The sequence below is a fragment of the Bos javanicus genome, chromosome 23, assembly GCF_032452875.1.
Source record: "Bos javanicus breed banteng chromosome 23, ARS-OSU_banteng_1.0, whole genome shotgun sequence".
Taxonomy (NCBI): Eukaryota; Metazoa; Chordata; class Mammalia; order Artiodactyla; family Bovidae; genus Bos; species Bos javanicus.
In genome coordinates, this window is record NC_083890.1 from 9,362,472 (window position 1) to 9,473,500 (window position 111,029).

General features: G+C 49.3%; 1 protein-coding gene across 7 annotated transcripts; it reads left to right on the plus strand.

The window, feature by feature from the left end:
* The first annotated feature begins 493 nt into the window (after positions 1-493).
* On the plus strand, positions 494-86,317 carry PPARD (peroxisome proliferator activated receptor delta). 7 transcript variants are annotated; one of them, XM_061399057.1, is made up of 8 exons: positions 494-581; positions 4,143-4,227; positions 23,624-23,818; positions 71,746-71,976; positions 81,343-81,481; positions 82,698-82,900; positions 83,069-83,519; positions 84,390-86,317. In XM_061399057.1, exons 3-8 carry the CDS (start codon positions 23,795-23,797, stop codon positions 84,635-84,637), a joined length of 1,296 nt encoding a protein of 431 aa, XP_061255041.1. In that variant the 5' UTR covers positions 494-581; positions 4,143-4,227; positions 23,624-23,794; the 3' UTR covers positions 84,638-86,317. The 7 variants fall into 7 exon arrangements, with proteins under 7 accessions (XP_061255041.1, XP_061255043.1, XP_061255042.1 ...); XM_061399059.1 differs by lacking the exon at positions 23,624-23,818 and adding an exon at positions 44,600-48,655; XM_061399058.1 differs by lacking the exon at positions 23,624-23,818.
* Positions 86,318-111,029: the final 24,712 nt, after the last annotated feature.

A 111,029-nucleotide genomic window follows, 5' to 3' on the forward strand; every position in this document is an offset into this window, starting at 1 on the left:
ACGACTGAGCGACCGAACTGAACTTGAAGGACAAAGCCCTTTTGTGAAAATCAGAGGGAGCATAGTCTTCTTCAGCGGAATATCCAGGTTCCAGCCTCCGTATTGCCTCTCACTGCAAGTCACACACCTTCTCTGGGGCTGTTTCTTCCCTGGAAGGATAAGGAGACTGACTGTGCTAAAATAATCGCTACGTTCCCTTCCAAGTTCCAATCCTCTCCTGTGATACCTGCCAGACGTGTCTTACTGGTCCTGGAGCTTCCGCCCCGGCTCCTCCCCTGGGCACCAGAGGGCGCTGCAGGTGGGCCCGGCGCAGCGTGCGGTGGGCGGAGCGGCAGGGTCAGGGGGCGGATCCCAGGTGTGCGGTGATTGGCCGCGGTCGAAGCGGAAGGGGGCGTGGAAAAGGGGGCGTGGACGAGCGGCCCGGTGACGTCGCTCTGGCGGGGGCGGGGCCGGGCCGCGCAGCGTGTGACGCCGCGGCAGCCGCGCGGAGCCGGGGATTAATGGGAAAAGTTTTGGCAGGAGCCGGAGGCGCCTGCGGAGCCTGCGGGACGGCGGCGACGGCGCTGGGGCAGCCGAGACAGGTCAGTCCGGGTCCTGGGAAGTGGGGCGGCGGAGCGGCGGAGGCGGGAGAGCCGCGGGCCCGGGCTGAGGCGAGCAGCGAGGCTGGTGCGCAAGGCCCTGCGGGGAGTGGAGTGAGGGGCGAGAGGCGCAGGGGGTCCGCCGACCCGGCGGCCGTCGCTTCCCGTCACTCGGGCCCGGGCGGGCCGCGGCTGTCCGTGGCTCTCCGGGCACGCCGCCCCGCTGCCGTTGCGCCCCCGGCCTTTGGACGCCCGTCGCTTTTCGAGCCCTAACCGTGGGCCTCCTCCCCTCGACCCCCAGACTTCTGCGGCCCCTTCTGGGCCTCGTGTCTTCGCCTCTTCCCACTTCTGTGTTGTGAGAGCCGGCGTCTCAGGCTCTGGGTCCCCTCCCACCCTTGTCTCTCATCTCTTCCTCCATCCCTTCTTTGGTGTCCCCAAAGCCTTGACCCTCTCTGCCCAGGGTCTCCTTGGAGAGCTTCTGCGCCCACCCCCGCCTCATCATCCTTGTCTTCGTCCTCCTATCCTTGCCCTCCCAGTCTTTGCTCTCTTTCCCCATCCCCGTCTTCTCTTTCCTCCAATTGCCTGCCCCCCACCCCCACCCCCGTCACTATTACTCCTCCCCCACAGCTTTCTCACCTTGTTACTTGGCTTTTTCAGCCCATGCCTTCAATCCCTGTCTACCTAAGCCTCTCCTACCCTGGTTCCCCGCAGAAGCCCTGTTTTTTTTGCCCCACTCTCAGGATTTCTTTCTAGTCAGCCCTGTCTCTTGCATTCCTGTCATCCACCTCCCTTTCCCTCCCAGTTCCTTGCTTCTGCTTCTGGGAGAAGCATTAAGCTCCAGACACTACTTTGTTTTCCCATGACCCACAGATGAGATCCACGTGGGGTAGGCTGTGCAGCCCCTTGATTGAAGTAAGGCTCTGAATGTCTGAGGTGAATATAACGTGTGTCTGTGTGGGAGAATTTACTAGGGTGTTGCGTCAGGGATAATGTCCAGTTTATAGACCATTCTCCCAGTCTCAGCTGAGTACTTCCCCTTTATGGGTTTGTTGACTTCCAGGAACCCTTGAGGAGAGACCAGCCGCTGAATTGGGTGTGTGCCAGGGGCAGTTGGAGGCCTTGTCCAACTCTTTTCCCCTTCCAGGAAACAGGGCTTTGTGGCTTTACACTCTGGACATATTATACACATTTAAACCATGATACCCCAGCCTGTCTCTGCCCTTCCTCCCTCCCTCCACCCTATGCCCATCCCAGAGAGCTAAGAGAAGTCTCCAGAGAATGCCTGTGGACCTCAACCTGTTTCCTCTGTACTGGCTCCAGAACATTTTTTTCCTGTTCAAGTTTTGAAACAGATTGCCAGCCTGATAGCCCTGGGGCTGGCAGCTATCTATCCCGTTTGTTATTGGTGGCTCAAACCACCTGCTGCTTTTTCCCTCATGCATCTCTTAACCCACTGAGTGTGTTCTGGGCTTCTGATGTCAAATCACTGAGCAGGTTCTCCTGAAGGTTTTTCTCCCTCTGTTTCCCTTGGGAGCTTCGTTTCCTGTGGCTCTAAGAGGGAGGCTGACACTGAGGCTCTGTTCCCCTTGCCCAGGCGTAACTGAGGCTATCAGGTCGTATCTGCCGGAGCAGTCTGTGGGTCTGCATTAGGAAGACAGTGCCAGGAGCTTGCCTTGCTTCCAGTCACAGGCATCGTCTTCTCTGGGGCTGGAGAACCCACCATGTTCGTGGTGCATCTGGATGTTTAACCTTCTTGCCAAGGTGAAAGTTCGTCACAAATGTGTTAGTTCAGTTTGAGCTCCTTTCTTTGGTGTTAGTCCTCTCAGGGACTCAGGAGATGTTGAGGAAATAACATATCCTCTGTCTCTGTCCAGTCTGATCTTGAAGGATTCTGAAAGCGTGACCCACTCGCAGGTTCAAAAATGAAGGCCTGTTGTTTCACCTGGCTCTGGGTTTCTGGGTCTCCTCTTTTGAGGATCGTGCTCTCTGCCTTTGAGCCAGAATTGAATACAGAATTGGCAGCCTTCAGGAGCTGTGGTGGAGAGCCAACTGAATCGGCCAGACCAAACTTTAAAGTTTTGGAGCCCTCCTGTGCACAGACCCTTTTCTGTGAGAGTGAATAGGGCTGTGGAAGGCTGAGCCAGTCCCCTTTCCCAAGCAGCACTAGGGGAAGGATTTGGGCAGACAGGACCAAAAGGGATCCCTTGTTCCTATAGGAAACGTCCCTCTGGTGAATCCTTCTGATGAAGCTGGGGTTGTGTGTTTGGTGGTCCTTTTGTCCAGCATCTGGCTCCCCAGGAGTTTATCCAACTCTTTTGAGCTGTTTGCTGCTGCTCTGTCTGCTTACCCACTGGTAGCACTCTCCACTGAGGTGGCCAGTAAGAAGGGCCCAAGAGGAAGTCAGGCCCAGTCCTTGGGGAGCAGCTTGGGCACCAGCAGCTCCGGCCAGATAGCTTCTTGCAGTTTGTTCACCCCGTCGTCTTCTGCGTAGGTAGTCGTCATTATCCACGACCAAGTGCCCATTCGGTGATTTTTGCAGAGCTCGGCAGACAGGCCCCTGACATTATCCCACAGATGGGGTAGCCCAGCAGCTCCTTAGTTCAGTGACCCGCTCTTTTGTTCGGCTGCCTTTCTCCTCACCTCTCCACTTCTGCTTTCCTCCTCCAAGTACTCAGGAAGAGTTGCCCCCACTCAGCCTTCCAGTCCTACCTGTGGTCCCTCAGAGCCCGCTCCCCAGGGCCCGGTGAGAGGACAGCCAGTGTTGGGCCCTGGCCTGGGAAGCTCGTAGGCCTCTTTTTTGGACAGAATGCCACTGTCCTGGCTGTTGTGCAAGCTGTCCCCAGGGCCTGCAGCTCCCGGCGTGTCCTGGGATGGTGCAGCTTCTCTCAGGAGGGCCTGGCCCTTTGGCTGCTAAAGGCTTCAGCTGTCTTCTGTCACTGAGGCCCACCTCCTAGGGTGCTGCCTGCAGGCTGGGAAGCCAAACTACAGGGCCTTCCTCTGTGCCTTTGGGCCCAGAGGGAGGAGCCACTCGCAGCAGCTGAGTTCGGTGATGTCAGGAGAGCTGGGCACACGCTTGAGCCTGGCAGGGAGAAGACGGCCTCTCGCATCAGGTTTCAGATACCGGGTCTTCTTCTGTGGCACATGGCCCTTGGCCTTCATGGCTCAGAGGCTGGTGATGAGGGTGTGACTCGAGTGCTGTCTCCACTGGGCTCTGGTCAAGGAATCAAGTATGACTCAGGCCATCTCCGTTTATGAGCTGCCACCCATGGGGAGTGTTGGACTCCGGCTTCTCCCTCACCTCACCAGCTCCTCCCACCCACCTGGTAGAAGCAGCAAAGCTGGTGTCTGCTGACTTGGAAATGAGCAGATGACTTCCAGGATTGGGAAATATTTGCTGACTCAGGCTCAGAATCACAACATCTCAGGGTATGTGTCAGTGACAGAGAAGGAGCCATCCTGGGAGCACCCTCTGAGCCCTCGTGTTTCATTATAATGTATCAGAGCTGTTTTTCTGACCCCCGGTGCCTCTCAGCTAAAGATGTGCGGTTTCTTTCTCTCCTGCAGCCTTGTGTGGTGTTTTGGGGTATGCACATGGTACTCACGCAGTGGCTTCTGTTCACCGACAGATGAGGACAGATGCACCAAAGAGGTAATCCTGTCTTTCTTACCTCGGGGCCTCTGACAACTGATGGATGTGATTTCTCTAGCGCGGGGTCCCAGATCCCAGGCGCCTGTCACTGCATCTGGTAGTGACAGTAATTAATTAAATAATTATTGAATCTGTGGCTTAAACATGGTTTTTTTGAGGAGCATTAAGCTTTTCACCTGTACACTCACTGAAACATAAACTCCACAAGGGCGGGGTCTTATTTTATTTCCTGTTGTGTCTAGGACAGTGTCTGGTACAGAGGAAATGCTAAGTAAATATTGAATGAATAAAGGTACAGACTTTCTTCTCTGTCCATACGGGTGCCAGGCCACAATGATGGTGTGCACCTTTCTCTTCCATTTATGCAACAAACATTTTTGAGTGCCTGCTGTGCGCCACGTGTATTACTAGGCACTTGGAAAATGATGATGGTAAGAAATTAGATTCTGTCCCTGTTCATGGGTCTGTAGTTTGCTGGCATGTATGTGGGAGCTGGGCGTGATACATAGAATTGTTTCTAGCATCTCTGCTGGGATATCAGGTCCTCAGGAGAGTCAGAACAATGCTCCGCACTTCCCATTGCTGTTTCCCTATTTGGCTCTCAGGATGCCTGGCAGGTTTTGTAAACTCTCAGAAGGGGAGCGCCATGGAATTCGACGTTCATTGTCCCAACTATCTGGGAAGCCTGGCCGTGGTGGGGTCTCTGCTGGGGGCCAGGGGAAATGTGGGGCTCCTGTTTGATTTGTTTTAATCTCTGAAGCTCAGTAGTTTTAATAGCTGTTTATGGGTTTCACTTCCCTTTCTCTGCCTCTAACACCCCGTGGGTTTTCCTGTTGCCAAACAGGGTGCTGAGCTCATGAGTCTGACAGTCTGTGGGGGTCAGGCTGTTTGTGGATCTTGCAGGAACGTCTCAGGCAAGGGCCCCTCCTATTAATCCCATACCAAGTCTTTTTCTTTGAAGGAAATGTGAGTGTGGAAGGAGGAAGATTTGGGAGGACTTCTGAGGTTCTCTAAGAGAAGGCAGAGAGGGAAGTTCCCCAGAGTCAGGGAGAACTGCTGCGTTGACTTGATTTGCTTGGTCATTTGTTTGGGCAGGAGCTCGCCACAGTGGCAGCTGTTGTCCATGTCCAGGGTCAGTTGTCCTGTTCATCTCTTAACTTTGAGCTCCCGCCCCCAGACGGAAGTTTTCTTTCTTTAGTTTCCACTGGGAAAGATGAGGCTGTAGCTTTATTGGATTTTTCAGTGTTAATCTCAAAAAACTGGTGTTGTCATCATAGTCTTTCCCACCTAAGGCACTTTTTTGGGGCCAGATGCTGTGACAGATGATTTCAGACCTGGTCCATGGCTGTCCTCACGGCCTGGACATATGCATAAAAACGTTTTTTGAACACTGAGAGCCAGTGAGTACTAAAACATGTGCCGTACAAAGACACTCATTGATAGGAGCGAGTCATCCGTGAGGGTTGGCTTTGTCCTTAAAGAAACTGGGTGTCAGATTGGCCACCTTGAAAGGAAGCTGGTTTATTCTGAAGTCAACTTCATGCTCTTAAAAATTGTTAAGGATGTCATGAACTTTTGTTTACTGTATTGGAAATTAAAACCAAGGCAGTTTTTAAAATTACTAATTTATGAATTCATTTAATATAATAATACAACCATTACATTTATCACAAATGACATTTTAAATGAAAAATAACTATTTTCCAAAACAAAAATGTTGAGGGACATTGTTTTACATTTTTGCTAATGTCTGGTTTAATAGAAAAGAGCTGGATTCTCACAGCTATTTCTGTGTTCAGTCTCTTGAAGTACAGTCTCAGTTGAAGAATATGAAGAAAATCTGACCTCATACAGATAGGTAATTGAGAAGAAGAAGGGTATTTTAATAGCTCTTGCAGATAATTATGGATATTATTCTTTAATACTGTACCAACACCGGACAAATGGTAGTTTCTTAAAGGTTAGTTGGAATGTGGAGTCTGAAACCTTATCAACAAACTTCTCATATTTTGTGACATTTATAATCCATTGGCCCATCTTGCACTTTGAATGGATCTTTTATTTTGGTCTTTGGAAAATATTGGTTCACTGATTTATATATATTTTCTAAGTGTTGACATATTTCATTTTACGACATCAGTAAATCGTATTCAGACCACTGTTTTTATCCTTCAAGTATTAGGAAGCTGTGAAGCTCACAATGGTGGATACAAACTTTCTATAATTTGGATTTTTTCTTGAAAGCTAGATTTGTTATTGTTGGTAACATACTGTCAGTTTCTTTTCTTGAAGTGATAGCTCACTTCATTTTCAAGAAAAAGTTTGTTAAACACCCAGTCTAAATAATCATAATTTATTTGGCTGTTATTCTTTTGTTTGAAGTAAAAATGGTACTTTATGAAGGAAAAAAAAAAGTGGCTAGTTTAGCTTGCAACTCAAACAATTGCACAGTTGCACAATTGCTTTTCTTTGGAACAGTCTTGAAACTCCTGATTTATTACAAAGGACATTTAAAAGACATGTACTTGGGACGTTCCTGTTCCTCATGGTCCAGTGGTTAAGACTCCTCCCTTCCACTGCAGGGGGCACAGGTTCAATCCCTGGTTGGGTAACTAAGGCCATGCATGCCTCGTGGCACAGCCTAAAAAAAGACATGCACTCAAGGGGCATGATTTAATAAAGTTAGTTTTTTATTGGTTCATCCAGGACATTCTTAAGTGAAATTGGCATGTTATTATTTTTCATGATTCTGTGGGTTGACTGGGCTCAGCTGGGTAATTCTAACTTGGGGTCTCTCATGTTGCTGGAGTCAAGTGGAGACCAAGGCAGGAGTCATCTGAACACCCAGCGGGTTGGATATCCACACTGGCTCACTCACTGGCTCACTCACATGGCACTTGATGCTCGGTTTTGACTAGGGTACCTGCACGGGGCCTCTCCATGTGCCCTGTGCCTCTCACAGTATGGGAGCTGTTCTGAGCAGAAATATACAAAGATTGAGTGTACTGAGAGATACAGGCAAGGTTTCTTAGGGCCTCACCTTGGAAGTCATACAGTGTCACTTTGTGTCTTCTTGGTCATGGGACTGGTTCAGATTCAGGAGAGGGCTGCACAGGGGTATGAGCAGCAGGACTCGTGGTTCATTGGGAGGGAGAGAGGCCTCCATGCAGGCCAGGCAGTGCTTTTTATTAGCATTCCTTCTGTGAGGTAACCTGGCCTGTAAATGAATACTCAGAGGAGAAAAGTGTGTTTTCTCACAATTTACATTTCTGGAAACCACTGTTAGGAAACTTCTAGTAGCTTTATAGATGCCATTGAATACCAGGTGAGGAAATCTGCACTCTATGTTCTTTGGGCAATGGGTGACTGCTGATGGTTTTAGAGCAAGGAGTCATTATGTTAATATTGCACAAAGGTTGACTAAATGGAGATAGAATGAAGGTAGAGAGATTAGGTAGGAGATTACTACAGTTGTCTTAAGTATGAGGAAATTTTTCCTCATGTATAATCTGAGTTCCTCTGGTTGCTGTTGAAATTAATTGATGCTGAGCTGCCAGCCACACAGATTAAGTACACAGAGCCTGGGTGGAGTAACGCACACACACAGATACACAGGTGTTGTTTAGGGGTGCTGATACACCAGAGAGGTTAAAGGGCTCACGAAAGTTAGAAGGCAACTGAATTTAGGTTTTATTGGCAAGACACATTAAAAAGTCCATAATTTATCAAATAAGAAGCAGGAAAGATAAAGCTTCATGTGACACCATTGACAGTTTCAGTATCACCAACCAAGAGGAAGTGAGGAAAAGAGTGAGAAGAAGGGGACAGATGAAAGGATGGGAGGGAGAGGGATGAAGACGGGGAAGGAAGAGGGTTGAGGGGGGAAACAGCAAACAGAGGGACGGAGGACGAGGCTGGAGGAACGGCTTGAGACCCAGCTAAGACTGCTCTCACGGGTCTCCAGCCTTAGGGCAGGGGCTGGCTGCTCCTGCAGTTCCCGGGGCCCTGGCTGTCGTTTGGCACCTCATGCCCTTGACCTGTCTCTGTGGCTCTTTGCTGTCTGAGAAGATGCCCGGGGAAGTGCTGGAGCGGCATTAGTGTCGGGCAGAGCTGGATGTGACTCTTAGCGCTCAGGGTGTGGGGTTGTGACTTGGAGACTGAGGAGCCTTCGTAAGTGCTGGTTTCTCCAAGCCAGGCTCCAGGGCCCTGAGCTTAGGAGGAAGTGGTTTCTTGCACCAGGCCCCTCCCCCATTGACAGGAGTCTTCATCTGCTCCTCAGGAGTTCCTGGAGTTCCGGGCAGTATGTTGCTCTTCTTTTTCTTTCACGTGCCATCTGCAAAGCCTGACTTCTCCCAGGCCTTGGTGTCGTCTCAGCAGCTCTGAGATGGGAAGGAAGCTCCCTTTCCCCAATTATCTACAGCTCACAGCAATACAGCTTTGAAAGATTTCCCGCATGGGACGGATCCTGAAGGGAGAGTCTCCCAGGTATTATGGGAAAATGACCTCATGTTTAAGTTCATTTCTTTATTATTGTATTGTTAGGGACCTAAAAACAGATTTTTGTTGCTTTTCTTTGTAACCTGCTATAACTCTTTGGTCCTTATCTTATGACTGCTTTTGGCATTTCCTTCATCCAAGAATTGTGACCTCAGTGGCCCAGAGTTTCTTGGCTACCTCTCTGCTGGAAGCACAAGCCAGCTCTGCCTGCAGCGGGGGCCAGGCAAGCTGCTCTGCGTACACAGCTGTCTGCGGCCCACTCGCCTCCCAGACAGGCCGTCCTTGAACTTGCCAGAACCCAGAGCTCACTGATCATCCCTTTTTCCAAACAAGCAGGCCAGGTGTGCCTTTACTGTTTCCCTTAATCCCATAAAGCATTCCGTGCTTGTGACCGTCACTCTGCTTTCTTCACCTCCACTTCTGTTTTCTCTGGCTTAGGATTTCTCAGCCCCAGCACTGTAGACATTTTCGGCTGGTACCTCTTTGCTGTATGGGCTGTCTGCATATTGTAGGATGTCAGGCATCATCCCTGGCTTCTACCCACCAGAGGCCAGTTTTACCCCCCCAACCTTGGTGAAAACCTAAAATGTCTCCAGACATTGCCACATGTCCCCTTGGGACAAAGTCACCCCTGGTTAAGAACCATTCCTCTGTCATTTCCCTACTAAATATTTTTAGCCAGCTGGATCCACTGGTGACCCAGTGGATCAATAAAACCCACGAGATAAGCATATCATTCTCACAGTGGAAATTTATCATCCTCAGTCACCTCCCTGAGCCCTTGAAGGCTTTGAGGGGAATGAGCAGCACATTCCAACCAAGAGCCGTGTGGTGGTACACGGCAGAGGGACCGTGTCCCAGGTGTAAAGACGTATCCTGAAGTGGCTGTGTTTATCTTGCTTTGCTTCTCTGTGTCTTTTGATGTCTGGGCAGAAGCCACCTTGCTGTAACTCCCAGAGGTGCCGTGTGGAGCAGAGTGGGTAACATGCAGCATTTGGACTGTCGTTAACCTGGCCCTTCCTGGCATCAGATAGCACCAGCTGATCTGGAACTTCTCTCTAGACTCAGATGAGTTCTCATAGCCCTCCTCCCAAGGCAGGTCTCATGGGAGAAAACTTACCTACCATCCCAATCTGGAGCTTGTTCATCTGGCCAGATCATTTCTTTGTAGCTTCCCCTCCTGACTTTCCTGGTGGCTCAGACAGTAAAGCCTCTGCCTACAATGTAGAAGACCCGGGTTCAATCCCTGAGTAGGGAAGATTTCCTGGAGAAGGAAATGGCAACCCACTCCAGTATCCTTGCCTGGAGAATCCCATGGACAGAGGAACCTGGTAGGCTACAGTCCATGAGGTCACAAAGAGACCGACACGACTGAGCGACTTCACTTCTTCTTTTTCCCCTCCTGTAAAGGCTTTTGGGATAGTCCAGAGACCCTTGACCCTCAGCATATGCATCCTGAGATGGACTTCTGCATGGTCCTCCGGGGACTTCAGGTTGGAGAAGAGAAAACTACCCTTCCCTTCTAAGAAGGCCCTTCAAAGGCCAAAGTGCTCAGTTGCCTGAAAATAACTCCCCACCCCCCTAATTAATAGTATCCAGTTAGAGCAAAAGAAGGACCCTGATCTAGGACCTTGCCAAGATTCCAGACCTGACTCTTCTTTGCTACAGACCATTGGTCTGCTGCTGCTGCTGCTGCTGCTAATTTGCGTCAGTCGTGTCCGACTCTGTGCAATCCCATAGATGGCAGCTCACCAGGCTCCCCCGTCTCTAGGATTCTCCAGGCAAGAACACTGGAGTGGGTTGCCGTTTCCTTCTCCAGTGCATGAAAGTGAAAAGTGAAAGTGAAGTTGCTCAGTCGTGTCCGACTCTTAGCGACCCCATGGACTGCAGCCCACCAGGCTCCTCCGTCCATGGGATTTTCCAGGCAAGAGTACTGGAGTGGGGTGCCATTGCCTTCTCCAGACCTTTGGTCTGAATTTCTTCCAAATTCTTGGCACCTGCCTTCCGTGGTGGCGGACTGAGTAATGGCCCCCAGAGATATTCAGGCCATAAGCCCTGGGCCCTGTGGGCATTGCCTTATATAGCAAAATGGATTTTTCAGGTAAGGATTTTGAGATGGGGCGATTATCCTGGCTTACCTCCATTCCAGGTAATAAAGAACCCGCCTGCCAATGCAGCAGATGTAAGATATGCTGGTTCAATCCCTGGGTCAGGAAGACCCCCTGGAGAAGGAAATGGCAACCCACTCCAGTATTCCTGCCTGGAGAATCCCATGGACAGAGGAGTATGGTGGCCTACCATCCATAGGGGCGCAGAGAGTCGGACACGACTGAGCAACTGCGCGCACAGCACGCACACCTGGCTTACCCTGGTGGGCCTGAGTGCAACCACAGTGTCCTTAGAAGAGGGAGGCAAAGGGAAAAGGCGTGTGACTGCCACAGCAGGATGCTCTGCTGCTGGCTCGAGGATGGAGGAGAGGCCAAGGAATGCTCGGAATGCAGCTGTGTAAGCTAGAAAAGGCCAGGAAACAAATGCTCCCCTAGAACCTCTGGAGGAAGTGCGGCCCGCCAGTACCTTGATTTTGCTCCAGTGAAACTAATTTTGGTTTTTTGACCTTGAGAATCCTAAGAGAATAAATGTTTTGTTTTAAGCCACTGAGTTTGTGGTGATTTGTTACAGTGGCAGCAGGAAACTGCTACAGGGCTTATCCATCTCCAAGCACAGGTAGTGACTTGGCTGACCCTTGTTCTTAGTCTGAGGCAGTTGTAGAGCATCCATTTTATGGCACTTGGAGATTCTAGGTCCAGCCTTTTTGCAAACTAATATTTAAAGCAATATGCTGTCTGTAGCTCAGTCGGTAAAGAATCTGCCTGCAGTACAGGAGACCCAGATTCAATCCCTGGGTTGGGAAGATCCCCTGAAGAAGGAACTGGCAACCCAGTCCAGTATCCTTGCCTGGAAAATCTCATGGACAGAGGAGTCTGGTGGGCCGCAGTCTATGGGGTTGCAAAGAGTTGGGCACAACTGAATGACTAACACTTACTTACTTACTTACTATCTGGGGTAACCTTTTGGGGAGTTCTTGGGGGCAAAAGAGAAGGCCTCAGATAGTATGTGCTCCTTGCTTTTTGCACTCACCCCACACCTTCATTCAGTGTTGAGGATCCAGGATTAGTTTAAATCTGACCCTGGTTCCCTCTTCCCTTCCGCTCTTCCTCCCATTCATTCAGTGGGTATTTACTGGCTCTCTGCCAAGCTCTGTTCCAGGCACTGGGAATGAAGGAGTGAACAAAGCAGATAAACAGATCTCCTGCTCGCCTGGTGGTTGTGGTGGGGAAGGAGGAGGAGCCAGAATTAAGTAAATAGCATGTCAGATGGTGAGAAATGCTATATCAAAAAATAAAGTAGAAAAGAGGTCATGGCAGTTTGAGATAGAGGGCTTGAGGAAGGCCTCGCCGAGAAGGTAATATTTGAGCCCAAAGAGGAGAGTGAGTCATATGGGGGAAGAGTCTTAGAGGCAGAGGGAAAGGAAGTGCAAAGGCCTTGAGGCAGGAACCTGGCTGGTGTGCTGGAGGAGGAGCCAGGAGGTCTGGTGGCTAGAGCAGTGCAGGAGGAAGAGAGCAGGAGAGGAGGTCAGAGGCACGCCTGGGGCCCGGGCCACGACCCTGAAGTGCCATGAGAATGTCTCCACGTGGGCCCTTCCTCCGTTCCTCCCTCGCCCCCCGCCCCCCAACCTCTCTGCCTCTGTGTCTGTGTCCTCAGCTCCTTTCTGTAGAACACTTGTCACATCACACCAGTGGAGTTCTGTTCAGTTCAGTCGTTCAGTCGTGTCCGACTCTTTGCGACCCCATGAACCACAGCACGCCAGGCCTCCTTGTCCATCACCAGCTCCCGGAGTTCACTCAGACTCACATCCATCGAGTCAGTGATGCCATCCAGCCATCTCATCCTCTGTCGTCCCCTTCTCCTCCTGACCCCAATCCCTCCCAGCATCAGAGTCTTTTCCGATGAGTCAACTCTTCGCGTGAGGTGGCCAAAGTACTGGAGTTTCAGCCTTAGCATCATTCCTTCCAAAGAAATCCCAGGGCTGATCTCCTTCAGAATGGACTGGTTAGATCTCCTTGCAGTCCAAGGGACTCTCAAGAGTCTTCTCCAACACCACAGTTCAAAAGCATCAATTCTTTGGTGCTCAGCCTTCTTCACAGTCCAACTCTCACATCCATACATGACCACAGGAAAAACCATAGCCTTGACTAGATGGACCTTTGTTGGCAAAGTAATGTCTCTGCTTTTCAGTATGCTCTCTAGGTTGGTCATAACTTTCCTTCCAAGGAGTAAGCGTCTTTTAATTTCATGGCTGCAGTCAGCATCTGCAGTGATTTTGGAGCCCCCAAAAATAGTCTGACACTGTTTCCCCATCTATTTCCCATGAAGTGGAGTAGCAGCAGGCAAACAGCTTAAAATACTAGAAGAGGGAGAAAGGCGCCTTCCTTTTTCTGAATAATAAAAGCAACTCCTGAGGAAGGCGGTCCGCTGCTCTCACCGGGCAGGTCCGGATGGCCCCTGAGGGTCCTCCCTCCCCTCATCCAGGCCCCGAGGCTGCTGCCCACCCTACTCTGCCACCTTCCTGGTGTGGAGCCCGCCACCTTGCATGCTTTCTTAACAGCCCCGCGCCTCCCGGCTCTCCCCCGCCCAGAGCAGCACGGTGGGTGCCTGGGGGCTCCCGGGGCGGGGGGAATGCGAGCTGGGCCCCTGCCTGTTCACGGCTGTCCCTTGGGCCCCCAGCCTCACAGCCCCAGGTCCCTGTGCCACCGAGTCTCCCTCTCCTGCGAGTGGCCGTGCCAGACCTCAGGACTCTGCCTCCGCTCAGTCCTCCCGGCGCAGCTGGGATTTCGAAGAATCAGATTCCAGAACGTCTAGTATGCCCAGCCTGAAGAGTCACTCTCCCTGGATAGTGACCCAGGACAGTTCTGGTGCTCCGGCAGCTTTCCAAAGTGACATTTTGACAGCTTTGATGTCACTGGGAGGTTGGGTACAGACTGTCTTCACGGATTAAATCCTTCATGCCTACGTCCCTGATTTTAGAGTTAGTCCTAGGTGACTCTGTAGAACCTGTTCTGAGTAATGGCACCATGGGACTTCGCTGGCAGTCCAGTGGTTGAGACTCCACGCTTCCACTGCTGGGAGCGTGGGTTCGATCCTTGGTCAGGGAACTAAGATCCTGCATGTCATGTGGTGCAGCCAAAAAGGATAAAAAAATACATAAATAAATAATGGCACCAAATCAATTGCCATTGAGAAATGAGAAGTCAAATTGACCAATGATAACTTTGCTTTCCCAAGAGAAAATCACTAGGTAAATAAATTCCCAAACTGCAGGCTGCATCCAGTCAAAATTGTATTAATCCAGTCCTGTTTACATGCTGTTACAGCGTGTGATTCCTGTAACTTCTTTTCTGGCTCTTTAACACTCCAGTGTATTTACATCACCTACGTATAGTTTGCCTCCTATAATCCTCGCAGTGGGTCACCTTTTAGAAAAACATTTTGTCTGTTTTTTAGCCCATTCCCTGACCCAGTGGACATACATGCCCCAGGCCTGCCTCTTCCCCGCCCGCCCACCGTGGCTTTGTCCTCTGCACCATAGGACCGTGTGCTGTGGACTCGCGTGTGTGCCCCCGCCCTGGGCACCTCGTGGATAACCAGGGGGTACCTCTCGCGAGCTGCCTTCAGTACTCCTAGGGCTTCTGCCCGCGTGTTGCTTCCTGTCTGCGGACTGCAGCCTGAACTTTGCCTTCCTTTCTGCTTTCTGCTTCCATTGTGAGAAAGAACCAGTCCATCCATCCTATGGATGGATGAGTCAGACACCTTGCTGAGTCACAGGGGAGCAGCCTGCCTTGCACGGTCATGTCAGTCCTGATGGGTGTTCCCAGCCCCATCAAAGGTCTTCCCAGAAGCTGGCTGCTTGCAGGGCCAGTGCCGTGTGCAGAAAGGCTCACCGGGCACTTGCTGGATGGACGGGAGACTGGATGGCTGGCCTAAGTGGCCCTCTCCCCACAGAGCGGCGCTGGAGCCAGCCCACCACAGAGCCGTCTGGCAAGGCACCTCGGGGAGCAGTCAGAAAGCTGCCGTGTTCTCTCTAGGACCCTTTCCCAGTTGTTGCCCCTCCCTCTGGTTGAGGCTCAGTGGAAACATCCGAGATTTCTGGCTTTGGCGGTTTCTCTCAATTGCCTCCTTCTCCCTGCTCCCTCCACGGGGCATCTAGTAAGGCTCCCTTCTCACACCCCTGGCTTTGCACCTGCTGGGGTATATGATGGTGGGGTGACTGCCTGCAGGCTAGGCTCTGACCCTGACTGTGGCCTCGTCAAGAGCTGGGCTCACCTGTGTCTAAGCCCCTTTCCATCCCCAGCAAACGTGAGTAGATATCTGAGTGGTACCTGAGTCGAATATGTGTTGAATGCACTGTACTCATCACATCCTGTCACGGTACCTTGTTTCACCCACACCTCCCTGAGAGGTAGAAATCATTGTACCGTTTTACAGATAAGAATGCTAAGGCTCAGACTGGTTAGGAAAGCTGCCCGAAGCGGCACAGCTAATAAGTGGCAGAGCTGAGATTTGAACCCAGGGGATTGAAGCCTGCTTATTTGATCGCCACGCAGCAGGGCCTCCGCTCAGAGGGGTGACTGGCCAAATCCAATTCTTCCACTTCGGAAAGTACCTGCCTGACCAGCCAGACTAATGTTGCCTTAGAGAACACTCCCTGCTTTCGAGCACAGCAGAGCCTCTTGTTGGTCACTGAGCAGAAGCAGAGCGTTGGCAGGCTTTGGGGCCCCCCGCAGAGCCTCATTTCAGGTCAGCAGGCAGAGGAGGCCCTGAGAATGACTGTACTTAGTGACTCCCTGGATCTGCCCCAAGGCAGTGAGCAAGACCCCTAGAATCATAAGAATAACCAGCCAACTGTTGGGCCAGGCATGGAAGGTGGGACGGGCTTGTAGGAGCCGGAAGCAGTCCCTGCTGCAGTGACAAACCCGCCCGCTTTCAGCCGAGTGAAAGAGGAAAAAGAAGAGGGCCCATGTGTGCACACATGGAGAGAACGGAGGAAGGGAAGTTGTCCCTGTTCAGATTCTCCCTCGGGCCAGGCGTTACCCTGCGGAAGAGCTCGCTACTCTCACACTGTGGACGTGGTGTGTTGGATGAGGTATAGGTATAGGATCAGAGAAGCTGAGCAACTCGCTCAGGTCACACAGCTGACAAATGATAGAGCTGGGGTTGAGCCCTTTGGAGCCCGTGTTCTTCTCAGCTCAGTGACTCTGCCCTCCCTGCTCATGTCCCCTTAGCCTGAGCTTTCTAGGCGTGTACAAATGAGTGCCAGTTTGCATCAGCAGGCTGGGAGCAGAGGCAGAAGGGGACTCGGGGCTCCTGGCACCTGTCTTGCTCAGCAGCACTGGCCCTGCCTGCACCAGGAGAACGTCTCGGGCTCAAAGCAGCAGTGGCATTCCATTTTCTTCCTTTCTTGTACCTTGCCATCCCTGGTTTATTTTGGGAGAGCTATATTTATTTCTGCTCCCACTTCCTCGCTGGAGGCAGGGGTTGGTGTGCAGGGAAGGTGTTGGGAATCAGAGAGACGGACCTGAGGGGCATCTCTTCAGGGGCCCTCTGAGGGGGCCTTCGCTGGACCCTGGGGGCTGGGCCTTGATGGCCGTTCCTCCACCCAGCTGTAGGAGCGGAGGTTCTGGAGAGGGGACTGCTACACTCCTTATTTCTTTGGCTTCTCAGAAGGGAATGGGCTTTCACCTAGAGCAGAGCAGGAAGGAAGTAGCATGTGGCACTCCCTGGCAGCGTCTAAGGATAAGAACTTTGAGGGAATGTGAGGTGCTGGTTAAGAGCCAGACTGCTTGGAACTATATTCTGGCTCAAGTCACCTTATCCCTGGATGGCTTTCCCATCTGTAGCAGGGGGAGGTAACTATAGACCTTACCCCTCAGGGAGGACTTAAGGATTAAAATTGCTTTTAAAATTACATGTTGAGGCACAAAAGAGACATTCATTGAGTGTTTTGTTTCATTGGCCCTACCACATGGCTTACCAGATCTTAGTTTCCTGATCAGGGATTGAACCCAGTCCCTGGCAGTTAAAGCACGGAATCCTAACCACTGGATCGCCAGGAAGGTCCCACTTGCTGACAGCTGAGTGTTTTATTGTTAGCATATCTCTGCACTGTCAGCGTCCAGCACCCTAGGGGATGCCAGTAAACACTGGTTGGACTGAACAGAACTTCAAGACTCTTGGTCTTCCTCTCTGCATCTGAGTGTTGGCTGGAGCAGGTATTGACTCCTGTGGGACCTTGCTGGGTGATGCCTATGGCAGCTGGCTGAGGGTCACCCCCACCCTCCCCGGCCTGGGCCCTGGAGGAGGCAGCCAAGTCAGGTGAGGCATTGTCCAGCCTGAGGATGTCAGGGCCCTGTTTTTCCTTTCATAGTTTTCTGAGGCTCTGGCTTTGGGGTGTGAGCTCTGGCAGGGTTGGGACCTATGTCCCATGGATGCAGTTACTGCTGGCTGGTTCTGTGTGGTTGGGCCTGAAGTTTTAGAGGAGGGGCTTGCCACTAGCAAGCTATTGAACTCTCTAATAACAGTGAAAGACACCTTTGGAAACTTGTATCTGGGGACTTAGGACTTAATCAGATGTAACCAATGTATGTGGGCTTCTCTTGTGGCTCAGTTGGTAAAGAATCTGCCTGCAGTGTGGCTGATCTGGGTTCGATCCCTGGGTTGGGAAGATCCCCTGGAGAAGGGAAAGGCTACCCACTCCAGTATTCTGGTCTGGAGAATTCCATGGACTGTATAGTCAGTGGGGTTGCAAAGAGTTGGACACCACTGAGCAGCTTTCACTTTTGTGCATGTATGTATATGTATGTGCTTAGTCGCTCAGTCGTGTCTGACTCTTTGCGACCCCATGGACTGTAGCCCACCAGGCTCCTCTGTCCACGGGTATTCTCCAGGCAAGAATACTAGAGTGGGTTACCATTCTCTCTTCCAGGGGATCTCCCCAACCCAGGGATTGAATCCAGGTCTCCTGCATTGCAGGAGGATTCTTTACCATCTGAGCCACCAGGGAAGCCCATATATATATACATGTTAGTCACTCAGTCGTGTCCAACTCTTTGCGACCCCATGGACTGTAGCCCACCAGGCTCCTCTGTCCATGGGATTCTTCTGGCTGTCCCCACAAACCAAAAGCCAGGATTGTGGGAATTTGGGGAACTTTTTTGGATGTGGGGCTGGCATTCAAGCACAAGAATTTCTCTATATGTGGTTTTTAATTTATTTTAAAATGTTTTAACTATGTAAATAATGATTATTCATTGTAGACAATAGGAAGATACAGATTATTACTGAGGAAAAAAAGTCATACATGCACACACCTCTGGTCAATTAATCTACGACAGAGGAAGCAACACTGTACTGTACGATGGAGAAAAGACAGTTTCTTCAGTAAGTGGCGCTGAGAGAACTGGAAGCCACGTGTAAAAAGAGTGAGATTAGAACATTCACTCACATCATATACAAAAATAAACTCAAAATGGTTTAAAGACCTAAATGTAAGACCTGAAACCACAAAACTAGAAGAGACCATAGGCAGGATACTCTTTGACATCAATCATACCAGTATTTTTCTGGATCAGTCTCCTAAAATAAAAAGCAAATGATAATAAAAACAAGAATAAACAAATGGGGCCTAATTAAATAGCAAAGGAAATCATCAACAAAACAAAAAGATAACCTACAGAATGGGAGGAAATATTTGCAAATGATGTGACCAACAAGGGTTAATACCCAGACTATATAAAACATACAACTCAATATTAGAAAACAAACAACCCAATCAAAAAATGGGTAGAAGACCTGAATAGACATTTTTCTAAAGAAGACATACAGATGGCTTACAGGCACAAGAAGATGCTCAGCATCACTGATTATTAGAGAAATGCAAATCAAAATAACAATGAGCTATCATGTCAGGCCTATCAGAATGGCTATCCTTAAAAAGTCTACAAATAATAGATGTTGGAGAGGATGTGGAGAAAAGGGAACCTTCCTACACTGTAGGTGGGAGTATCAATTGGCACAGCCACTATTTAAAACAGTATAGAGGTTCCTCAAAAAACTAAAAATAGAACTACCATATGATCCAACAGTTCCACTTTTGGGTATGCTGCTGCTAAGTCACTTCAGTCATGTCTGACTCTGTGCAACCCCATAGACAGCAGCCCACCAGGCTCCGCTGTCCCTGGGATTCTCCAGGCAAGAATACTGGAGTAGGTTGCCATTTCCTTTTCCAATGCGTGAAAGTGAAAAGTGAAAGTGAAGTCACTTAGTCGTGTCCGACCCTCAGCGACCCCATGGACTGCAGCCTTCCAGGCTCCTCCGTCCATGGGATTTTCCAGGCAGGAGTAATGGAGTATAGATCCAGAAAAAACAAAAACGCAAACTCAAGAAGATACCTACACCTCAATATTCGTAGCAGTACTCTTTATAATAGCCAAGGTATAGAAGCATCCTGAGTGCCCATCAGCAGACACATGGATTAAGAAGAAGGGTATACATTTACAGTGGAACATTACTCAACCCTAGAAGAATGAAACTCTGCCATTTGCTGCAGCATGGATGGGCATAGAGAATATTATGCCTCATAAAATAAGTCAGACAAAAACAAATACTCTGTGACGTGATTTATATGTGGAATCTAAAAAGTAATACAAATAAATGTATACCCAAAACAGAACAGATTTGCCAATACAGATAACAAATTTGTGGTCACCAGAGAGGAGAGGGGAGGGAGGAGAGGGCAAATTAGGGGCCTGGGATTAAAAGGTACAGACTACTGTATATAAACTATTAGAGCAACGAGGGTATATTGTGTAGCACGGGGAATTATAGCCATTATCTTCTAATAAATTATAATGGGGTATAATCTGCAAAAATACTGAATCACTATGCTGTACACGTGAAACTAATATAATATTGCATATCAACTGTACTGCAAAGAAAAATTTTAAAAGTCATACCTAGGGAATTCCCTGGAAGTCCAGTGGATAGGACTCAGCACTTTCACTGTCAGGGCCCCAGGTTCAATCCATCTTCCGGGAACTAAGATCCCATAAGCCAAGAGGTAGGACCAAAAAAATCAAACATAATTATGCCATCTGTAAGTGACTGCTATAAATTTTTATCTTTGTTCATTCATTCGTCTATTAATGAATATTATCTTTTGGTGAAGAATGTGGGTAACAATCTCTCACAAGCCAAGGACTGTGTTCTTTGAGGTTTTAGTATGATTGTATATACCTAATCTTTTTTTCTTTCAAAAATGGTGTGTTGTTTCTCAGTTTTATGAATTGCCTTTCCCGTTTCTCAGGTGGTTTCATTATGTCTCTGCTCTCTGACCTTCCTTGCCTTTTATGAGTGAGCAAAGAAAGGTATTTTGCCCAAAGAGAGGCATTTGGGAAGAGCCACCTGTTGGTGTAGTTGCTTGAAGGGTGGATGGCAGGGAGGTGTGTGAGCTGTGTCTCTGCCTCTCCGCATCCGTCCCTGTCTGCTGTCCCTCCCCACTCCTCTGCCTTTCTTTTTCCTCCTATGCAAACCCAGGAAAGGATACTGCCCCCAGTCTGAAGGTTTCTTTTCATGGCTTTCAGAGGAAAACCTCTCAAGAGCTCAGAAAAAAAAGTACACAGAATGAAGATGGGAAGGGTGGTGCCCAGCAAGGGGTGGGGCTGAGGAAGAGTGGCAGACCGGAGGGCCTGGGTCCCTGCCGTCTTGCAGCAGAGAGAAGACACTGAGTGCTGGGCGGAGCGGAGGGGGCGGGGCAGCTGGCGGGCAGCCCCCAAGGTGGCCGGGAAGAGCCTGACGTTCAATATAAGCGGCCCGGATATGGGCGGAAGTAAGGGGGAAGGAATTACATCTTGAGGGGACACACTCCTCCACCCAGGCCCTGCCCTTTCCATGAACCTCTGCCTGTCTACTTTCCCCACCTGGCAGCGCCTAGGTTGGGTAGTTTGACAGGGCTGACATACCCAGCCACAGAGCTCCACCGACCCTGTTCCCTGGCCCCTCCCTGGGCAGTGGGTGGGGATCTGAGCACGTAGTCAGGCTTGGAAAAGATGTCCCCAGCATCCTCAGAGTTGGAGGAGATGTCCCCGGCATCCTCAGAGTCGGGGGAGATGTCCCCGGCATCCTCAGAGTCGGGGGAGATGTCCCCGGCATCCTCAGTTGGGGGAGATGTCCCAGGCATCCTTAGAGTCGGGGGAGATGTCCCCGGCATCCTCAGAATCGGCCGCTCAGATTCCATTCTAAAACGACAGCTCAGAGCTGGGGGGAAATTGAAGGTGGGGTGTTCTAGGAGGAACAACGATCCCTCCACTTCACTTCCTCTCGAATAAAGTGGGGTCTCTGGCATTAGGTGAGGAGGAGGCCTCTGAGCCCTGAGGGTAGGTAACACTTGGCATCTCAGTCTTTTTCTGAACTACTCTGGTCAGTACACAGACTGGTGTTTCATGGAGCGGGTGGCCAGGACTTCACGCTTGTGAACAGGATGATTTCTGTAAGCCGTGTGTCCCTGTGGGCCTCTCTGGGTCATGCATGTTCTCCAGTGGAGCCCGGTCCTGGCGAGACCTGGTGGCCGGCTCCTGGGCTGCAGAGCAGAGCAGCTTCCTGTGCAGCCCCTCAGAGCCTGCGGTGTTCCTCGCCCCTCCTCCACCCCTGAGCTATAATTAAGTCCCTACATGAAACTGTATCCCTCAGCTGACACACGCTCAGAATCACAGTCCCGGCCCCGGGCAGCTCCTCTGGGGTGACCCCAGGGGCTGCGGTCTCAACCTGCAGACCCGCTTGGGTGGGGCTGAGTGATGGTGGGCGCCTGCCAGGAGAGACTTGGGTTCCGTGGGGCAGGGGCAGGCCTTGCCCACGAGGCGGAAAGTGGGGAGTCAAGGGGGAGGTGAAGGTCTGGCGAGCAGCCCGAGTACAGGGCACCTGGGGTGGAGGGAAAGGGCAGGCGGCCCTGCAGGACAGGAGGGCACGGACCGGCCGAGATTCTGAATCACCGGGCCACGAGGCAGAGTGGGAGCAGTTCCTTTTATCTTATCATCTGTACGTTTCTGTGGCATTTGAAAATTGAGGTACACCTCACATAACATAAAATTCACCTCTTTAATGTATGCACTGTAGTGGTTTGGGTAGATTTACTGTGTTGTACAGTCATTGCCACTATCTAATTTCATAACATTTCTGTCAGCCCTAGAGCAAACTCTGTACACATTAGTGCTGATTCCTGATAACACCGTCCCCTCATCAGTTCCCTGTCAGCCACTAGCCTGCTGTCCTTCTCTGTGGGTTTCCCTGTTTTGGACATTTCATATTTACGGGATCATACAATATGTGGCCTTCTGTGTCTAGCTTCTTCAATTGGCATAATGTATTCAAGGTTCATTCATGCTCTAACGTGTAATAGTATTTCATTCCTTTTTATGGCTGAATAATACTCCATTGTATGAATATCACTTTTTGTTTATCCATTCTTCGGGTGATGGACGTTTGGGTTATTTCCATTTTCTTGACTTCTGTGGACACTCGTTTACTGGCTTTGTGTGAGGATATGTTGTAAGTTCTTTGGGGATTATTTATAGGAGTAGAATTGCTGGATCATATGGTAACTTTCTGTTTAATATTTTGAGGAACTACCAAACTGTTTTCCAAAGTGCCTTCATCATGCCCTCACTCACTTATTTTCGTTTGTTTCTTGTATTTATTGGCTTTGTATTTGCTTATGGCTCTGCTGGGTTGTTGTTGCAAACGGGGGCTGCTCTTAGTTACAGTTCTCGTGCTTCTCATTGTGCTGGCTTCTCTTGCGCAGCGTAGGCTCTAGGGTGCGCAGGTTTCAGCAGTTGCGGCTCCCGGGCTCTAGAGCACAGGTTTAGTGGTTGTGCTGCACAGGGTTAGTTGCTCCACAGCTTGTGGGATCTTCCTGGACCAGGGATCGAACTCGTTTCCCCTGCATTGGCAGGCAGATTCTTTACCCCTGAGCCACCAGGGGAACCCTATGTATTTATTTTTTATTGTGAAACATCCATAACAAAAATTTTGTCGTTTTAGCCATTTTTTCAAATGTAAGTTCAGTGGCATTAAGTACCTTCACATTGTTGACAACTCTCACCACCATCCATCTCCAGAACTTTTTTCATCTTGCAGAAATGGGAATTCCCTGGTGATCCAGTGGTTAGGACTCTGAGCTTTCACTGCTATGGTCCTGGGCTCAATCCCTGATTGGGGAACTAAGATCCCACAAGCCGCACAGCATGGCAAAAGAAAAACCTGGAAACCATCTTGCAAGAATGAAACTCTGTACCCTAAATAAACTCTCCATTCCCCCCTCCCCCAGGCCTCTGGCAGCCACCATTCTACCTTCTATTTCTATGAACGTGACTACTCTAAATCCATCATATGAGTGGAGTCATACAGTGTTTGTCCTTTTGTGACTAGCTAGTGTCACTTACTGGAGAAGGGCGTGGCAGCCCACTCCAGTATTCTTGCCTGGAGAATTTCATGGACAGAGGAGCCTGGGGTGCTGCAGTCCGTGGGATCACAAAGAGTCAGACGCGACTCAGCGGCTGCCTAATGCTGGTGTCACTTACAGTGTCCCAGAGTTCACCCTGTTGTAGCGCGGGTCAGAACTCCATTCGTTTGTAAGGCTGCATAATATTCCATTTAGGAATGTGCCACATTTTGTTTATCCATCTGTGTATCATCCATTTGTGTATCGTCTGTTGATGATCCTTTCATCTGGGTACATACCCAGAAGTAGAATTGTTGGGTTACATGATAAGTCTATTTTTAATTTTTGAAGGAACCACCATGCTGTTTACCATAGTGGCTGCACCATCTTACATACCCAGCAGCGCTGTCCAAAGCTACCCACGCCCGCCCTCTTGATTGATAGCACTGTTGCGTATAGAATCAGAATTTGCGGGTTACTGCTCCATGTTTCAGTACGAATAGTGGATAAGAAGACTCCAGTATGAAGTTGGATTCTAAGTCCTCTGTAAGTAATCTGTTTTTTTCCTTCTCTGAAAGGTGTAAGAATTTTCGTTTTTCTTGGAGTTCAAGATATATCACCAGGATGTGTGCTAAGTCAATTTAGTCGTGTCCAACTCTTTGTGACCCCGTGGACTATGGCCCACTAGACTCCTCTGTCCATTGGATTCTCCAAACAAGAATACTGGAATGGGTTGCCGTGCCCTCCTCCAGGGGGTCTTCCCAACCCAGGGATGGAGCCTGCCCCTCTTAGTCTCCTGTGCTGGCAGGCAGGGTCTTTATCACTCGCACGGCCTGGCAAGCCCCTGTGTCACCAGAATACATCTACGTATTTGTCTTCTTTCCTTAACTCCTGTAGAGCCCTTAGTTGCTAAAGACAAATGTTTTGGAGTCTCCAGGAAGTCTTCTATTTATTTTCCTTCATTGTCTCCTATCCTCTGCTTCTAAAAAAATATTTATTTTATTTATTATTTATTTATTTGGCTGTTCCAAGTCTTCGTTGTAGCATGCAGGATGTTGAGTCACGGCATGCAACCTGTCAGTTGCGGCCTGTGGGATCTAGTTCCCTGCCCAGGGATCAAACCCTGACCCCTGTGTTGGGAGCACAGTCTTAACGACTGCACCACCAGTCCCTGCTTCTAGTGTTTATTAGACACTGTGGACTTGTGGACTTACTGCTTCATTGCTAGTGTATAGAAATACAGTTAAATTTTATATATTCATTTTGTATACTTCAACCTTACTGAACTTATTTATTAGTTCTGTTTTTTAAGTGGATTTCTTAGGATTTTCTATGTATCAGACCATGTCTTCGGCTCATAGAGATCGTTTTACTTTTTACTTTCCAATCCGGATAACTTTTCTTTTTCTCACTTAAGTGCGCTGCCTAGAATCTCCAGTATAATATAGAATGAAGTGGTGAAAGTGGAGATCCTTGTCTTGTTCCTGGTCTTAGCAGGAAAGCTCTTTCTTAAGAGTTGCTTATTTTTGAATTGAGAATTCTTTTTTAATATTTATTTATTTGAGTGCACCAGATCTTAGTTGTGGCATGCAAACTCTTATTGCAGAATGTGGGATCCAGTCCCCTGGTCAGGGGTCACACCTGAGCCCCTGCCTTGGGAGCAAGGAATCTGAGCTGCCGGACCACCAGGAGGTCCCTTGAATTGAAAATTCTTGACATGCTACAAAATTCAGAAAGTATTCCCTCTTTCCCTCCCCGTCTCTCAGCTGCCCAGCACCCCTGGCGGAGGCAGCTGTCTTAGCCACTTTGGTTTATGGGTGCGTACTTACTTCTTTTCTGCTATGACATTATTACTTTCCAGGCAGATGACTGTCTGCTGTGCGCACTGGTCTGCTCCTCGCTTCACGTCTTGTGTCTTGTCCACCCTTGCATGTCAGTACACCTGGAGCTTCCTCATTCTTTTTCACTGCTCCCTCGTCTCTCGCATGAGTGTGCCATCCTCTCGTTTATTGATGGGCGTGCAGGTGATTTCCAGTCTTTTGCTGCCGTGAATAACCCTGACAGATATTTTTGCACATGAATATAACAAACAGATTGATTTGGATACAGTGCGACAGTTGCCATGGTGAGGTGTGGAAGAGGAAGCTGGTTTGACAGTTGCTGGTTTGACAAAAGCCTTAAGACAGGGAAGCCTGGAGTGCTGCAGTCCATGGGGTAGCAAAGAGTCAGACACGATTGAGCAACTGAATTGAACTAAGAACGGCTCAGGTGAGCATTTAGCATCTGGGGTGGGCCTTGTAGGCTGGGCAGGATTGTGGTAGGCAGAGATGTTGTAGGAAAGGCAGCTGTGAGTAAAAGAGCAACAGCTGTGATGTGATTGGGGAAATCAGGAGGATTATCCATTGCTTCATAACAGATTACCCCAGAACTTTGCTGCTGTTGTTTAATCGCTCAGTCACGTCTGACTCTTTGCAGCCTCATGGACTGCAGCACGCCAGGCTACCCCATCACCCTGTCCTTCACCATCTCCCAGAGTTTGCTCAAACTAATGTCCATTGAGTCCGTGATGCCATCGAGTACCATCTCATCCTCTTGTCCTCCTGCCTTCAATCTTTCCCAGCATCAGCTTTAAACAACATTTAGGGTCCGGCAGTGTCTGAGTCAGCAGGCTATTACACGAGGGCCTGAATACTAGGAGGCGGGTGTGTTTGCGGGTCCTTTTCGAAGGCTGCCTCCTATAGCAAGTTGCCCTGAGGGTGGGATTGGCTTGGAGGGCGCCAAGGGGTGGGGCAGGGCCTTGAAGGCAGACATTCTTCCAGGCCTGGCTGGGAAGCTGAGACTGATGCGAGAACATGCGAGACGTGGGAGGCCTTTGGGCAGGAAAGTAAGCCGGTGGCTCTTATCTAGGACGATTAACTTGCTCAGATCATATAAGAGGGGTCAAAATGGAGAGTGACACCCAGTCAGAGACTTAGGTTAGGAGAGGTCTGTATTAATAACTGAGGGGAAAGTTTCTGGTCTATAGTAACCGTTGCTTCGTATGGAGCGCCTTCTCTGTATTATGTACTTTGGCTGTGTTTTCTTGACTCATATCTGGGAAACCACCTCAAAAAGAAGGTGTTACTGATGTATATTGTTTGCAGCTGAGGAGACTAAGCCCCAGAGAAGTCAAAAAACTCATGTATGGCGCACGGCTAGCAACTTGAAGAGCAGCACTCTCAGGTCTGCCTGCCGTGAGGACCGTGCCTTTGGGCGGCGGGGTGGAGCGGAGAGGTGTGGAGGCCAAGTCTTGTTCCCTGGATGCTGAAGGGAGACAGCGGCTCCTGCAAGGTTGATGTTTTGCCCCGAGGTGGCCAGGACAAAGATGACACTGTAACGGGAAGAAGGGAGGCCAGGGGGGACGCGGCTGTGGCGAGGGACGGTGAGTCATCCTGGAATGCTGGGTGCCTGCTGGCAGGGTCCTTCCCCGTTACAGGGGATTGTAAATAGTTCCCAGACCTGAGGTATGGAGACGTGCCCCTGGCCAAGAAGGGCACTAAAAGTGGGAGCTCCTGGTCAGAGGGTTCTGTGACAAGGTTATTTGTTAGAACACTGGGTTTTCGTTCCCTCAGCCGTCTGAGTGGGGGCCCCTGCCACATGTCAGAGCAGATCCTGGACCAGCCAGATTCAAGGAGGGAGTCGCAGCAAGGATGCCGTCTTTAACCACTGACGACGATGGTGCAGAGCAGGGATTAGAACCCACAGCTGTGACTCAGGCCCAGGGCTCGCTCTGCCACACCGCACTGCATCCCTTTCTGCTTCCTACTCCTTGGCGCCTGCAGAGCTGTTGGCTCGCGTGTGGCGTTGGAAGGAACTAATTTCTCTTGACCTCCCAGAGCAGAAGCGGCACAGTTGTTGTTGTTGTTTAGTGACTCAGTCGTGTCTGACTCTTGTGACCCCATGGACTGTAGCTGCAAGGCTCTTCTGTCCTTGGGATTTTCCAGGCAAGGATACTGGAGTGGGTTGCCATTTCCTCCTCCAGGGGATCGTCCCAACCCAGGGATCGAATCCACGTCTCTATCATTAGAGGCAGATTCTTTGCCACTGAGCCACCAGGGAAGCCCAGAAGTTGGACTTCTTACTTCTTTTTCACAGGTTAGCATCTCAGATCATTGTGCCCAAGAGAACCTTCCAGCATTGGCTTTGTCTTGGGGATCTGCTGGCTGTCCCCCAGGCTCTTCGGCACTGACTGCGGAACACGCCCGGAATTTCCCCGCTGAGCCTCCCCTCCTGCGCTTAGCTCTCGCCCGTGGGATCCCGGCACGGCCGCCAGATGTGCAGACAGGCCCTGTTGCGCGTCGTCCCAGGGGGTGTCTCGTCCGGTGATTCCCAGACAAGACTCAGCTGGCAGATTCACTAGGGAGTTTTGGAAGAAACGTAGCTTCCTGGGCCTTGTCTCAGGCCTCTGATTTCTCCTGGAAATTAGAATTTCCAGGAATGAAGTCCAAGGATCTGCGTTTTAAAGCTCCCCATTGACCAGAGCGGGCAGCCTGGTGGGAGGACCACTGACTTTTCAGAAAGGCGTCTTTGAAGTCACTGATCAGAGCAGTTCAAGTGGGACCTGAGAGATTATCCTGAGGGCCTCACACATCGCATCCAGGCGTGTGGTTGTGACTTCTGACGGCCTCCAGGTTTCAGACTGCATCTGCTCAGCTCACCCTCTTCTGCATTCTTTGGTAGTATCTGAGCTCTCTGGTGACTGCTGGTTTCATTTTAAAGTGTTTACAGAAGGGAGCTAGCTCTGCCAGTGCTCAGGAGATCCTTAACTAGGGCCTACTGGGTCTCATTTATCTGGAATATAAAATCCCTTTGCTGAGCTGCCTGGTTATCTTTGGTGCAAAGAACATGACTCCACTAGATATATCCAAGCTAGCACAGCAGTTGGATCCTTCTGGTTTTGTGCCTTCTATCTACTTTAAGGTCCCCTTGAAGATTTGAAAACCCAGGCTGATTGCTTTTGTCAGTTAAAATAATGCCTACATTTTAGAATATTTGGAAAATATAGAGGGAAACAGAAATTACCCAGAACCTTCCTCTCAGAGAATTGCTCAGTTAATGTTTTGATGGTTGGAGCATTTCCATGCTTTCTCTCTCTCTCCTGTACATAAACGCCTTCATATACCCTCTTCTTGTTTTTATTTTTTGCCCAGCCACACAACATGTAGGATCTTGGTTCTCCCACCAGGGATCAAACCCAGGCAGAAGTGCAGAGTCTTAACCACTGGATAGCCAAGGAATTCCCACAAAATCCTCTTTTTGAAAAACCAAATTGAAGTCATATCGTGATACTGTTATTCAGCAGCTTTATTGGGGTATAATCCATATACCATGAAGTCCATCCATTTAAAATGTATAATTTGATAGTTTTCAGTATATTTTCAGAGTTGTGTAACCATTACCATAATTAATTTTAGAACCTTTTCTCATCTCAGAAGGAAATCTTGCGTCCATTAATGTTCACTGTCTCCATGCACCACCCCTCTGCCCCAGACAATCTCCAGTCTACTTTGTTTCCACAGATTCGCCTGCTCTGGACATTTTGTATAAATGGGATCATATGGTACGTGGTCTTGTGTGGTTGGGTTTTTGCACTGAACGTAATTGTGATGCTGTTTTGAAATCTGCTTTAAATATTCATATCACTAGCAATTTGAATATAGTTTTCAAAAATGCATTTTTAAGCAGAGCAGTGTCCCTTCTTAGGAGTTTACCTGAGCTTACTTAACCAGTTCTGCTGATGCACATTTGGGTCGGTTCTCATTGTTTGCTATTATATATACTACTTCCTATACTCAAAATTGATCTTATCTGATTGGTTAATAAGATAACCTGGTATCTTTTCTGGTTGATACCTTATCCGGTTGTCTGAATCCCTGACTGGAACAGAAGTTCTTTGAGGGCAGTCACGTTGTCTGCCCTGGTAAGAACTAACCCACTACCTGGCGTAATTCCTGGCACTTGGTAGATACTTGGTTTTAAAGGAGAGAGAGGCACTTCCCTGGCAGGCCAGTGGTTAAATCGCCCTGCTTCCAGTGCAGGGGTCACGGATTCCATCCCTGTCGTGGAATTAACTGTGCTGTGCAGTGCAGCCAAAGAGTTAAAAAGAGAGAGAGTGTGTGTATCATTCTGAATGAGTCAGAAGTAAGGATATTGGGACCTCCCTGGTGGCCCAGTGGCTAAGAACCCACCTTGCAGTGCAGGGGATGCCGCTTTGGTCCCTGGTCAGGGAACTGAGGTCCCACTTGCTGCGGAGTGACTGCTGAGCCACAGCTAGAGAGCTCACTCACCACAAAATGCAACCAAGACCCACCGCCGCCAAATGTATAAACATTTTTTAAAAGTTAGGAGATTGATAAATTTTGCCTAACTCTAGAGAGTTACACTAATTTACCCTGTCTCAGCAGTCTCGGAGAGTTTCTGACTCCCTGTTCCCTTGAATCTGAGTTAACTTAAGAGAGGAAGTCCTGTGGTCTTCTGAACTCTGACACTCTCTGACCCAGGAACCCCTTAGTTTAGTCACATGCCCCTTTCCTTGGGCCACCGAAGTCCCACCTGTTGGGGAACCGGTGGTGGCTGAGCGGAGCTCGGACCTCCTGGGCCCTCACTGTGGCCACGGGCAGTGCCACATCATTTCCTGTCTCCCTCAGGCCCTGGGGCACCCTCTGGCCACTTCCCCTGTCGAGTGTGGAGGTGTTGGGGAGTGAGTAAAGTTGGGTTGGTCAGGGGTGTGTAAGAAGACGTGGGTTCCAGTGGCTGCTTGACATGCCCTCTTTAGTCATCAGGAGAGATGTCACTCTGGAAGTTGCAGGTCTGCAAAAGGAGAAATGAAGAAATGCTTCCAGGAAGCCAGACGCAAATGGCGCAGGCTGCCCCCTCTGGAGGCGGCGGGCACCCACGCTGCCTGAGTCACCACTGGCCGCAGTCCCTGCTGCCGTCCACACAGTTCCTGTCCAGGAGGGCCTGCCCAGGACAGGGGCCAGGAATGTGGAGGCAGGTCTCCCCGGGTCACAGCGGCAGCCTCTTGCCTGTGGTCTCACAGCAGTTCTTTTTTCCAAAGATGAGTCGTGTTGTCTGCTTGTTTCTTGGCTAAGTCTGCAGATAGTACACTGGGATTTGAAGGAAGAGCTGGATGGCCAAGGCAGCGCTTGTTGGGGGCAGAGCTGTGCCCTGCGTGGAGTCAGTTACGGCTCTCTAGCAGTAGTTACCCTTTGTTCGTCACTCACGGGTGTCGTGTCCCATTCCCCGGGAGCTTGCTCCAGTCCTCCCCCTCACCCCCGTCCCTGTAAGAAGATGCTGCCCCTGGTCACCGTGGAGATCACAGGCCTTACAGATGGCACAGCTTCTTTCCTTGCAGCTCTGAGACCTCTCTTGTTTGGTCCTCACCTACTCGTGTATTGTTTTCTTATCGCTCATGCAGTTACCAGCGCCTGCTTTGTGCCTCGTACCTTATTAGACTCTGGAAAGATGCAGCAGAAAGAGATGGGCCCTGCCCTCTGGGAGATGAAGCTTCCGTCTCCCCTCTTGCTCTCGGTGCTGCCCGGATTCCTCTCCCTTTCCCCCGCCTGTGTGCGCGCATCCGGGGGCTTCTACCCCTTCTCTGCCAGACCTGCTCTCCCCACCGCCCCGCCTTACCGGGAGCATCTCCATGCCCTCGGTCACCTTATGGTTGCCCTCCATGTCCCTTTAAATCAGTCACCAAATCTTATCGTTCCTGCTTTTTGCCTTAAAGTCTGATGACACTAGTGCTAGCCCAGCTGGTGGTGGTGGTTTTCCTTGTATTTTCAACCTTTGCGTGTCATTGTGTTTTAGGAGTTTCTTTCATAAACAGAATGTGGCTGGATTTAAAATTTTAAGTCAGATCTGAAACTGTCTTAAATGAGTTTATTTACATTTGGGGGTTTCACTTAAATATATTATCATGTTTTTGAGTACTTTTAATGTGCCTTCCTTTTCTGCTTGTTTTTCTCCTTTCCTGCCTTCTGTTTGAGATTTTCTTCCCCCGCCGTGGCATGTGGATCTTCCTGGACCAGGGATCGAACCCATGTCTTTTGCATTGGCAGGTGACTTCTTTACCACTGAACCACCAGGGGAGCCCCGATTGGGTTTTTTTTAATTCTCTTTACTAGTCTGAAAATTATACATCTATTTCTGTTCTTACTCCTACATTTTCTCTTCTTTCCCGCTATCTTTTTACTTTCAAAAAAACATGGAAAAAAAAAAAGAAAAGAAAAAAAAATGAAAAAAAAAAAACCATGAAAATAGTATAGTGAATATTTGTATTCTTTTTACTTAAACTTAGTTAATGCATTTCTGTATCTCTGTACTTTTGTTTAGAACCATTTTTAAACACCATTTTTATTTATTTGGCTCTACCAGGTCTTAGTTGTAGTATGTGGAATCTAGTTCCCTGACCAGGGATTGAACCTGGACCCCCTCCACTGGGGCTTGGAGTCTTAGCCACTAGATCACCAGGGAGGTCCCTAGAACCATTTGAAAGTAAGCGTGGATTTGTTTTTCTTTTTAAAAATAATTTTATTTATTTATTTATGGCTGTGCTGGGTCTTCATTGCTGGGCAGGCTTTTCTTTAATGGTGGCGAGTGGGGGCTACTCTCCATTGCAATGCATGGGCTTCTGATTGTGGTGGCTGCTTTTATTGCAGGACACGGGCTCTAGGGCACGCAGGCTTCAGCCATTGTGGCCCGTGGGCTCGATAGTTGCAGCTCCCAGGCTCCAGAGCGCAGGCCCTGTAGTTATAGCGCCTGGGCTTCGTTACTCTGAGGCATGTGGGGTCTTCCTGGACCAGGGATCGAACCTCCTGCATTGGCAGGTGAACTCTTCACTGCTGAGCCACCAGGGAAGCCGTGTTTCTCTTTTTCTTGCTCAGAATTTGGTGTGCTACTTCTACCCAAAGACTCACTTAAACATTTTTTTTTTGTTTTTGTATTTTGGAATAATTTTAGATAAATTTAGACTTGGAGAGTCCCATTTTTTGTACTCTAGTCTCCTGGAATTCCTTAGATATCTGTTGACCATTCTACCATCCAAGTTTCTTTCTTTTTTTTTTTTTTTGAGAGTTCTAATTCCTTTAATAATGTTCAAAAAATATTGGTACATGTATATAAAACTTAAATTGAAGCTTCTTAATGATACAAATTAAGTTGGAAGAACAAATGTTTTTTGTTTTTTTTGTTTTTTTAGAACAAATGTTTAATTGCAAATAAGTATACAGCATTTTCTAATTAGCCCCTTGGGTTAAAGAAAAAGTCATATATACCTTTTTATAATACAAGCCACTGTTTCTAAAATTAATCTTCACAGATACTTTTATACTGTAACTACTGCTGGAAAACTGGTGATAGAGGACTCTGCCCTCTAAGACTCCTGAGGCAGGGAAAAAAAGGGAAATTAGGAGTAGTACACAGACTCAGAATTTTTCTCTAAGCTCTTACGGTACTGTTATAGCCAGTTTAACACTGCTGCTGCTGCTGCTGCTAAGTCGCTTCAGTCGTGTCCGACTCTGTGCGACCCCAGAGATGGCAGCCCACCAGGCTCCCCTGTCCCTGGGATTCTCCAGGCAAGAACACTGGAGTGGGTTGCCATTTCCTTCTCCACCATCCAAATCTCTTATCTGTTTTTTCTGTGCTGCTCTATCTCTTTCATCATCTGAATCTTCTCATTTTGTCATCTCTTTCAAATTAGTTTATTATTCCTGATTCTTGAGATGCTTTCTCCCTTTTTATGTCCGATGCTGCCCCTCTTGGTGGTCTATTTCCCTGTGTGGTTTGTGACTTTGGGTTATGAGCTCAGAGTCCCTCAGGAAGGATTCTTATGGGCAACTTTTGTGTCCTGGGAGGTGAAAGTTTCCCTTAGAAGAGTTGGCATTTGGTGGGCCCATGGGGTTAAAGGTCCTGGCTCAGTTGTTATGTTCATTTCTCAGTTTTGACACCCCTTTCACCCTTCCACAGAGCCTCGGAGCAATGGCCAACTCCTTGTTGTTGTCCTGCTCTGGGCAGCCCTTTGAGGCTCTCATCTTGATATCCGGACTCAAAGTCACAGCCAGACACTAAAGCCACTTCATATGTGGGTTCAAAAGTCCACAGGTCATTCTGGTGTCAGTCCCACTCAGTGTTCATGTTTCACTTTTTCTTGTAATTTCCGGCACATGGGGTATTTTTCTTTCAAATTTGGCTGTATGTTTAGGGATATCATTTATCTTATCTAGTATTTCTATTAATATGACTGTGACTGTAGCAGGAAGGCGAAGCTCTTTCACTGTGTTGCTGCAAGTTCAGGTCCAAGTCCTTAGTATAGTGTATGCAGCCCTTTGTGATCTAGCCCCCATTTACCTTTCCTGTGTAAGCTTAGCTTTAAATTTTACACTTAAGCAAATTGAACTATTGCATACCACAAACTAATGTTTAAAAGCTCAAGTTTTAGAGTTCAGCTATTTGGTTTGGAACCTGTCTTCATCCTTTCAACTTGTGATCTTGGACAAGAATTCTGTGCCTCAGTTTTCTCATCTGTAGAATGGCAGCCTCTGGCATATAGTAAATGGCTTCTGGCTCCAGGAGGCCACACCCCGGGCTTCTGCACCTTTGCACATTTTTGTTCCTCCCAGGAAGTGTCCGTCTCCCCTGACTGCCTTCCTTTATCCCTCTTGACAGAGTGGCTTTTGCTCTTTCTGTGCTTGAAGTCTCTTTCTATAGTAATTATCACTCTGTAGGTCATTGTTGGTTTACCTATTTCCTGTCTTTTCCAGGTGCTAAGACCCTTGAGAACAGGGCCCTGCTTTTCTTGGTGCTTAAAGCTCCTGGCATTCTCCCCATCGCTTGATGACTGCTCAGTGTGGCCTGTTGAGTTGAATTTCTCTGGTTGAGTAGAAGCAAGAGCCTGAGAGTTGTTTGAGACCCAGATGCAGGGAAAGACAGCAGGAAAGATGATTTTTTGGCAGGTTTTGTGCCAAGTTGATGGAAGTGTGGCTGGGACCCAAGGTAGCAATTCTCAGTCTAGCAGAGGGTGCCAGAGACTAAAAGCAAGCCAGTGGCCAGAAAAAGCCACTAAATCCTGCAAATTAGTTTCCAGCCTTAAGAATGCATGCCCCACTTTCCATCCCCAAACTTGGCTTCTCTGAGTACCAGGCAAAGGAATACAAACTAATTACGATCCCTAGTGAACCCTGAGAACCTGTAATTTTAGAATAAGGTCACACTTCTGAAAGGGACAGTTGCTCTAGGAGTGGGTGATTCTATACCCACTCGGGTACCTTGAAGGAGACAGGATGTGAAGGTGCAGTAGCCAGCTGCTCAGAGCTGAGTGTCGCCCATGCCTGCCCATTGCATCCAGCCCAGTTAAAAGCTCTGCCTCTCTGAGATTTCAGCAGCTAAAAGGGGCAGATTGGATAGGCCTGGGCAGAACTAAACAGGGCCTGTGCCATCCCTCCTCCGTTCTGCCTGAGTTCTCTGAACTCTTGGGATTCTGTCACAAGAGTAATCTCAGAAGAGAAGGGAGTTGATCTTTGATGATCACGAGAGGATGTCCGTCAGACTGTAGTCTGGTGGGAGTGGTGAACAATGACAGCTCTGACTCTCAGTCCTCTTGGCTGAGATTTCAGGATTCAGTTCAACTCGGAGGTAGGCACAGGGCTGGGGGTGGCAGATAGCCTGGGCCAATACACACGATTCCTAAGAGATAGCTCCTTCCTGGACAAGAAGAGCTTGCTGTCTAGTTGGAGAGAATTCCTAGTGCACAGGAAGCTGCAGCCTATCGTGTAAGAAAGTAATTCTGCATGATGCTGTTGTGTGCACATCTGCCCCTTGGACAGGCTGGTGCTTTTGCTCAAAAGGAGCTCTTCTCTTTCTGAAGCTTAACCATCAGTTTATTTTTTTTCTTGGGTGGTTGTGAGCACCATTACAGACTGGCCTGAGATTATAGAACCACTGTTTTGTTTCTGAAAATGGGCCCAAGTGTGTCTTTAAGAACTCCTCCCCTCTTCCCTATCTTTAAATAATGACAGGTTTACAGTGTCACATGCTTATCTTCAGGGAATCCTAGGGGCAGATCACCAGCAGTTGCTGGTTTTGAGGCATTAAGATTTTTTCTGTGAACTCTTAGATCATTTCTTTGCCTTTTCTAGTCTGATGCCATTTTTCTAGGAGAGTGACTACTGAATCAGTCTCTCTAGGAGTGCGTCTTGGAATCTGTTACTGAAGATTGGAAGAAAATTGAGCAAAGTGAGATCTGAAACATTTATAGTTAGATTTATGGGTGGACTCCAAGTGGCATAGGTGGAGTCCCAGGCAGTTATAGAAGCTCCACTAGGTTGTAAAGAACGCAGGTTCCTTCCAGTTCCCTGCTTTGTCATTCTTGAAAGTGAAAGTGAAAGTGAAGTCGCTCAGTCGTGTCCGACTCTTTGCGACCCCATGGACTGTAGCCTACCAGGCTCCTCAGTCCATGGAATTTCCCAGGCAAGAGTACTGGAGTGGGCTGCCATTTCCTTTTCCATTGTCATTCTTAGGGTGTGGCTATTGTTTGCATTGTCCAAAATGGCTGCCTTGGACCAGCTATCACACCCACATTCTAGGCAGCAGAACAGAGAAAAGAGAGAGGGAAGGATGATGGCCCCCCACTCCCCTGCATTAAGGCTACTTTAAGAATGTCTTCTGCCTCTACTTTTTTCTGTGACTCAGGGGAAGTTATTTAGTATGTCAGAGCCACAATTATAATGGGCATGATAATACTTACCTCAGAAGGATGAGGATTAAAGAGAATGGTACAGAGTGTCTGGCACTGTGCCCAGCCCACAGTGAGTACTCTTTAAGTGGTGACTGTTGCCACGGGACACATTGACTCTTCTTTTTCCCTTCTTTCCTCCTCATCTCTCCATGGTCTCCACCTGCCCTTATCTTCCCCTTTCCTTTGCTCTGTCACCCTTTACACTTTCTTCTTACCCTGCCACCCCCCACTTCCCCTCTCTTGTCTGCCCCTTATTTTCCTGCTTCTCCTCCTGCCATCATCCCTGATCATCTTCATCCTCTCAACCTGTACTATCTCATCTTTGTATTGCTTTTGTCCTTCCATCTTCCTGATGTCCATAATTAATGGAAAATTATCATTGTATTACACAGACCAGAGATTAAAGATGGTGACTGGCCTTTGAACTGAAAGTCAGCAATGAGTAATTTAAGAAAACCAGGTTTAATTGGTTTATTCATGAATTTGTTGAATTACATTTCGCAGCTAGTAAGCAGAGACCAGTGGCTTAAACCACTAGAAATTCATTCTTTGTTAGGTACTTAAAAGAAATCTAGAGGAGACAGTCTAGGCATGCTCCCTGCTTTGCCACTCTGAGTGCACGGCTTCCAGCCCCAGGGTTGCATGTGGTCTGTGATGGCTGCTGGAGCTCCAGCCGTCATGTGATATGGGGGGGAGGATAAAAAGGACATACGCTAACTGTGATCCCCTTACAGAGCTTTGCTGACTCCCGTGTCTTTGGCCTCCCATAGCTGTAAGGTAGGCTGAGAAGTCTTTTAGATGGACCCATTGCCAAATGAAATAAAATGTGGCTTCTGTCACTAAGGGAGAAGAAGAGAGGTGATATTTGCAAGGTCTGCCACCATTCATTCAGCATCAATTTAGAGCCTTCTGTCCGCTAGCTACTAGGACCAGTCAAGGAGTCCCCGTTCCAGAGGGGAGAATAGATAAGTCAACAAATGCAGGTCAGAATGGGGGTAAGAAGGCCGGAGTTGAGGAAGGTGTGAGGAATCACCCCTTACCCACCAGCTTAGTCGGCACGCAGACAGGCCCCAGGGTTTATACCAGCGTTCTCTGTTGCTCAGTTCTCCTGTGCCCTTTCCTCTGCTCTTTGCCTTTTATCTTCATCATCATTGTTACTGTTGGGGTGGTTTTTGCCCCTTCATTCTAACCCCAGCAGTAGTCCCCCAGAACCTGAGGAAGTGGGAACAGCTGGCAGCTTTGTGGGAGTTTCTGGGCTGGGAGCCATGTATTCAAAGAGCCAGGTTCCAGGCCCATAGACAGTTGGAGGCTGGCGGCAGGAGTGCAGCCTGTTCCTGGACACACTGCGGCCCTGCCAGGAGACACTGCTCCAGGAACGGGGTCGCCATTGGGAGCGGTGTTTCTGGCCAGGCACCTGGCAGGGCTGCACTGCGCTGTCCCTGGCAGCTTGTCACAGCGTAAACCTTTGGAAGTAGTAAATCCTTCTCCTGGAAAATAGGTCCCGTAAAATAGGCATAAATATTTTATGCACACTGGTTAATTAGGAATCCCAGGATGCTGCAGTTAATTGTATGTAAAGAAAATACAGCTTTTATTTACTATAAAATTTCTAAACCGTTAAACATGGATATTCCTTCTTAGGACTAAAATGAAATTGTAGGAATAATTTCTAGGACCCACAGCATCTTTGATGTCCATCTCAGAAACACCTATTGTGCGCTCTCCTCTTCCACCCCTCTCTCAGTTCCCTTTGGGAAGTCAGGGAGGCAGCCGAAGCTTGCCGCAAAGGTTTTTTTAAAAGGCACATCCCAGCCCTTAAAGATCCAATCTTTCAGGGAAGACTGAAGGATTAAAAAGTTAGTTCTGACCTAGGACACTGCTCATGAGCCTCGACTGTGACCCTGGGCAAGTTACTTAGCCCTCCTGTCCTTGGTTTCCTCTGTAAAATTGTAGTCCTGATTATTAAAGGGATTAAGAGACACGTGGGAAGCACTTGGTACACATCAGTTGTTTTGCTGCTCTACCCACTGTGGTTGGGCTGACAGGTTGGGGCCAGCGGGTGGGAGGCCTTGGATGCTGCATTTAAGGAGTTGAATTGCATTCTTTGGGCACAAGAGAGCTGCGGAGATTTGTAGGCAGGGTTGTGACAGATCACATCTGGGTTTAGGAATGTCATGAGCAGGAGAAGGGAGACTGGAGTGGATCAAGGGAGGGTCTAGAGGAAGGGCCAGGTGCAGGGTGGGCAGGGCCTGAGCCGGAACAGCAGGAGAGTCTGGGGAAGGGAATAGTGGATGGTTGAAAAGTCAGTGGTGAGGAGGGACCCAGTGGTGCTGTGTTTCAGCCTGTGTGACTTGGGGTGGTGTCCCATTGATGGCGCAAGGAGCCTTGGAGGAGTCGCAGGTAGAAGGTGGCAGGAGAGGAAAGAAGCATGTGGCGATCAGTTCTGCAGACTCAAGCTGAGCATGTGCCACCTGCCGGGCGCTCTGCTGGGCACAAGGGTCAGGGCTGCCAGGGTCCCAGCGCAACGATCACTGGTTACATTCTGGATGCATGAGGAGGCCCTGCCAGGCCTCCATCCGCAAGACAGCAGCCCAGGAAGAGGCGGAATATGCAGCCACAATGCAGAAAACCCCAGCAGGTGGTTTGTGTGGTGAGCAGGGAGGCCAACCAAAGACAGGCGCGGGGAGAAGCATGTGTCAGGGAGGTTCAGGCAGGGGTAAAGTAAAGCACGCAGCAGAGGGCGGAGCCCCCGGAAGAGAGGGCTTCAGGGTGGTGGTCAGTGGGCCTTGGTACCGTGTGACGGAGGCAAAGGGCAAGGAGAGGTCGTGGGGAAGCTGGGAACCGAAGGCTGTGGAAGCGAACTCACTGTGGTGGTTCTGATACTCCAAGTTCTGTAGTACGGAGCAGTTTGCTCTGAGCGTTCACTGTTCACATGCCCTCTCACCAGCCTGTCAGGGAGGGGTGTGGCCTCACTTGATGGCCGGGAAGCTGAAACGAAGCCCAGTGGGCTCACCTGACCCTCAGTGGGCTGGGGGTGGAGGGGCTTCCTCCCAGACACCAGGACCTCAGTGAGGTGAGGGGGCGGGGCTGGCAGGAAGGGTGTGGCTAAGGCCTGGGGCCATGTGTGGGGAGCACAGCACACTCAGACCCCCGGGCAGAGGGGAAAGAAGGCAGAGGCTGAATCGGGAAGGGTTTTGGGGGGTTTCTCTGGTGGTCCAGTGGTTAAGACTCAGCGCTTCCACTGCAGAGAGCATGGGTTGAATTTCTGGTCTGGGAATGCATGCCCCGCATGCCTCGAGGTATGACCAGTTGTAAAAAAAAAAAAAAAAGTTAAGAAAGGCCTTGGACAGCACGACCAAGAGTCTGGGGTGTTTCTTATGGTGGCGAGGAGTTTTGGAAGAGTCTTAAGGAGGGAAGATGTGACATGCTTTGTGATCTAGAAAGACATCCTGGCTGCAGCCTTGGGAGAGGGCAAAAGAGTGGAAGCTGGGGCCCCCTGACAGACTTTGGAGGAATTCAGATGACAGAGGAAGGGGGTGGGGTGGGGAGATATTTGGCACTTGGATGACAGTACTTAGTTCATTTGGTGCTTGGGTTATTTGGATCTTGGGAAAGATTGGGGGATGAGGGGATAGCTTCAAGGAGTATGACTTGAAGATTGAGACCCCAGCCCAGAATCCACCCAAACATAAAGCAAAAAGGCAATGGCGGAATCTACCTCCCTGTTGACCTTTCTGCTGGAGTGTTTTGGTTGACCCTGAAGGTCCTGTGACTCCTCAAGATCAAGGGTGAGGCTTTGGCATGGGTGGCCCTGGAGATGAGACAGGCAGACAGTCGGGCCTCAGGGCAGACAGGTTGCTGCCGTCTGTCTCCCCACGTCTAGCTCATGGTTGTTTCTGGCCCCAGGAAGCCCTGCCCTGTGCTGCGTGGAGTCTTAGAGCTGGGAAAACGAGCAGCCTCCCGGAGGCCCTTGTCCTGCCTTCTCCCTCCAGTTGCTTCTCCTGGCCTTTGTCTGGAGGTAGGGAAGCCAGGCCCACACTCATCTGGGCCACTTGACCGGGTAGGTGACACTGATCCCCAGACCCCCTGCTCCCCGTGGCCCTAGGCTCTCAGCTCCCAGCTTTTGGCCAAATAAAAGCTGGAATTGTATCAGCTGTTGCTCCTTGTGAGGCTCCGGGTCACTCTGGGTGTGCTCACATATGTTTCCATCTCTCCAGATTTGATGGGGGCTTAAATTCTGCCTCCAGGCCTGTTGCAGTGTCTGTCTGGCTTCTGGGGCCTGAGCCCACGTATCAGTAGGCTGCCCTCCATTTACCCTCAGGATGAGCTTTAGGCAGCTTAGCTTATTTTTATGGTAAAACATTAATTAATATACAAGTAACACATAGATAAGAAAGTTATATGACAAAAAGAGACTGACGGACAAGACATAGGACCCCCAGCCCCATGCCCAAAGGACAAAGGTGAGGATGACCAGTATCCTGTATATTCTTCCAATATTTTCCCATGCATATACTCCTGTGTACATGTATATTTCCTGTTCCTACCTCTGTCCCCATGGTAGTGGGGAATATGCTGAATTGTTTGTTTGTTTGTTTTGATACCTAGCTTCTTTTTCACTTAACTGTATATTGGGAATGTTTCTTTTGAACCATTTTTTTGGTAGAGATAATGTATATATAGTTTGACCAATAATTTTCCAATAAGCATTCATGTAACTAGAGCAGTAAAATGCTTTAGATTTGTTGAGTGAACTGTGGGTTATAAAATATGTTCATAGCTGCTTTCTGGTATGATCCTCAGAGCCCTGTGGGGAAGACAGAAAAGAAGAATCTTTTGCAGGTTAGAGCAGTGAGGAGGTGAGAGTGGTGGTGCTCCATTTAATGAAGAGCAAAACAGGGTCTCTTCTTTGAAAGGAGAAAAATGAAGATCATGGCATCCAGTCCATCACTTCATGGCAAATAGATGGGGAAACAATGGAAACAGTGACAGATTTTATTTTCTTGGACTCAAAATCACTGCAGATGGTGATTGCAGCCATGAAATTAACAGATGCTTGCTTCTTGGAAGAAAAGCTGTGACAAAGCTAGACAGCATATTAAAAAGCAGAGACATTACTTGGCTGCCAAAGGTCTGTCTAGTCAAAGCTGTGGTTTTTCCAGTAGTCATGTATGGATGTGAGAGTTGGACCATAAAGAAATCTGAGCACCGAAGAATTGATGTTTTTGAGCTGTGGTGTTGGAGAAGACTCTTGAGAGTCCCTTGGACTGCAAGGAGATCCATCCACTCAATCCTAAAGGAAATCAGTCCTAACTATTCATTGAATGACTGATGCTGAAGCTGAAGCTCCAATACTTTGGCCACCTGATGCAAAGAGTTGACTCACTGGAAAAGACCCTGATGCTGGGAAAGATTGAAGGCAGGAGGAGGAGGGGACGACAGAGGATGAGATGGTTGGATGGCATCACTGACTCGATGGACGTGAGATTGGGCAAGCTCCAGGAGATGGTGAAGGACAGGGAAACCTGGTGTACTGTAGTCAGTGGCATCACAAAGAGTCAGACAGGACTGAGTAACTGAACAACAGCCTTTGAAAGACTTAGATTGTTTGAGGAATAGAATCTAAACGTACATACCCAGAAAGCACGGGAAGCAGCATGTGTGGGGTGAACATGGTGGGTGGCAGATACTTGGGGGCAAGCTTCCTGAAAGGGGAGCAAACATGAACCAAGTCTTTGAAAGAGAAGGACTGTCAGAGTGAGACCAGTGACGAAGGGAGGACACTCTGGTAGGATAGCTCGGGCAGAGGTGCAGAGATGCAACATGCCCCCTGGACACCATTCCCAGCCTGGTCTGCTCGTTCAGTAAGCAGGTAGTTAAATCCCTGCCCTGTGCCCAGCACTTCCTGGGTCCAGAGAGCAGCGGGAACGACTCAGTGCCTGTCCCCTGTGGGTTCTCACTCAGGAGATGCTGGATGCGCACCAGGCAAAACTAACAGACGTTGATAGACATCAGAATAGTAGTTAGCTCTCCGTGGGGACATTGACTGGGAAGAGGCATGAAGAATCTTCTGGGGTGCTGGAAATGTTTGCTGTCTTGAACTGAGTGATGATTTTGTGAAGGATAAAAATGTAAGACTTTGTGGATCTGCATACTTAAGACTGACACAGACAGCACACTCTTAACAGTGGATATGTTATACCCCTGTTATAAAGCAAGCAAGAAAATAAATAACACATCTCTAGATTAAATAACTAAGTAAAATGCAATAGCAAGAAAGTGTGGGAAGGGACGTGCTTGGAGATAGAGATCTCAGGAGCACACTGCAGGAGGCTTATCTGAGGAGGTGATATAAGCTGAGATTGAAGGACAAAGAGAGTTAAGGGGATGAGATGGCTCAGGTGGGAGGAACAGTCTATACCAAGGCCCAGAGGCAGGGAGCTCCTGGTGTGCTAGAAAGTTCTGGATGAATAGAGTGTAGAGTTTTGAAGGGATGAGAGAGATTTCAGACCCCCGCTGTTGTTTCAGAAGCCCCCCAGCGAGTCTCTGCCTCTCTCTGCTCGGGTTCTGCCCACCCCCGGCCTCAAGAGTTAAGTCCACCCTTAGTAACGAGGACGTCAAGGCTGGCCTTGTCTGGACCCCTTATCTGTCCTTCAGAGAACTGCACGCCCCAGTGAAAGGACAGCTCGCTATTCCCGGACGCGCTCTGTGCTCTCGGCCACCTGGCCTGGCTCACCTGGGCCTTCACCGGGAGGGCCTTTCCCAACCTTGCCGTTGGGCTGAAAGAAGGACCGTAACACCTACTCCGCAGGCATCCCTGCCTCTCCCGAATTGGAAAATCTCTTCCTCCCAAGTGCCTTCCTCTTTGCGGCCTCCATCACACAGTTGTTTGTGCCCTCGCCCTCTTCAAGGGCAGTCTCTGTCTTCCTGCTCTTGGCATCTCCTGTGTAGGACTGTTGTATACAGTCAGTTCCCAAGCCAGTCCCATGAACGATTTTTTAACTGGATGGGGCTCTGGCTGGAAGTAGGTAGAAGGGTGCCAGAGGGGAATCATAGTAAAGGCTGCCTGGGAAAGTGTCAGGAGCGGTGCTTCCAAACTCCTGGCAGTTACTAACTTTCAGGATTCGGAAACGAGGAATAGAATTTCCTGGGAGTTCCCCAGATCATAAATTACTTGATATCTTTAACACTTAATTTATGAGCGTTAAGAAGGAATGAGACTCTAGTAGACTGAATTATTTTTCTGTGGTGAAAGTTTCAGAGGTTTTACTATAAAAGAAAGTAAAGATGTATAACAGTAAATGTGTGGTTTGTTAGTACTAGGAACAATATATTGTAACAAGATTATGTATTAACATGTGAAAATGATCCCTACCCAACATAGATATTTGGTAATGGAAAATGTTAAAGGAAGAAAACATTAACACAAAATACAAAATAAAAATCATTTAATAATTTAAGGATAGTACTACAAATACTGAATATTTAAAAGTTATTTTTAAAGTGAAATTAAGATTTTTTTATTTTTAAATTTCCAGACACTAAAATTTGCCCATTCTGGTATGTAGTTCTGTGAGTTTTGGCAAATTTATACTAACCACTGCCATAATCCAGGTAAAGAACTGTACCATCACCCCCTAAAGATAATGACATTCCTTGATGCCATTCCTTTGTAAATCAGAGCTGCCCATATCATTAACTTCTGGTCTGTTCTCTCTTCCTATAGTTTTCCCTTTTCCAGAATGTCATACACATGGAATCATAAAGTATGTAGCCTTTTGCGTCTTTCACTTAGCATTATGTATTGAAATTTATCCATGGTTAGTGCATATATCCATAGTTTGTTCCTTTCACTGTTGAGTAGTATTCCACTGTAAGGAAGTGCCTGAATTTGTTTGTCCATTCTTCAGTTCAGGGACATAGAGGTTGTTTTTAGTATTTGATGATTTTCAATGAAGATTCATGCTATTTTGAATCATATGCTAATTTGAACATAGGTTTTCATTTCACTTAGGTAAATACCTAGGAGTGAGACTGTTGGGTCTATGCTAAGAATATGTTTAACAGCCAAACTGTTTTCCAAGATAGTTGACCATTTCACATTCCGCCAGCAACGTATGAGAGTCCAGTTCTCCGCAGCCTTGATGGCTCTTAGTCTTCTCAGTCTTTGTTTCGACCATTCTACTAGGTACATAGTGATATCTCTTTGTGGTTTTAATTTGCATTTCCCTAGTAACTAAGGATGCTGAGCATCTTTTTCATGTGTTTATTTGTCATTTATGTAGCTTCTTTGGTGAAGTATCTGCTCAAATCTTTAGCTCATTTCCTAATTGGGATGTGTATTTTCTTATTGCTGAGTTTTGGGAATTCTTTATTTGTTTTGGATACATATTCTTTGTCAGATATGTGATTTACAGAAATTTCCCTCACTGAATGGCTTGATTTTCCATTCTCTTAATGGTGCCTTTTAAAGCACAGAAGTCTTTAATTTTAATGAAGTCCAGTTTATCAAAAAATGTTCTGATATGAGTTGTGTTTTTGATGTCATATCTCAGAACTTAACCGAAGGACTTTCCTGGTGGCATAGTGGATAAGAATCCGCCTGCCAGTGCAGGGGACGTGGGTTTGATCCCTGGTACGGGAAGATTCCACGTGCCGTGGTGCAACTAAGGCCATGTGCCACCACCACGGAGCCCCCACTTTCTGGGGCCTGTGTGCCACAGCCGCTGAGGCCCACGCGTCCTAGAGCTGCGACAGGAGAAGGCGACACAGTGAGAGGCCCTCACGCCGCCACAGAGCAGCCCCCGCTTGCCGCACCGGAGATGGCCCACACACCGCAGCGAAGACCCACCACAAGCAAAAATACAGAAATGAATACAGACATTAAAAGAAAACAAACTTAACCCAAGTTCACAAAGTTTACAGTCTCTTCTAAAAGCTTGTGGTCTTTTAACTTTTATTTAGATTTATGATCCAGTTTTAGTTTTTATAAAAGATACAAAACACAAGCCAAGGTTTTTCTATTTACTTTTTGTATTTGAGTTGCTTAGTTGTCTCATCACCATTTACTGAGTTCTCACTATTGAATCGCTGTTTCCTTTTGTCAAAATCAGTTGGTCATATTTATGTGAGTCTAAAATGAAATTTTAAAATATGCAAAGCATTTATTACTCTTTCTAATAATCTTGATCTTTGTTTCATGACAGATGTTATCATGTAGAAGATTCTTCATGATGTAGACTTATTCCAAATGTAGAAAAATGTTTTCATTTTATGTTGATGGTGGCTGACTTGTTAAGGATGCATCCAAAAGTATCTTTAAATTGGACATCAAGAGACATGTATAAATAATTCCTTCTTTAATGATAAAAATACTTTGCTTGCCCCAGTTTTAACTATTGCTTTATCTAATCAATACTGCTTTTACTAATTCACATTCTAGATCAGCCTCTGATTTAGTGTTGTAGAATTCCACTCCATTCAGTCACTCAGTCATGTCCAACTCTTTGCGACCCCGAGGACTGCAGGACACCAGGCCTCTTGTCCATCAGCCTCTCCCAGAGTTTACTCAGACTCATGTCCATTGAGTTGGTGAAGCCATCCAACCATATCATCCTCCATCATCCCCTCCTCCTCCTGCCTTCAGTCTTCCCCAGCATCAGGGCCTTTTCCAATGAGTCAGTTCTTTGCATCAGGTGGCCAAAGTATTGGAGTTTCAGCTTCAGCATCAGTCCTTCCAATGAATATTCAGGACCGATTTGCTTCAGGATTGACGGGTTGGATCTCCTTGCAGTCCAAGGGACTCTCAAGAGTCTTCTCCAACACCACAGTTCAAAAGCATCAATTCTTCGGTGCTCAGATTTCTTTATAGTCCAACTCTCACATCCATACCTGACCACTGGAAAACCCATAGCTTTGACTTGACAGACCTTTGTTGGCAAAGTAATGTCTCTGCTTTATAATATACTGTCTAGGTTGGTCATAACTTTTCTTCCAAGGAGTAAGCGTCTTTTAATTTCATGGCGGCAATCACCATCTCCAGTGATTTTGGAGCCCCCAAAAATAGTCTCTCACTGTTTTGTTTCCCCATCTATTTGCCATGAAATGATGGGACCAGATGCCATGATCTTAGTTTTCTAAATGTAGAGTTTTAAGCCAACTTTTTCACTCTCCTGTTTCACTTTCATCAAGAGGCTCTTTAGTTCTTTGCTTTCTGCCATAAGTGTGGTATCATCTGCATATCTGAGGCTGTTAATAATTCTCCCAGCAATCTGTTTTTTTTTTCTCCCAGCAATCTTGATTCTAGCTTGTGCTTAATCCAGCCCAGCATTTCTCATGATATACTCTGCATATAAGTTAAATAAGCAAGGTGACAGTAAACAGCCTTGACATACTCTTTTCCTGATTTGGAACCAGTTTGTTGTCCTGTGTCCAGTTCTAACTGTTGCTTCTTTGATCTGCATACAGATTTCTCAGGAGGCAGGTCAGGTGGTCTGGTATTCCCACTTCTTTAAGAATTTTCTACAGTTTGTTGTGATCCACACAGTCAAAGACTTTAGCTTAGTCAGTAAAGCAGTAGATGTTCTTCTGGAACTTACTTGCTTTTTCTATGATCCGACAGATGTTGGCAACATGATCTCTGGCTCCTCTGACTTTTCTAAATTCAGCTTGAACATCTGGAAGTTCATGTTTCATGTACTGTTGAAGCCTGGCTTGGAGAATTTTGAGCATCACTTTGCTAGCATATGAGATGAGTGCAATTGTACGGTAGTTTGAATTCCACTACTCACATATTTTCTTCGTATTTCTCATATAGCCAATAGTCAAATACTATAAAATGCCAGTACATGTTATTTTAATAATCTAACATGTGAATCTCCTAACAACTTTAACAGCAGTACTAGAATCACATGTCATAATCGCCAGCTTAAAACTAATTTTGCCTCCAAACTTATTTCTTAGGAAATCACTGGGTGGATTTGTGTATACTATGTAGGCGTGCTCAATCGCTTCAGTTGTGTCTGACTCTCTGGGACCCCATGAGCCTGCCGGTCCATGGGATTTCCCAGGCAAGAGTACTGTAGTGGCTTGTCATGCCCTCCTCCAGATCTTCCCCACCGAGGGACTGAATCCAAGCCTCCTGTCTCTCCTGCATTGCAGGCAGATTCATTAGTCACTGAGCCACCTGGGAAGCTGTATATAAATATATTAATACATGTTTGCAAGAATGACTGTTAGCAACAGAAGGGACCATGAATACACACTTACAACATTGGCAGTGGCTTCAAGGAAGACATGGTTAGATTGTTGCCACTTCTTTCCTATGCACTCCTGCCCTGGTTCCCAAAGACATCAGCCTCAACCTTGAACTCTGCATGTTAGTTTCTTGCTCTTGATTTGACTTACAGCAGTGGATTCCTTGGATTGGTTGTTAAGCTTTAATTCTCATGAGAGGATTATAATACCTTTTCCCAGTTTCTCAATTAATATCTCTCAGACTTCAGGATTGAGTAAAAACAAATCTCCCAAGAAATGTTAAGAAGAAAGTCTTGCATAGAAATACTAACTGAGGGCTTCCCTGGTGGTCCAGTGGTTGAGAATCCACCTACCTGTGCAGGGGACACAAGTTCCATCCCTGGTCTGGGAAGATCCTGCATGTTGCCAGGCAGCTAAGCCCTCAAGCTTTAACTCCCAAAGCCCGCGCTCTGGAGTCTGTGATATGAACCCCTGCAGCGAGAAGCCCGTGTAACCACAACTCAAGAAAAGCCCTTGAACAGCAAAGAAGACCCAGCACAGTCAAAAAATAATTTACAAAATAAATAATTTTTAGAGGGAAAATACTAATCGAGATATCTCAAGGCAGGACTTGATGAAAGCCAAGCTTCATAGGTTCCTGGCTGGTAAGCCCCCCAGGGCAGCTGCTGTGTCTCGTATAGCACAGAGCCTCTGGGACCCTGCCTGGCACCAGATCCAAGGTGGGTGGGTGCCTGATCTGTAGAGGATGCTTCTTGAAAGTTGCTGGCTGAACATAAAGCGTTTCCAACCAGTGGCAGGAAACAGCGTGTAAACAGCTTTGGCTGACAAACATGATTCACATTGTAGAGGTTCATGGCAGATGAACTTAGAAAACTCAGATCTCTTTTGTGCCAAGCCTTCAACAACATTCGAAGAAGCTTGGATTTTTATATTCTGGATCCTTGCTGGGGAGAGGATCGAACATGACACAGCTGAGTCTTCATTGGCTTAGAGCCCTGTGCTAAGCTGAAAGCAGAACCGCCTTTTTTCTGTTTTTTATTTTCTTTAAAAAAAAAAAAAAAAGACCAAAGCTACAGAAAAGTTGAAAGGATAGGGCAGTAAACTGATTTCTTTCACTGAGGTTCACCAGTTGCAACAATGTTGCATTCATCAATGTTGTAACATCATTCCATAGGTGGTGGTCCACATTCCATGTTTGTTGCATTGTTTCCTTGTGATCAGGTCCCGGTAACATTTCTTCCAGAACCAGAGAGGAGACGAGTGCTTTCTGGTACTTCACATCAGGAGGCAAGACACAGAGATGACGACAGGTGCCCCAGCAAAGGTGATGCTGACTTTAGTCACCTGAAAAGTTGGTATCTGTGAAGGCTACTTTTAGGAACTTTTGACCGATTTTAGGAATAACTGACAGCCATTTTGGAAATGAGGTATTTCTCTGTCAATTACTCCTGCTATTGAAAAACATCCCTGGTGGTCGAGTGGCTAAGACTTCGCATTCCCAACGCAGGGGACTTGGGTTTGATCCCTGGTCAGGGAACTAGATCCCACATGTTGCAACTAAGAGTTCAGTGCCACAACTAAAGATCCTGCATGCCACAACTTAAGGCATGGTGCAGCAGCCAACTAAGTAAATGTTAAAATATATATATATCCCGGTGTAGTCAGAAAAGCTCTGAGAGCCAGGAAACCGGGATTTGGGACCCAGCTCCCTAACCATGTCTCCCCATGACTGTAGACCTGTAGACGAGCCATGTCATCTCTCTGGGCTGAGCGACTGAGTCATGCATATAAGGAAATTGTTGCTCAGAGAAATGAAGCAACTTGCCCAAGGCCACCCAACCAGTAAGTGGCAGGTTGTTGTTGGGCTGAAGCCCTGCCCTTGCCTTCACACCAGTCTGCCTCCTCTGAGGTGGCTGGTCATCGTCGAGGTGGTGCCAGGTGCTAGGGCCCGGAAGCAGGCGAGCCCCAGTGCCTGGAGAATGTGGGGAGAGCGGGCAGAGGGGGCACCTGTCCTGCCCAGGTCCCCTCCACACCTGGCAGGTGGCTCCGGGCACCTCGGGCAGGCCAGTCAGGGGGCTGCTGGCTGCTGCTTGAGCACCCTTGGAATAAAGGCTCTTGCGGGTTTGACAGGTGAGCTGCCAACGCCGCACCAGCCCCTCCTGCCCAGACGGGGGTGTGGGCCTCACATCACTGGCCTGGGCCCAGTTCAGGTCTGTGCCCAGGAGCCCCAAATTTGCCTATGAACCCCCACAGTGGTCCCAAGGGACGGGGGAAGGCCCTGCCTAGGGGTCCGGGGCAGGGAGGAGGCCAACAGGAAGTGTCAATGAGGGAAAGGTGAGCAGAGCCTTGCCAGGCAAGTCGCCCTGTGTGGGGAGACACTGCCTACCTGCTCCGGTCGCCCCAGGATTGGGGCAGAGGTTCTGGAGCTGGCAGCCTGGGAGGAGGGCCGGGCAGGTTCCGGAGTCCCCTGGGCAGCCCCTGGCCAACCCAGCCTGTGCCCTTCCTTCCCTGTTAGCAGCCCTCCCCAGGCAAGTGGGACCCACACGCCCGGGGAGTAGTGTCTCTTAGGCTTCTGTGGTGTCCTTCCCTGGAGCAGTTGTTTAGAGGAAAACAGTGGCTCTGGATCAATCCGGATATGGTTTGTCAAGGCCATGTTTTCCTGTTGGTGCGGAGCTGCGAATCCAGGAGAACCGGCCTTCCCGAGCTGCAGCTGCCTCTCCCTCATTGTCGATCCCCACAGGCCTCGGGGACGGGGCTGAGTTCAGGACCGGGGCCCAGGCAGCCCCGCGCAGAGCACACCATCCGGGTCCTGCAGGGAGCTCTGGGAAGGTCTTCTGCCCCTGGTTTGTGGCCTCCCAGGGCCCTGCCCCTGGAGGGACCTGCAGGGCTCGGGCAGCCAATCAGGCAGAGGCCAGGGAGCCTTGGAGAGAGAAGCCTGGAGGGAAACAGTGTGAGCAGACCCTCGCCCCCTCTGCTGGTGATAACACTCGGGGACCTGGGCAGTGCTCTGCCTGATGCTTCTGAGGAGCACCTTCTGTCCTCCTGCCAGAAACGGCTGGAATCCTTACTGGGAGCCGGACATGACCCAACAGGAGGCCTTCCACTCCCTGAACAAATTCCCCAAGAGTCATCACTAAGTCACTCAGTCTTGGTGTTTCTGGGTCTCCCTGGGGTTTCTGCACACCCCTCCTCCTGGCTCCGGAGTCCTGAGGCATGAGATGGCAGGGTTTTGACCAGTTTTCTCCCTGAGAACTTTTTCAGGCTATCAATGCAAGTGTAAAATCCAGAAGCTGCTGTCAGAATGTTCTGAGAATTGGAAGGAGAGGGCATAGGCCAATCTTCTGACTCTCCGAGGTGCTTCAAGGTTTAAAAAAGTCTGTTCTGGGCTCCCTGAGATTTGAATGCTCTTGCTTTTTGTCCTTTCCTTCCCTGACCTTTGGTTCTCCCTTTGGGAGACTGCACGCTTTCCAAATATTTGTGAACTAGGTGCTTATCTGGGACCTTAGAAAGCAAGTAGACAGGTGTGCACTCGAAAAGGAAAGAGAGTACAGAAAGCAACTGAAAATGCCTTTGAGAGCTTCCACCGGGCCAGCTTTACTTCACTTCTGCTGTCGGTGCTCGTTCTCAGTTCCTGAGCTGATTTCTCAGTGAGACCCTCAGCTTGTGAGGGAGAAAGGAAGAAATTTCTCAAGGCGACTCCTGGCTCTTCTACTCAGACTCGTTACAGAAGTTACAATTAGAGCTGCAACCGTGTAAAAGCAGTTGTCTCCCCACCGTCACCCTTTGCTCTCTCTCCTTCACCGTCACCCTTTGCTCTCTCTCCTTCCAGACTGTGTTCCCTTCACAGTCGTTCATGCTGTTGGGCGAGCATGTGTCAGCTCTGCGATGCAGGCAGATAAAACGGGCGTGGGGCAGGTGTGCAGTTCAATCACTTGCTGTTTCCGCCCAGCCATGTGTCTCCGCCATCCTGCTGTGGCACCACGTCTCTGCCACCTGCAGGGTTGGCAGAGAAGTCCATGAGGTGCCCTTGCAGGATGTTGCATCTTGAGGTAGACTTCCTCAGCTTTCCTCAGCTATTCTCTAAAATAATGAAGTCTCATGTTTATATCTTGCTTTTAAAAGTTCTTTTTTTTTTTTTTTTTAAATTTTGCTTATTAAACACAGCACATATTCATCATAGAAAATTCAGGATTTCCTTGACGGTCCAGTGGTTAAAGACTCTGAGCTTCCAATGCAGGGGGCTCAGAGTTCAATTCCTGGTTGGGGAACTAAGATTCCACCTGCCACGAGGCATGGCCAAAAAATCTAACAAAGAAAATTTAGGAAAATCAGATAAGCAATAAGAGAGTAAATAAAAATTACACCAGGACGTCCCTGGTGGTCCAGTGGCTGAGACTCTATGCTCTCAATACAGGGGGCCCGGGTTCACTCCTTGGTCAGGCAGCTGGGTCCCACATGGCACAGCTAAGACCTAGTTGTTCAGTTGCTCAGTCGTGTCCGACTCTTTGCAACCCCATGGACTGCAGCACTCCAGGCGTCCCTGTCCTTCACTATGTCCCGGAGCTTGCTCAAACTTGTGTCCATTGAAATGGTGATGCCATCCAACTATCTCATCCTCTGTCGTCCCCTTCTCCTCCTGTCCTCAATCTTTCCCAGGATCAGTGTCTTTTCCAGTGAGTTGGGTCTTCGCATCAGGTGGCCAGAGCATTGGAGCTTCAGCTTCAGTATCAGTCCTTCAAATGAATATTCAGGGTTAATCTCCTTTAGGATGGACTGGTTTGATCTCCTTGCAGTCCAGGGACTCTCAAGAGTCTTCTCCAGCACCGCAGTTCGAAAGCATCACTTCTTTGGCACTCAGCCTTGTTTGCTGTTCAACTCTCACATCCATACATGACTGCTGGAAAAACCACAGCTTGGACTAGATGAACCCTTGTCGGCAAAGTGATATCTCTGCTTTTTAATATGCTGTCTAGGTTTGTCATAGATTTTCTTCCAGGGAGCAAGGATCTTTTAATTTCATGACTGTAGTCACTGTCTGCAGTGATTTTGGAGCCCAAGAAAATAAAATCTGTCACTGTTTCCGTTGTTTCCCCATCTATTTGCCATAAAGTGATGGGACCGGATGCCATGATCTTAGTTTTTTAAACGTTGAGTTTTAAGCCAGGCTTTTCATTCTCCTCTTTTACCTTCATCAAGAGGCTCTTTAGTTCCTCTTCGCTTTGTGCCATTAGGATGGTGCCATCTGCAAATCTGAGGCTATTGATACTTCTCTTGATTCCAGTTTAAGCTTCATCCAGCCCGGCATTACTCTCAGGTACTCCTTTCCCAGTTTGGAACCAGTCCATTGTTCTGTGTCAGGTTCTAACTGTTGCTTCCTGACCTGCATACAGGTTTCTCAGGAGATAGGTAAGATGGTCTGGTATTCCCATCTCTTTAAGAATTTTTCACAGTTTGCTGTGATTCACAGAGTCAAAGGCTTTAGCATAGTCAAAGAAGCAGAAATAGATGTTTTTCTGAATTTCCTGGCTTTTTCTATGATCTAGCAGATGTTGGCAATTTGATCTCTGGTTCCTCTGCCTTTTCTAAACCCAGCTTATACATCTGGAAGTTCTCAGTTCACGTACTGTTGAAGCCTAGCTTGAAGGATTTTGAGTGTTACCTTGCTAGCATGTGAAATAAGTGCAGTTGTGGGTAGTTTGAGCATTCTTTGGCTTTGCCCTTCTTTAGGATTGGAATGAAAACTTTTCAGTCCTGTGGCCACTGCTGAGTTTTCCAAATATGCTGGCATATTAAATGCAGCACTTTAACAGCATCATCTTTTAGAATTTGAAATTCCATCACCCCCACTAGCTTTGTTCATAGTAATGCTTCCTAAGTCACACTTGACTTCATACTCCAGGATGTTTTTCTGTGTTTTCTTGACACCTCTTCTTGATATCTTCTGCTTCTGTTAAGTCCATACCATTTCTGTCCTTTATTGTGCCCATCTTTGCATGAAATGTTCCCTGCTAAGACCCAGAGCTACCAAATAAATAGATAAAAGTAAATATTAAAAAAAAAATTATCCCAAAGGGTAACGGTCATTAACATTTTGGCATATACATTGTATAATATAAATGTTTTTCATATTTAATGTCTCAGTTAAGCTTGAAACCATTTATCTCAGAGTGAACCCATGTGCTGGGGCTCAAATCCAGCCAAAACCCCGTTTCGGACTGTAACCCATGTGACCGGGACTCAAACGCAGTCAAAACGCTGCTTTGGACTTGAAGCTGTGTGACCGGGATTTGAACCTGGCCAGAAGCCCCAGTCTTCCAGCTGAGATCACACACCTCGTTTCAAGACCTAATGAAGGTCAGGTTCTTGATGTCTCATCATAGAAAGAATTCAGTGAGAGATAGAGTAAAATGTAAGAAGTGGATTTATTTAGAGAGAAACACACTCCACAGAATGTGGGCCATCTCAGAAGGCAAGAATAGGCCTAAGAGAAACACATTCCACAGACAAGAGTGTGGGCTGTCATGGAGGGTGAGTATGGCCTCGAAATGTGATGTGGTTAGCTTTTATGGGCTGAGTAGTTTCATAAGCTAATGAGTGGGAGGTTTATTGCACTTTTTAGGGAAAGGGGTGGAGATTTCCAGGATTTGGGCCACCGCCCACTTTTTGGTCTCTATGGTCAGCCTTGGAACTGTCATGGTGCCCCTCTGTGTCATTTATACCGAGGATTAGATCTAGTCAAAGTTGACTTGTCTGCCATCTTGGACCCACTTAGTTGTAATCAGTTTACATTGTATCCTACAGATACATCATTCTTTCAAAGGTTGTGCCCTGCTCCCTTGCCTCTTATTTCAGTTCCATCTTACAGATGGATAACTGAGCCAAGGGGCTTCCCTGGTGGCTCAGTGGTAAAGAATCTGTCTGCCAATGCAGGAGACGCGGGTTCGATCCCTGGATCAAGAAGATCCCCTGGAGTGGGAAATGACAACCCACTCCCAGTATTCTTGTCTAGAAAAGTCCATGGACAGAGGGTATAGTCACTAGGGTATCAAAGAGTCGGACACAACTGAGCGACTAAGCCACACACACACACAACTGAGCCACAGAGAGGTTAGAAGGTTGCCCAGAGGTGCACAGCATAGTAAAGAACTGGGAGTGTACTTGTCACGTGTCCAGCACCTCTCTCTCCACTGTTCTCTTCTACCATCTAACCTCCAGATAGAAGCTGTGCTGGGGTCTGGATCTCGGTAGGACCTGGGCAGTTGCTGTCATTTGTTGAATTGCCTCATCTAAAGGTTAATAAACACCTAGAGGAAAGAGCATCTCACTTAGACCCTCATTGACTTAGGAGAAAAGAAAGAAGGAGAATGTACTCCTGAGATCTAATGTGTTGCCCTTCTGCACTTGGCTTCATCCCCTTGATTATTGGGGGTTTCAGGAGCCAGAGCATGACAACCCAGAGAGGAGGAGGGGCTGGGAAGCCATCTAAGGACAAAGTGATGAGAGGCTTTGTCTGGAAAAGATGGCTCTGGGGATGAAGACAGTGCGGGCAGAGCCTTGGTGATCGGATGTCAGACAGAACAGCACCAGGAATGGAAGGCAGCTGAACGTGGGCTCTACTTACCAGGATGGTGGAGACTATGGCATTAGGGGGCTTCCAGGAATGGAAGTGAGAAGCAGGACCCTGGAGTGGCTGAGAGCTCCCAGCCTGAAGGCAGACCAGCTGCTGGTTCCCCGCCTTTTCTGGCCCCTGTCGCCCTGCTCTGCTGCGTGTCTCTCTCCACCCAGCTGCCAGGAGCCTGCGTTGCCCCCCACCGAGAACACCATGTCCCTCAGTCCCTGTGAACAAGTCATCTGCCCACTCCTGGACTTTATTTTCTTCTCGGAACCCTTCAGTGTTCCCTCTAATGAGCATATTTTACCTTTAAGGTCATTTCTGGATGACCTAGCTCTCCTTGGCCTTGACCCTTCCCCGAGGCCTCCGACAAGAGGCCATTTCCTCCCGCTGAGGACTCAGCCCCCTCCTCCCCTTCACTGTTTGCGTGCAGCCTTCCCCAGGGTGGGTGCAGGTATGGGTCTTACCTTCCTCCTGGACTGGAGTGGAAACGCTCAGAAAGATCCTGAGGGTTTGTCACTACCTCCCTGCCCCCACCCTGAGAGGAGCTGAAGTCTGTAAATGGCCTGGGGCCTCCTTCCATTGGGTTCTGCTCTCAGGGCCTGCTCTGTGCAAGGATTTTAGAATTAAAGGGGTTGACAGGCCCAGCACTCCTTCCCTGTGGGCACAGTGGAGCCGAGAAGAATGAGCCACCTCCCCCAAGGTCCCCTGGCAGCTTAGTAAAAAGAGCTGGGCAGCCTACAGCGAGGCCCTCACCAGCCGCTTCTGGACTCCATGTTTTCCCTTCCACCAATGTCTACCAATTGATTGTAACCCTGATAAGCTGTTCTTTTGGAAGGATCTGGAGAGCAGGTTCCAGTGCCCTTGGGAAACTGAAACCAAAGGCAGTGATATCCATCGGGCTGCTTCAGGCTGAGTTGGCTTTTTTTCAGTTGTAAAAGTGTTGCGGGAAGGGGGACCCCAGGGCCCAAGCGTGGGCCCTTGTCTAACACTCGGAAATGAATCATCCAAAGAGACACACGAGCTGACAGAGCAGGAGGCTTTACTGGGAAGGCCGCCCTGGCGGAGAGCAGTGGGGTGAGGAGGCCCAGGAGGGCCGCTGGGCCACTGGCCCAGTCTCGGGTTTTCTGGTGATGGGATTCGTTTCCAGTTGTCTCTGGCCCAGCATTAAGACTCAGGGTCCTTCCAGGTGGTGCCCACATCGCTCAGCCGAGATGGATGCCAGCGAGGATTCTGGGAGGTGGTCGGACATGTGGTGTCTCCTTTTGACCTTCCCAAACTCTTCTGGTTGGTGGTGGCTTGTTAGTTCTGTGTTCCTTACCAGGACCTCCTGTCGTAAAATAATTCACGCCAAAGGTTGCTATGGTGCCTGGCCAGGGTGGGCAATTTCGGTCAGTGTGCTTCCCCCAATAGAAACTTAGCTATTACTGTGTGCCAGTCACTCCTCTCTAAGACTTGAGGGTCAGCATGATTTTAACAGACAAGAATCTCTGGCTTGTGGAGTTTCTATTCTTCTGAGGAGAGACGAGCAGTAGACAGATGAGTAAAAAGTACACACACATAGAGGCGTGCTCAGCCGGTAAGTCCTCTCCGACTCTTTGCGACCCCATGGACTGTAGCCCACCAGGTTCTCTGTCCATGAAATTGTCCAGGCAAGAATCCTGGAGTGTGTTGCCGTATCCTTCTCCAGGGATCTTCCTGACCCAGGGGCCAAACCTGTATCTCCTGCATCTCCTGTATTGGCAGGCAGATTCTTTACCACTGAACCACCTGGGAAGCCCTATAGGCACCTTCACGTTATATCTGTACGTGTGGGTATATGCATAAATGTGTACATGAATGTGTGCGTACACACACATCCCAGATGGTAGTAAGAACTACCGAGGAAATTGAAGCAGGGAAGAGAAAAGGAAGTACCCGAGGCTGGGCTGGAGTGGTTTTAAATAGGGTGATCAGGTTGACTATCACTTTTGAGCAAAGCCCTGAGGAGGTGAGGCAGCAAGCCTTGGGGCAAGGGCATATTCAGCTGGAGGGGACAGCTACAAGCTCCATGAGGCGAGCTATGCCTGTTGCGTTCAGCACCAGCAAGGAGGCAGTGATGCCTAGTATCCTGGCGGGGAGGTCTCAGGCAGGGGCCCAGTTCCAGAAGGCCTCCTCCGGGCCAGTGTGAAGGTGGGAGGATATGATCACAGGAGGGGCAAAATCCGACTTAAGGGGATCACTGTGACTGCTGAGTGGAGAATCGTGGGGTAAAGCCAGAAGCAGAGAAGCCAGTTAGGAGGCCATCACAATAATCCAGGCAAGAGATGGTATTGGCTTGGACTGGGATCCTAGCAGTGGAGGTGGTGAGACGGGATTAGATTCAAGGTGTTGATTAGAGGCAGAGACAACATTTGCTGACTCTGACATTTTGGCCTTACCATCTAGAAAGCTGGAGTTGCCGCTTACTGAGCTGAGAAAGACTTTGGGGGAAGTACCAAGAGCTTAGTTTTGGGTATGTTAGGGTCGTGATGCCCTTGGGCATCCAGTACAAAGATCACAGAGAAGCTGGGAGTGGAGGAGTAATAGGGGAGTGCGGAGTGCATGGAGGGCCATGAGCTCCAACGAGACCATGCAGGCGGGGACTGAGGGGAGAGGAAAGGAGCCCTTTGGAGACTGGGCCTGACTGGAAGCAGCCACTGAGGTCGGAGGAGAACCTGGGAGCCAGGTTGAGAACAGACACAAAGGGGGAATGGTCCAGCCATGTCCCCCGTGCTCTGCTGAGTCAAATAAGATGAAGGTAATACGTGTTCAGTACAGGAAGTTTTAAAAGTAGAGCACCGTAAAAATAATAAATCACCTGCCATGCTGTTTATGTAAGGAAACTTCCTTCCATTCTTTCGCTCGTCATTTCTATGAAATCATGCTGTCTCTATAGTTTTGTATTCTGCTACTTCCCACTTAGCAAGCTTTTAAATAGTCTATGGAAGCATGAGTATAATGGCTGGATAATACTCCATTTTCTGGGAGTGCCCTAATTTAATTATCCATTCCTTTATTATTGGGCACTGAGTCATTTCTGTTATTTTTCATTATTATAAAAATTGATTTTGTTATTATGAATAACATTGCCTTGAACAGCCTGGTACAGTTTCCTTTGAGAGGAATTACCAGGTCAAAGGACATGATTACTTTCAGGTGAAGCTGACATGTGGGAGTCACAGTTTCTCCTGGACAGAACTTAGCTGTAGGGCTCTTCTGCGTCTCCTCTCCCCTCGGGGAGGTTCAGAAGCCACTCCCCCATGCCGACCCCCATTTCTGCCTTTGTCCGCTCCAGCTGGAGTCACTGCGTCTCCTGGGCTGATCTGAGTTCCCTTCCCTCTCCCGCGGCCTGGCTATGCCCCCTGCGCACTGCCCCTCTCCTTGCCACCGTCCCCCACCCGGTTGGTTCGCGTGGCAGCAGGGGTCAGAGCTGCCCTGAGGCTCACTGAGCGTTAGGATGACAGCCCAGCACAGGTGCTCAGCGCGCTTCAGTGCTGTGCCCTGCTCTGCCTGCGTCAAGTAAATGGGATCGTGTACGTGGAGGTGCCTTATGAGCTTTAAAGGCCTGGCCGACGTCCAGATCTTAGTTATTTAAAAAGAAAAGGTTTTGAGTAGCAGTGTCCCATCCACGCCCTGTAAACACGTACCCCCGTAACAGGGCTGCGGATACACAGGCTAGTTGGACTTGCTGGTGGAGACGAGGTGTCAGGAGTTGGGGGGGCTGCGGTGGAGCCGTCAGGCCCCGGAATGCGGTGGCTGTTTGTGGTCACTGGCCCCCTGCCCAGCAGTGCCAAGTGCCACATGTGCTCCCGGGCGGGTGGGTGTGGCAGCCGAGGAGCAGTGAGACCAGAACCACGCTGGGAGGCTGGAGCCGGGCCCGTCAGAGCAGCAGTGGGTCTTGGAGTGTCCCGTCCTGCCCTGACCTTCAGCCCCAAGCGGGGCATGGGCGAGGACGAAGGTGAAGTGCCGAGCCGCGCTCAGCTTTCTGTAAGGCCCCCGTCCCTCGGCTCCTCAGCCCGGACCCTCCCAGGAGTGGGACGGGGCAGCTTCCCACAGCCAGCCCGCCTGGGCTCTGGGAGGTGGCCCCTGTCTCACGCTGACGCCCCTCCTGGGGGTGCCAGCACCTGCAGCCCGCCCTCCACGGCAGCAGAGGAGTCCGTGTCTGAACACTGCTCTGGTCCTGCGCGTCCCCCTCAGAGCCCTCCTAGGCACTCTGCTGCTCTTCACATAAACAGCCGAGCCCTCAATCTGCCCCTCGAGGCCCCAGGTAGTCTCCAGGCTCAGCCAGATCAGCTGCCCCAAGCTCCCAGCAGGCCCGGCTCAGAGGGTCTCTGCCACCCTCCTCCCTCTGAGGGGTCTCTGTCACCCCCTTGCCCGGTCACCTCACTGCCTGCCTCTCAGTCAGAGGCCACGTCCTCCTGGGGACCCTCCCCAAGCACCCACGCCAGGCCCGCGTGGCAGTGTTGGTCCGTCAGGGCCCTCCTCATCCTTCAGAGTCAGGCGTTTGCCTTCAGGGCCCTCCTCATCCTTCAGAGTCTGGCGTTTGCCTTGGGCACATGGTGGTGGGTGCTTCACCAAGTACATTAAAGCAGCTGGCAGCAGAGGAGGGCAGAGAGGTGCTGGCAGCATCATAGCTCCCGCGGTCCTTGAATGAGAACGTTCTGGAAGCCCCTCGCTGTGGCCCTGTGCCTGCTTGCACCCCCTGCGCTCACCTCTGCAGCTCCTCTGAGCAAGGAGGGTCCTCAGCTCTCAGGCTCCCAGGGAGCCGTCTCGCTCGCTTCTCAGCACACCCTTCTTTTACCTTCTAAGAACCTTAAAGCATTTATTCAGTTTTCTTTGTTCAAAGCATATCTTCCCTTTGTCCTCCCCCCACATTGAAAGTGTCCCATGCTCATTGTAAAAACTTTGAGGAACACAAAAAGTATAGTTAGGAAAATAAAGATCACCCATAACTGCACCCCTCAGAGGAAAGCACCATTAACGATTTGGCCATGTCTTTCCGGTTTTATTTCTATGCATTTTGCACGTTTGTTTGTTTCTCCCCTCCGCTCCAGCTTGGTGTGAGATTATTTTTCATATTTTTTTAAAATTTATTAATTGAAGGATGATTGCTTTACAGAGTTGTGGTTTCTTTGGTTTGGTTTCTCCAAACATCAACGTGAATCAGCCGTCGGTACACGTGTCCCCTCCCTCCTGAACCTCCTTCCCACTGTGTCTTGCGGTTCTGTTGTCTGTGAAGCCAGTACTTGCAGCATCTCCTCGGTCCTCCGCGGTGATGCACGGGGCGGCTCAGCACCCTGACCCATGCCGGGCTCGGAGGCCCGGAGCTGGCTGCCCCCAGGCCTCTCCCTGGTCCTGCCTGGGGAGCTATCCTGCCCACTCTGACCTCTTATCTGAGCACCTCCTCTGTGGCTCCCTGAGGTCTTGTTTTATTATAGCTTAGCTCCATTCCACAGGGCTGATGGGTTAACTCTTGATGGAATTGGAAAAATTCTAGAATGGTGGGGGAGGGGTGGCTGGCTGGCCTCCTCTAGTTCCCACAGGCTCTGAACAGGATCAACCCCTCATTCCTTGGGCTTCTCCTCCGGGGATTCCAAGGCCACAGCGCCCGGAGGGGAGTGGGGTGACCTGGGCTGACGAATGAGAGCAGAGAGCACCGTGGAGCTGCTGGTCTGGAAAACCAGGGCACTGGGTCAGCACCAGGTTAATGATTGAGAGGGAAGCTTGGAGCCAAGCGGCCAGGCCCTGCTCCCATGGGCTTTCTCACCGCTGACCCAGAGGTCCGCTGCCCACCCCTACAGTGAGGGAAGGACGAAACGCAGCGACTGGGTCTTCCCAAGGGCCGGGCGGGGGACAAAGGCTCCGAAAGAAGCCCAGACCCAGAGCAGGGCGGGCCCTGTCAGCACTCCCTTCTCACGGTTGATTGCAAGGCAGGGAATTGTGAAATTCAGGGTGTAGGTCCCTGGAACTCCAGAGGCCAGCACTTGTCCACACTGGAATACCGCTCGCTCTGTGTCAGCCCCTGAGGCGGCGGCAGCCGCAGCCCATTTGCTGCCTGTTGCGCATTTGCTGTGTGGTTGTCTTCTCCGTACGATGGCCACTCAGATTAAGTGGGCATACCCCAGCTTTAGGGCTGAGAAACTGAGGGGTTGGTGTCTCCCCCAAGTCATGGAGAGGGAGGAGCAGAACCAGGGTTTGACCCCAGGCCTGATACGCAAGGCTGCGGGGCACTACATCTCAAGGGCAGCAATGGGTGAGAACAGATACAGTGGCAGCTCTTACAGCTGGACATGGTGTGGCTGAGGTTAATGTTTTTGGTCTGTTTATTCATTCAATGAGTGTATGCTGAGCACCCATTAAGTGCCAGGCACTGTGTCAAGTGCTGGGGACCTAACTCTGCAAGATAGATGGAAGGCATTATCTGGGAGACTGATTACATAGTGAGAACAAACCAGCTAACAGATGTGGCAGTTCAGTGTGGTAATCGCAGATCTGGAGGGCCTGGCTCAGGGTTGCAGTAGAAAGGACCACTGTGGGGCTAGTGAAGGTGAGCTCCTTTAAGAAGGAAGTGCAAGCGGCTCTGGAAAGAAAGTAGCCCTTAGCTAGAGGTGGGGATGGCATTCCAGACTGAGGCTCATGGATCTAACAGGGCAGGAGCATGCCAGCTGCTGGTCCAAGGCTAACCCAGCACCACATGCACGGCACACAGTATAATGATTAAGACTGGAGCCAACCTGCCTGGCCTCAAGTCCTGCTTTTCCAGTTACTGTGTGACTTTGACTCGATTACTTTCCCTCTCTGTGCCACAGTTTCCTCATCAGTTAAATGGAGATAATAACAGCACCTGTTGGTTATCCCCTATGATTATACAGTGGAAGTGACAAATAGATTCAAGGGATTAGATCTGATAGAGTGCCTGAAGAACTATGGACGAAGGTTCATGACGTTGTACAGGAGGCAGGGATCAAGACTATCCCCAAGAAAAAGAAATGCAAAAAGGCAAAATGGCTGTCTGAGGAGGCCTTACAAATAGCTGAGAAAAGAAGAGAAGCCAAAGGCGAAGAAGAAAAGGAAAGATATACCCATTTGAATGCAGAGTTCCAAAGAATAGCAAAGAGGGAGAAGAAAGCCTTCCTCAGTGATCAACGCAAAGAAATAGAGGAAAACAATAGAATGAGAAAGACTAGAGATCTGTTCAAGAAAATTAGAGATTCCAAGGGAACATTTCATGCAAAGATGGGCTCAATAAAAGACAGAAATGGTACGGACCTAACAGAAGCAGAAGATATTAAGAAGAAGCGGCAAGACTACACAGAAGAACTATACAAAAAAGATCTTCATGATCCAGATAATCACGATGGTGTGATCACTCACCTACAGCCAGACATCCTGAAGTTCGAAGTCAAGTGAGCCTTACAAGGCATCACTATGAACAAAGCTAGAGGAGGTGATGGAATTCCAGTTGAACTATTTCAAATCCTAAAAGATGATGCTGTGAAAGTGCTGCACTCAATATGCCAGCAAATTTGGAAAACTCAGCAGTGGCCACAGGACTGGAAAAGGTCAGTTTACATTCCAATCCCAAAGAAGGGCAGTGCCAAAGAATGTTCAAACTACTGCACAATTGCACTCATCTCACATGCTAGCAGAGTGAGTAATGCTTAAAATTCTCCAAGCCAGTCTTCAACGTGAACCGTGAATTTCCAAATGTTCAAGCTGGATTTAGAAAAGGCAGAGGAATCAGAGATCAAACTGCCAACATCTGTTGGATCATAGAAAAAGCAAGAGAGTTCGAAAAACATCTACTTCTGCTTTATTGACTACGCCAAAGCCTTTGACTGTGTGGATCACAACAAACTGGAAAATTCTTCAAGAGATGGGAATACCAGACCACTTTACCTGCCTCCTGAGAAATCTGTATGCAGATCAAGAAGCAATAGTTAGAACCAGACATGGAACAACAGACTGGCTCCAAATCGGGAAAGGAGTACGTCAAGGCTGTATATTGTCACCCTGCTTATTTCTTATATGCAGAGTACATCATGCAAAATGCTGGGCTGGATGAAGCACAAGCTGAAATCAAGATTGCCAGGAGAAATATCAATAACCTCACATATGCAGATGACACCACCCTTATGGCAGAAAACAAAGAAGAACTAAAGAGTCTCTTGATGAAAGTGAAAGAAGAAAGTGAAAAAGTTGGCTTAAAGCTCAACATTCAGAAAACTAAGATTAGGGCATCCAGTCCCATCACTTCATGGCAAATAGATGGGGAAACAATGGAAATAGTGAGACTTTATTTTGGGGGGCTCCAAAATCACTGCAGATGGTGACTGCAGCCATGAAATTGAAAGACACTTACTCCTTGGAAGAAAAACTATGACCAACCTAGACAGCATATTCAAAAGCAGAGACATTACTTTGCCAACAAAGGTCTGTCAAGTCAAAGCTATGGTTTTTCCAGTAGTCATGTATGGATGTGAGAGTTGGACTAGAAGGAAAGCTGAGTGCTGAAGAATTGATGCTTTTGAACTGTGGTGTTGGAGAAGACTCTTGAGAGTCCCTTGGACCGCAGGGAGATCCAACCACTCAATCCTAAAGGAAATCAGTCCTGAATATTCATTGGAAGGACTCATGCTGAAGCTCCAATACTTTGGCTACCTGATGTGAAGAACTGACTTATTGGAAAAGACCCTGATGCTGGGAAAGATTGAAGGCAGGAGGAGAAGGGAACCACAGAGGATGAGATGGTTGGATGGCATCACTGACTCAATGGACATGAGTTTGAGTAAACTCCAGGAGTTGGTGATGGACAGGGAGGCCTGCCATGCTGCAATCCATGGGGTCACAAAAAATTGGACACGACTGAGCAACTGAACTGAACTGAAGCGGACATCACCTGACTCTCAGAGCTGTTGTGAGGGTGAGATGTGCCAGTATACCCACAGCCTGGTGTGTACTGAGCCCTTGGTGAATTGGATGCACCACAGCTGAGTGGGTCAAGCACGTGGGCTGACCCTCCTCAAAGCATTCAGCCTGCTGCTGGCATCAGGGAGCGCCGTTTCCTGGGGATGACTTGGTAGGAGGATTAGGGTCCCAGGTGGCTTGGTTGGTCAGGCTCCAGATCAGGCCTCTCTGGAGCTCTGGGCCATTTGGGTTAAATTGCTCACTCCTTCTGCCTAGGAAGTCTGCCTGCCACGTGCAAAATGGATGGAGTGGTGCTGCCTGCCCAGCTTCAGCTCCCAGAAGGGGCAAGAGGGCAGGGTACTTGCTTAGCAGACTTGCCTGAGTGTGTGTGCAGGCCAGGATGCGTAGCCCAGGCATGTGTTTCGTGAGAGCTTCTGATGGAGACTTCATTTGCTGTCCAGAGGCCGCAGAGCAGCACCCCTCTCATTCTGGCTGCAGGACCCGTGTCCTGTTGGAGGGCAGCACCAGCTTCTCACGTGGGGCTAAGCTGTGTCCCAGGGAGACGGTGTCTGGCCCTGGCACAGTGCTGGGGATGCAACAGCAAAGACCAAGGTTTCTCAGCCACATAAATGTTAAACCTAGTGCCTGGTGCTATTTTTAGTCCTAGAGCCAAAGAAAGGAAGAAGGGAACCCGGTTTATTGCAGGGAGAGTGGTGGGTGGGTGGCGGGTACCTGCGAAAACCCAGTCTCTGGGCCTGGGCTCAGGGGGAAGGGCAGACTTGGCTGCTGGATAGAGGGCAGACCTCAGCTGCAGACGGGCTGTGTGACAGTGGACGGCTTCTGGCAGATTGCAGGGATAGGCCACAGCTTAGGGTTACATCTGAGTGAGCAGCAGCCCCAAGGGCTGTGTTTGTGGGTTTTAGAACAACCATACTGCAGCTCCCCCTCAGCGGTCACAGTTGAGGGACAGCTCCAGGCTGGACAGGGACATCTGCCTGGAATCCAGAGACCCCGGCCCCAAGCCCCGAACTCTAGCCAGAGCCCAGAGTCGCATCTGATTTTAGGAGGCCACCTCTTGTCCCCCAAGAACCTGAGAAGAGCTCCTCTGGTTGTGGTGAAAGAACATTCTGCCAGCGGGTCTACGGACAGGACGCCGGGGCTCAGGGCTGTTGGGTGCATAAGGCGGCCTCGCACTCGCAGCTCCTAGGAGGCTGGCCAGACTCGGGCCCTGTGGGTCTGCAGCCTGCGGTCCTCTGCTGCATCCTCCGGCGTGTCCTCTGAGAGATGCTTGTCAGGGCGGGCGGGCCTGCGCTTTTGGTCTCTTTGTTCATCTGCCTAGGGGAGCCCCTGGGGCTGGCCTTGGCCAGGGGTTGGGGGATAGTGTGCTTGTGAGGACTGGGCCAAGCCTGCCCCGCGGAGGGACCTTGGTCAGCTCCTGCCCCCCTCCAGTATCGGTCCTGACAGTGAAGTCTGTACTGTGCCCCGGGGTCACTCAGAGGGTGCCAGGGAATGTGTGAGAAAATACTGTGTCAAATATCTCTACGGGGAAGTGTGGTTTTTCCTCCTGTTTTCCTCCTCCAAGGGGGCCCCAGTCCTCGTGGCCCTGTGGGATTTCCCTGTCTCCACCGACAACCCGTCTACACAGATCCCAAAGCAGTCTGTTCCGATCGGCCTCGTGCACTCATTTGTGTGGTCAGGGCCCCCAGCACGCCTGGGGCTCACGGAGGTCCCGTTGCCCGCCCCCGGCACCACGTGGCACAGCCCCCGACACCGCTCGTCAGAAGTCTCCTGGATGCCTCAGCCACGAGCCCGGCCGGAGGTCTCGCCCCTCACCTGGCCTGCCCCCCCCACCTCCAGGCTTTTTCGTTCTGTGAAGCGAGAGGAATCCGTGTCTCCGGTCCTCGTTGTTTGGATACTCGCTAGTTTCTGTCGAGGGTTTCCTACGTGCCAGGAGAGGCGCACACTGCTCTCGGTGGTCACCGAGGTCCTTTCCAGCGCTGCCACCACCCTCCCCACACTCCCACTCTCCTCTTCTGTCCTGCTGCTGTGTCAGCTCGGGCGGTGTTCAACTGCACGAAACTGAAATCTGGCAAACAGAGCCTTGGGATATTAGCATTTAATTTTTCCACCTAATAAGCGGTCTGGAGACCGATGTTCCAGGGCTAGTTCCACAGCTCCGCGATGCTGTGGTGATCCGCAGCTCCTTCCTATTTTGAGCCTCACCCTCTGGAGCTGTCTTCTCAGGCTTGTGTTTCCAGCAGACCCTTCTAGCAGATTTCTGTTTGCGTACAGTTGGTGAGAATCGTCACCTGAGCACTGTAACTGCTAGACAGCATGGGAAATTCAGTGTGTAGCTAGGCACATAGCTGATCCAAGAAGGTGAGAGGGCTCAGTGAGAAATAAGGGGAGTTGGAATCGGTAGCACCTGGGGGTGACTGCCCCAGGTGGCCGCTCGCTCATCAGCCAGGGTCACGCGGCAGCACCTGCGCCTCTGAGCACTTCCCTCACTCTAGGTCCAGTGATTCCCAAATTGAGTGCTCAGGGATGATCAGAGAGTGATACTTGAGGAACCAGTTTACACCAACCAGACTCCCATCCCTGCAAGTGAGCACAGCAGTTCATGCTTCGTGAATGAGGGAAGCAGCCCAGGAGTGCGTGCATTGGCCAGGTCTGCTTAATTTCTAAGAGAAACAAGAAAGCCAGATTTTTTTAAGGTTTTTTTTTTTTTTAATCTGTATTTTGAAAAAGTCTAGGGTTATAGAAATGCTGATAAGATTGTACAGAGTTCCCATATACCAGACACACTTACCAAAATTGAGAAATGAAGGCTGGTGCAGTACTGTTCATACTAGCTGAATCAAGCAGACTGCAGACTTGACTTGAAACTTCCCACTTTTCCCACCACCACGGCCCTTCTGTCACAGGACCAGTCCACCGTCCTCCACTGCATGCAGTTGTTAAGGCTCCCGTCCGTGAGACTTTCGTCAGGCAGAAAGCCAGAGTTTCACGTGACTTCTCCCAAGTTCTCCCATTCTGCTGTAATAATTTGGAAATCGTACATTCTGTTTACAGTGTCTTAGTGCTTACCTTTGGAACTTTTCTGTGTACATTTGACTGAACCGTAATGCTCATCAGCATCTCCATGTCTCCTGAGAAAGGGCTTGAGCAGTTTATTGCTCATCACATCCTCTCATCTTCCACATTATTGTTTGTAAGTTTTGCCTTTTCATTTTATTTCAATTTATTTTCAGGAATTTAAAGTTCAGAATTTAAAAGGTATCATAGTAACACAACATTGTAAATCAACTATACCCCAACAAAATTTAAAAAAATGAATGGTATAGTGAAAAATCTCTGACCCAGACACTCAGTCCCCCCCCACCCCCCCAGAGGCAACCAGTGTTCCTAGTTCTTATGTAGCTTTCCAGCACTATCTTATCAGACCAAATCCAGCTTCAGTATACCTTTTTTGCACAAAGTATAGCTCTTCCCTGGTGGCTCAGACGGTAAAGTGTCTGTCTACAATGTGGGAGACCCTGGTTTGATCCCTGGGTTGGGAAGATCCCCTGGAGAAGGAACTGGTAATCCACTCCAGTACTATTGCTTGGAAAATCCCATGGACAAAGGAGCCTGGTAGGCTGCAGTCCATGGGATCGCAGAGTTGGACACGACTGAGCAACTTCACGACTTCACTTCATAGCTCTTCACTTCATTTTGCAAATTGCTTTCTTCTCTAATTAATATATCTTAGAGATACTCCCATATCAGTCCATAAACATCATCATCCTTGTTTATGGCTGTCCCTTGTTAATGGATGTCTAACTTGCTCCCCACCCATGTCAGGCAAATAATTCTGTAATGAGTAGCCTTGTGCTAACACTGTGTCACTATGCTTCAGTGGAAGGGTGGCTGTAAGAGACAACCTACAAGTGGTGTCTCTGGGTCAGAGGGAACGTGTCCAGTAATGTAAGAGATGTAGCCAAATTATCCTCTTTAGAGGTCATGCTAATTTACCTTCCCACAAGGGACATGTGAGATGGTATTTCCCCAAGTGCATAGCCAGGGTGTTAGCGTTTGTTTTAATCTGATTGTAAAAAGCATATTTCCGGGAATTCCCTGACAGTCCAGTGGTTAGGCCTTTGCACTGTTACTGCCAGGGGCCCAGGTTCAGTCCCTGGTCAGGGAACTAAGCTCTCACAAGCTGCCATGGTGTGGCAAAAAAAAAAAGTGTATTTTAGTGATGTTTTAATTTGTATTTCTCTTTTTATAAATGATGTTGAGTGTGTTTTCATATGTTTAAGGAGTAAATGTATACCTTTTTTCTATGTTTTTTGTATCTTGGGCCCAGTTTTTTGTTGGATTGCTGGTCTTTTACTTAATTTTTAGAAACGATTTTAGAGCAGTTAGCCCTTTGTCTGATGAATTGCAAATATATTTCCCAGTCTGTTACCTGTTTTTGTTTTTTCTCTTCTGGGTTTTGTGTGTGTGTTTGGCTGTGCTGGGTCTTAGTTGCAACACAGGAACTGTAGTTTACAGCATGTGGGCACTAGTTCCCTGACCAGGGGTCAAACCCAGGCCCCCAGTGTTGGGAGTGCAGACCTTAGCCCCTGGACCAGGGAAGTCCCTGAGGGGTTTTTTTTGGTTTGTTTTTTGGTTGTTTTTTGTTTGTTTACTTTGTAGTAAGTTTGTATTTTTATGGAATAGCATTTGTTAATTTTTTTACCCATAAGTTTTTACCCATTAAATTTTGTGGATTTTAGTATCAATCTTCACTTTTCCTCCACTTAGCTTTTCATCACTTTTTATATAGTTCAAGTATTTTTGTTTTAACTTTAAAACCTTTGATTTATTTGGACCTTGTCTTGGTATAAGATATAAAGTAGGGATCCAGATGGCTACTCATTTGTCTCCATATTATTTCCTGAAGAATCTGTCTTTTCTTTTTGGTTTGGAGTGCCATCTTTTTAAAAAAATAAATGCATTTATTTTTAATTGGAGGATAATTGCTTTACAATATCGTGTTGCTGCTGCTGCTGCTGCTAAGTCGCTTCAGTCGTGTCCGACTCTGTGCGACCCCATAGACTGCAGCCCACAAGGCTCCCCCGTCCCTGGGATTCTCCAGGCAAGAACACTGGAGTGGGTTGCCATTTCCTTCTCCAGTGCATGAAAGTGAAAAGTGAAAGTGAAGTCGCTCAGTCGTGCCTGACTCAGCGACCCCATGGACTGCAGCCTACCAGGCTCCTCCGTCCATGGGATTTTCCAGGCAAGAGTACTGGAGTGGGGTGCCATTGCCTTCTATTGTGTTAGTTTCTGTCAAACAGCAACATGAATCAGGTATACACATGTCCCCTCCCTCCTGACCCTCCCTCCCGCCCCCTAGGTTGTCACAGTTTGAGCTCCCCGTGTTACACAGCAAACCCCCACTGGCTGTCTGTGTCACACGTGGTAATGTATTGTTTCAGAGTTACTCTCTCCATCTGTCTCTCCCTGTAGTGCCATCTTTATAACGTTAAAGTCCTGTCCGGTATGCATTTGTATCTGTTTATGGACTTTGTATATTCTCTTTCAGTGATTATCTGTTCTTGTGCCAGTGCCTCGGTGGTTTATTTACCATAGCCTTTCTATGTAATTCTTTTTATTTCTCTCCAGTTAATTCCCTACCTCCACCCAGGGACAGGGGAGCCTGATGGGCTGCCGTCTCTGGGGTCACACAGAGTCGGACACGACTGAAGTGACTTAGCAGTAGCATCCAGCCTCTTTGCTTTCTTCAAGTCCTATCTTTTACTCTCAGTAGACAACTATGCCTTATACTCAGGTTAACTAAAAAGTGTGGCCGTTCCCTGTGAGCTTTAGCACCCCTCCACACAGACAGTGCTGCAGCTTTTCGTGTTTTCCTCATCCTGTGCCTTTGAGTTATTCCCCTCCCATCAGTCGTTCTGCCCCGGCTTCCCCCTTAACTCTTCAGACTGTCTTTCTCAGAAGACCTCTCCTTCAGCCGCAGCTTACTCGAGTCTCCTCTATTCCAAAAAACCTTCTCTTGGCTTTGCTAGTTTTCCAAGCTACATCCTCTTATCATTTTTTCCCCTGATATAATCATTTAACAGTAAGTCTCCTTCACTGTCCCAGCTTACTTGCTGCCACTTACTCTTCGGAGCCCTGCTTTCTGTCCCACCCACTTGGTTGAAATTTGTATAACAAGGTCAGAGATAACCTCACAGTCACCAAATTCAGTGGCCGTGTATCTCTTTATCACCCTTAAACTCTGCAGCATTTGACATGGTTGACTACCCTCCCCCTTGTCCCTGCCACTCGTCCATCCCGAGCATCTCCGTGTCTGGCCGCCGCCTCGTCCCCACTCTGGCACCCGTCCTCCTGTGGCACGTCAGTCTTCAGTGAGCTGAACTCCGTCCTGCAGCTATCCTGTCAGTGACTGCACCCACACACGCAACTCCAGATTCCTAGCTCCCGGGCGCTTAGAGTCTGGCACTGAATTTCCAAGCTGCCTTTGGGAGACCAATTTAAGAGGTCATTGTGTCAGTCCACACAAGGGAAGATGAAGGCCTGGTGGGAAGCAGTGATTAAGAGGAAACGATTTACCGCCAACTGGAAGTTGCTTTACTGTAGCACAGGGTTTCTCAAGCTTGGCTGTGCATTACGATCCCCAGGGGAATTAAAAGTCCTGATGCCAAGCCGCTCCCAAACCAGTCGAATGAGAATCTATGAGGATAGCTCCCCAGTGATTCCAGTATAGCCAAGTTTGCAAGTCTAGAACAGGGTGAGAGAGGTGAGTCTCGAGTGGCTCCCACTTTCCGGCTTTGATAGGTGGGTGGTGGGCGTCTGGGTCACAGAGGTAGGGATTACCAGAGGAGGGAAGGGCCAGCTCGGGGCCAGAATGTGGCTTCTGTTTGGATTGGTTGAGTTTGAGCTGCCTGGGACATCTAGGGTGCGGTCCCAAAGGTCCTTGAATTTCTCTGAGCCAGGTCTCTCCTGCCGTTAGTTTCCCGGGTCTGCACCGCCACGGGAGGGTCTAGTCCCGCTCCCTGTGGCGTGAAGTGCGCATGCCGGGATTCAGCCCGCCCTCCCAGCCATCCCTTCAAGCCCTCTCTCCTATGGCGCCCCTCGCCCTGCCAGCAGGGTTCCCTCAGTGTGCCGCCTCCGCGTCTCTTCTCAGGCTGTATCCCCGAGAGGCGTTCCCTGCCAGACTCCCCACATCTCGTGGCCTCACTCCCCCTCGCTTATATGTGATTTGTGGACAAGACTGGTTGAGGGTTGGAACTGCCTCCTCCAGGCTGACATATGGGGGTCACCAGATTCCGGGACAGCGTGCATCGCCCCTTGCCCGGTGGCTCTGTGCTGACGGTCTGGTTGCAGACCTGTCAGCTGCCAGCCTAGTGGGCAGGGAGCATGTCTTTTTCCTTCTCCCAGAGTCAGGAAGGGTGGGATCCACTGCCTTCAAGCCGGGTGCTTAGGAGAGAGATAATTCTCGGGCCTGGTGGGGACAGGATGGGGGTTGGGGAGCCGGATGCATATGAGGACCTCCAGCAGGGGGTGGAGAATTTGACAAAGGCCCTCGGGCCGTTCCCATGTGGCTCCTGCAGGCTCAGGAGGCTCAAAGAGCAGGGCTCGGGGAAGGATTCACGGGGGCATGTCGCCCGCCACACCTGGCTCACAGAGACTGCTCTGAAGCCCACAAACCTGCTGTAAGAGCCAGGTGGGCAAAGGGTGGAGGCGCAGTGACCTGTGATGCCAGGAGTGGAGACTGGCTCACTGCAGGCCTGAGGCCCTCCAGCCCCAGCAGGGGCAGCAGGACGTGCCCCTCCCGGGTGGGGGCTCCTCTCCCCACCCATTCCCACTCTGTCACCCTCTCATCCTCCCCAACCTCTTCCTGTCTTCCCTTTCGTCCAGGCTGACGGGAACTGCCCTGTAGAGATCCATCTGCGTTCAGACCCAGATGATGCCAGAGCTATGACCGGGCCTGCAGGCGTGGCGCCCAGGGGAAGTCAGCCATGGAGCAGCCCCCGGAGGAAGCCCCTGAGGCCCGGCCAGAGGAGGAGAAAGAGGAAGCGGCAAAGGCAGAAGGAGCCCCAGAGCTCAACGGGGGACCAGAGCACTCACTTCCTTCCAGCAGCTACACAGGTGAGGAGGGGCCGGGGACGCAGACAGAGTCAGGATGGGGAGCCTGGCCCGCCGCAAACAGTGTCATCGTGGGGGGCAGGTGAGCAGGGTGGCTAAGGGCCGGAGCCAGGCAGCCCGGGGCCACACCCTGGCTCTGCTGCTCATCAGCTGCAGGATCTTGGGCGAGTTGTCTCCCTTCTTCCTGTAGAACATGAGTTATAGCAGGTGTACAAGCAGGCTTTTGTGGGAATTGAACGAGTTAGCGTTTGTAATGCGTGTGCTGTTGATATTCCACCTCTCATACTACAAGGGGCCCAGCACAAACGTGTATCAGCATCATCCAGAAAGATCACCTGTATGTGTGATGATTAGGATTAGACAGAATACACAACTCAGTTCATCTGGTGCTAGTGACACGTCGTCAGGGTGCTTTGTAATTTGGCAGATGCTAAGCAGTTAGTGAGAATGACCGGAATTAATAGTACTTTCGTGCAGCCAGGCAGATTTTAGCTTCTCTTGCCTCACTTGTTGGTTCCCCGGTGTCTACTGCCAGCATCAGTGCAGACGCCTTCCTCTGGTACCTTGTGCCGCTCCGTCGTCCTCCTCCTCTCATCGCTGTGATGTTGGGTCCACCGCTAAGGTCTCCCGGATGCCCCCTCTCAGCCCCTGGCTCTCCCTGCTGCTGATGCCGCCCCTTCCCTCGCCACCTCACCCCAGCTCTCTCCCGCCCCCTCCACCCGAGTGCTGCTACATTCACTGATCCTTGCTCCCTTCCCGCAGAGGGAGCTCTGGGTCAGTAGAGGATGTGCTGCCCGGAGGGGCATCCCGACCTTGCTCCTGATTTCAGCTGAAGGGGATCCCGACTGCAAGTGGTGACGTGGGCAGAGGAGCAGGCTGGCCCCACAGAGATGGCTCTGGCCCCCTGGGTCTGCATGGGGAGAAGGAGGCGGATGGGGTCTGGAGTTGAGGCAGGGCAGATGGGGGCTGTTGAGGTCGGACTGGCCCCCCCTGAGACTCAGCTACAAGAGGCCTGGATCCCTGGGTCACACTGCTCTGAACCTGCACAGCAGGAGCCCGGCTTTTGCAGAGGTTCCTCCTCCTCGGGGCACAGGGTGGGGCAGGGCGACTGGAGAGCCATCATCCAGTCCCTCCGGTCCCACCAGACACGCAGGCATGACGGAAGTATGCTGCTGTGACTTCAGGCTCCGAGAGAGGGTGTCCCCCCACCCCCAGGGTCACCTGCTCCCTGCTGGGTGGCTGGTACCTGGGATGGCTTTGCAGAACAACCTTCCTCAGAAGAGAGGACTGGCTAAACCTGCAGCTGTCCGTCCTGCAGAGCTAACGGCCCACGCTGTCTGAACTGGAGACAGGCCCGGAGGGTTAGGAGGCAGAGGGGAGCCACTGGGGGCGAAGAAGGAGTGAGAGCTGTCACCAAGGACACCAGGGGGGAGAGAGGGGAAGAGAGGGCCTCGGGTCGGTGGCCTCACGGCCTACCTGGCCCACACCCTCCCCGGGCACGGAGAAGTTACCAGCATGGTGTCCGGTCCCGTGGTTCCTGCACACCTTGGGGGACCGTATCCCCAAGTGGTAGCCTGTCCACATGCAGAGCAGCATGCAGTAGCCGGTGCAGAAGCAGGCGAGGCAAGTGAGGTGATGGAGTCTTAGGGAGCTGGTGGGCTTCCGGGCACACAGGGAGGTGTCTGAGGCAGAATTTGCCCAGCCGGTCTCACAGTGCTCTGTACGATGTGGCGTTTAGTAGATTCCGTGTATCAATAAATGGATGACTTGGTAGTAGAAAGACCTACTTGTTCAGTAATTGAAACAGGAGGGGATTGTTTAACCTAATCACTCAAGTGAAAGCCATAGTATATAAAATTCTACAAGGCAAGCCCCCCACCAGAAAAGCGGGAGCAGGCAGTTGACAGTAGGACAGACAGACAAATGGCCAGAAAAGAAGAAACATTTCTCAGTCTACTAGACAGCCAAGACGGACTCTTCAGATGAGATGTCATTCAGCGTGTGAGTTTGGTGGCGTGTGAGTTTGGTGGCGAGGACCGGGCTGGCCTTGCAGCCCCCGAGGCAGGGAGGGTGTCTTGGCGGTGCAGGCCAGCACTTCTGAGCGTGTGCTGCTTCGCTCCTGCGGCTTCTCTTTGAGCCAGTGTATCCAGTGTAAATACTTGCTCAGGGTGCACAGATATTTCCACACTCATCCACAGCCACGGCGTTCATGATAGCAGAAAATTGGAAAGCGCCCATGTGTGGGGAGCTGGTTATGTAAACTGTGGGAGAGCCGTGCAGTGGGGTGCCGTGTGGTCAGTAGGAAGACTGAGGTGGTTCTGTATACACTGACAGGGAAGTAAGCTCCCAACTGCTTGAGGATCCCACTGTTTAAAAATCCTCATGTACCTCGGAAGGCACTGGAAGAGAACAACCAGAGGACTGGGGGCTGCTCGGAGGGGTAGGATTGTGGCGGCGGGGCGGGGCGGGGGGGGTCTGTCACGCGCCACATGTGTGCCCTTATATGTTTTTCCCAGCAAGCCTGCAGCAGTCTCATAAAACTTAAAAAGCAAATGAATCGCTTTGTTTAAAAGGGTGAAATAAACTAGTTGTTGTTTTCTTAAAAAAAAACAAAGCAGCCAGCAGGTGAGGGGCCCAGGGAACAGAGCTTCTTGTGTCAGGGATCCCAGCACCCAGGGCAGGAGCCCCAGATCTACCAGTCTGGACCGTGGGCCTCTGGAGAGGGCCTCACCTCTCCAGTCTCAGTCTCTTCACCCTTTAAGGCTGCGTCCTGGAACTTCCCTGGTGGCCTCGTGGTCAGAATTTCCGGCTTTCACCATAGTGGCCCAGGTTCAATCCCTGGTCGGGGACGCTGCGTGGTGCGGCCAGAAATCCTGCCCATCTCAAGGGCTGGCGGGTGAGGAGTCACGGTGGCATGTGACCAACCTCGGGTGTGCCAGCACCTGCCGGTTCCCTGTTCCTCCCATGAGTCTGTGACTTTGGCCTCTGGAGTCCCCTCAGGGACCCAAGAAGATGAGGCGCCGTCTCAAGCCCTGAAACAGCAGGCAGGCCGAATAGTTTGGCTCCCTCTGACCCCCCCAGAGATTCTGCGCTGATGCTGTGCACCTCTGTACTGAGCTCAGCATCTGCCAAGCACCCCCGCTTCCAGGAGGTGGGCAGGACGGGCCTCACGTGAGCACTCAGCAGCGAGGACGCTTGCGTGCCCGAGTCCTCGGCTGGCGGGGGCGCTGAGCCAGCCCTCACCCACCTCTCCCGCCCCCTCCCCTCTGGCGGCAGTGACGAACCTCCCAGTCACGCCCAAGGGGGAGGTCAGGGGTCTCCGTGCGGGACTGGGGGAGACAAGAGTGTCCTTCCTCCTGGCCTCGGCATTTCCTCTCACTCAGCAGTGCCTGACGGGGGTCCGCAGGGGCTGGCCATCCAGGGGAGGGCACGGCTGGGTACCTGCTCTGAGGAGCCCACAGGCCAGGCGAACAGGAGACTGCCGGGTCACCCAGCCCCAGAGTTCCACAGAACTGGCCCTGTCTTCAGAAGCTGTTTGCTGTGGGGGCTCTGCCAGCAAAGTAAATAGACAGGGCTGTTCCCTCTGGGCCGCCCTTCCAGCTCTAACAACAGCATGCCTCCAGCGATGGAGACTAGATAGGCAGGCAGGGGGAGCAATGACGTGAGTAAGGTCAGTCGTGTCTGTTTGCTGAACTTGTAATCAGAGATGGTGCAACTGATACTTCACTCTCTGCGAGATGGGGCTACTGCTTATGCTGAGTCCAAACACTCCAGTAATACACTCGGCAGTGACTCATCTCCTCACTGATCCTAGTCACAAACTATTGATTAGTAGTTATGAACACAAGTACACACACGCACGCACACGTAGGTTTGGGTGGTCATCCAGTGCAGGGGGTCAGAGCTCAGCCCTGGGGGTTCTGAGCTATAATTCTTAGTCTGCCACAGTGTTAGGGTTCTGTGGAGAAAGAACCAAGAGCGAGTGTGTGTGTGTGTGTGTGTGTGTGTGTGTGTGTGTGTGTGTGTAGAGAGAGAGAGAGATTTATTTTAAGGAATTGGATCATGTAATTATGACGACTGGCAACTTGAAATTCTGCAGGCAGGCCAGCAGGCTGGAGGCCTGGGGGCAGTGATGATGGCGCTCCAGTCGGAAGCAGCCTGCAGGCAGCATTCCTTCTGCCTTGCGGAGGCCTTGATCTCGTTTTCCTAAGGCCCTCAGCTGACCGGCAGGGGCCTCTCACATGTGGGGAGTCCTGATTTAAATATCAGTCATATCAAAAAATACCTTCACAGTAACATGTTAGACTGGATTTGACCAAAAACTTGATTTCATGGGTACCTAGCCTGGCTGAGCTGACACAGAATTAGCCACTGTCAGCACGTCACCTAGCCTTCTGAGCCTGTTTCCTCATCTATGAAAGAGTCTTGAAGAAGACCTGCTTGAAGGGTTGATGCATGGGTCACGTGAGGCTGATGTGTGAAGCGTCCAGTGGCTGTCCTGACACACTGGGCGTGCACTGACAGAGGGTGTTGTTGCCTCAAACACGCAGGCCTTGCAGGGGTTCTCGGATTCAGGGTCCAATCCCAGTCCTGCCATGTACTGCACAGGTGACCTTGGACAAAACCTGTAACTTCCTGGGCCTCGGTCCCCTCATCTTTAAATGGTGGCAGTTACTGCCTCCCAGGGTGGTTTGAAATGATGTTCATGCTCAATTGCTCAGTCCTGCCGGCTCTTTTGTGACCCCATGGACTGTGGTTCGCGAGGCTCCTCTCTCCCTGGGATTCTCCCACTGGGAGATCACGGGTGGGCAAGGAGCCTTCAGAAGTGGGTCCCTTGAGTGGGGAACACTCTGCCATTGTCACTTTTGGGTAGGATATGGTGACGATTGGAGAATAAACTTTTAAGCCAGGGGGTGAATAGGGAAGAAACAGAACCTTTGTCTTTGGAAAGCTCACCATGAGGTGCCAGGAATACCCCAACACACCGGTTCCCCACAGCAAGACCTCCCCTGCAGGATACGTGCACTCCGTGCATCCCCGCCCCTCAGCTCCCCGGCCCCTTCTGCCGTGTGTCAGCTCCTCGTGTTCTCTTACCCCCTCAAACAGGCAGGGTCTGGGGGCTGGCACTGTCCCATCACTCCTGCCCCAGGCCTCCGTGCCTCCCCGTGGCCTCCCACCACCTGGCAGGGAGCAGACGTACCGGGGCACTGGCGCTACCCTGTGCCTGTCTCTCCCCAGTCCAGTTTGCAGCTCTCCTGAGTGCTCCCTGCCACCCCCGGGATACTCACCAGGGCCTCTCCCTGCCGTCCAGAGATTGCCTGCGTCGCTGGTACAAGGGCTTGGCACCTTGGCTTCTTCCAGGCTGAGCAGGGCAGGTGGAGTAGGGGTGCCCAGTCTCGTTCAGAGCTCTCCCAGCCTCACAAGCAGAAGACCCTCCACCTCTGTCTTGGTTTCTGTGAAGCCGTGGAGAAGAGGAGCCAGCAGCCAGAGGAAGGAGAAGGCCTGGCCCCTGCCATGTGGGCACAGGCTTGAGAACTGCAGAACCTTAAGTCCCATCCTCACGGAAGCGGATTTACACAGCACCGCCAAGGTCCAAGAGCTTCTCTGTTAACTCCTATGCTCCTCACCATGACTCTAGACAGACGCTGCTGTCAACTCCATTTGCAGAGGGGACAGGCCCAGGGCACAGAGCTTAGGTCTGAGCCTTGGACCCTGACCTGAGCTGCCCATAGGGCTCTTGAGTCCATTCTCACCCCCGACACCAGGCCTGCTGCTTCTGAGAACCTGGAACCAAGTTGGGGGTCGTCCGAAGCCCTGACCTTTGAGCCCAGAGAGGGGAGCGGTCACGTTCCCTGACCCCCTCGCCCAGCAGCAGCTCCCCCGCAGGCCTGCACCTCGCTGCCTGCCCCGCCGCCAGCCAGCCTTGCCGCTCGCTGCCTTGGGTCCTGGTTTCCTCACCTCCGCTGATTGAGGGCAGGGTCCAACTCCAGCTCTGTGCTCAGCAGGTGCACAGCAAATGTCTATTGAGTGAAGAGAGAGGATGACATTGCCACAAGCAGTGCCAGCAGCAACCAAGTGACCAGACGCCTGCCAGCCCTCCAGGGCCACAGCGGGGACAAGGAAGCACCCCTCTTCATGGGGAGGTGGGAACAGCCTGGGGTGATAGGTCACTGTGAACCCAGGTTCGGTGCAGGAGGTGGCCTTCGAGATCCAAAGAGAATGTGAGTAGAGACGTGCCGAGGCTAGCAGGGGAGGCAGACGTGCAAACCACAAAAGCAACACCATTTACGAGAAGTGCCAGAAAGCGAACACGCACACAGACCACACAGATCGGGAGGAAGTGCTGGAAACCCTCCCTGCCGCATCTGCGCAGGTCTCCGCAGAGCCTCGTCACGTGTTGTCTCGTTTTTCTCCCAGCAGCTGGTGACATGAATCCCATGCCCTCCAGGAGTGGCGGGTCCTGCCCAGCCCCTCCAGCCAGAGGGCACTGAGGCCCGGGCACCCAGGCGGCTGGAGGACCCTCAGTCCAGAGTCGCGGGGCACCTGCCCTACGTCCAGCAGCAGCGCCCCAGCAGACGGAGGCCCTGCCCTGTGGCCCTTATGTCCTGACGGGGGCGCCCAACTCTGAGTGCACTCAAGGGTCTCTGAGACCGGAAGGGCTCCCTCCCCCAGGCCACCCGCCCCCCGAAGTGAGCACCCCTGTCCTCAGGCTGAGCGGCACAGCTGCAGCCTGTGGAGCGCCTGGCCTCTGTGACTGGCCCAGCTTTTCAGGAAGCAGGGGCTGTGTCACCCCTACCCTCACAGCCGGGAGGCAAGCAGCTGCTGCAGGCTGCCGTTTCCTTCTCCTAGGATCTTCCCGACCCAGGAATTGAACCTGTGTCTCCTGCGTCTGCTGCACTGGCAGGCGGATTTCTTTACCACTGGCCCACCTGGGGAGCCCTGTTTGTTTGGCGCATCAAGTCCAGTGGCGGCATGCAGGGTCCTCATGGCCGCCCTCGGGCTGTCTGTCTAATTGTGGCTCTCGGGCTCAGTGGTTGCAGCACCCCACTTTAGTTGCCCCGCGGCATGTGGGGTCTTAGTTCCCCGGCCGGGGATTGAACTCATATCCTCTGCACTGAAAGGCAGATTCTTAACCACCAGGAAAGTCACAGGAGTCAAGATCTTGTGCAGAGTGACCGTACTGTAGAGAGGGCAGAAGGCAGCCCGGAACACGTTACGTCTGGGCTGACCACCATGGCTGGGGTCTCCCTGCAGCACCGTCTGCTCCCAGCTCCTCTGCTCTGGGAATTTGGCCCCTGCCTCTGAGGAGGGTGCGCATTCATCAGGGAAGAAGGCAGAGGACGGCAGGCTGTCAGTCTAGCCTGGCAGAGGAGACGGGCTACCCATGGCATCACGAAGTAGCGTTGTGCTGGGGCTCAGTCAGGCCCCCTTGCCGGGGAGGGCTCTTTTCTGAGCGTCCGAGGAGGCATTCAGGAGAAGGGCCCCAGCCCTCCTTAGTGAGTCAGCCGGCAGCACTAATACTCCAAAGCCCCCCGTGGCCAACTGCTTTCCTCACTGAAACTCTCAATCCGGGGCTCAGACGTCTTTGCCTTTATTAGTAGTAGGAAAACACTCAAGGAAGTTCAGCCTGCTGCCCGGTCAGCGTGACTGAGACTTCTGCTTTTTCTGCTCAGTCAAGCAAGAAATTTTGTGGGAATGAGCTTGAGCTTCTTGAGAGACTCTTCACAGCATCTCTGGAGTCCATGCAGGAATCAGACTTCTGGGGTGGGGGCACTTCTGAAGCCCCCGCAAACCATGCCGCACACTGTCCCCCATGGGCCCACCCCGTGGAGCCTTGTAAACCAGGGAGCCACTTCCTAAGGACAGTCTAAGAGAATCTGTCTGCTTTTTCCTTCTTGCTGCCCTCCTCCCAAAACACAGCCATCCCCCATGCCCTCTCTCCACCAGTGGTGAGTCTGCCCAGGCAGGCTCAGACTCGGCCAGATAGTGAGCAGAATTTCTGGAATACCTTCAGGGTGTCAGGTCTGGGGGAAAGGCTTTGGACACATTCACCCTCCTCCCAGAGAAGCTGTCATTAACCCCACATTCTAGGTGAAGAGACTGAACCTCGGAAAGGTTGACTCCCAGAAGTCACATAGCCCTTAAGTGGCTGAGCCAAGATTGTGATTCATAGGTGTCTTCTCACCACGTATGCTCCCCCAAGGGCTCTGGTCACCTCCCCAGGTCCCTAGGCCTGGCAGGAGGTGGAGCCACTGTGTGTGTATCTGCAGACCTCGCCCCGTGCTGTGTGTCCGCAGACCTCACCTTGTGTTGTGTGCCCACAGACCTCACCTTGTGTTGTGTCTGCAGACCTCACCCCATGTTGTGTGTCTGCAGACCTCGCCCCGTGTTGTGTGTCCGCAGACCTCACCCCGTGTTGTGTGTCTGCAGACCTCGCCCCGTGTTGTGTGTCTGCAGACCTCTCCCAGAGCTGCTCTCCACTCTCACTGCTGGACCAACTGCAGATGGGCTGTGACGGGGCCTCGTGTGGCAGCCTCAATATGGAGTGTCGGGTGTGCGGGGACAAGGCGTCGGGCTTCCACTACGGCGTTCACGCTTGTGAGGGATGCAAGGTACGGGCTGAGGGTGGGCTGTGCTCGCATGGTGAGTTGACCTGACAGAGCTTTCCCACCGCCAGGCAAGGCCCTGACCAGATCCACTGCGAAATTCCTGCCTGGGAGGCAGCCAGGCCTTTGGGCCAGTTCCAGGCTGAGTTCTGGGTCCTGCAGCAGAGGAGGGGTTCCCTCACCTGGCCTGGACTGGGCACCGGCAGTGCTGACCCAGCCTCTCACCTGGGCCGCTGGCACCCCCTGGGGACCGGACAGGAGAGGGCATGCAGGGCCAAATGCGGGCCTTGGGCTTGCATCTCCTCCTGGAGGTCAGGGCTTCCTGCGCCTCAAGGCCCCAGGAGGGGCTCTTTTATAATAAAGGAAACATTTTAATTATTTTTCCAGGGGTGCTTTTGGGTTTTTTCTCCTAACTGCACACCCATCAAACTTTCACAGATGATTTTACTAAACAACTGCGTAGAAAACTGTAGAACCAGATGCTTTACAAGTAAATTAAGTTAGCCATAGTGTTTGGTGTCATCAAATGAACAAAGAAGCACTTAAATATGGTATTTTATTTTGAATTATTTCAAAAGTTTTAGAATTGTTTTACTTTCCTTCTGCCTCTCCTCTCCAATGATATTCCCCCATTACTTCCAAATTCAGGAATTGTTTCATCTTAATGTATAATCAAGCCCCTGAGTGCAACCCAGCGGGCAGGGCTGGAGCCTCAGCCTTTCTCCCTGGTTTTTCTCTTCCTGATGCATCTGCACTCCCTCAGGGCTTCTTCCGTCGGACGATCCGCATGAAGCTGGAATATGAGAAATGTGAGCGGATCTGCAAAATCCAGAAGAAGAACCGCAACAAGTGCCAGTACTGCCGCTTCCAGAAATGCCTGGCACTGGGCATGTCGCACAATGGTGAGCTGACCTGAAACCAGGTTTCCAGGAGCCCAGAAACAGAAGGGGGTGCCCTCAGAGCAGTGCCCAGCATGCAGGTCAGCTGTTGACCTTGCCCATCTGGGCCTTGAGTCTCAAAGTCAGCACAGGCTGGCCTGAGGTCTGCCTTCCCAGACTGCCTGGGACCTGCCACGCTCCCAGGCCGGGGAGTCACCTGTCTGCACCCAGGTCTCACCCTCTTCTGGCCCAGAAGGGACCTGGGAACTGACCCCAACTCCAGTAGTGTTGGAACCACCACTCTCCTGGAGCCTGTCCTGGATGACCCGACAAGGTGTGAAAAGCCACTGCCAAGGCCCAGGACCCTCAGGCCTTGGTTGTTGAGGGCAGGCAGGAGCCAGTAGCTGACCACGTGTATCAGCTGCCAGGACCCAGGTTGGAGTTTCCTGGAGGCCAGTGCTCCAGGAGACAGAGCCTGCCCTGCCCTGTGCACTAGGTGCCCAACAAAGTCTTGTCGTGAGACTTGGTAGGATTTTGCATAGCCCGCCTGCCCCGTTTGCCCCTCTGGGCCAGACCTCCAGAGGACGGGGAGGCCCTCTTGTATACTTGTCTCCACCCACAGATACCTATCTGTCTTGTGTCTTGGAGGGGGGCAGGTCTGGAGTTTGATCCCTCCCCTTAGTCTGTATCAGCCGGGACCCCTATCCCTTGGGTGGGAAGAGGCAGCTTTTCTAGGAGATCTCAGGGGTAACTGAACACTTCTCAGGTTTTCTCTGAGAGAAGCCAGATTCACATCCTGGTCTGTTATTTTTGAATGCTTCCTATGTGAATACTCTTACTTAATTCTGGTCATCTGTTTATTAGCTGCACTTTTCTCATGAGAGAGGGTGAGGGGGCCTGCCTGAAGCCAGCCACACTGTGGGCCACCTGCCAAGCTGGCCCTCAAGCACAGGCCTCTGATACCAGCGATTGTCCCCCCGCCACCACGCAGCACAGCCTCCCGGCCTCCCGGCCTCCCAGCCACAGTGGCTCAGTCACCCTGTGAGTTAGGGCCCGTGTGTGCTAGACTCTGTGAACAAGATAGCCAGCAGACCTGCCCCGCTCCAGAGCTTGTATTCTGGAGGGGTACCCCAGCATTCCAGCTTGCTGGCTCCCGAGCTTCTGAAAGCATATCTCTGTCTCTGGCCCGCGTGCCTTAGAGGTGCCAGGCCCCTCCATGACGGTCCCCCTCCCTGCGCAGCCATCCGTTTCGGCCGGATGCCAGAGGCAGAGAAGAGGAAGCTGGTGGCGGGGCTGACAGCCAATGAGGGGAGTCAGCACAACCCCCAGGTGGCCGACCTGAGGGCCTTCTCCAAGCACATCTACAGCGCCTACCTGAAGAACTTCAACATGACCAAAAAGAAGGCCCGCGGCATCCTCACCGGCAAGGCCAGCCACACAGCGGTGAGTGTCACAACTCAGCTGGCAGCTCTGGGCCCTGCTGCTGCCCGCCTGCCTGCGGGGAGAAGTGGGCCTCCTCCCTGCTTACTCCTTGGTAGAGGCAGAGGGTGTGGGAGCACACACGGGCGGGGGTCCCCCGAGGCCGGGCCTCTAACGGGGCCTGGTTTGCAGCCCTTTGTGATCCACGACATCGAGACGCTGTGGCAGGCGGAGAAGGGCCTGGTCTGGAAGCAGCTGGTGAACAGTCTTCCCCCCTACAAGGAGATCAGCGTGCACGTCTTCTACCGCTGCCAGTGCACCACGGTGGAGACCGTGCGTGAGCTCACCGAGTTCGCCAAGAGCATCCCCAGCTTTGGCGACCTCTTCCTCAACGACCAGGTGACCCTGCTCAAGTACGGCGTGCACGAGGCCATCTTTGCCATGCTGGCCTCCATCGTCAACAAGGACGGGCTGCTGGTGGCCAACGGCACCGGCTTCGTCACCCGGGAGTTCCTGCGCAGCCTCCGAAAGCCCTTCAGTGACATCATTGAGCCCAAGTTCGAGTTTGCCGTCAAGTTCAATGCCCTGGAACTTGATGACAGTGACCTGGCTCTCTTCATCGCAGCCATCATTCTGTGCGGAGGTAAGTGGGGCGGGGAGGGGGCGGGGGGCTGGCCTGCGCAGAGCCAGCCTGGCAATGGCAGTGGGACACGCACGCACTAACTTGTGTGTGCAGGACCTGCTCTGTCTAGTACATGCGGATGAGACAGAAGGAAAAGGAGACGTATCAATGTGTTGATGGGGGTTATTTCTGGTGGCAGAGAAAGTTTCTGTTTTACCTGAATTTTTCAAATTCCAGCACACCAAATATAATCAGACTCATGCTGACAGTGGCATAGTGCTTGCTTCATGCCAGGCGCTATTTCAGTTTCTTTTTATTTATTTATTTTTGGCTACACTGGGTCTTTGTTGCTTTGCACGGGCTTTCTCTAGTTGTATCAACCAGGGCTATTTTTCGTTCTCATCATGGTGGCTGCTCTTGCTGCAGAGCACAGGCTCTAGGCATGTGGGCTCAGCAGTTTCAGCTCTAAAGAGCAAGGGCTCAGTGGTTGTGGCACACAGGTTGAATTGCTCCACGGCATGTGGAATCTTCCTGGACCAGGGATCTGACCCATGTCCCCTGCATTGACAGGGAGATTCCTATCCCCTGTGCCATCAGGGAAGTCACCAGATTTCCCTAGATTATAACTCTTTAATCTTCATAATGACTCTATGCCAGAGGCACTTCTGTTATTCCCATTTTACAGATGAGGAAACTGAGGTCCAGAGAGGCTGAGTGATCTGCCCATAGCCTTGTTAGTAGTCTGTGGTAGAGAAGGTTTGGATCAAGGCGGGAGGCCCACTGTCCCCAAGGCCAGGTTGCCCACACCAGTGTGGGGTAGGGGACTGCCCCGCCCTCCGAGCCTCCAGGTGGGCCTCCTCCCTCCCACGACCCTGCCCTGTGTGCCCACAGACCGGCCAGGCCTCATGAACGTGTCTCAGGTGGAGGCCATCCAGGACACCATCCTGCGCGCCCTCGAGTTCCACCTGCAGGCCAACCACCCCGATGCGCAGTACCTCTTCCCCAAGCTGCTGCAGAAGATGGCCGACCTGCGGCAGCTGGTCACGGAGCACGCCCAGATGATGCAGCGGATCAAGAAGACCGAGACCGAGACCTCACTGCACCCCCTGCTCCAGGAGATCTACAAGGACATGTACTGAAGGCGGCGGTCGGCCCCCCCCGCCCCACCCCGCCCCCTGCGGGGCTTCTCCCATGACCAGCCCCTGAGCGCTGGGCGTCCGAGCAGCGGGATCGCTCTCACTTGGCAGGACTCACGGCTTCTGGCTCCCTGAGCCCCAGCCTCCCTTCCCTCCTCAGCGCCTCCGTCTGCTCTCGTTCCTCTGCTGCTCTCCTTCTTCACTGTAGGTCTCATGCTTCCTGCCTCGCCCCCTCCCTCTCTCTCTCCCCGTCCCCGTGTCTGTCCCTCTTTGTCTTCCTCTGAGACAGTTTGTGTCACTTCACCAGCAGCTTGAACAGGGCCCGAGCAGGGGGGTGCGGCCTGCCCTTTGTTCCACGGTCATCTTCTCCCGTCTTCATAGCCGAGGACCCCAAAGAAACACTAAGCGCTCTGGGCCTGGCTTCCTGGGGAAGCCAAGCAGCCCTGAGTTGACTGCAGAGCAACCCCTCGTACCTGGGTCCCTGGCAGGGGCCGCCTCCCCAAGATGGTCACTGCCCTGCTGAGGCCGCGGCTGCCCCCCGATACCTGCCATCCTCCTGGTCTTTTCACTGAGCTTCCAGGCCAGCGTCACTGACGGCCCCCTGTGCTGGCCGCTGGGGTACACTCCTCCAGCCTGGATAGAGGTGGCGTTCCCTCCGGGTGGGGGTCCCCACACCTCCACTGAAGAAAAGCGAGATTCACGGGAGGCGGATGTTGATGGGGTGGGTCCCCCACCAGCACCCCAGCTCTCCCCCCCACCCCACCCCCCGCCGGGGCCTGGCTGCACACCCGCCTGTGCCCGCAGGAGGTGGCCCTGCTCCAGCCCAGCTGCAGCTCCTGCCCACACACTCCCCCCAGCACACACCCCAAGAGCACTGAACTCACTTTACCTGGGGCCTCCTCGCCCCTCTCCCTCACCTGGAGGCAAGTGAGGGCCCAGAGGGGCCAGGGATGGCCGCAGAGCTTCGCCCCAGTTCCCTGGGCTGGGCCAGATCTCTGGGTGGGCGGGCGGTGGGGTCCTGCGAACCCAGCCCAGTACCTGCTCACAGATCCTGCACATCTGTGACCCCCATTTGTTGCAACAGCTCTGCTGAGCTCCCCTTTCCTTGTATTTGGCCCAGCCGGCCGCCTGGAACTCTCCCTGCACCGCCTTGAGTGACCAGGACCTCCAGGCCCAGCCCCGCTCCTTGCCCTGTCTGTCCCCCCAGTGACGAGCACTTGCCACCTCCACCTCGGGATGGGGCCCAGCTTGGAGGCTGGCCCAATGGAGAGCAGAGCCTGCCCAGGCTGCCTTTCCAGAGGGAAGTGGACCTGGAGAGGTGAGGAGCTGGCTGGGGTCTCTGAGAAAGGTGGCAGGAGATGCGGGGTGAGAGCCCAGGCTTCCTGGGTCCTGTCTGGTCTTCCCCAGGGGCCCTTCCACACCCCCGATCACTCTCTATGGCAAAATTCTTCCCTCCGGTCCCTATTCTCCTCTCCCCGCCCTCTCTCCCCCACCACACACACCATCCTCATCCCCCACCTGGTCTGATACTGAGGAATGCAGCTCTTCTCAGTGTCTGAACAGTCTCCAAAATTGAAATGTATATTTTTGCTAGGAGCTCCAGCTTCCTGTGTTTTTAATATAAATAGTGTATACAGACTGATGGAACTTTAAATAAATGGGAATTAAATATTTAAGAATTGATTTAGACTAACTCAGTTCTTGATAGTCTTTTTCCTGGGGGCTGAGGGGACTTCCCCACAGCCCGTGCATGCAGGGGGAGACACTGGGCAAATGAGCCTGGGGTTCTGGTGGGGGTGGTCGATTCTAGCTGGTGGGGCTGCCCATCATTCCCCCCACTTCTGGGCTCAGCTCACCGCTCATCAGCCAGCAGGGTTTGTGGAGGACTGAGAAGGTGCCGTCCCACCCTGAGGAAGCATTTGGGGCAGGAGCGTAAGAAGAGGGGTGTGGAAGCACAGCACAAACCAGACTTGGGGCCGCGGGGGTCGGGAGGGGCTCAGGAGGGCCCAGGAGGAGACAGTCCCTCTGGGCCGCTAGTGGGATGGGACTCACAAAGCCAAAGCCTGGCGTTCACTGCGGGACACTTCTCTCCTTAGCTGACACCCCGGCTTTCTCCTTTACTTCCAGCGGCACCATCTTCACAAAGGTTCAGGATAAATGAGTCCAAAGTTTAGACTAAAAAAGAAGAAAGCAACCATGAGAGAATTAGAAGATACTGTCTTCTGAAACCTGTAAAGGTTTATTTTTAAATAAAGGAAGAAATGGGGCCCCAGGCTGGTAATATCCCTGGGGAGCCTGGAAGAAGCAGACACAAAACTTTTCTGAAGGACAAACACAGGCAGTATAGAACTTCCACAAAATGATAAACGGGAAGAAGCAACCTGCATGAAAATGAACAGGACAACCAGTGAAATTAGAGCCCCAGGACATCAAGAAATACAGCTGTTGGTTACAGTATAGGAAACAGGGTTTTTTTTGTTTTTTGTTTGTTTTATTTTGCCTGCGGTGGGTCTTAGTTGTGGCTTGTGGGATCTTGTTCCCTGACCAGGGATTGAACCTGTGTTCCCTGCATTGGGAGGGCTGAGTCTTACCCACTGGACCACCAGGGGAGCCCCCAAATAAGTTTTATATCATTTAAAAATATATAAAGATTTGAAAATTATACACAAGATACAGTTTGCCTTTTAAGGGAAAAAAATGATAAACATTTTTAAAGAAATACTTGGAACTTCCAGAGAAAGAAACTCAGTTAAAAACATCAGACACAGCCAAAGAGATCATTTTTTGCACCTCAAAAAAAGATCTATAGAAATCATTAAAAAATAAAAAAAGCACAGGAAAACCAAAAATACGGAAAGGAAGAATAACAATACAAATTCTCAAATACTGCAGAAGGGAGTAGAAGTTGATAAAATCAACTTGAAAAACAATTTGGCAAAACGTCATAACGTTAACATACACCCATGGAAGCTGTGAAGTGTCACCCAGGCTCCACCCCTCAGAATCTCTGAGGTCCTTGACTGCTTGGCTCATAGCTGAATTCCATCCCTGAGGTCCTTGACTGCCTGGCTCATAGCTGAGTTCCATCCCTGAGGTCCATGACTGCCTGGCTCATAGCTGAGTCCCTCAGGAAGTGGCCTGTAGTGAAGGGAGCCTCCTTGCCCAGGATGAGAACATCGCCTCAGGAGCAGCCTGTAGCCCGCATGTAGGCCAGTGCAAGCCCCACTGCCTCAATTTGAGACGATGCAAAGAATCGTCCCAGCTCCTAAGTGGAAGCTTCTGTCATAACTACATCATGGTTTAACTTCTCTCTCTACCCAATCCTGCCTCTTCCAGTTTCTTATAGGGGTTGTTCTCAGACACACTCCCCAGTGAGAGTCCTATAAGTAAAACTCCAAATCTATCCTGGGGAAACCAGCCTGACACACCACCACCAAATTATACCAAGACTCACATACGTGTTCATTACACCAAGAGCAAAAACTTAGAAACAACAAAAATGTTCATCAACAGGAAAATGGATAAATGTATACAATGTTAAAAAAAAAATAGAGTAAGGAGGGGAGAAAACTAGAAGAAACACATGGAGAAAATTGTATATAATCTTGAGGTGAATAGACGTTTCAGATATTTTTTGAAACACATGAAATTTATTGTACACCTGAAAATGTCTTAAGTTCCAGGGGGTATACACAAAACTTAGAATCTATAAAATAAAAAGATAAGATCTTAGTATATACACATTTAAAATTTTTATTCTATTGAGAAACATAAAGGAAAACATTTAAATCAACCATATTTAAAAATGTGTGACGTACAATGCGGTAAGATCAGATGTCAACTACAGGAAAAAAACTATTAAAAATACAAACATATGGAGGCTAAACAACATGCTTCTGAATAACCAACAAATCACAGAAGAAATCAAAATATGCATAAAAACTAATAAAAATGAAAACACAACAACCCAAAACCTATGGAATTCAGTAAAAACAGTGCTAAGGGGAAGGTTCATAGCAATACAAGCTTACCTCAAGAAACAAGAGAAAAATAACCTAACTCTACACCTAAAGCAACTAGAAAAAGAAGAAATGAAGAACTCCAGGGTTAATAGAAGGAAATAAATCTTAAAAATTAGGGCAGAAATAAATGAAAAACAAAGGAGACTATAGCAGAAATCAACAAAGCTAAAAGCTGGTTCTTTGAAAAGATAAATAAAATAGACAAACCATTAGCCAGACTCATCAAGAAACAAAGGGAGAAGAACCAAATTAACACAATTAGAAATGAAACTGGAGAAATCACAACAGACAACACAGAAATACAAAGGATTGTAAGAGACTACTATCAGCAGCTATATGCCAATAAAATGGACAACTTGGAAAAAATGGACAAATTCTTAGAAAAGTATACTTTCCAAAACTGAACCAGGAAGAAATATAAGAAAATCTTAACAGACCCATCACAAGCACGGAAATCGAAACTGTAACCAGAAATCTTCCAACAAACAAAAAGCCGGGACCAGATGGCTTCACAGCTGAATTCTACCAAAAATTTAGAGAAGAGCTGACACCTATCCTACTCAAACTCTTCCAGAAAATTGCAGAGGAAGGTAAACTTCCAAACTCATTCTATGAGGCCACTATCACCCTAATACCAAAACCAGACAAAGATGCCATGCAAAAAGAAAACTACAGGCCAATATCACTGATGAACATAGATGCAAAAATCCTTAACAAAATTCTAGCCAACAGAATCCAACAACATATTAAAAAGATCATACATCATGACCAAGTGGGCTTTATCCCAGGGATGCAAGGATTCTTCAATATCCGCAAATCAGTCAACGTAATACACCACATTAACAAATTGAAAGATAAAACCATATGATTATCTCAATAGATGCAGAGAAAGCCTTTGACAAAATTGAACATCCATTTATGATAAAAACCCTCCAGAAAGCAGGCATAGAAGAAACATACCTCAACATAATAAAAGCCATATATGATAAACCCACAGCAAATATTATCCTCAATGGTGAAAAATTGAAAGCATTTCCCCTAAAGTCAGGAACAAGACAAGGGCACCCACTCTCACCACTAGTATTCAACATAGTTTTGGAAGTTTTGGCCACAGCAATCAGAGCAGAAAAAGAAATAAAAGGAATCCAAATTGGAAAAGAAGTAAAACTCTCACTATTTGCAGATGACATGATCCTCTACATAGAAAACCCTAAAGACTCCACCAGAAAATTACTAGAGCTAATCAATGAATATAGTAAAGTTGCAGGATATAAAATTAACACGCAGAAATCCCTTGCATTGCTATACACTAACAATGAGAGAACAGAAAGAGAAATTAAGGAAACAAATTCCATTCACCATTGCAACTAAAAGAATAAAATACTTAGGAATAAATCTACCTAAAGAAACAAAAGACCTATATATAGAAAACTATAAAAGTGATGAAAGAAATCAAAGATGACACAAATAGATGGAGAGATATACCATGTTCATGGATTGGAAGAATCAATATAGTGAAAATGAGTATACTATCCAAAGCAATCTGTAGACTCAATGCAATCCCTATCAAGCCACCAACAGTATTTTTCAGAGAACTAGAACAAATAATTTCACAATTTGTATGGAAATACAAAAAACCTTGAATAGCCAAAGCAATCTTGAGAAAGAAGAATGGAACTGGAGGAATCAACCTGCCTGACTTCAGACTATACTACAAAGCTACAGTCATCAAGACAGTATGGTACTGTCTTGAAAATAGATCAGTGGAACAAAATAGAAAGCCCAGGGATAAATCCACACACCTATGGATATCTTATCTTTGACAAAGGAGGCAAGAATATACAATGGAGAAAAGACAATCTCTTTAACAAGTGGTTCCGGGAGAAACTGGTCAGCCACTTGTAAAAGAATGAAACTAGAACACTTTCTAACACCGTACACAAAAATAAACTCAATATGGGTTAAAGATCTAAATGTAAGACCAGAAACTATAAAACTCCTAGAGGAAAACATATGCAAAACACTCTGACATAAATCACAGCAGGATCCTCTATGACCCACCTCCCAGAGTAAAGGAAATAAAAGCAAAATTAAACAAATGGGACCTAATTAAACTTAAAAGCTTTTGCACAACGAAGTAAACTACAAGCAAGATGAAAAGACAGCCTTCAGAATAGGAGAAAATAATAGCAATTGACAAAGAATTAATCTCAAAAATATACAAGCAGCTCCCACAGCTCAATTCCAGAAAAAATAAACGACCCAATCAAAAAATGGGCCAAAGAACTAAATATTCATTTCTCCAAAGAAGACATACAGATGGCTAACAAACACATGAAAAGATGTTCAACATCACTCATTATCAGAAAAATGCAAATCAAAACCACAATGAGGTACTATCTCACACCAGTCAAAATGGCTACTATCAAAAAGTCAAACAATAAATGCTTGAGAGGGTGCGGAGAAAAAGGAACCCACTTACACTGTTGGTAGGAATGCAAACTAGTACAGCCACTATGGAGAGCAGTGTGGAGATTCCTTAAAAAACTAGAAATAGAACTCCCATACGACCCAGAAATCCCACTGCTGGGCATAAACACCAAGGAAACCAGAATTGAAAGAGACGCATGTACCCCAATGTTCATCGCAGCACTGTTTATAATAGCCAGGACATGGAAGCAACCTAGATGTCTACTGGCAGAAAAATGGATAAGAAAGCTGTGGTACATATACACAATGGAATATTACTCAGCTATAAAAAAGAATGCATTTGAATCAGTTCTAATGAGGTGGATGAAACTGGAGCCTATTACACAGAGTGAAGTAAGTCAGGAAGAAAAACACCAATACAATATATTAACACATATATATGGAATTTAGAAAGATGTAATGATGAGCCTATATGCAAGAGAGCAAAAGAGACAGAGACTTTTGGACTCTGTGGGAGAAGGTGAGGGTGGGATGCTTTGAGAGAATAGCATTGAATCATGTATATTATCACATGTGAAATAGATCGCCAGTCCAGGTTCAATGCATGAGACAGGGTGCTCAGGGCTGGTGCACTGGGATGACCCTGAGGGATGGGATGGGGAGGGAGGGAGGAAAGGGGTTCAGGATGGGGAACACATGTACACCCGTGGCTGATTCATGTCAGTGTATGGCAAAAACCACTACAATATTGTAATTAGCCTCCAGTTAAATAAATTTTAAAAAGTGGGGAAAAAAGTACCCCTTGGAACAGAATTGTCAATCAATAAACATTTGCTGATTGAATAAATAAATAAATAAAATATGTGACGCAGTAAGACAAAAGCTACCTACAAATTGGTAAGTAAAAGTGCAGCAACCCAATCGAAAAATGGGCAAAGGATTTGAGCAGGAAGAACAATGCCTCTAAAACATAGGGAGAGGTGCTTAATCTCATAGTAAAAGAAATAAAAGTTCAAACTGCAATGAGGGCTTCCCTGGTGGCTCAGTGATAAAGAATCCACCTGCCAATGCAGGAGACACGAGTTCGATCTCTGATCCAGGAGGATCCCATCCCGTGTGCCGTGGACCGACTAAACCCTGTGTCACACCAAGCCTGTGTTCTAGAGCCTGGGAGCCACAGCTGCTGAGCCACGTCCCTCAGCTGCTGCTCACCCTACGGCCTGTGCTCTGCAAAAAGAGAAGCCACCACAACGAGAAACCCATGCACCGCAACTCGAGAGTAGTCCCCGCTCTCCCAAACTAGAGAAAAGTCCACCCAGTACAGCCAAAAATAAAAAATTTTTAAAAACACAATGAGATACTGTTGTTTTACATAACAAATTAACAAATACCAACAAGTTTGATTATATTATGTGCAGAATCTCACACTGTTGGTGGAAGTAAAATCTGGCACAGCCTGTATAGAGGGCAGATTGGCAGCACCTGTAAGAATTATTTTAAGTAATTTTGATCCAGCAAAAGTTAAAGAAATAACAATGATGTCCTATTGATCTCCCAAACTAGTTAGACAACAGAGGAAGTTGTTTAAATTCAATTTAAAAACCTCTCCTTTGGGACTTCTAAATCTGCCTTCCAGTGCAGAGGTCGTGGGTTTGATCCCTGGACAGGGAATGAAGATCCCACGTGCCACAGAGCAATTAAGCCTGCACACGGCAACTAGTGAGCCCACAAGAGAAGTCCACGTGCCACACACAAGACAAGATCCTGCATGCCACAACTAAGACCCTAACCAGACAAATAAATAAAAATCTAAAACCAAAAATCTCTCCTTTAACTTTTAAGTGAACGCTTCTTGTTTGGTCCTTTTAACTTTGCCAACTTGTCTCACACGTCGGGCATTGCAGTCCCATGAAGAGAACGTGGGCTTTGGAGGACTAAGACAGGGAACTGGGGGGTTCTTAGAGCTCATGGTCCCCTACCTCTCCAGAATGCAAGCCAGGAATCCACCAGCCAGTTAACCTACCTAGAAGAGGTCTGATGGGCTGATTTGCTATCATCCAATCTGGAGCTTCCTCATTAGAGCTTCAGGCAAGCCCCTCCTGGCCACCGCTCATTGTGGCCCTTGCTGAAACCCTCAAAGTCCTTAACCCATCCCCCAGTTTCCTCCAGAAATCCTCAAGGGATCCCCCAAGGCCCTCCTGCCCTGCTCTACCTGTGTCCTGCAGCCTAAACAGGGCAGCTAGAGCCCCCAGCCCCCTAGCCTTCCAGCCATCTTGATCTACACTCCATCCCACCTCAGGCAGACCTGGGGCCACGAGGAGGGATGGGCCGCGTTTCCCAGCCCCTCCTCCCATTGGTCCTGCCCAGAGAGGGAGGGATAAAGGAGCACCAGCCCTGCCTGATTCTCATGAGGGGCCACAGCTGGGATGGACTCTGCCGGGCCCAGTGGTGGTGGCCGAGGTGGGGGGAGCAGCCCCTACTCCCAGCGGTCACGCAGGTAGGGGTCTGGGTTTTGGGAGAACACAGGGGAAGTGGGGGAAATTTCTTTCGGGTTCCCTCTGGCCACTGAAAGCTCAGTCTTAAAGAAGTGGGGTGCATCAGATGAGAGAAGGGGCTTCCTAGCCCCCACCCCAATGCAGGAAGGGTCTAGAGATGACCTCTCACCTCCTCATAGTCCAGAGAAGGAGACAGACCAGAGAGGGGATAAGACATACCAAGGCTGTACAGCTCAATCAGAGCCAGCTCCGGGTCTGACCATTCAGGGCAGAGATTTCCACTTGTCTTTTTTCTCTCTATACAGCAAAGGTTTTTCTGCCCAGCAGCACCATGCAGCTGTCTGTGGTGGGACCTGTTCTCCCGGTCACCTTTGTAGGCCCTGCATGCAGCCTAGTGCCAGGTGTTCCCAAGCATTTGAATGGAAATACTTCAGGTTGAACATTACACCATTAGAGAGTCATTCCTTTGGGTATGCTAGCTCACTAGTCCTCCCATCAAACATTCAGACCTTAAAACACATTCATTTTCCCAACAGCTGGAAGAGCTCAGTTCCCCAAAGAGAACTGAAGTTTGGGTAAAGGAGGGATCATTCTCCCTAAAGAGGGATCACTGTAGATCTTAGGGTCTCGGTGTGAAGTGCTTTCCCCAGGTTGGGAAGAAAGGTGATCTGATAGCAAGGGGAAGGCAAAAAAAAGGAAGACAGACTTTTACTAAAGGAGATTTTCAGTTGTTTCTAGCCCTGCCTAAAACTCAGGAAGGAAGGTGGCATGCTAGACTAAGTCTGAGTTCTGAAGTTTTTGTTTGCTTGTTTTTTGGCTGCACTGGGTCTTTGTTGGGGGCGCGGGCTTCTCGTTGCGATGGCTTCTCTTGATCCAGAGCACAGGCTCTAGGGCAAGGGTTCAGAAGCTGTGATGCGTGGGCTTCATTGCCCTGTGGTTTGTGGAATCCTCCCAGAGCAGAGACGGAACCCATGTCCCCTGAATTGGCAGGCGGATTCTCAACCACTGGACCACCAGGGAAGTCCCAAGGGCTCTCCAGTTTTAAGAATCCTGGTCAGGATGTGGCCGGCTGCGCCTCCCACCTTACCACACCAGCCCTGATCTCCTGGTCCCTGCTCTCCTCCACACCCTCTGCTCCTGCTCAGCAGGCCAGTCCCAATTCCCTGGGCCACTGCTCAGGGGTCCACTGCTCTGGCCTCCCGGCCACCCAAAGGTTCCTGCTGCCTCCCCAGGCCTGGATTACCTGTGACCTCCGGCTACTCTGCCCCCAGAAGTTGGCTTCAGAAACTTCCCCAAATCCAGCAGCCCTCACCCCTGGCAATTCAGTCTTGGTTAACTAAACACTGTGCTAAGTGGCCACACCTGTGTTATAGCCTTAACTCTTGTTCTGAGTCGCAGGCCAGTTATTTGACCTCTCTCAGCTTCAGATTTTGTAAACAAAAGAGGATTCCTGGCTTTTAAGGTTTGTTTTGAGGATTAAATGAACTAATCTGCCACTTCCTCCAAACCAAATGTATTTTATTGATATATCAAGGCTCTGTGGGTAGAAGACCTAAACAAACAGCAACAGAAACAAGTTTAAGCAATGCTAGGTAAAATCAAACAGATTCCTTTGCAGGACTTACCAGAGCCTTTAAGATGTTCATAGACAATAAGCAATATACAACATGACTCGAAGGACATACAGAAGGAGGAGTTTCTCAAATTGATTTGATCACAAAACCCCTAGCCTCTTTTGTTGTAGCTCATCTGATGGTCTAAGAGCCCCTCTGGACCTGCTGGGAGAATTCGGTCACTGGACCTCTTCGCTTGTGAAGGACCTAGTGTTGTGGCTTCTCCAGGCAGCCCTGGAGGTCAGCGTCACTGCGGTCTTTAGGGAAAGCACAGCTTTGGGGACCTGGGATAGGAGGCTTGCAAGACCTTCCTTTGAGGGCCACTGGCTCCTCCCTGAGGAGATGAGAGGCTGCTCCTCTCGGGTTCCTCACCCTTTCCCCAGGGACTGTCATTTCCACCTCACCACTTCACCCAACCTCCATCCACCCTCCAGCCTCGCTAATTTGGTGATCACCACTGACCTAGTCCGTCCCCTACTCCAGCCTCTTCCTATTTGTTCCCCAACTTGTAATTGGGAGCAGCAACATAGCAGGACTGGCATCTTCTATAAACCTAAAAGAAATTTGAAAAAGCATGTTTCCCCTTCATTCTCCAAGTTATCTAATGGTTTTCATCATAATGTAAATTGTTGCAAAGTTTAAATTTCTAATGTATTCTTAATAGTCCCATTTAAAAAAAATATTTATTTACTTGGCTGCACTTCGTCATAGTTACAACACACAGGATCTTGGTTGTGGCGCTCGGGCTCAGTTGCTCTGCAGCATGTGGGATCTTAGTTCCCCAACCAGGGATCAATCCCGTGTCCCCTGCAATGCAGGGCAGATTCCTAACAACTGGGCCACTAGAGAAGTCCATGAAATAGTCCCATTTTAAAAGAAAACAATTATTCTTTTTTCATTCCAAAAGAGTTTTAAGAGTTGTTTTTAGAGAAGCTGCATCACTAACTCAAATGCTTTTTCACCATTTCTGAATCTTCTTTCTCCAAGGCTGGTGCCTCAGGTAAGATTTTGAGGGATGTGTTCAAAGCTCTCAGCCCACAAGAACTTGCCTTTAATCTTCCTAGGGGAACTTGTCCATTTTTCCAAGCCAAGTAGTGATAACGATGAAAAGGCACCATGGGGTACTGGGCTGGGACTGGCTGGGGCTCTGCGTAGAATTTCAACCTGAGCTATTTCAAGCTGCTTGCTTTAGGTCCTACTAATGAGCAGCTGACGAGCAATGGCAGGTGAGCAGTGTGGATCTGAATAAGTATATTATTCTTTTCCTATATCCAGTGGCATCTAAATCCCAGAGAGTTAACATATAATGTCATCCATTTAAACAATACATAAGCAGGCTCTTTACAGTTTTACATAATTCCTTTTTCTCCTTGAATGCCTATTGTACTCCCCCACAGAATTTTATATACTATTTTTATTTATTCGGCCTTGTCGGGGTTTGGTTGTGGTGCACAGGCTCTTCACTGTGACACGCAGGCTTCTCTAGTTGCAGAGAACTGAGGTGTGTAGGATCTTAGTTCCCCAAGCAGGGATCGAACCCTCGTCCCCTGCACTGCAAGGTGGATTCCTAACCACTGGATGACCAGGGAAGTCCCTAATAAAATATTTTTTTTCTTAGAAGTCTTTTACTGATCACAATGTTATTTGCTCCTGCAACAAAGATATTTGTGAAACAGAAATATAATTTTTTTTCTAGATTTAGTTACTGGAAGTATGCCATACACCCCCCGCCCTTTTTTTGGGGGTTGTGCCTCACGGCTTGCAGGATCTTAGTTCTCTCAGCAGGGATTGAACCCCAGATTGAACCCCAGCCATGAAAGCGCCAAGTCCTAAACACTGGACTGCCAGGGAATTCCCTACAGACTTTAACACTTAATTACTAAATAAGAAAATTTTCTTTAGAAAATTTAGTTGAAGTTGTTGCTTCCCCCTGTCAAAAAAGCTCATGCATCCATGGATAAACATTACTTACTGCTAGAATAAGACAGGATTCAACATCACTTGTTTTTTGTCGTTCAATTTTTTAAAATTTTTATTAGGGCATAGTTGGAGAAGGCAATGGCACCCTACTCCAGTACTCTAGCCTGGAAAATCCCATGGACAGAGGAGCCTGGAAGGCTGAAGTCCATGGGGTGGCTGAGGGTCGGACACGACTGAGCGACTTTACTTCCACTTTTCACTTTCCTGCATTGGAGATGGAAATGGCAACCCACTCCAGTGTTCTTGCCTGGAGAATCCCAGGGACAGGGGAGCCTGGTGGGCGGCCGTCTATGGGGTCGCACAGAGTCAGACACAACTGAAGCGACTTAGCAGCAGCAGCAGCAGTTGATCTACAATGTTGTGCTATTAACATCAATGTCTATTTCTAATATTGATGAATGGAAACACTGAGAAGTCTTGTTCACATAAATAAGCAAATGGAAATGAAAAGTGATTTGTTACTGTAGGGACATCCGATTCTTTGAATTTCTTCTGAATTACATACCAAAAATGATGTAGTGGTCTGAATTAAAATCAAAAGTTACTGTTTAAATGATCTTACATGACCCTCCCTACCCTCACAACAGCTTTTGCAAAAATAACAACAATAATAACTGCAGCTATTATATTGTATGACAATAATCATTGTAGTAATGTTTATTACTCCTAGCACCTTCTCAAAGACCCTCCCTGACCATCCTGTCTAAAGTGGGTCCCCACCCTGCCAGCCTTTTATTTCTGCCTGAATCCTTTCTACCGTCTGCACTTGTCTTGGTTATCTCTGCCCTTGTTGCAAGGCCAGGACTAGGGGAGACAGGGATGGTAAATTATGCGGGGTTGAATCCTGTCTTTATTTCAAGCTCTGCTGTTTTGTTCATTGTGGATTTTTTATTTTATCTTTGGCGGTTCTGGGTCTTTGTTGCCGCGCTGGCTTTTCTCTGATTGTGGTGGGTGGGCTTCTCACTGCAGCGACTTCTCTTGTTGCAGAGCACGGTTTCTAGGATGTACAGGCTTCAGTGTTTGTGGCTTTCCTGGGCTCTAGAGCACAGGCTCAATAGTTGTGGCACACGGGCTTAGCCGTCCCACGGCATGTAGAATCTTCCTCGACCAGAGATCGGACCCATGCCTCCTGCATTGCAGGCGGATTCTTTACCACTGAGCCACCAGGGAAGCCCCATTGTGGATTTTTTTTCTGCATTAATTTATATCTCTTAAAAAATCGTACTAAAATATCATTTCCTTTTATGACTGAGCGTTTGAGGCGTCTGTTGAATTTTGTGTCCAAGGTGAGTGCCTCACTTGCCTCCCCCTGTTCGTGGCAGTGGTTTGTTGATCCTCGGCTGCGTCGATTCAGGGAGCTCCACAGGCAAGTTCCACGTCCAGGGGCTCCACATAGTGTCATAAACAAAGGACCACCACGTGCCGAACAACGTGGTACCTTCACCAACAAGACTGGGTCACCCATCCTTTCCTCCCTCCACCTGTTCCTCTGCCAGGGCCCCTCTTGGACATTCTCCGGGGAATGGTGGGGGCCACTCCGTGGCAGAGCCCTGGCATTGGCTGGCAGTCTGTTTTCTCGCAGGACGAGAGTCCGGCCTCTGTCCCAACCCTTGCTGCCCTGCCCATTTCACATGTGGGCTCGTTCCCACTCCCCGCAAAGCAGCACACAAGAGCAGAGGCCCCCAGAGCCCTGGTGCAGGCCTGAACACGCAGTAGATTCTCAATAGATGCTGGCCCAACTCAGCCTTCTCCTGCCCTTCCCACCTCACACCCTGACCCTCAAGTGTCCCTGTAGTAACGGTGACAATGATGTTTATGACAGAAGAGTGATAAGAACAGTTAACATTTATTGAGGGCTTGCTGTGTGCTAGGTATAGTTGGCCATGTGAGTTCTGACCCCATGGATTAAAACAACCACAGACTGAAAATATTTGGGAAAAAAAAAACCAGGAAGTTCAAAAAAACAAAACTTGAATTTGCAGCCAATATGTATATAGTATTTACATTGTAATAGGTTTATAAGTGATCTAGGGATGACTTAAAAGTATATATGCAAATACTATTCCATTTCATATAAAGAACTTGAGCATCCGTGGATTTTGATGAGTGTGGGTTCTGGAACCCACCTTCCACGGATACCAAGGGATGGATAGCTATATTTTACATACAATATCTCACTTGCATTTTGCATCATCCTCTGAAGTTGCTGCTGCTAAGTCACTTCTGTTGTGCCCCACTCTGTGCGACCCCATAGACAGCAGCCCACCAGTCTTCCCCATCCCTGGGATTCTCCAGGCAAGAACACTGGAGTGGGTTGCCATTTCCTTCTCCAATGCATGAAAGTGAAAAGTGAAAGTGAAGTTGCTCAGTCGTGTCCAACTCCTAGTGACCCCATAGACTGCAGCCTACCAGGCTCCTCCGCCCATGGGATTTTCCAGGCAAGAGTACTGGAGTGGGGTGCCTTCTCCGCATCCTGTGAAGTACGACGTACTAGTAATTTATAAATGAAGAAAATGAGGCATGGACAAGCTCACACAACCAAGAAGTAGTGGTGCCAGGCAGAACTGGCTATGCCACTTGTGGGACCCAGCACAGAAAGAAAAGCAAGGCCTCTTGTCCAAAAATTGAATAATTTCAAGGCGGTAACAGCAGAGCTTTGAAGCAGGTATGGGGTCCCTGCATGACTACATGGGTTCATGCCCATAGAGCTATCCCTGGTTCCAGAAGCTGAACCCAGAATTCTGACTCCAGAGCCCACAAGACTCTGGGCCTGGAGAAAGTAACAGTGATCACTATGATTTACTAAGCACCTGCTGTGTACATTGTATGAAATCTTAAAAAACCCTCACAATGACCCTGAGGTAACAGGAGGCATTGTTACTCTCATTAAAAAATATATATCTATTTATTTACTCATTTTTGGTTGTGCTGGGTCTTAGTTGCAGCATGTGGGATCTAGTTCCCTGGCCAGGGATCAAACCCAGGCCCCCTGCACTGGGAACATGGAGTCTCACTCACAAGACCACCAGGGAAGTGCCTGCTACTCTTGTTTTTAAGGGTGAGGAAATCAAACTTTAGGGAAGTTGAGTTACCACCCAGAGATCATTATCCAGCAGAGGCAGGACCAAGCCTGGAGCCTGAGCCCTCATGTCACACAGCCTCTTTCGAGAAGGATTGCAAAGGCCGGGGCTAAAATGGGGCTGGGCATGATCTCTTAGGAAAGCTGACCAAGGGCCCTGTCGCTGAAGGTCCAGCCGCTGCTTCCCTCGGGACCAGAAGGCATCCCAGGTCTGCAGATATTTCCAGAGAGGCTTCTGCTTCCATGGAGAGGGATACAGGTAAGCACCTCTTCTTATTTTTATTTAGTTAGTTAGTTGGCTGTGCTAGGTCTTAATTGTGGCACGCAGGATATCTGATCTTCCTTGGGTCATGCAGGCTCTTTACTTACAGCACGTAGGATCTAGTTCCCCAACCAGGGATCAAACCTGGGGCCCCCTGCCTTGGGAGCATGAAGTCTTAGCCACTGGACCACCAGGGAAGTTGCCTGCACCTCTTCTCCTCCAGTGGGGAGTGGGCTGGGGGACTCGGGAGGAACAGTCCCTTATGGTCCATGCATCTTCCTAGAGCCTGCTGTACCCTCTAAGCTCCAGGTTCTGGGCGGAGCTGGCTCTGAGCCCAGGCAGGGCTAGCCCTGTCTTCTCACGCCTCTCTTCCCCCACCCTTTAACAGCTACCAGCACCTGCCATCTCCCCGTCACCTCCAGTGGGGCCGCCACCATTCGGAGCCCCACGTCACCCTGCCAGGGCCCCGGCTGGGGCTGACTCGCAGGGGCTCTGAGCCCTCCTACCTGCCCTCTGCGGCCGTCAACTGGGGCTGCGTAGGGGCCAACCCGGACATGGAGCTTGGCCCGGAGGGGCTGTTCAGCAAGGTTGAGGACGCTGGTGGCAGCTCCCGGGAGTCCCTGTCACTACCATGTGAGTCATCGGGGCACTGCAGGTGGGCACAGTAGGATCTGAGGCCAGGGTCCCTGCTCTGTGTCCAAGCAAGGCTGCCATTTCCTTCCACCAGTCTCCATCCTCAAGACTCCCAGCCAGAGGGAAAATGTCCTTCAGCTTGGTTGCTCTCTGTGTTCTAAACAGAATACCATGGTGCCTGTGGAGTGAAACCACCTAATTTCAGATGCTGGCTCCACCGCTTTGGAACTGTGTGACCTTGCACAAGCCACTTAACCTCCCTGGGCCTCGACTGCCTCATCTGCAGAAAGGCACTGATGGTATTCCCTTCCTCACAGGCTGTGACAAATCCGTGTATGTGGTGTGCTGAGCCCAGTAACGGCACAGAGTAAACACTAAATGTTAGGGGCTACTTTTAAAATTATTGCTCTAATTCAGTGCTGTTCAACAGAAATATACAATTTTTTTGAATCAGCTTTATTGAGATATAATTCACAAACCAAAAATTTCACCAATTTAAAGTGTACGATTTAATGCAGTACAGTATGTTCAGAGCTGTGTAAATAGCACTGTTTTTCAAATTAACTTTTATTGGAGTCTATTGATTTGCAGTACTGTGTTAGTTTCTTTTGTATAACAAAGTGGATCAGTTACATATGTACATATCTCCATGATTTTTTAGATTCTTCTCCCATAGAGGTCATTTCAGAGGATTCAGTAGAGTTCTATATGACATACAGTAGGTTCTTATTAGTGGCACTATTTAATTTTAGAAGATTTTCATTATCTCAAAAGAAATCCATTAGCCATCACTCTCCATCCACAACCCTTCCCAGCCACTGGCAACCACTACTCTATTTTCGGTCTCTAAGGATTCACCTATTCTGGACATTTCATATAAATAGAACCATGCACATTTTATGCCAGTTTTGTGTCTGGTTTCTTTTATTTAGTATGCAATATTTTCTAGGTTCATCCAGGTTGTAGCATATATAAGTATTTCATTCCCCCCTTTTTTTTCACGCAACAGTACATTTAATCCTTACTATACCCTGTGTAATAAGAACTATTATTATTTAGTTGTGTCTGACTCTTTTGCAACCCTATGGACTGCAGCCTGGCAGGCTCCTCTGTCCATGGGATTTCCCGGGCAAGGATACTGGATTGGGTTGACACTTCATTCCCTTTTATGGCCAAATAATATCCCATTGTATGGATATACACCACATTTTGTTTTATTCATTCACCAATTGATGGATACTTGGGTGGTTTTTGCTTTTTGGCTATTATAAATAATGTTGCTATGAACACTTATGTACAAGTTTTTATGCAGATGTATCTTTTCATTTCTCTTGGGTGTATACTGGATCATATATTAACCCTATGTTTAATATTTTGAGGAACCACCAAACTGTTTTCCAAAGTGGTTGCACCATTTTACAATTCACATATGTAATTAAAATTTTTCTAGTAGCCTCATTTTAAAAAAACTAAAAAGCAATGGGTGAAATTAATGTTAATATTTTAACCCAATATATCAAAAATTACATATCCAATGTCGTTGCTATCTGTAACCAATATAAAATTATTAATAAAACATTTTAGACTCTTTGGGGTATTAAGCTGCAACATCTCATGTGTATTTCACCCTTGCAACACATCTGAGTTCAGACTGGCTCAATTCCAAGTATCTGATAGCCACACATGGTAGGTGGCTGTCGTACTCTATCGTGTTGCACTCCTTGAGACCCCATGGACTATAGCTGGCCAGGCTTCTCTGTCCACTGAATTCTCTGTCCACCCAAATACTGGAGTGGGTTGTCATTTCCTCCTTTAGAGGATCTTCCCCACCCAGGGATGCAACCAGAGTCTCTTGTGTTGCAGGCAGATTCTTTACCCTCTGAGCCACCAGGAAAGCCCAATGAATGGCATGGGTCCAAACAGTTTTATTAGAGACGGACTCAGAACTACTGGGCAAAAGGACTTCATGCACCCACAGGGCCTTGCGTGCAGCAGACCCTCAGTAGATGCCACATGAATGAGGAAATGAATGAATGGATCCAGTTTTTCCCCAACAGCTGCTGATGGTGATCACCACTACTTCCTGAAGCCTCCACCTCAGTCAGATCCTGTCCGGGAGTTTCTGGCCCCATTTCAGAGCTTTGACCTTGAGGTGCAGCAGGTAGTGGAGGGGGATGGGGGAAGGATGCCATGCTGGGCCTCTGGGATGCCGAGACCTGCTGGAGGAGGGCCCTGTGGTCCCAGGGCTGTATTTGGGGTAGCAATGTGTGTGTGTGTGTGTCTGTCTGTCTGTGTGTATGTGTCTGTGTGCATGTGTCTATGTGTTGGCAAAGCGGGGTTGGGAGATGTGCTCTGACCCTGCCTGTGGCTGCAGAGGGTGCAGGACAGCAGTCAGGACGTCGTGTGTGGCATCTGCATGGACAAGGTGTGGGACAAGCCGGAGGAGGCCGAGCGGCTCTTCGGCATCCTGCCCAACTGCTGCCACGCCCACTGCCTGGGCTGCCTGCGTGCCTGGCGGAAGAGCCGAGGGGACTTCCCGCCCGGTGTCATCAAGTAAGGGTCTTGGAGAAGCCAGCCGGGAGCAAGGCAAAGGCCCCCAGGAGAGGTGGGCTTGTTACTACTCCTCTTTCACCTTCCACTCTCCCACCCCAACCCCCTCACCTCGCAGGGCCTGTCCCCAGTGCCGGGTCCATTCCAGCTACATCATCCCCTGCAGATTCTGGGTGAGCCAGGGGCCTGAGAAGGAGCAACTCATCAGGAACTTCAAGGCTCGGACCAGGTGAAACTGGCAAGGGGGAATGTGACACAGGTTAGGAAGGAAGGAAAGCAACCCTTGATCCATTCCCAGTCCCTGGGGGTTCCCAGCATGGAGTCCCCACTCCCAGTCCTGGGAATCCTGGGAACGCAGAGTGTCGGAGATGGCAGGCAAGCGTGTGAGCTCTTTCCATTATTTCAGAAAGCCCCATGGGTGATAAGACTGACCGAGATAGTCAAGGCCAAGTTCCTTCTCTAGCCTGGCTCAGGATCCATGCAGGATCTCTCAGCACGATGAGAAACCAGGCTTGGCTTTTATTTCTAGTTTTCTTTTCTTCTTTTTTTTTTTTTTAAGCAGTAAAGAATGGGATTTCGCTGGCAGCCCAGTGGTTAGGACTCAGTTTTCACTGCTTGGGCCCGGGATTCTTTCCCCAGTAGGGGAACTAAGATCCCCCAAGCCGTGCATATGGCCAAACAAAAAGACATTTAAATCAGGAAAGTAAATTGATATGAATGCCTATTGTTTCTTACATAATTTTTGAAAACATGGGGTTTCTGAAGACACTGAAATGCAGCCCTTGGAGACGGGGTAAAGTTGAGTAGGTTTTCATCTCTTGGGGAGGGTAGGCTTTTATCTAAAAGCTAGAATTAGTTACAATTCCAGGTTCTTAATTTTACCTTCCCAAAGGGTTTATTACACTTGATGTATGCAAAGTATATCTGGATAGAGAGTGGGATAAAAAGACCTAGTCTCTACCTGAGTTTTGTCTGTGAACTCTAATAACTGCCTCAGCAAAGTTACTGAGAACAAACCTGGGCAGAGTCTCAAGGGGGAGGTGTTTGAGCTGGGGATGGAGGAGGAATAAGGAGGAAGAGAAAATGGGAGCACTCAGGCAGAGGGAGGTCGAAGTGGGGAAATCCTGGCGGCTGGATACCAGCTGGGAGGGCCGGAAGGGAGCACCCAGGCCCGGGTGCGATAGGAGACAGCATCATGGAGGGTCCATCGCGTGCGAGACATTGCAGGTCACAGACACTGTGAGGCGGGGCTCTAGCTCTCCGCATGTTGCAGACAAAACTGAGGAAAGGCCTGTCGGGCTGAAGTGAGGAAGCGGGGCTTGAAGCCAGGCTTTCTGGCTCCTAGCGCGGACTGGAAGGAATGTGGGGGAGGACACTGATGTGAGAGAAGAAGGGAAACGGTAAGATGATGAGCGCTTCCAGCACCGGCAGCCACAGGACTGGTGTCACGTGAGACCCAGTGAGAGACGCTCATGGAGAATTTGGTCAGGTTGGGTGGGGGGCTTTTTATCTTTTGGTCATGCAGCAAGGCTTTTGGGATCTTATTTCCCTGACCAGGGGTTGAACCCACCCCCCTCCATTGGAAGCTCAAAGTCTTACCCACTGGACCACTAGGGAAGTCCCATGGCTGAGTGGGGGGCTTTTGACCACTGTCTGGATGGACGGGTCCCTAATGCTAGCTTTGGTCAAATGGTAAGAAGAGGAAGCGAGGCAGTGATTTATTTTTTTTTTATTTTTTATTTTTTTAACTATTTGTGATTTAAAATCATCACTCTTTTTTTCCTGTAGTTCAGGCAACAATCCTCAAACCTTTGAATGTTTCTGGCTGTTTTATTTTTTTTAAACTAAGAATTCTGCTGAGGATGAAGAGGCGGTTAAAAGATAACATGTAGGGAAACCTCTAATTCTTGAACTTGTACTAAATTTTCTGGTTTTTTTTTTTCCTTTAATAGTTTATTCTGTGAACGTCTTACATGCTCAAAATCCATCATTAGAAAATTTAAGAACATATTGATAGAATAGGGTGAAGTGTCTGAAAGGGATTTGATGGAAATAAAGAAATGTATAAGGTATTATCATTATTATTAACTTAATCAAACCTGAAAATTTAGGACAAAATGAACTAAGTCATAAGAAATTGTGGTCTTTTTTTTTTTTTTTTTTGAGACTTGCTGTATGCTTTTATTTTTTGTTTGTTTGTTTGTGTTTTTTTGCTTTTTAAATTTTTTTTTCCACCACAGGTATACATGTGTTCCCCATCCTGGGGAGGGAGGAGGGTTCAGGATGGGGAGGCAGTGATTTAGAGGGACTCCCCAGCTCCAAGCTTGGTGGTCAAAGGGACCCTGCATTCTTGCTGGGACTGTAGGAAGTGGGAAAGACTCAACTGTGCTGGTGTCAAGCAGAGAGTTGGTGATGCAGGAAAAAGGGTACAAATAAAGCACTTTATCTTTTTCTCCCTCTCATCCATCTTTCTGTGCAAGAAAACGCTGTTCCTACTTAAGCAGATCGTAAGTTACCCGCAAACATTTCCTGTATCTGACCTTTCACAGAGTGAAATTTGAAATCTCAGAAGTGGGAAACTTCTTAATCAAATTTCATTAGCTAGCAATTACCAAATCATAAGGAAATGGCAACCCACTCCAGTATTCTTGCCTGGAAAACCCCATGGACAGAGGAGCCTGGCAGGCTACAGTCCATGGGGTCGCTAAGAGTAGGACTGAGTGACTTCACTTTACTTTACTTAAGACCACCCCTCAGAAGACAGCATTGTTCTAAACTAGTTACAGAGACACACTGTAGGATTATCTGTTCTCCTTCCTTAGATGGTTTTATTGAAACTTAGTTCAAAGAAGGAAAGGAGATTCCCAGAGTCACTCCTGTCCCAAATAGACTCTGGGAATTAAGAGAAAAGTACCACTTAAGACTTGGAGAATTTTGAGCATTACTTTACTAGCGTGTGAGATGAGTGCAACTGTGCAGTAGTTTGAGCATTCTTTGGCATTGCCTTTCTTTGGGATTGGAATGAAAACTGACCTTTTCTAGTCCTGTGGCCACTGCTGAGTTTTCCAAATTTGCTGGCACATTGAGTGCAGCACTTTCACAGCATCACCTTTCAGGATTTGAAATAGCTCCACTTGAATTCCATCACCTCCACTAGCTTTGTTTGTAGTGATGCTTTCTAAGGCCCACTTCACTTCACATTCCAGGATATCTGGCTCTAGGTGAGTGATCACACCATCGTGATTATCTGGGTTGTGAAGATCTTTTTAGTACCGTTCTTCTGTGTATCCTTGCCACCTCTTCTTAATATCTTGTGCTTCTGTTAGGTCCATACCATTTCTGTCCTTTATCGAGCCCATCTTTGCATGAAATATTCCCTTGGTATCTCTAATTTTTCTTGAAGAGATCTCTAGTCTTTCCCATTATGTTGTTTTCCTCTATTTCTTTGCATTGATCACTGAGGAAGGCTTTCTTATCTCTCCTTGCTATTATTTGGAACTCTCTTTTCAAATGGGAATATCTTTCCTTTTTTCCTTTGCTTTTCACTTCTCTTCTTTTCACAGCTATTTGTAAGGCTTTCTCAGACAGCCATTTTGCTTTTTTTCATTTCTTTTCCATGGGAATGGTCTTGATCCCTGTCTCCTGTACAATGTCACAAACCTCTGTCCACAGTTCATCAGGCACTCTGTCTATCAGATCTAGTCCCTTAAATCTATTTCTCACTTCCACTGTATAATCATAAGGGATTTGATTTAGGTCATACCTGAATGGTCTAGTGGTTTTCCCTACTTTCTTCAATTTAAGTCTGAATTTGCAATAAGGAGTTCATGACCTGAGCCACATTCAGCTCCCCGTCTTGTTTTTGCTGACTATCTAGAGCTTCTCCATCTTTGGCTGCAAAGAATACAATCAATCTGATTTCGGTGTTGACCATCTGGTGATGTCCATGTGTAGAGTCTTCTCTTGTGTTGTTGGAAGAGGGTGTTTGCTATGACCAGTGCATTCTCTTGGCAAAACTCTATTAGCCTTTGCCCTGCTTCATTCCATATTCCAAGGCCAAATTTGCCTGTTACTCCAGGTGTTTCTTGACTTCCTACTTTTGCATTCCAGTCCCCTATAATGAAAAGGACATCTCACATGCTAGTAAAGTAATGCTCAACATTCTCCAAGCCAGACTTCAGCAATACGTGAACTGTGAACTTCCAGATGTTCAAGCTGGTTTTAGAAAAGGTAGAGGAACCAGAGATCAAATTGCCAACATCTGCTGGATCATCGAAAAAGCAAGAGAGTTCCAGAAAAACATCTATTTCTGCTTCATTGACTATGCCAAAGCCTTTGACTTTGACTTTTCTTGTGGATCACAAGAAACTGTGGAAAATTCTGAAAGAGATGGGAATACCAGACCACCTGATCTGCCTCTTGAGAAATGTGTATGCAGGTCAGGAAACAACAGTTAGAACTGGACAAGGAACAACAGACTGGTTCCAAATAGGAAAAGGAGTACATCAAGGCTGTATATTGTCACCCTGCTTATTTAACTTTTATGCAGAGTACATCATGAGAAATACTTGGCTGGAGGAAGCACAGGCTGGAATCAAGATTGCTGGGAGAAATATCAATAACCTCAGATATGCAGATGACACCACTCTTATGGCAAAAAGTGAAGAGGAACTAAAAAGTCTCTTGATGAAAGTGAAAGAGGAGAGTGAAAAAGTTGGCTTAAAAGTCAACATTCAGAAAACTAAGATCATGGGATCTGGTCCCATCACTTCATGGGAAATAGATGGGGAAACAGTGGCAACAGTGTCAGACTTTACTTTTTTGGGCTCCAAAATCACTGCAGATGGCGACTGCAGCCATGAAATTAAAAGACGCTTACTCCTTGGAAGGAAAGTTTTGACCAATCTAGATGGCATATTAAAAAGCAGAGACATTACTTTGCCAACAAAGGTCCATCTAGTCAAGGCTATGTTTTTTCCAGTGGTCATGTATGGATGTAAGAGTTGGACTGTGAAGAAAGCTGAGTGCTGAAGAATTGATGCTTTTGAACTGTGGTGTTGGAGAAGACTCTTGAGAGTCCCTTGGACTGCAGGGACATCCAACCAGTCCATCCTAAAGGAAATCAGTCCTGGGTGTTCATTGGAAGGACTGATGCTGAAGCTGAAACTCCAATACTTTGGCCACCTGATGCAAAGAGTTGACTCATTGGAAAAAACCCTGATGCTGGGAGGGACTGGGGGCAGGAGAAGAAGGGGATGACAGGATGAGGTAGCTGGATGGCCTCATCGACTCGATGGACGTGAGTCTGAGTGAAGTCCAGGAGTTGGTGATGGACAAGGAGGCCTGGCGTGCTGCGATTCATGGTGTCGCAGAGTCAGACACGACTGAGCCACTGAACTGAACTGACCACTTAAGACACTTTACTGCCATCTGCTGGGAAATAACTGTCATTAACATCTACACTTCACTATGATGCTAGTTGTTCAGTCGCTCACTCCAGTCACTAAGTCGTGTCTGATTCTTTGCGACCCCATGGACTGCAGCACGCCAGCCTTCCCTGTCCTTCACAATCTCCTGTGCTTTGTTCAAGCTCATGTCCATTGAGTTGAGGATGCCATCCAACCATCTCATCCTCTGTTGCCTGCTTCTCCTGCCCTCAATCTTTCTCAGCATCAGGGTCTTTTCCAAGGAGTCGGCTCTTCGCATCAGGTGGCCAGAGTATTGGAGCTTCAGCTTCAGCATGAGTCCTTCCAATGAATATTCAGGATTGATTTCCTTTAGGATGATGCCAGAGGTGCCAGCATGGATGTGGCATCTTTGTGCTGTGTACAACTTACCCAGCTTAAAAGTTGGCCCTTGTTCCTGGGTCAACTGGGCTTGAAGGTGATGGTCTTCTCTCTTTCTGCCCTCTCATAGCCAGATTCAATGCCGGTTCTTCATGCGGGGGAATGGCCGCTGCCCTTTCAAATCAGACTGCATTTACCTGCACCAGCTTCCAGATGAGGCCCCGAGTTTTGATCCTCTCTGGCCTGAGAGTATGCAGCTGGCCTCTGTGAGTGAGGTGGTAATAGCAGGGGTATGGAGGTTGGGAAGGCTGCTAGTTAAGCTTTATAATAAATGTCTGATAGATGTTAAACCTACATATGATATCTATGACATTGATGGTGCCTGTGTGGATGTGGTACTTTTGTGCTATGTACAACCTGCCCAACCTATGTGTCAGCCTTGACTCTGGTACCAGGCACGACTAGAGCTGAAGCTGATGGGTTTTCACTTATTTCTTTTTCTACTCCCAGGTGGTGGGCACACCAGTGTTCCTAGGGGGCACCGAGCCAGACGAGGGAGTGTTCTTCATGGACCGTGCCCTGGGCGTGGCTTTCTGGGGTTCAGAACTCCTCCTGGACCCCAATAGTTCTTACAAGTGCCTGCTATAACCAGGATCAATGTGTGGGGGATGGGGCCGAGGGGCAGGGGTTGCCAGGTAGTAGGTATTTCCCCTTTTGGGGCTTGGTAAGGGACGAAAGTAGCAAGCCTTCTACCCTCATGAACTGCAGGAGTGACACAGCTGGGGAACGAAGCGAGGGGGTAGGGTTCTCAATGTCTTGGCAGGGACTTGGTTTTTAACTTTGCTCTTTTGTAAAAGGATTCTGAAGGAAACCAATAAAATGTACCTAAACCATCACTCCTGGTGTCTGAAGAGTCTGCTTATACCTCAGGCGTGCCTGCATCCCAACCAAGGGGTTGCTTCTGCACTTAATCTGTTGCAGTATCACTTGTGATTGGCTTTTGGAAAACTTCACTTTATGCCCATAAGAGAATGAGATAAGAAAGGGCAAATAACAACATAAGTACTACAAAGAAGAGTGGTGTCAGGGATCCCATGAAAGGATCTCGAGTATTCCTTCAGGGATCTTGAACCACACTTTTAGAGAACACTTTTTAAGAACTTTTCTCTCTCATCTCCTTCCCATCAGCTAGAATGCAGACCTTGAAGGGCACGAGCTAGAGCCACTACAAAGTAAAGCTTTCTTTGTTTGTTGAGGGTGGGGAAAGCATTGAAGGTGGTTTAGCATTCTTGGCCCTGCCCACTACTTATCAGGGCCTCCCCAACTCCTTGCCCCCAACGTCATTAGAAGATCAAAAACATCTCCTATGAAGTTAGAACTGATAGCCTGAGAGAGAGGTTCCTGGAAGAAATTTCTTTCCTACTATTTTGGCCTTTGCAAAGCAGGCACTATCTAAGAAATCCTCCTTATTCCTTTCCAGTATTGTTCAGTCGCTTCAGTCGTGTCCAGCTCTTTGTGATCCCATGCATTGTAGCTCTCCAGGCT

Bases quoted from the DNA above. Each gene is read 5' to 3' on its own strand.
- PPARD (XM_061399053.1), top strand. From the start codon at position 71,847: ATGGAGCAGCCCCCGGAGGAAGCCCCTGAGGCCCGGCCAGAGGAGGAG. The intron at 71,977-80,349 runs GTGAGGAGGGGC...GTGTGTCTGCAG, and splicing joins TCCTTCCAGCAGCTACACAG to ACCTCGCCCCGTGTTGTGTG. The intron at 81,482-82,697 runs GTGAGCTGACCT...CTCCCTGCGCAG, and splicing joins ACTGGGCATGTCGCACAATG to CCATCCGTTTCGGCCGGATG.